At 49.0% G+C, this 144,179-nt stretch overlaps 1 protein-coding gene across 1 annotated transcript; it reads left to right on the top strand.

Annotated features, from left to right (window-relative positions):
- The first annotated feature begins 38,701 nt into the window (after window positions 1-38,701).
- Window positions 38,702-115,183, top strand: rtkn2 (rhotekin 2). Its single transcript, XM_072478823.1, has 12 exons — window positions 38,702-39,003; window positions 67,681-67,880; window positions 78,963-79,021; window positions 81,286-81,339; window positions 81,423-81,540; window positions 86,705-86,905; window positions 93,789-93,883; window positions 97,134-97,240; window positions 102,191-102,322; window positions 103,493-103,658; window positions 105,263-105,370; window positions 111,086-115,183. The coding sequence occupies exons 1-12, from the start codon at window positions 38,986-38,988 to the stop codon at window positions 111,589-111,591; spliced, it is 1,764 nt and encodes a 587-aa protein (XP_072334924.1). The 5' UTR covers window positions 38,702-38,985; the 3' UTR covers window positions 111,592-115,183.
- Window positions 115,184-144,179: the final 28,996 nt, after the last annotated feature.

Raw genomic sequence — 144,179 nt, forward strand, 5'->3', positions numbered from 1 at the left:
AGCCCCTGATGCCTGCCGATCGGCCCTCCCCTGACTGTGGTGGCCCCGGACTGAGACTGCAGCCACCACGCGAGGATCACAGACGGTGGGACTATGAGAGATCCACGCCGTCGGGAATTCGGCTTGTTGGAAATGGAGCATCGCGGGGCGGGCCTCGGGCAATGGCCTGAGGCGGTGGATACTCGGTGCGGCGTACTCCATGAGTACACCGATTTTCAGGGGGCGGAGAATTAAAGAACCGATGCCGCTTCCAATTTTGTGCGTCAAAATGGATTCTCTGCCCTGTCGCCGAACGCGATTACGGCATTGGTGTGCGGAGAATCCAGCCCAAGATCTTTGCACCATGTTCAGGTGCACACCAGAACATACCTCCCTCAACTCCAGCAACACCAGAGGTACCAATAACACACTGTAAATATGGTTTGCAAAATATTGAAGTTCCTTAAATGGTGGCCAGAAAAATAACCGACAGTTGTAGAACCAGAAATATTTTTTTTTTCATTTAATGCTTCTCAACTGACCAATGGAATGCATCTTAGATTTAGATTTATTGTCATATGTACCGAGGTACATTGAAAAATATTGTTCTGCGTACTGTCCAGGAAGATCATTCCATACATGAGAAACATAGGACATACGATAAATGCACAATGTAAATACATAGACATAGACATCGAGTGAAGCATACGGAATATAGTGCTACTCAGTGATGTGTGGAGAGATCAGTTCAGTCCACAAAAGGGTGATCCAAGAGTCTGGTAACAAAGGGGAAGAAGTTGTTTTTGAGTCTGTTCGTGCGTGTTCTCAGACTTTTGTATCTCCTGCCCGATGGAAGAAGTTGGAAGAGTGAGTCAACCCGGTGGGAGGGGTCTTTGATTATGCTGCCCGCTTTCCCAAGACAGCGGGAGGTGTAGACAGAGTCAATGGATGGGAGGCGGGTTTGTGTGATGGACTGGGCGGTGTTCACGATTCTCTGTAGGGTTTTGGGTCGAGCAGTTGCCATATCAGGCTGTGATGCAGCCCGATAGGATGCTTCTATGGTGCGTCTGTAAAAACCGGTAAGAGTCAATGTGGGCAATTGACTCTTGGGTATCATCCCACCCGCGACGATACCCAACGCTAGCGGAACCAGTGAATCACAGCTCAAAGGTTTTGTATTAGGTGTAATAAATCCACGCAGAACGTGCGGAGTGAAGCTGAAGCAGCCAGTGTGCTAATTTAATGGAAATAAAATCTGCACTCATTACACATGCTCCTGTGACACCAGGAATTATTTCCAAAATGGGAGTAATCCTGCACAATGCCACAGTTTTATTAATTCAAGGGATTTGGGAGTCACTGGCTAGGTCGGCATTTATTGTCCATCCCTAATTCCCCTTGAGAAGATGGTGGTGCCCTTATGGTGGTGATCTGATGCCATGACACTTCATGGGGTCCAGAGTCGACGTTGAGGACTCCCAGAGCAACTCCCTCCCGACTTTATATCCAAAACTGCTGGGTCTGTCCTGCCAGTGGGACAGGACACGCCCAGAAATAGTGACAGTGAGTGTCTGGGACATTACCTGTAAGGTATGGTTCCATCAGTATGACTACGTCAGGCTGTTGCTTGAATAGTCTGTGAGACAGCTCTCACAACTTTGGCACAAGCCCCTAGATCGTAGTAAGGAGGACTTTGCAGGTTATCATTAGATTTTCATCCAGATTTGTATTGCACCACCTACCGTGGTGGGATTCAACCCCAGGTTCCAGGGCATTACCCTGGATCTCTGGAATACTAGTCCAGTGACCATACCATTATACCACCACCTCCCCGGCAGAGAATCAGTCCCAGTGAGAGCCAGAGGGGACCCTCACCAAATTAACCTGTCGCTGGCTGAAGAAGGTTGTGAAGCAGAAATGTTTTTCTCATTTTTGCTGGTTTGGTTGCTACACTGTGAAAATTTGGGTCGGAGAGAATGACTTGACTGAGCTATCTGGATTGGAAACATTTATTTTCTCCAAGCTTGAACACAAAGTGACCATGTGCCTTATACAAATAGTGAAGTGAAAATCTTTCATTTACTTGCTATGTTCAATGAATAGCTATCGGAAAGCACTGGCCTCAAAATTCTCCTCCAAATACTAATTTATTAATTAGAAAAATAGATTGTAAGTGAACTATTCACTAAACCATATTCGGGAGAATTAAAAATGATCCAATAAAAATACAAATGCAATTGTTGGATCATGTTTTTCCAATAATTTATTCAAAAGTCAATAATTTTTCCAATTAAGGTGCAATTTAGGGTGGCCAATCCACCTACCTTGCACATATTTTGGGTTGTGGGGGTGAGCCCCACGCAAACACTGGAAGAATGTACAAATTGTCCAAGGACAGTGACCCGTGGCCGGGTTCGTACCCGAGTCCTCAGTTCTGTGAGGCAGCAATGCTAACCACTGCACTACCGTGCTGCCCATTATTATTACTATATCCTGATAGGATAAAGGGTTGTGTTTGTTTGTTCAACCAACGTAAGCAACTTCTCATTTAGCCTTCTGGCAACTTAATGGCAACTTCTGACATCCTGGGCGGGATTCTCCCAACGGGAGTCTAAGTGCCGACGCAGGAGTAAAAACTGGAGTGTTTTACTCCGGCGTCGGCGCCCGTTCCCAGACCCCTATTCTGGGCCTCCGTGGGGTTGGCAGGGGGTATGGCGCAATTTGTGGGGGCAGGGCCTCGCCGCTGCGTCGGAGACCTGGTGCCGCATAAAAGACAAGCCACTTTGGGTCCCACGCATGTGCAGTTGGGCAGGCACCAACTAGCACATGCGCAGTGGCCGTCCTCCCCCAGGCCTCCCCACACAACAATGGCGCAGGGCTATAACATTGCCGGTGGAGGAAAGGAGGCCCGCTGACAGAGAGGCCGGTCCGCCGATCGGTGGGCCCCGATCGCGGGCCAGACCCCTTCGGAGGCTACCCCCATTGAAGGAGGCCCGGCACGGGGCTCGGAGAATCGCCCCCCCTATGTGTGGCACGGTGGCACAGTGGTTAGCACTGCTCCCTCACAGCGCCAGGGACCTGGGTTCAATTCCGACCTTGGATGACTGTGGAGTTTTTACTTTCTCCCCGTGTCTACATGGGTTTCCTCCTGGTGCTCCGGTTTCCTCCCACAGTCCAAAGAAGTGCAGGTTAGGTGGATTAGCCATGCTGAATTGTCCTTTCGTTTCCAGGGATGCACAGGTTAGGTGGGGTAATGGGGTATAGGTTGGGGTTTGGGCCCAGGTAGGGTGCTCTTTCAGAGGGTTGGTACAGACTCGATTCGTCGTCCTTTTAACTTCCCCGTGCTTGTGCCATTAAACGTTTGCTGCCATGCAGTTTTGTACCAGGCCCATGGTTAGTCTGTTCAGCCTGCCACAAATGATTGGAGCATACTATTTTGGTTTGTTTGCAACAGGGTAAGGTTTAAATAGAAGAAAAGACACATATCAATGGACAGTTGTCGAGAAACCTCCTAAGCAATCTTCCATTGTTACTGTTTTGATAATTCATTCCCCCTTTAACGTGAGGTGACAGCAAAGTGTTTATATCGGTTTATTTTTCAAATACAAAGTCATGTAGCTTAAAAAAATTCTGAGGGGAGATTGGTGGTGGAAAATTCTCAATCTTGTTTATATTCCTCCATGGACTCTCCCTCCCTATCTCTATAATTCCAGTAGGGAACCCTCAGATATCTGCACTATTCCAATCCCATCCTCTTGCCCAACCTCGACTTAATCACCCCACCGTTATTGGTCGTGCCATCAGCTAAGCTCTGGAGTTACCTCCCTAAATCTCTCTGTACAATGAAATGGTAATTATTAAAAAAGAGAGTGATTGAGGGTAAAACTTTGAATTCCTCCTTTACGATGCTCCTTAAAACCTACAGGTCCCTCTCTGAGCAAGCTTCTCGTCAACTGTTCTGAAATATCCTTATGTGGCTCAGTATGAAACTTTGTTTGGTAATGTTCGCCTGAAGCACCTTGGGAGATACTACTTTACAGGGGCAACATAAATGCAAGTTGTTGTTGTTGCTGCAAGATTTTTGTGTTAAATTAATTGACTTAAATGCAGAATAGATTTAATAAATTATTTTCAAAATTCCAGCCATGTAATTTTTGGATAAGTACAATGAAATGGTAATTAGCACTGCTGCCTCACGGCGCCAACGACCCGGGTTCAATCCCAGCCGCTGGTCACTGTGCATGTGGAGTTTTCACATTCTTCTGTTTCTGAGTGGGTCTTACCCTCACAGCCCAAAGATGTGCAGTGTAGGTGGATTGGCCACACTAAATTGCCCCTTAATTGGAAAATAAAAGAATTGGGTGCTCTAAAATTTTTTTAAAAAGAAACAGTAATTCGACCATAGTAACAAACTGCAATAAAACAGTGTTAAAAGAAAATGATCCAAGTTCATGAGAAATAAAACGCTTGAAGCTTTATGATCTAGAGGATGACATATGAATGCCGAAGTATTTATGTCTTGCGGAGAGAATGTTATTTTCCCTTCTCACATTAACTGCAGCACTGCGACAGCGTTATTTTAACAAAACCAGAAATTAAAATTTTGTGCGGTCTTGCCGATTATTGTTTTGCTAGAGTATTGGTGATGAATGGCCTCTCTATAGTTTGTTTAATAGATTGTAATGACAACCTGCTTCGCCTCGGGGTTGGGGTGGGGGGGAATGCAAGATTTGGCTTTCATTGGTGAAGGATGATTTGTTTTCACATAAGAGTTAAGAGATTAATCCTTCACAAGAACATTATCAGTCTTCATTTAAATTGTCAGATCATTTCTGTGACACAGAAAACCATAAGAAAATTCAACTTCACAAAAAAAAGTTATGATATCTTTTCGAATTTTCTTCATTAGTTTTCTTTGTATATCTAGATTTTCTTTGACTGCTGCATTTTAATGTGACCCTCAGAATTAGCAAGCTTGCACAAGGCTGAAATGGGGCATAAAAAACTCATATTTGCATAGCTCCTTTACTGACTTGCGGCCATCCCAAATGGCTTCACTGCCAATAAGCACCTGTACTTTTGATGTGTAGTTATTGCTGTAATCTAGGAAGCCCTGCAGCAAATCCGAACACATGGCGATGCCACAGACAGAAATGCAATAATAGACAGATAACCTCCTTTTGTGGTGTTGGCTGAGAGATAAACACTGGCCAGGACACCTGGGGAGCTTCCCTCCTCTTCTTTCAGATAATACCATGGGATCCTTCATGTCCACCTGCAAAAGCAGATTGGGCATCAGATTAACATCTCATCAGAGAGATGGCAAACACAGCCACTGAATACTGTACTGAAGTTTCAGCCTCGATTTTCTGATCAGGGTCTCTCGGGTTGGGAATTGAACCCATACCTTCAAGCTCAGTGGCGAGCCTTGGTTGACAGTAGACACCATATTCAGTATCAAACCATAGATTTTTGTCTTCCGTTTCTGGTCATGGAGCATCTCTTGGGCAAAGTGTAGAGTATCGAATATGGAAGACCGAGTGCTTCTCACAAAACCCGTCTGATTTTCCTTCCATTCATTTAAATGCAATCCTCCTGATCCTTCTTTTCAATTCATTCATTTTGTCATTGTCTGCATTCAGGCTGTCCTTAGAATTAAATCTGGCCCAGATATATTCATTAGCCATGAAGATTTTCCCATCAAATCAATACACGCTAACTCAAGCTAATCTTTTTTTAAATTCATTCCCGGGATGTGGGTGTTGCTGGCTAGGCTTAGGCTCATCCCTAATTGCCCCTTCAGAAGGGGTTGTGACCTGCCTTCTTGAACTGCTGCAGTCCATGCGATGCAGGTACACCACTGTGCTTTTAGGGAGAGAATCCAGGATTTTGACCCAGTGACAGTGAAGAACGGCGATATATTTCCAAGTCAGGATGATGAGTGGCTTGGAGGGGAACTTGCAGGTGGTGGTGTTCCCAGGTATCTGCTGACCTTGTCCTTCTAGATGGCAGCAGTTGTGGGTTTGGAAGGTGCTGCATTAGGAGCTTTGGTACGATCCTGCAGTGCACCTTGTAGATGGAACACATGCATCGGTAGTGGAGGGAGTGCATTTTTGTGGATGGGGTGATAATTAAGCGGGCTGCTGTGCCCTGGATGGTATCAAGCTTCTTGACTGTTCTGTGCTCTATAAATAACTCTTTTTAATGAAAAATAAAGTGGAAATTTGCACTCCTAATAACATGTAAAATGATTTGTTGTTTAATATAGATGGACACTATGAAGCAGCAGTGAAAATATAATGTTTACTGGCCCGGTCTAAGGAAAATGAAACAGAGGTTGGGATGAGCAGGGTCGTTCCTGGTGCTTGTAGCTCTTTTTATTTTCAGGCCTCAGTGGGGAATATCCCGCCGAGGTCACACTTAGCATAGGTTCCTGCACTGAGGAGATCCGACGAGTCATTTTTAAATGACGCCCGGATCTCTCGACCCCTCGATGTGACCCCTGGAACCCCCCCCCCAATGCTCCAACTCAACTATAAGTGGTCCTTGAGCTCCCCCGCAGCCCACCTCATATGAGCAGGTCACCTCGGGCCCGATCCCCGACGTGAGCAAAATGCCAGCTTGGCACCATGGCACTGCCAGCCTGGCAGTGCTAGGGTAGCACCCGGCTAGCACAGCTAGGGTGCTCAAGATTGTACTGCCAGTGTGCCAAGCTGGCACGGCTATGGTGGCATCAGCAGCGCCAGAGTGCCATCCTCCCCAGATACCAACCATCCTGGGAGACCCGCCTCCAAGTGCCATTCCAAATTGGAACCATTACTGAACCGCGCCCGGCTGGGGTCTCCTCGGCGAGGCTGGTACATCCTGATGCTGGTTCAATCTGGCGTCGGCAGATAAGCTTACCCATAAGCAAGTCGGGTACCACCCATTGTGGGCGGGGACCAGGTCGCAATGTCTCACGAGATCCTGGAAGAGGCCTCTTTTGGGATCTACTGGCCGAACCCCGTCCTGATTCCGGCAGGATGTGGCTGGTAAGTCGCACCCTACATCAATTCCCATCTATCTTATGTTACTAGCACTTGTGGTTGGGGAAATGTGGTGTAGTGCTAATGTTGCAGAGGCCTAGGCTAATGCCCTGCAGACAGGGGTTCAAAACCCACCATGGCAGCTGGGGGAATTTAAACAAAACACAAAATTCAGCATTGAAAGCTAGTCTCAGTATTGGTCACCATGAAACTACTATTGTAAAAACCTATCTGGTTCACTAATGTCCTTTAGGGAAGAAAACTGCCGTCCTTACCTGGTCTGGCCCATATGTAACTCTAGGCGCATAGCAGTGTGGTTGACTCTTAACTGCCCTCTGAAATGGGCAATTCACTCAATTCAAGGGCAATTAGGGTTGGGCAACAAATGCTGGCCTTGTCAGAAATGCTCGACATCCCTGAAATAATAAAGAAAAACGTAGAATCATATAAGTTTACAGCAACAGGAAGAGGTCATTCAGCCCTGAGATAAAGAAACTCAAGGCTACCTCCAGTGCCTCACCAGAGACTCGCGTTTTTTCAAATACTTATCTTATTTTCCCTTACTGATGCATTAGTCCCTTCATCATCTGGCTCCTGTCCCAACTACCCCCTGAACAGAAAGTTCCTTCAAACTGTCTTCTCACTTTCTTAGAGATTCTTCGAAATTGATTCTTGTCTTTCCAATCACTGAAATTAATAGAATGGAAATTGGGTAGGTTCTAAATTCACAGATGAGTCATACTGCAAGATTACAGCCAAGGTGATGAAGCTGAAAGACTACCCCAATATAGCTTTCATTATAATTCCATTCCTTTTTTTTTACATTACTGGGAAAAAATCCCCCCCACTGCACCTACTCCCCACTGCCTCGCCCCACTCACTTTCCTGTGGAATGTTTCTTTTCGGCCAAATTGTCAAAGGAAAGTACCAGATGAGTTCCTGGAAGGGATATAACAACACCTTCAGACTGACTGCAGGTTTGCAATATTACAGGCCTCTTTACTGGCTTCTCACCCATTTTGAAGGCCATAGAATGCAACATCATCCTGCACACAAGATGGGGGAACTCGATAGTTAATGAAACGCAGAAAAGATAAAAAAACAAGTGCCATTATTTTCTTCTGACTTCTAATGCAAGGAAGATTAGAGACCAGTGCAGAGAATATGTGCTGAAAATAACTACAAATTTGTTTTTAAATAATGAACTTTCTGGTAATAAGAATGCATAATCAAGCTTGGATGAAAGCCCAGACATCCATTAGTCTGTGTCACAGGGCAAACATTGAATGATAGGTAGCTCTTTCTCTGTGATCTATTCTGTCCATCGTACAATTTTTGCTTACACATGATGAAGGGGGGGGGGGGGTGTCAAGTGCTTGCAGTTTCAGCTGTAGATACTTAAAGGGTCTGGATGATTGATACATTTATAGAGCTGTAGCACCAGCAATGTTTTAAAGTAGAAATTTATGAATGAGTAACTGTTTTTTTAAATCTCGTTTACACATCTTATTATGATTATAGGATTCAATGTGTCTGTGCATAAAGTATACAGGGTAATCAGGCTTAGTAGTGCCATAGGTTGGCACAGAGGCTATGAGGGGCCATAGGGGTGGGTGAAGGGGCATAGGTTGACATGGAGGGTATGAGGACCATGGCAGGTGAGTGGGGTGGCATGGCTGAAAAATGAAGAGTATGTGGGAGGTGAGGGGGATGGAGGGTGAAGGCTAGGTGCTTCTTTGTTTTTGTTTAATTGATTTTATTGAGGCGGTCCTTTTAAACAACTTGCCCCAACACCTGGAAGCCTCTTTGGCTCTCTCTGAACTCTTTCTGGGGAATGTGGGCCAGTATGTTACCCCCTCCCCCGCCAAACACAAACCCCCATTTGCAGGCACTTTCTCCTGAAATGGGCACACCAAGCTGGTAAATTTCCCAACTCCCGTCACCCACCTCGAGGATGGAAATCCAGCCAATGGTATTAATATGTTGCAGCTGGGCTGTTTGGAAATATGGAATTACTTTTCCTACAAATAGGGTAACGGAAATCTGCAACACTCTCTTGAAAAAGCCGTTGAGGTTGAGGATTAATTGAAAATTTCAAAATGGGTATGGATAGATTTTGTTAGGTAAGGCTGTTGGAGGATAAGGAAACATGGTGGACGGGTGGAGCTAAGATACAGATCAGCCATGATCTAATTGAATAGCAGAGTAAGATGCTGGGACAGTGAGCAAATTTAAGGAGGAGTTAGATAGATTTTTAATTGGTAATGGGTTAAAGGGTTATGGAGAACAGGCAGGATGGTGGAGTTGGGGCCATGATGAGATCAGCCACGATCGTATTGAACGGTGGAGCAGGCTCGAGAAGCTAGGTTGCCTACCCTGCTCCTAGTTCTTATGTTCTAAGAAGGAGTTATTCTGTCTAATTCCACCTTCCAGCTCTTCGTCTGTAGCCCTGAAGATAATAGCACCTCAAGCACAAATCTGTTGATTAACAAGGTGATTTCTTGCTTAATAAGGGGATCAGGGGTTATGGGGAGAAGGCAGAAGAATGGGGATGAGGAACATATCAGCCATGATCGAATGGCGGAGCAGTCTTGATGGGCCGAATGGCCTAATTCTGCTCCTATGTCTTGTAGTCTTATGGCCTAAGATCAAGGAGCTGAATGGCCTACTCTTGTTCTTGTCGAGATGAATGTGCAGCGTACATTTATAAGATTCCTCTCTCTATCATGAGACGAGGCAATGTGATTAAGCAAATAGGTTTGCAGTTTTGTAAAGCAGCCAGGGCAGAAAAGGCAGTTAAAATATGTGAACTGCAATGGGAGGAGAGGCTTGATATCAATGAAACAAGAAGCTGACTTTACCAATACTTGTGGCTGGTAGAGAACTTAGTCAGCCACGGAAATAGTTGTCTCATTCATCAGCGGGCTGATATTTGAGGACTCCACATCCAGAAGCAGGCAGGTTTGCTCCAAATCAGTAACCGACTCTCAAGTGTTAAATCCTAGTCGCCTATATGTAACAGAATCTGTACACTTTGATAAGTGTACACAACATTACTTTATGCTAATTTGGAGAGAGGAAATCAGCGATTTAAGAAAATTCATATCTCCTGTCTTTGTTTTATATGTATACACAGGGTGTTTGGGTCCGTGTAATGCAATTTATGAAGCATGCTGGATGATTGATGGATCTGCCTGAAGCCAAACAGTCACAGCATTTTAGAGAAGAGCGCGGCAGTGTAACGAGCGAAGAAAAGTTTACAATCAGAACGAGTTTCACGGAAGCAAATTTCCATTCAGAGGAATGGGACAAAATTAGTTTAAATAAACTGAGAGTTTAGTGTTGTTTAAACCTGCTTGCCATTGCCCAGGTTTGCATTATTGCCATTCTGGTCTTTAGATAAGCATCAGCACATTGCGTCAGTGGTTGCCGTCCATGTAGGAAAATAAGACCCGGGAAGAGGAGGAAGAAATGGAAAATAAAAGCCCAGCGCAACAAAAAGGGAGAGCTCCTTTCTGATAATGGTTATAATCTCATCATTCGAACTTCCAAAGGACTGCTCCTGTTGCAGTTCATACAATGCCTGATGTAACTTCAATCCACAGAGAGGCAGCGAGAGCGAGTGAACATAAGGCTTTCTTAGTCATGAACTTGCCTAGCCAGAGTCAGTAGTACAGATGAATGCCACCCACAAGAGGCCGGCATATATATGCCCCGGTGTGGGCGGAGCCAGAGGCGGAGCCATACCAGGGTTACAGTACAGTACCTGGAAGCAGTTCATATCACCACTTCCAGGTCATAGGTCACAGGTTATGGTATCATGCATGCATTATGGTGAATACATTCACCACATTCACCGCCTGTTAAAAAAATCAAGTCCAGCGGGGGTGACATGGGATCATTGCATATTCAGTCTATCTGGAGGCCGTATCGTTCTCTTCGACCTCCGCAGCTCTGGCGGTGCGGCGGGCACAGTTGTCACAGGTGGTGACTCCAGGGGCCTTGGGTCTGGAGGTGTCAGAGACGGTTGGGGTGCGGGGGTAGGGTGGGGGGGTGATGGGTGGCGGCAGTGTCGGCGCGGGACAATACAGGAGACCGAGGGGGGGCATATGGGGTGCTGTGAGTGACAGCGGGCAGCGGGGAGGGGGGGATGTAGGCGGGGGGGGGGCTGCATTGGTGGAGGAACCAGCTGGCTCCAGGTCCCGTAGGGAGACCGTATCTTGTTGGCCATCCTGGTGCGCGATGTAAGCGTACTGGGGGTTAACGTGGAGCAGCCGGACCCTCTCGACCAGGGGATCTCTGGAGTAGGACTGGTCCCGGAGTTTTCAGCCAAGTTGGAAGCGAGACCCCGGAGATGGACTTCCTGGGGAAGATAAACAAACGATCGTGAGGGGTCTCGTTCGTGGCCGTGCAGAGGAGCGATCTGATGGAGTGGAGGGCATCAGGGAGGACCTCCTGCCAGCGGGGGATTGGGAGACTTCTAGACCTAAGGGCCAGAAGAACAGCCTTCCATACCGTCGCGTTCTTCCTCTGCCCGTTTCCCTGCGGGTTATAGCTTGTAGTCCTGCTCGAGGCGATGCCTTTGTTGAGCAGGTACTGACGCAGCTCATCGTTCATGAATGATGTGCCCCGATCACTGTGGACGTAGGCAGGGAAACCGAACAGTATGAAGATGCTGTGCAGTGCCTTTATTACAGTGGCCGAGGTCATGTCGGGGCAGGGGACGGCGAAGGGGAAGCGGGAGTACTCATCGATGACGGTGGGGAAGTGTATATTACGGTTGGTGGAGGGGAAGGGCCCTTTGAAGTCGATGCTTAGGCGCTCAATGGGCCCGGAGGCCTTTACCAGGTGGGCCTTGTCTGGCCAGTAGAAGTGCGGTTTGCACTCCGCGCAGACTTGGCAGTCCCTGGTCACAGCCTTGACCTCCTCGAAGGAGAAGGGCAGATTGCGGGCCTTAATGAAGTGGGTAAGCCGGGTGACCCCCGGGTGGCAGAGGTCATTGTGGATAGCCCGAAGTCGGTCACCTTGCACGCTGGCGCATGTGCCGCGAGACAGGGCATCTGGGGGCTTGTTGAGCTTCCCAGGACGATACTTGATATCGTAGTTGTAGGTAGAGAGTTCGATCCTCCACCTCAAGAATTTATCATTTTTTATTTTGCCCCGTTGTGGTTGTCAAACATGAAGGCTACCGATCATTGGTCGGTGACGAGGGTGAACCTCTTATCGGCTAGGTAGTGCCTCCAGTGCCGCACGGCTTCCACTATGTCTTGTGCTTCCTTCTCGACTGAGTGTGTCGAATTTCGGAAGCGTGGAGGGCCCTAGAGAAGAATGCTACTTGCCTGCCCGCCTGGTTGATTGTGGCGGCCATGCGACGTCTGACACGTTGCTCTCTACCTGAAAAGGGATGGACACATCCACCACATGCATTGCGGCCATGGTGACATCGGCCTTGATGCGGCTGAAGGCCGAGCGGGCCTCATCCGTCAGGGGGAAACTGGTGGTTTGAATCAGTGGGCGGGCTTTGTCCGCATAGTTGGGAACCCACTAGGCGTAGTATGTGAACAGCCCCAGGCATCGTTTTAGGGCCTTGAGGCTGTGGGAAGGGAAGAGTTCTGTGTAGAGGGCGCATGCGGTCGGGGTTGGGCCCTAGGACTCCGTTCTCCACGACGTAGCCGAGGATGGCCAGTCGGGTAGTACGGAAGACACACTTTTCTTTGTTGTATTTAAGCTTGAGGGATTGGGCGGCTTGGAGGAACCTCTGAAGGTTGGCGACATGGTCCTGCTGGTCATGGCCGCAGATGGTCACGTTGTCCAGGTACGGGTCTGTCGCCCGCAAACCGTACTGGTCCACCATTCGGTCCATCGTTCTCTGAAAGACCGTGACCCCGTTAGTGATGCCGAAGGGGACCCTGAGGAAGTGGAAGAGTAGGCCGGCTGCTTCAAAGGCAGTGTAGTGGCGCTCTTCCGGGTGGATTGGGAGCTGGCGGTAGGCTGACTTCAGGTTGACCGTGGAGAACACACGGTACTGTGCAATCTGGTTGACCATCTCCGCTACGCGGGGGAGGGGGTATGCATCCAGTTGCATGAACCGGTTAATTGTCTGGCTGTAGTCCACAACCATCCAGTTCTTTTCCCCGGTCCGGACGACCACCATTTGCGCTTCCTAGGGGCTGTTACTGGCCTCTATGATCCCCTCACTCAACAGTCGCTGGACCTCTAACTTGATAATACCATGTCTAGCGAGCTGTACTGCCTGCCCCTGGTGGCAATGGGCTTACAGTCCGGAGTGAGGTTCGCAAAGAGTGACAGGGGGGAGACCTTGAGGGCCGCGAGGCTGCATACTGTGAGGGGGGGCAAGGGTCCCAGTTCTGTGAGTTCATATGCTCCTCCGCCGTCACATCTCGGTAGCTGCAGTTTCTTGCGAGTAGGGTCAGGGTTTCCAGATACTCGTCTAATGATGCTCCGGCGCGTTGATGGCGAGTAGTGAGGAGGTGCCTAGCGAACACCTCGTTCACAGGCTTCACGAAGTGTGCCTTGAGGGTTACCACCGCTTCCTCATATGTGGCCGCTTTCTCAATCATTACCGAGTTTCGATGGCTCACCCGAGCGTGGAGGAGTCGCAGTTTGAGGGTCTCCGAGGGAGCCATTGCTGAGGAGTCGATGTAGGCCTCGAAGCATCAAAGCCAATGTTCAAATATTTCCTTGGCTTCAGACGTGCGGGCGTCGAGTTCGAGCCTGTCTGGCTTTAGAGCGGCTTCCATGGTGCTGTCTATGACTAATAAATTGATGTACCTTCAATCCACAGAGAGGCAGCGAGAGCGAGTGAACATAAGGCTTTATTAGTCATGAACTTGCCTAGCCAGAGTCAGTAGTACAATTGAATGCCGCCCACAAGAGGCCGGCCTATATATGCCCCGGTGTGGGCGGAGCCAGAGGCGGAGCCATACCGGGATTACAGTACAGTACCTGGAAGCAGTCCACATCACCACTTCCAGGTCATAGGTCACAAGTTATAGTATCATGCATCCATAATGGTGAACACATTCATCAGAATGCAAAAGCAGATGATTCTAAGGTGGGTTAAGAAGCTCAGAGCTATTGCCATAGGTCCCAAGCCTGAAGATTGCATTTGCCTCTCCCAGGAACCAGTTGTATCTTTCTGCTAAAATTTGGTTGCTAGGGGTATAACTGGAGCTTCTTTTATGTCACTGGTCTAGTATTCCAGAATCTTGGACAAAGGACCTCAAGAGTGTGCAAGCTAAAATCCCATCAGGGTAGTAGTAGAATGTAATATCCCGCATGGAGCCTACAGGGTGGGAATGATTATCTTCCCCATGGCCCTTGCGAAGTACGTGCTCTGCCACTAGGGGTGGGGGATCTTTATTGACCTCTGTAGAAAAGGTCGGCCAGCAAGGCACCAACAAGAAAGGGATCCAGTAGGGATCTACCGGGCTGTGTACATATTGTGCTGTAAATAAAAACTTTGTTTCTTTTATTTTACACGGTGTGGACTCTCTGTGTCCTTATTAAATTGGTGACAAGGAGTAAACTGGCTTGATGTCGATGCTGCAACCAGCTCGGCTGAGCCACCTCCCTGATTGTCTGGGCCCAGGTTTGGATTTACTTGATTCGCCATGCCTCTGTTTGGGCGATTAGATGCCGGTGTTGAAGACTGGAACCAGCACGCAGAAAAGGGGCGTTGATTCTTCCGGGCCAACAACATCGCGGAGAACGAACGACAGACTGTCATACTGTTGATGGGTTACAGAGTGCACACGTTCGGGGTGATCCGGAGTCTTATTTACCCGGAGGTGCCAGATACATGATCATCCGATCAACGCGGGGCACTTGTGATGCAACATTTTAACCCAACTGCGTCGGTGATTGTTCAAAGATATTGGTTTAACACGGCGCAGCGGTTTCCCGGTGAGCCCGTCACTGAGTTTGTATCACGACTACAGAAGACAGCCGAGTTTTGTGAGTATGGAACTGCGTTATCCAATTTGCTAAGTTATTGTTTGTGTCGTGTTGGGTGCTCTGCTACACAGACGAACCAACACGGTTACGGATGGTACAACTCAGTTTTATTACTAACTATATTTACAATGGTAAACTGGTTACTGTTGTGTCGTTCATTACCCTTGAATCTGTGGACCTATCCCTAACACTATCTTGAAGAAGCACTCAGCACATGGTGAATGTCTGAGTGGCTTGCTGTGAGCTCTGTGCCCTGAGCTGTCTCCTGCTGGAATGAACGGGAAGTGTCGTGTTCCCCGTTTTATAGTGTATATGCTCTTGCCTGTGATTGGCTGTGGTGTTGTGTGTGTATTGATTGGTCCGTTGATCTGGCCATCAGTATGTGTGTATGTTTGCACCATGATGTTTACCTGAATATCATGACATCCCACCTTTTTTTACAAGAACATGTGCCTATGTGGTTATAAATATAGATGTGTACTGAGTGCAGCTGAGTGTGTGTGTGCAATATCTACAACATGTACATGGGGCTAAACTATATACAAGGGGCGATGTCAGGTGCGACATAACAACGAGGTTGTACCATAAACAAAGAACGGGGAAATGTTGAACGACAAAACAAACTCCTGTAACGACAAGGAAGAACAGAAACATATTAACACAGTGGTATGATACGTCAGTGAGTTCAATGTTCAAACAGGCTTATAAGTCCAGCCTAGTAGGTGGGCGACGAATTCGGGTTGACCGCCTCAAGGGTGGGTCAGGATTCACCGACTGAGGAATGGGGCTGGCCACGGGCGATGACGGAATGGGCATGGTGGCAGGAAGCTCCACGAAGTCAACATCGGGAACAACAGGAGGGCGTGGCAACGATGTAAGTTCCCGTAGCCAGCGTGGAAGCAGGCGAAGAGCCCAGCAATTGCGCCTGCGAATGGAGCCATCAGGCATGCGAACCAGGAACGAGCGGGGAGCAACGCGCCGGAGAACTTCGGCAGGTGCCGACCAGCCACCCTCTGGTAGGTGGATGCTGATGTCGTCCCCAGGCGCCAGGGCGGGAAGATCAGTTGCCCGTGTGTCATGTGCCACCTTCTGGCGAACGCGCTGCTGTCGCATCCTGTGTAGTACCGGAGCATGGTTGGTTGTGGGGACCAGAATGGATGGCACAGTGGTCCTGAGGGCGCGACCCATCAACAGCTGGGCTGGTGAGAGGCCAGTGGCTAGTGGGGCCGAGCGATAGGCCAGCAGGGCTAGGCAGAAATCTGATCCGGCAACAGCAGCCTTGCAGAAGAGCCTCTTGACGATGTGAACGCCCTTCTCCGCCTTTCCATTGGACTGGGGATGAAGAGGGCTGGACGTCACGTGTGTGAAGCCATACGAAGCAGCAAAGGAAGACCATTCCTGGCTGGCAAAACAGGGCCCATTGTCCGACATGACAGTAATCGGAATGCCGTGGCGAGCGAAGGTATCCTTGCAGGCCTTTTTAACAGCGGACGATATCAAATCGTGCAGGCATATAACCTCTGGATAATTTGAAAAGTAATCTATGACGATTACGTAGTCCCTGCCGAGCGCATGAAAAGATCCACACCCACCTTCGCCGAGCGGGACGTCACCAGCTCATGGGGCTGAAGCGCCTCAGGAGGTTGCGCCGGCTGAAACCTTTGGCAGGTGGGGCAGTTGAGCACCATATTGGCAATGTCATCACTGATGCCCGGCCAGTATACCGCCTCTCGGGCCCTCCGTCTGCACTTTTCGACCCCCAGATGGCCTTCGTGTAGTTGGTCGAGGACCAGCTTGTGCATGCTGTGTGGAATCACAATCCGGTCCAGCTTTAGGACGCCATCAATGACAGCCAAGTCGTCCCGGACATTGTAGATTGTGGGCACTGTCCTTTGAGCCACCCTCCCGTCATGTGGCGCCTCACACGTTGTAGAAGGGGGTCAGCCGCAGTCTCCCCGCGAATACGGGCCAGACTGGAGTCATCGGCTGGCAGATTTGCTGATGGGAAGGCCACCTGAACCTCGACCTGACAGACAAACCCCTCCGAGTCGGGCGGTGTGCTCACTGCTCTAGATAGGGCATCCGCAATGATAAGGTCCTTTCCCGGGGTGCAGACCAGTTGGAAGTCGTACCTCCTGAGCTTGAGTAGGATGCGCTGGAGGCGAGGGGTCATCTCGTTCAGGTCTTTATGTATGATGCTGACCAGGGGGCGATGGTCGGTCTCAACGGTAAACTGGGGGAGACCATACATGAAGTCATGGAACTTGTCTATTCCGGTTAGCAAACCCAGGCACTCCTTCTCGATCTGCGCTAGCGCTGTTCTGTGGGGGTCATGGCCCGCGAGACATAGGCGACTGGGGCCCATGATGCAGTGTCATCCCGTTGCAGGAGTACCGCCCAATGCCGGACTGGCTGGCATCAGTCGAAATTTTCGTATCACGAGAGGTGTCGAAAAACGCCAATACCGGGGCTGTGGTGAGCTTAATTTTGAGCTCCTCCCATTCCTTCTGGTGTGCGGGAAGCCACTGGAACTCCGTGGACTTCTTAACTAGGTGGCGAAGAGCCGTTGTGTGGGAGGCAAGGTTGGGAATGAACTTCCACAGGAAGTTGACCATGCCTAGGAAGCGTAGCACTGCCTTCTTGTCTGCCGGCTGCGGCATGGCTGTAATGGCGCTCACCTTGTCTGCATCCGGACGGACCCCGGACCGGGATATGTGGTCCCCCAGAAATTTCAGCTTGGTTTGGCTGAAAGAACACTTGGCTCAGTTGAGGCGCAGGCCGTGTTCTCGTATCCGCACAAAGACGCGCTGGAGACGACTGATGTGTTCCTGTGGTGTGGTGGACCAGATGATGACGTCGTCAACGTAGACGCGCACCCCTTCGACGCCCTCCTTCATCTGTTCCATGATCCTGTGAAATACCTCAGATGCCGAGATGATGCCAAACGGCATTCTGTTGTACCAGAACCTGCTGAAAGGAGTGTTGTAGGTGCACAGCTTCCTGCTGGACTGGTCCAGTTGGATCTGCCAAAAACCCTTTGAGGCATCCAGCTTTGTAAAGGTTTTAGCCCGGGCCATTTCGCTCGTGATCTCTTCCCGTTTGGGTATGGGGTAGTGTTCCTCATTATGTTGTTGTTGAGGTCTTTTGGATCAATGCAGATCCGGAGCTCGCCAGAGGGCTTCTTAACACACACCATGGAGCTGACCCATGGCGTGGGCTCCGTGACCCGGGATAGCACCCCTTGGTCCTGGAGATCCTGCAGCTGCTGCTTGAGGCGGTCTTTGAGTGGCGCTGGGACCCTGCGAGGTGCGTGAATGACTGGGGTGGCGTCCGGTTTGAGTAGTATTCTGTAGGTATAGGGCAGTGTGCCCATGCCCTCGAATGCCTCCTGGTTGTGGGCGAGGAGCGATTGAAGCTGTGCCCTAAATTCTGCTTCCGGGAAGTTTGATGTGCCTTCTGGAGACAGAGCGTGGACCCCCTGCACGAGGTGGAGAACCTTGCATGCCTGTGCGCCTAGCAGGGAGTCCTTTGATGATCCGACTATTTCGAAGGACAGTGTGGCCATGTCTGTGGTGTGTGTCACCTGGAGCTGGCAGGATCCCATGGCCGGGATAACGTTTCCATTGTAGTCGACCATCTTGCAACGGGATGGCCGAATTGGTGGTCTGACCTTCAAGGCGTGGAAGGCTGACCATGCTATTAGGTTGGCGGAGGCACCAGTGTCTAAACGGAATGTTATCGGTGGTCGGTTGACCGTTAGGGTGGCACACCATTCATCACCCGGATTGACACTGTTCGCTGGCATCGGCTGGTGGGTCCTGCCTGGAGACATCCGGTTCCTATCAGTGACCGCAACACGGAAGGCGTCCCGGTCGTCTGTGTCACTGGTTTGGATATCGTCTGGGCACGACTCGTAGTACGGAGGCTGAATGGTCCGCACGCGGGAGGCCGTGGAAAGCGCACAAAATGGCCGCCCTCGTCTGGGCCGTGGGCCGGGAGGAACTCGATCGCCTGGACCAGCTCGGCCTCGTAGGACCCCTGCCGTGCCGGTTCGGCCGCGTAGGACCCCTGCCGCGCCGGTTCGGCCGCGTAGGACCCCTGCCGCGCCGGTTCGGCCGCTTGAAATTGGGAGTAGCGGCTGGTCGCGTTTTCATGAAGGACGCAGGCTTCGATTGCGGAGGCTAGGGTGAGGCCTTTAATTTTGAGGAGCTGCTTGCATAGGGTACCCGAGGTGACCCCAAAAACAATCTGGTCCCGAATCATTGAATCGGAGGTGGTGCCGTAACCACAGGACTGCGCGAGGATACGGAGGTGTGTAAGGAAAGATTGCAAGGGCTCATCCTTACCCTGCAGGCGCTGCTGGACGAGGTACCTCTCAAATCTCTCATTTACCTCGACGCTGAAGTGTTGCTCGAGTTTGAGAAGGACCGTCTTATACTTGGTCTTGTCCTCACCTTCCGCGAACACCAGGGAGTTGTAGACATGGATGGCGTGTTGCCCTGCCGTGGCGAGGAGGAGGGCGATTTTCCTGGTGTCCAAAGCGCTCTCCCTTTCGGTGGCTTCCAGGAAGAACTGGAAGCGCTGTTTGAACAGCTTCCAGTTGACGCCGAGGTTTCCAGCGATTTGTAACGGCTGCGGCGTGCAGACGGTGTCCATGGCGCAGAATGGCAGATTCCTTAGGATGTGTAGGTAGGTCTCACAGTTACCGGGTTTCAACCTGGTACTATGTCATGTTGGGTGCTCTGCTACACAGACGAACCAACACGGTTGCGGAAGATACAACTCAGTTTTATTACTAACTATATTTACACTGGTAAACTGGTTACTGTGGTTTGTTCATTACCCTTGAATCTGTGGACCTATTCCTAACACTATCTTGGAGTGGCACTCAGCACATGGTGGATGTCTGAGTGGCTTGCTGTGAGCTCTGTGCCCTGAGCTGTCTCCTGCTGGAATGAACGGGAAGTGTCGTGTTCCCAGTTTTATAGTGTGTATGCTCTTGCCTGTGATTGGCTGTGGTGTTGTGTGTGTATTGATTGGTCCGTTGATCTGTCCATCAGTATGTGTGTATGTTTGCACCACGATGTTTACCTGAATATCATGACAGTTTGGTCAATATAGAAACATAGAAGAAAGTTTGGGGTGAAATCTCGCCTGACCTTTCAGCAGGCACTGCACATCTCCTTGTCCTGGGAAAGCACGGAACGTTGTGTCCAAGAGATGCAAGGGATGGAGGTGAATGTTTTGGGGCTTGACCCCTTGTGTAGTAACCCCACGGCCCAGACCGAACGCCAGGTTGACTCCGGCCTCTGTGCAAAGAGCCGGTCGCTGAGACGTGCAATGTCGGCTGAAGGCAGTTCCGGCCTGTGTGCAACGCGTGGGAACTGGTCTAGGTGTACTCACAGGCAGTAAGAAGGACAGTGACTTACTCCACAAGAAGCCATGGGAATGGAGCAAAGGGCAGGATGAGGCGTTTAGGAAGGTGAAATGGCGGTTTTCCTCGTCAGGGGTGTCGACGTACGGGATTGGAGCAGTTCTGTCTCATCAGATGCGCGATGACCATGAACGTCCAGCTGGCTGCAGCTGAGAGGAAATATGCCCAGATAGAGAAGGAAGGTCTGGAGATCGTGAATGGGGTTAAACGGTTTCACCAATACATCTGTAGCCGCTATTTCTTTATCGTCATGTAGCACAAGCCATTGCTGGGCTTCTTCCGTGAAGAGGCAGCACAGTGGTTATCACTGCTGCCTCACGGCTCCGGGCACCGTGTTCAATTGCAGCCTCGGGTGACTGTGTGGAGTTTGCACTTTCTCCCCGTATCAGTGTGGGTTTCCTCTGGGTGCTCTGGTTTCCTCCCACTGTCCAAAGGTGTGCAGGTTAGGGTGGATTGGCTATGCTAAAATTGCCCCTTTGTGTCCCCCCAAAAAAGGTTGTGTCAGGTTACTGGATTATAGGGATTGGATGGAGGCGTGGGCTTAAGTAGGGTGCTCTTTCCAAGGGCCGGTGCAGGCTCGATGGGCCAAATGGTCTCCTTCTGCATTGTAAATTCTATGATTCTAAGACAAGGTAATCCTGCCTATTGCGCCTGCGATGATTCAGCCTTGTTATTGGCTGCTTATGAATACTCTTTAGAGCATTGCCCAGGGACCCAGGTTACACATACTGATACATTGAGCTGTCATCCCCTGCAGACCAAATCCGCAAATCCCTCTTCGGCAGAAGAAGTAGTCGTGGTCCGGAATTTTATAGACTCCTTGCCTGTCACTGCATCGTGGCCCAACAGTGCTTCGGTCAGGAGCACCAGACGTTCCCTGTGGAGGCACCTCTCCACCCTTGGGATTGGCCAGCATGCCCCTGGTCTCACGTTTAAGCCGATTCTGCCGGTCCATTCCAGGGGTAGATATTCCTCATTCTAGTGGATGTCCATTGAAAGTGACTGGAGATCCACAGAATGACGACAATCACCCACCGGACGACCATTGAGCATTTGCGCATTTCTTTTTCCTGGAGGTTTAGCAAATAAATTATTCAGTAATAATTGTAGCTGGGTGAGGAATGAATTTAGTAGGTAATGAAATTAGTGCCCAGCTAAGGAGCCACCGAAGATGGATCACACCTTGACAATATCTCGTCAGATCATTGAACCTTTTTCAAACAATGCACCTCTGAAGATGGCGGCCAATATGGTCACCTTCCTTAATTCTAATTACGTTTTGCTCTAGAGTCGGCAGGTATCTCTCTATACCGCCACAAGGTTCAAAACTGAATACTGATCAAAGACTCAATACACCAGTTAGTAAGTTCAAACTCCGTGCTCATTTATTTACACACACAGTCAAATATACTCACGCATAAAACTCTACAAACTAAACTATCACTACTGCTAAAAGCCTATACTTAGCTTCGGGCGCCCACTCAGTCAGAGGAACAATGGCCGTTGTTCGATTCTGAGGCTGCTGGGGTTGAACTGGTACGGAATAACAGCTAAGAGCGTCTGTCTCATAGCGTGCGTTGACCTTGGACTTACTTGTTCTGATGCAGCTTGGGCAGGTCTCTCCTTGGTGAGAGAGAGCGATTCTCTCTTGGGGAATCCTTCTTATATCCAAAAGGGGCTTCGCGTGCTTTTGGGCGGGCCTTGAACTTGGCCCCAATTAATTGGGCCATTTCCCAATCGTTCCTATCGATTTCCGCTAATGAAAGGGTGGGTGCCCTGATGGCTGGGCGTGTCTCAGGTGGCCGTTGGCCTGCTTTGTTCTAGTCTCCTCTGGCGCCGGGGTGTCTGCCTTAGGATCGTTTACTTAAATGTTACTCTTTTGTCCCCGGAGATGACTCATTAGTATGGTAATGGATTTGCAGTTTTGGTCTTGTCTGGGAGCTGCGGCCCCAATCAACAGGCAAACCGTGAACCTGCTTGCTTTCTCAGTATTGTCCATTTTCCCTGCAATCTTTGCAAAGTGTCCATTTTGTAACCGGGAAGTGGCGATCCCAGATGGCTACATTCCCTCCTTGTGATCCTCAACGCGAAGCGTGAAGGATCACATTACTGCGTCGTCTTTGTTCTCTGACCAAGCGGGGCACCCATAAGCTCTTCACGGGCTCTACACTGCCCTATCCTATGAAACGCAATTTTTAACCTAAAATCATTTTACTTACATACATCAGTATAAAACTCTACGGGGCGCTACGACATTCAGGCATGCATTACAAAATAAAAAATTGGAATCTCTAACTATCCTCAATAAACTATCCTCACTCAAACAATCAACAATAATTCTGCAACATTTTAAATGTACAAATAGCAGCAACACAAGTTTCTCTGGCTTGACAATCAGGCACAGAGGTTTACATTTCTTTATTGAATAAAACACACATAAAGAGAAGCGGATGCACTTTAATTCACTCAAGAGGTTGGGGGGTTTGGTGAAGTCTGAAAATAGGGGACCTAAACGTGTATACCGGGGTGCGAGAGCTGTCGGCTCTCCTTCGCTATTTTCTGATTCTAAGTGTCTGCACGACACTGCAGAGTACTGCCAGTCCTAAGAGTGATTCCTAAGTATGATAGTGAATACCAGGTTATGAACTTGTCACACCAGGTCGGGGTGTCATTAACTATCTCGGGGTTAACTATCTCGGGGTTCGGTGTACGGTAGGGGTGGGAATCATTCACGGCCGGTGTGGTAGGGGTCAGGGGGGGTAGCGTCCGCGCGCAACTGAAGAGATCCCGCTGAGATCCAGGTGAACATGAAGGTTGTCTTCATCTTTCCGTCTTTCTGTCTTCTTCTTTTTCTTCCTCTGGGATTCCTGAGGTTCCGGGGTTCTATGGACACAAGCATAATATCTGTTATTATCTTGCTTAAGATCTCGTGTGTCTGTTTGTCTGTCCTTTGTTGCCAATTACCCATTATAATTGGTCACCATCTGTGACTCCCTCATTTTAAAAAAAAAAATGTTTTAACCAAATATTTGGGATAAGACATCCGAGAAAAATACTGACATAGTGCGCGCTGTCTTGCACCCTGTGCGATCTACCATCCTAGTGTTTGAGAATGAAAATAGCATATGGAAGCAACCTAAGGGTCGCCAAAAACAAACAAAAGAATTTTGAACGTACATGTACATTAAACGAACAAACATACAACAAACATGGTGCAAGTTCCATCAGAAAGGGCACCGTATCTCGCCATCGGTTCCTTTTTTCCATCATGTGGGCACCTCATTGCTCAGTAGCGAACAGGGTCCCAAAGGAATTTGTTTGTTGGGAGTCAGACTCAATGTCATCATCTTCTCCCGGCTGCCATACTCTTGACTGGAGTAGTTTGGCTAAAGCTGCTTGGGGTGAATTGGGGTCCATCTCATCATTCCGGATGAGCCTGAACGAATTGTCTCGGTGCCAGAATCGTGTGTCGAGGTTGGAGCTGCTAGGTTGTAATCCGTAATCGTCGGGCGGTGGGTCTGGGTCAGGGGCTTTGATGTATGTGATTTCGAAGGGGTCGCTGGAATCATGCTTGGATTCGCTGGGAGTGGGGCCTGGTGCGGGGGTATAATTATAACCTGGTGTGCTGTGGCTGTCGTCATTGCTGTCGCTATCACTGTCGCTGTCGCTGCTGGTTGAAGGGAGGGAGAGGCGGAGTCGTGCCTCTGGGGGTGGAGTTGAAGATGTGTCTGAGGGCGGGCTGGACTGGTTGGGGGAGGGTAGGAATATGTCATCTGTGGGCGGGGCGTGCTCGTCTGCTGCTGCGAGCAAGATGTGGTGTGAATGGTTGTTCTGCAAGCCATAAGCCTTCAGCTGTTTTATGTGAAACCACGCAGACTTGCCATTGGGATATGTGATCTTGTATACCGAGGGGCTGACTTTGTCCGAAATGGAGTACGGTCCGGAAAATTGGGGGGAAAGGAATGAACTGGGGTTGTCTAGGGAAAGCATCACTTGCTGCCCTACTACAAACTCGGTGGTGTGTACCTTCTTATCAAAACAAGCCTTGCTTTGTTTCCTCCTGGTCCCAAGTCTCACAGCTGCTGCGAGTTGGGCTGCCTTTATGTTCTCAAGTAACTGCTGTACAACATTTTCATGCGTGAGGGCGGTGACTGCGGGGCTGGCCAAATCCAGTCCTAATAAATACTCTGTCCCTTTCATGGGGCGTCTGGTCATGAGAGTGTGGGGGGGGGGGTGTATCCTGTGGACGTGGATACCGTGTTTCTTAGGAACATTAAAGTGAATGGGAGAACTGAGTCCCAGGTGCTGTTGTTCTGTTGTACCATTTTCCTGAGAGTGGCTTTTAAAGTTCTATTCATCCTCTACAATGCCACTTGACTGGGCGTGGCAGGCTATGTGAAACTTCTGCCTAATTCCGAAAATTGTGATGACGGTTTTCATTACTCGTCCTGTAAAATGGGAGCCTTGGGGCGTGGGAGGCCCCATCTTGTAAAGATGTGCTGTGTTATTTTTTTTAGCTGTTGTCTTGGCCGCATTCATTCTTGATTGAAAAGCTTCCACTCATTTTGTGAAGGTGTTGATGACCACCAACGCATACGCATAACCATTTCTGCAGGGGGGTAGGGGTCCTATGTAGTCTATCTGCAAATTCGTCCAGGGGCCATTAACGGGGTGGGTGTGACTAAGCTGAGCCTTTCTTGCATATCTGTCCGGATTGTTCTGGGCACAGATCAAGTCATTTTCAATGTAGTGAGTAACATCGGCTTTTAAATCAGGCCACCAGCAGAACGGTCTGAGGTGGGTTAGGGTGGGTTCAATGCCTTGGTGTCCATGATTGTCATGGAACTGACAAATAATCTGGTTCCTGTCCTGGCTGGGAACTACATAAATGCCTTCTTTTAAAATCACACCGTCGTGTGTGGTGATTGCGTTTTTAAACTTGTTGTACAGGGCTGGGAAGGTTCCTTTTAAAACGTCCCTGAGTTTTTCATCTTCCTTCTGTGCCTTTGCTAGATCCTGAATGTTGGTCTGTGAGACCTGAACCGCATGTACTATGGTGCTCTCGGGGGGGTTTCAAAAGTAACCATGCTTGGAACCTGCCTTCGCTAGGGCGTCTGCTTTAACGTTACCAGAGGGGGAAGAACGGTGATGACTGCGAACCTTAATTACGCTATATTTCCTATTTTTGGCTGTCTCTAGGATATGTCGGAGTAATGGGGCTGAGGGTAGGGACTTTCCGTCTGCAGAAACAAATCCTCTAGTTTCCCACAGGGGTAGGAATTCCGTTAAGTTATAACAGACATACAAACTGTCCGAATATATGTCTGCTGGGGTTGAAAACGAGTCAGGGTGGTCTAAAATGTAAGCTATGGCTGCCAGTTCTGCTGCCTGCGAGCCTAGATGTCCTGGCAACTTTAGTAAAATCGCATCTAGGGCACGTCCCTGCGCGTCCTCTACATAAATGCTGCAACTGGTAATTCTCTTTCCGTTCAAAACTGTGGAGGAGCCATCCACATAAATTTTCAGGGGTGCGCACGTGTTTGTGGGCTGGGGTTTCTGGGGTGTATTACCTGCTTTCCTGGGAGTTGACTTAGGTATAAATGGGCCTGTGTTGTGTTTGTGGTGATGATCTCACACTCATGTGGGGTACCTGCATATTGCAAATTATCGGCTAGGAAGGTGTGGGTCTTGGTTCTTTTAACTGTAATATCCCGTCCCTGTAAAAGAAGGGTCCAACGGGCTGCGCGGATTTGGCTGACTGTGCCATCCTTAAGTCGACAGTCTAATAATAGCTGTGTGGGGTGTGTTCTGTGAGGATGGTGATGGGGTTGAGTCCTGTAATGTAGGCGAAGTATTGTACTGCCCAAAAAACTGTGAGCAGGTGCCTTTCGCAGGCAGAAAATCCTTGCTCAACAGGATCTAACACACGTGAGGCGTATGCCACGGGGCGTAATTTGTCATGACGTTCCTGGAGGAGTACAGCCGAAAGGGTTCAGTCGGTGCTTGCAACTTCGATTGCATACGGGGAAAGTGGATCTGGGACCTGTAATGTGGGGGGCTGAGGGCTCTTTTTAAAGCATCCACGGCATCCGTGTGCTGTGGAAGCCATTCCCAAGGTGCCTTTTTCTTGAGAAGGTCGGATAGGGCACTGCTTTTGTGGCGAAACCATCGACATGGTTTCGGCAGTAGCCAACCAGTCCTAAAAATGACCAGAGGGCTGAGACATTGTGGGGAAGGGGCAATTTGACGATCGAGTCAATTCTCTTTTGCTCGATCTCGCGTTTGCCATGTGTGATTACTGTACCCAAGTAAATCACTTTTTCCTGCAAAATCTGGGCCTTCTTGGGGTTGACTTTACATCCAATCTGTTTTAGGAGTGCTAGGAGTGCTAGGAGTTTAGCGAGAAGCAAAATGTGCTCTCCCTTTGTGTCTGTCTGTAGTAGCAAGTCATCGACATACTGTACCAGACAATCGGGGCGGGAAAATTTTGCTAATCCATTTGCCAGCTGTCGGTGGAAAATGGAGGGGGAGTTGTGGAAGCCTTGTGGAAGGCATGTCCACGTATATTTTTGTCCCTGGAATGTAAAGGCGAATTTGTACTGGCACGCTTTATCCAATGGAATGGACCAAAAGCCATTGCTAATGTCCATAACCGAAAAGAATTTTGGCTGAAGTTCCTGTTTGAGCATGGTCTCGGGACTCGTGGCTACGGTGGGGGCTGCTACTGGGGTTACTTTGTTCAGTTCCCGGTAATCAATGGTCAGTCGCCATGATCCATCGGGTTTCCTGACGGGCCAAATTGGTGCGTTGTTTGTGGAGGCTACTGATCTGAGTACACCTTGATCAAGCAAACTCTCTATTACTTTTGAGATTTCTCCCTCTGCCTCTTGGGGAAAACCATACTGCTTTTGGGGTCTGGGGTTGGGACCTGTAATGTTCACCAAGCCAGCTATTTTGCCACAGTCGTGCTTGTGCTGTGCAAATGCGGCTTTGTGTTGCTGCAGGACTTCCCTAACCTGTCTGTCCAGACTAATGGCTCGGGGGTCGAACCAGAAGTCTCCTACTGAGCTACTGCTGTTTTCATAGTCTCCAACTGTGAGCGTGGCGGGGGCTCGTGCTGCCTTTGCCATTCTCCATACACATGTATTAACTGGATCAAAAGAGAGGTTGTGGGTGCTCATAAAATCGATTCCTAGGATGTGTTCAGCTGTCTGGGGTAGATCGACCTGTGTTTAGTTGTAATGTTCCCTATTTGTATCGCTACAGGGGCTGTGATGTGTCCTTGTTGTAAATTACCTGTAAAGTCGCTGAGTGTGATGGTGTCTGTTGTGCGCCACATGTCTCGCTGAAACATCGTGGAGGAATTGAGTGTGGTGCGGGACCCTCCTGTGTCCCAAATAAACGGGGTGTCCCTGGACTTTGCCTGCTACGACCGGTCTACCGGATTTGTCCCAAAGGGTGTCACAGACCCAAGCTGGGGAGCCCGAACACCGTCAGCCGGTGCCATTCATGTTTATGTTCTCTGCATGGGCGCTAACGCTATGGATTGACTTTGCCCTATTCTTATTTAGGGTGCCTGTCTGTTGGTTTCTCTGCTGCTTCTGGGGCGCGTTGCACTCTCGTGCAAAGTGTCCTAATTGTCCACAATTGTAACATTCCTGGGATTTGGGTTGGGATAGGATGTTCCTGTCCTCATTTACCCATGTGGGTTTCTGGTGCGCTTTAACTGGATTCATATCTGCCTGCTCTTCCTCGGGTTTTGCCAATGTGGTTTTGCCTTAGACTAATTGTTCCCAAGCGCGGGACAATCTTTTCTTAACCCATTTCTCGTTGTGGGCCTCGTCTGATGGGGTCGTAATTTGCACAAGCTCTCTGTCCTGCGTCTGTCACGTGAGAGACTAGGATTCAAGTCCATTTGGCCATGTTATCTGGGGACAAATGGGCGCAGGCTAACTCTCCAAATACTGCTGTGAAATGTATCCACAGGCATCCAGCAAATTCTGTGGGGTGCTCTGTCTTCTTTTGCCTACACTTGTTTAGGCCTTCTATCGGGTCTCCCATGGTTACAGGGTTCATGGGGGTGTGTTCTGACTGTTCAGTAGGGGGTTGGGGTGCTTTTCTCTTTTGGGGTTTTTCTTGCGTACATGTCCCATGTACGTATCTGTGGGTAGTTTCATTTAACTCCTGCCAATCGGGGCCGTTTTCCTGGTGTAATTAGGGTCCAAACATACTTTGAAACCCATTCTGGACAGAAAGCAGAGATTGCAATTCTGCAATTTGCTTCCGGCACTTTGAGTGGTCTACGGAGCTCTGCCTTTGTTCCGTCGTGGAAGTGTGGAGTGCTCGTAGGGCTGCTTTCAAATCATTGCACTGTTTCTGCAATTTCTCTACCTGTTGCTCGGCTTCTTGTCTTACCAAGACCGCACGTTGCGTGTCCTGGTAGGCCTTATCGTATTGTGTCTGAAAACTACTCAAATGAGCGAGACAAGACTGGTGTGCCCTCTTGGCATCATCCACCTCTCTGTCCCTCGCTGCTAACTGCTCTCTCAAATCTCTATTCTCCTTCTCTACCTCGCTCACGTCTACCTCATTACTCCTGTCTCTCTCCTCAATCTCCCTACGGAGACCCCTCCTAATGACCTCATCTGTGCCTCACAATTGTGCCAAGCTAGGACACGATTGCCATTGGCTTGCAAACTTTCCCTAAACTCTTCTTGTGGATCTCTGACAGGTTCTCCCACCAAGTATGTCCTATACTCCCGGGATCTATTTCATCATTCGCGCAGAATTCACTCCAAAGGGGCCATCCTTTCCCTTTGAGGTACTTTCTGATTTCCTCTTCCCATACGGGACACTGTCCTACTCTACTGGTCGCTGCAACCTCAAATTCCTGGGGGTTCATAAGGCGTTCCATTGCCTTCATTGCCATTTTCTCTATCTGGGTTCTCTACTTAATTTGGAACAGGGGGTGATAAAGTGGTGATGTAAACACGGGTACGGCTTACGCTAATTTCCGGCCTACAAAACGCCCGACAGTTTTACGCAACAAAATCTCTCAGGTTTACCTTATATCCCTGTTAGTACGCATGCATTAACACATTTCCGAATCTCGGAGGTTTGATCAGTATTGTTCTTACACTTGTGGTTTTTCTGTTTCTAATTGGATTCCAATTTAAATTTGGGTTCTCTCGGATTGGTTAGGTCACTTCTAAGTCGAGTCCCAGCAGAGTTGCCAGTAAACATTCCTAATTGTGTTTCTCTTAATTTGGCTCTGAAGATGGCGGACAATATGGTCACCTTTCTTAATTCTAATTACGTTTTGCTCTAGAGTCGCCAGATACCTCTCTCTACCGCCACAAGGTTCAAAACCCGAATGCTGATCAAAGACTCGATACACCAGTTAGGAAGTTCAAACTCAATGCTCATTTATTTACACACAGTCAAATCTACTCGTGCACAAAACTCTACAGACTAAACTATCTCTAGGGCAGCACGATAGCATTGTGGATAGCACAATTGCTTCACAGCTCCAGGGTTCCAGGTTCGATTTCCCGCTGGGTCACTGTCTGTGCGGAGTCTTCACATCCTCCCCGTGTGTGCGTGGGTTTCCTCCGGGTGCTCCGGTTTCCTCCCACAGTCCAAAGATGTGCAGGTTAGGTGGATTGGCCATGATAAATTGCCCTTAGTGTCCAAAATTGCCCTTAGTGTTGGGTGGGGTTACTGGGTTATGGGGATAGGGTGGAGGTGTTGAACTTGGGTAGGGTGCTCTTTCCAAGAGCCAGTGAAGACTCGATGGGCCGAATGGTCTCCTTCTGCACTGTAAATTCTAAACTACTGCTAAAGCCTATACTTAGCTTCAGGCGCCCACTCAGTCAGAGGAACAATGGCCGTTGTTCGGTTCTGAGGCTGCTGGGGTTGAACTGGTATGGAATAACAGCTAAGAGCGTCTGTCTGGTAGAGTGCGTTGACCTTGGACTTACTTGCTCTGATGTAGCTTTGGCAGATCTCTCCTTGGTGAGAGCCGGAGCCAAGAGAGCGATTCTCTCTTGGGGGATCCTTCTTATACCCAAAAGGGGCTTTGCGCGCTTTTGGGCGGGCCTTGAACTTGGCCCCAATTAATTGGGCCGTTTCATAATCGTTCCTATCGATTTCCTCCAATAGAGGGGTGGGTGCCCTGATGGATGGGCGTGTCCTAGGTGGCCGTTGACCTGCTTTGTTCGGGTCTCCTCTGGCGCCGGGGTGTCTGTCTTGGTATCGTTTACTTAAATGTTACTCTTTTGTCCCCGGAGATGACTCATTAGTATGGTAATGGTTTTGCAGTTTCGGTCTTGTCTGGGAGCTGCGGCCCCAATCAACAGACAGACCCTGAACCTGCTTGCTTTCTCAGTATTGTCCATTTTCCCTGCAATCTTTGTAAAGTGTCCATTTTGTAATCGGGAAGTGGCCATCCCAGATACACACCCAGGTGTGCATGGAGTCACACGCCTCACATTTCCCTCCTCTGTCTCGATATTGGTATCGCAGGTTTCCTGCTCATCTGCGCTCCTCCCACTCACCCCCTGCACCAACACCTCCAGTGCCGTGTCAGAGAACCTTAGTACACACTGTCTCCCAGATTCAGCCATTTTTACCACAGGTTCCTCACAGCATTCGCAATAATCACAATGCACCATATTATCAGATTCAAAACCAGCTTCTTCCCCACTGTTACCAGACTCCTAAACGACCCTCTTATGGACTGACCTGATTAATACTACCCTCCTGTATGCTTCACCTGATGCCGGTGTCTATGTATTTAATTTGTGGACCTTGTGCTGCCCTATTATGTAATTTCTTTCTTTTCTTTTATTTTCATGTACTTAATGATCTGTTTGAGCTGCTCGCAGAAAAATACTCTTCACTGTATCTCGATACACGTGACAATAAACAAACAAATCCAATCCAATCCAATAAATTGGTGCTGACTACCTTAAAGTAGTGTTCTGCAATGAGGCCCTCTCTTCATGGATGAAACTAGCAAATAGTACTGGCTGCACAAATCCTTACATAATACAATTTAGGAGCAGGATTAGGCCATTTGACCTCTCAAGCCTGCTCTGCCATTCAATAAGATCACAGCTGATCTGACTGTGGCCTCAACTCGACGATCCTGCCCACCTCCAATAACCTTTAGTCCCCTTGTTAGTCAATAATCTATCTATCTCTGCCTTAGAAATATTCAATGACCCTAACTCTACCATTTTCTGGGGAAGCAACTTCCAAAGATTGATGATCCTTTAGCAGAAAAAGATTTCTCCGCATCTCCTCTTAAACTGTTTCCCTTCATTTTAGATTCCTCCGCTAGGGGAAAAATCCTCTCAGCATCTACCCCAGGCATTTTCAAAGTGGGGGGTAGCAACCCGCGGGTGGGTCATGGGCGGGTGTCGGTAGGGTCGCAGAGCCATCCATCATGGCATTATTGATCGTGGGAATTCACACGCAACAGCCGCAGCAGCCGGCTTTGAACAATGCCAGTTGCGAACGGCTTTACAAATGGTGGCCATAACCAGCTAAAAAAAATGCAGGCGCACTGTGCATGCGTGTCCGCTCATCAGTGCACATGCGGCCTGGGAGTGTTGGGACCTGAACCCGAGTTCAAAGTGCTATCGCGGCATGCCGGTGGCTGAATGCGTGGCGATCACCGATGATGAACAAGGCTCTGACCTAGATCTGATTTGCATCCCTAAACTTTACTCAACTGATCTGGAGAGAGTATATTCCTCATGGTTTAATAATGGGCAGAACTGAACGTTTGGGTAGGGATATAATGAAAGCCATGGGAAATCATCACATCCCCGCCCTCTGTGTACTGAAGGGTGGCTATAAGTTTATTGCTGACCTTTTAGACTACATTAAAGTATTGAATCGAAACAGTGACCAGTCAATTCCAATGACGGTGGACTTCATCCGCTTGAAGAGTTACTATAATGATCAGTCAACAGGGGAGCTACTCAGAGTTTACTAACTGAGGTACGAAATCCACGCTTTCCTCCTCGAGAAATTGTCCTCTCTGGCTGATTCGTTTCCTGAAGAAACTTGGATGATAACTATGTCTTACCTTGCAGACATCTTTTCATTTCTAAAGGAACTGCTCCTCAAATTGCAAGGGAAGGATGATCATTGCTTTCGGCACTGCAAAGAAATCGCAGCTTTCCAAAACCCATTGAAAGTTTGGCAATTGCGAGTGCAAAGCCAAAATTACCAGATGTTCCCCACACTGCTACAGCACAACGAAGAAAACAGCATTTGTAAGGAAACTGTCAATGGACTGGCAAGCCTGACTCCAAACGAAGCTGACTGGACTTCTGCGCCTCAGCTTTGACAGCACATTAAAAACACGGCACAAGTCAATGAAACTCAGCATTCTGGAGTAGCGTCCCCGAGGAGTATCCGGAGCTGAGTAAAACAAGCATTTTGCTGCTTTTGTTCTTTTAAACAACCTACCTACATGTGCGAGGTTGGATTTTCCGTCCTCACAAAGATGAAGACGGCACAAAGGAACCAGCTGAATCCTGCACCCGATATGTGCATAGCCCTCTCCTCCTGTGAACCTGATTGGAGGACCAAGCAGGCTCACCTCTCGCTTTAAAGGTAAGAGAAAATGGTGAGTCGCGAATGTCGGCCAGCGTGGGTCACGAAGGTCGGCCGGCGTGGGTCGCGAAGGTCGGCCAGCGTGGTCCCGAAGGTCTACCGGTTGGTAAAAATGGGTCCCTGGAAAAAAGTTTGAAAAATACTGATCTACCCTGTCAAATCCCCTCAGCATCGTATATGTTTCAATAAAATCATCTCTCATTCTTCTAAACTCCAATGGGTAGAGGACCAACCTTTCCCTTATAATATACCATTATACAGATAAGACCACATCTTGAACACTTTGTGCAATTTTTGTTTCCTTATTTAAGGAAGGCTGTAAATGGAGGCGGTTCAGAGAAGGTTTACTAAATTGATACCTGGAAAGAGCGAGTTGTGTTATGATGAAAGGCTAGACAGACTTGGTTTGTTTTCACTGGAGTTGATTAGATTGAAGTAAATAAGTTCCTGAATGGTCTTGACAAGGTGGACGTTGTGGTGAATTTAAATACAGTTAATTCACCAGTTATGTTCTATGTTATTAACCCTGTGGGTTTTATCTGGTGGGCCATTGTATGGCTTCACCCACAGGGGGAGATGCTGGAGGATGTTGGAGCATGTACGGGCTCAGCCCATGGCTCCGCCCCTTTGAAGGAGTATAAGAGTAGCTGGCCTGCGGGATTGTCCTCAGTATGTACCAGTCGCAGGCAGGCAAAGTTGATAGTTAATTGAAACCACTGTTTTACTCCGACACGAGTCCTTGAGTGAATTGATGGTCGCATCAATTTCATTAACTATCTGAACAAAAACAATTATGGAGTTAACCCTCAAACCTGACAGACTGGAGCTCGATCCACAGGCCGCGGAGGTGAAGGAAATGTTTTCAGACTGGATGCGGTGTTTCAAGGCCTACCTTGCCGCGTCGTCGACGCCATCCGTCACGGACGAACAAAAATTGAGTCTCCTCCACGCACGGGTGAGTCACCGCATTTCTGTACAACTCGAAGAGGCCACCTCATATACCACCGCTCTCGCAATCCTCGAGCACATCTACGTGCAGCCTGTGAACGAGGTCTTTGCACGACATATTCTCACTGTTCGATGCCAGTGCCCCGGGGAGTCTCTCGACGACTATCTGCACGACCTCAAAGCCCTCGCGCGCAACTGCAACTATCAGGCCATTACGGCCACTCAGCACATGGAGTTCGCCATCCGAGACGTCTACGTTGCGGGATCAGATCAAATTACGTGCGGCAGCGACTGCTCGAGAAAGGGGCCCAGGACCTGGACGATACGGTGAAACTGGCGACTGGAGGTCGTTTTCCAGAGCCTCACTGCATTTCCGGCCGAACACTCGACCCCCTCGTGGGCTCCCGACCAGAGACTACCCCAGGCCTGTGCTGCACGCCCACCTGCTCATCATGGGGGGTTGCCTTGTTATTTTTGCGGCCAGCCTCAACACCCTCGACAGCACTGCCCGGCCCGCAACGCAACAGTTGCAGCCGAAAAGGGCACTTCACCAAGGTCTGCCTCGCACCCAAACTCTCAGACCCGGACTACCGACTCTCAGGCCCACAATGTGGCAGCGTGCCTGCCGACTCCGACTCCACACAGCACGTGCGACTCACGGGGGCCGCCATTTTGGCCATCCTCCCCCACGCGGCCGGCCACGTGCGATCCATGGGGGGCGCCATCTTGGACGCCATCTGCCTTGACGCCCGCCACGCTTGATCAACGGGGGCCGCCATCTTGGACGCCATCTGCTACGCCGCTCGACACGTACGACCTGCCCTGACAGTCACTGGGGGGCCACCCCAGCACAGCCGACCACGCCGCCGGTTACCCTCAACTCAGCGCAGTCACCTTGGGCCAGTCGCGACCCAAGCACCTCAAGAGCTCAATGATGGCCGTCCGGGTTAATGGGTAAGAGACACCTTGTCTGTTCGACTCCGGGAGCACCGAGAGTTTCGTCCACCCGGATCTGGTAAGCCGCTGCTCGCTCCCGATATTCCCGGCGCAACAAACAATTTCCCTCGCCATCCGGGTCGCACTCGGTACAAATCTGAGGGTGCACTACGGTAACCTTAGCGGTACAGGGTGCTGAGTACACTAATTTCCAGCTGTACGTGCTCCCAGACCTCTGCCCCCCCTCCTTTTCGGGCTCGCTTTTCAATGTAATCTCAAGAGCCTGACGCTTAGCTTTGGCGGACCCCTGCCCCCACTCACTGTGTGCAGCCTAGCCACTCTGAAAGTCGACCCTCCTTCCCTCTTCGCTAATCTCACCACTGATTGCAAGCCAGTAGCCACTCGCAGCAGGCGATATAGCATGCAGGACAGAATATTTATTAGGTCTGAGGTCCTGCGTCCCTTGCGGGAAGGAGTCATAGAGGCCAGCAATAGCCCCTGGAGAGCTCAGGTGTGGTCATCAAGACTGGGGAGAAGCTCCGGATGGTGGTTGATTACAGCCACACCTTTAACCGGTTTACGCAACTTGATGCGTAGCCCCTTCCCCGGATTGCAGACATGGTCAATCAGATCGCTCACTACCGCGTGTTCTCCACGGTGGATCTGAAGTTCTGCATACCCCCAGCTCCCAATCCATCCGGAGGATCGCCACTACACAGCGTTTGAGGCAGACGGCCGCCTTTTTCATTTCCTCCGGGTCCCTTTTCGCGTCACGAATGGGGTTTCGGTGGTCCAACGAATGGTGGACCAGTACGGGCTGCGAGCCACGTTTCCGTACTTGGACAACGTCACCATCTGCAGCCATGATCAGCAGGACCACGACGCCAACCTCCACCGATTTCTCGAAACAGCCCCAAAACTTAATCTCACCTATAATAAGGAGAAATGCATTTTCCGCACCACCAGGCTAGCCATCCTCGGCTATGTCGTGGAAAACGGAGTCCTAGGGCCCGACCTTCACCATCTGTGCCCCCTCCCACAACTCCCTCTCCCTCACTGTCCCAAGACCCACAAGAGGTGCCTTGAATTTTTTTCCTACTACGCCCAGTGGGTCCCCCAGTATGCGGACAACGCCCGCCCACTATTTAAGGCCACCCTTTTCCCTCTGGCAGCCGAGGCCCGCCAGGCCTTCAACTGCATCAAGGCGGACATCGCCAAAGCCGCGATGCGCGCAGTGGACGAGTCCATCCCCTTTCAGGTGGAGAGCGACACATCAGAGGTCGCTCTCGCCACCACTCTCAATCAAGCAGGCAGACGGTTGCGTTTTGAACTTCAACACTCCTCGGTCGAAAAAGAGGCTCAAGACATCGTGGAAGCCGTGCGGCATTGGAGGCACTACCTCGCTGGTAGGAGGTTTACCCTCGTCACCGACCAACGATCGGTAGCCTTCATGTTCGACAATACGCAGCGGGGCAAAATCAAGAACGATAAAATCTTGAGGTGGCGACTCAAACTCTCCACCTATAATTACGATATAGTATATCGTCCTGGAAAGCTCAACGAGTCCCCAGATGCCCTGTCCCGCGGCACATGCGCCAGTGCGCAAGAGGACCGACTGCGGCTGACGACCTCTGCCACCCGGGGGTCACCCGGCTCGCCCATTATATCAAGGCCTGCAACCTGCCCTACTCCACCGAGGAGGTCAAAGCTGTAACCAGGGACTGCCAAATCTGTGCGGCGTGTAAACCGCACTTCTATCGACCAGATAAGGCCCACCTGGTGAAGGCGTCTCGGCCCTTTTAACGCCTCAGTATCGATTTCAAAGAGCCCCATCCCTCGAATAATTGCAATACCTACTTTCTTAATATTATTGATGAGTTCTCCCGTTTCCCGTTTGCCATCCCGTGCCCCGATATGACCACCCCACTGTTATCAGAGCCCTGCACAGTGTCTTGACTCTGTTTGGTTTCCCCAACTACGTCCACAGCGACAGGGGCTCGTCGTTCATGAGCGACGAACTGCGTCAGTACCTGCTCAGTAAAGGCATCGCCTCGAGCAGGACAACCAGTTACAACCCCCGGGGAAACGGACAGGTGAAGAGGGAGAACGGAACGGTCTGAAAGACCGTCCTACTGACCCTACGGTCCAGGAATCTCCCGGTTTCCCGCTGGCAGGAAGTCCTCCCCGATGCGCTCCATGGTATTAGGTCCCTCCTTTGCACGGCCACAAACTAGACTCCTCATGACCGCTTGTTTATTTTCCCTAGTGGGACTACCTCAGGGGCCTCGCTCCCACCATGGCTGATGACACAGGGTCCGGTTCTCCTCCGGAAACACGTTCGGACCCAAAAGACCGATCCCCTGGTAGAGAGGGTCCAGTTCCTGCACTCAAACCTGCACTACGCATATGTTGAGCACCCCGATGGTCGACAGGATACTGTCTCCCTCCAAGACCTTGCGCCCGCAGACTCCGCCGCCACTACGTCCACAGTACCCCCCGCGCTGTACCCTGCTCTTTCTCCCGTGCCCAGAGCCCGCGCGCCCAATTGGCTCCTGCGCTCCCTTCTACCCGGCACACGAGTCCGCAGGAATGAAGCTCAGGAAGAGCCGCTCCCGGAGTCCACCCCTGGGGCTGCACCGGACCCACTTCCCCAGCCACCTGAAGCGGCTGCAACACCAGTGCTTCGGCGGTCGCAGAGTACGATCCGGGCACCGGTCCGGCTGAACTTGTGACCCATCACCCCCGCCGGACTTTATTTTTTTTACAGGGGGTGAATGTGGTGAATGTAAATACTGTTAATTCACCAGTTATGTTCTATGTTTGTAAATACTGTTAATTCACCAGTTATGTTCTATGTTTGTAAATACTGTTAATTCACCAGTTATGTTCTATGTTTGTAAATACTGTTAATTCACCAGTTATGTTCTATGTTAGTAAATACTGTTAATTCACCAGTTATGTTCTATGTTAGTAAATACTGTTAATTCACCAGTTATGTTCTATGTTAGTAACCCTGTGGGTTTATCTGTGGGCCATTGTATGGCTTCACCCACAGGGGGAGATGTTGGAGGAGTTTGGAGCATGTACGGGCTCCGCCCCTTTGAAGGAGTATAAGAGTAGCTGGCCTGTGGGACTGTCCTCAGTATGTACCAGTCGCAGGCAGGCAAAGTTGATAGTTAATTAAAACCACTGTTTTACTCCGACACGAGTCCGTGAGTGAATTGATGGTCGCGTCAGACGTGGAAAGAATATTTCCTCTTGTGGGTGAGTCCAGAACCCAGGCTCACCCTTATGGGACAGAGATGAGGTGACATTTTTCTCAGAGGGTTGTGCAACTTTGAACCTCTGCCTCAGAAGGCGGTGGAGGTGGGGGTCACTAAATATTTTTAAGTGGAAGGTACAAAGATTCTCGTTCGGCAAGGGAATCAAAGGTTGTCTGGAGTAGCTGGGCGCGAGGAACAGAAAACACAAACTGCTCAGCCATGATTTTATTGACTGGCTGAGCAGGCTGGAGGGGCCCAATTTGGTCACCTTCTGCTCATTTCGTATGACCCCTTCATCCCAGGTATCAGTATATCGCTTAGACCATTCAACCTGCTGTGCCATTAAAGGGCAGTGATTAATGGCGTGTGCCTGGCTTCCTGAGATATGCAGCTCACCGCTGTCTCACAGCACCCTTCTTCTGGAAGGAAACCTTGTCAGCGTCAGCGACAACTGACCACGCCCCCTTCCTCCCAAGCCTCTTGTGCAACAGGAGGGCCACCTGCAAATAAACCATTTGCAAAAATAAATAAACAAATCGGAGGACAATGTTAATTTGTTTGAGGAGGTGGAACTGTCCTGGTTGAGACAGCACTGCCTCCGGGTTCCACGCTCCGCCCTCTGTGGTTGTCCCTGCGGCGCGCGCTCCCGGAACCTGCAAGGTGGAGGCGCGCGAGGCTCGAACGTTGACGTTGGCCCAGGAGCGCGAGATTCGAACGTTTGGCCGGGGATTTGGAACGTTGGCCCGGGAGCGCAGGTGTCCGGCGCGGAGAGGCAGCAGCGAGTGGACGAGCGATGGGCAGCGACCCCAAGGTGAGCGGTGGGGTTTCGGGGACGGCATAGAGAGAGAGAGAGAGAGCGCCCCGCGATGGTGCCGCGTTCGGGAGCTCTCCACCGCAGATTATTTAAACCGCCCATCCATCCCGGCACTGCATTTGCGGCCAGGGTTTTGTGCAGAGTTGGAGCTGGGGGCTCCTGTGGTCACTGTCGAGCTCCGCCCGGGAGTGAGCCCTTTGTCTCGGTGCAACTAAAAAGACCAGCCTCTGCAATCACCTCCTTCCACCCAGCTCCTGCTGACTGCCTCATTGTCTCCGCTCCCATTGTTGACTGGCCTCTTTTCAACGTTAGAGTCGTTGCCTAAACTGAACGTTGTGCAGATGATCCGGCTTTTACTGTGGGTTTCCCAACAGCCTCTCATCCCAAACATCCATTCCACCTACAGGACCTAATTAAGTGTCTACTCTCTCCATAACTCCAAAGACCATTATGTCTTGAAACTTGCAGTGAAGCATTTTGTGTTGTGTTCTGATGCAGTTCTCCATGTTGAACACCACTTGGAGGAAGCAATGAGTGAGGGTGGCCAAGGTGCAGAACGTTCTCTGGCTGGGGGACTTCATTGTCCACCACCAAGTGTGGCTCGGTGGCATCACTGCTGGCCGAGTCCTAAAGGTATAGCTGCTAGATTGGGACTGCGGCATGTGGTGAGGGAACCAACGAGGGAAAAACATACTGGACCTCATCCTCACCAACTTGCCTGCCACAGATGCATCTGTCCGTGGCAGTATCGGTAGGAGTGACCCAACACAGTCCTTGTGGAGACAAGATTCCTCAAGATTGAGGGTATCCTCTATCGTGTTGTGTGGCACTACCCCCATGCTAAATGGGATCGACTTCGAACAGACCTAGCAACTCAAGACTGGGCATCCATGAGACGCTGTGGGCCATCAGCAGCAGCAGAATTGTACTCCACCACAATCTTTAATCTCAGCATAACCCCCCCACTTTACCATTACCACCAAGCTAGGGGATCAACGAAGTTCAATGAAGAGTGCAGGAGAGCATACCAGGAGCAGTACCAGGCATACCTAAAAAAAGGTGTCAACCTGGTGAAGTTACAACACAGGACTACTTGTGTGATAAACAGCAAGTAATAAAGCTTAGCGATTCCACAACAAATGCATCAGATCTAAACTCTGCAGTCCTGCCACATCCGGCCGTGAATGGTGGTGGACGATTAAACTCATTGGAGGAGGATTTCCACAAATATCCTCATCCTCAATAATGGAGGAGCCTAGCTTATCAGTGCAAAAGACAAGGCTGAAGCATTCGCAACAATCTTCAGCCAGAAGTGCCGAGTGGATGATCCATCTCAAGAGATCCAAGCACCACAGATGTCAGCCTTCAGCCAATTTGATTCAGTCCATGTGACATAAAGAAACGGCTGAAGGCACTGGATACTGAAAAGGCTATGGGCGCTGACAATATTCTGGCAATAGTACTGAAGACATGTGCTTCAGAACTTGCCGTGCCCCTAGCCAATCTGTTCCAGTACAACTACAACACTGGCATCTACCCGGCAATGTGGAAAATTGCCCAGGTATGTCCTGCACACAAGTTGGACAAATCCAACCCGGCCAATTACCGCTCCATCAGTCTACTCATTGATCAGTAAAATGCTGGAAGGGGCCACTAACTGCTATCAAGCCGTTACTTGCTTAGCAATAACCTGCTCACTACGCTTAGTTTGGGTTCTGCTAGGGTCACTCAGCTCCTGACCTCATTGCAGCCTTGATTCAAACATTGACAAAAGAGCTGGACTCCAGAGGTGAGAATGACTGCCCTTGACATCACGACAGCATTTGGCCAAGTGTGGTGTCAAGGAGCCCCAGCAAAACTGGAGTCAATGGGAATCGGGGGCAGACTCTCTGCTGGTTGGAGCATACCTGACATAAAGGAAGATGGTTGTGGTGGTTGGAGGTCAATCATCTCAGTCCTGGGACATCACTACAGGGGTTCCTCAGGGTAACGTCCTAGCCCCGACCGTCTTCAGCTGCTTCGTCAATTACCTCCCATCATAAGTTCAAAAGTGGAAATGTTCGCTTTCTTTTTTGTAAATGTATTTTATTACAAACATGTATCTACACAGGTTACAGCAAATAAATACCCCCAGGAAGCATACTTCCCAGCTCAACTATACAGTCTGTACATATTTTTTCCTTTTTTCACCACCTACCCCCTGCAATGAACAGCTCCTCAAACACAGTCACAAACACCCCCCCCCCCCCCCCCCCCCCCCCCAGCCACCTTCTCTCAAACTCCCCTGCAGAGCCCCTTAATTCATACTTTATCTTCTCCAACCGCAGGAAGTCATATCGGTCACCCTACCAAGCCGCTACACCCGATGGCGATACCGACCGCCACTCCAGTAAAATTCGCTGCCGTGCAATCAGAGAGGCGAAGACCATGACATCGGCCTTCCTCTTCTCCATGAGCTCCGGCTTCTCTGAAACCCCAAATATTGCCACCAAAGGGTCCAGGTCCAGCTCCTCCTCCACTATCCTGGTTAAGGCCCTGAACACTCCCGCCCAGAATCTTCCCAATTTTTTGCAACCCCAAAACATGTGCGCGTGATTCGCTGGCCCCCGCCCACACCTCTCACACTCATCTGCTACCCCCTGAAAGAACCCACTCATTCTCGCCCGAGTCATATGCACCCTGTGCACCACCTTGAACAGTATTACCTTAAACTGTAAACTTGAAGTGCCTCACTACATACTCCCCAATTTATCCCTCCCAACTCCGCTTCCCATTTCTCTTTGATCTTCACCACCCACTCGCCTCCCTGCTCCCCCAGCCACTTGTGTATATATCCCCCATTCTTCCCTCCCCTTCCACATCCGGAAGCAGCAGTTGCTCCAGCAGGTTTCCCCCGGCAATCTAGGGAACTCCTTCCAGACCTTTCGCGCAAAGTCCCTAACTTGCAGGGACCTGAACTCACTCCCCCTCGCCCCTCGGCAGCACTACTCTCTCCCTTAGCTCCTCCAGACTGGCAAACCCTTCCTCCAAATACAGATCCCTCACCTTGACCAGCCCCACTTCCCTCCACCTCCTGTATACACTATCCATCGCCCCCAGCTCAAACCCATGATTCTCTCACAGCAGCGTGAACACCGACATCCCTTCCACCCTAAAATGCCTCCTCAGCTGATTACCGGGCTCCCTGAATACCTACTCGGAACCATTGGCAACACTGCCATCACCGTAGCCCTGAAACTAGACCTCTTACAAGATTCCTCCTCCATCCTAACCCACTCTACCCCTTCTCCTTCCCACCACCGCTACACCTTGTCCATATTCACCGCCCAATAATAATGAATCAAGTTCGGCAACGCCAGCAACCCCCGTCTGCCTCTGCCTCTGTAGCAGGGTCCTCTCCATCCTCGGCACCTTCCCCGCACATACAAAATCCGAAATGATCGTGTCCGCTTTCCTAAAAAAGGCCTTTAGTATAAAGATCGGGAGAGCCTGAAAAATAAACAAGAACTTCGGCTAAATATTCATTTTCACCACTTGCACCCCCCCGCGCCAACATTAAATGCACCTCTTAAGATCCTCCCTGGCCTCCTCCACCAGCTTCATTAAGTTCCACTTATGGAGCCCCGTCCATTCCCTCGCTACCTGAATCCCCAAATACCTAAACCTATCCCTCACTACTGTAAATGGCATCTCCCCTAAATTAGCCCGCTGTGCCAGCTCATTCACCGGGAAAACCTCGCTTTTCTCTACATTCAGTTTGTACCCCGAGAACCCTCCAAACCTTCGCCGCAGGCCCATAATCCTTTCCATACTCTCCAAAATGTTTGCTATCAGCATCATTTGCATCTGATCAGATACTGAAGCAGTCCATGTGCCAATGCAACAAGACCTTGACAATGTCCAGACTTGGGCGGACAAATGACATGTAACTTTCGTTCCACACAAGTGCCAGGCAATGACCATCTCCGATAAGAGAGAATCTAACTATCAGCCCTTGACATTCAGTGACATCACCATCACTGAATCCCCCACTGTCAACATCCTGGGGTTATCATTGACCAGAAACTGAACTGGACTAGTCAGATAAATACTGTGGCTGCAAGAACAGATCAGAGGCTAGGAATCCTATGGTGAGTAACATATCTCCTGACTCCCCAAACCTGTCCATCACCTACAAGAAACAAGCCTGGAATGTGATGCAATACACTCCACTAGCCTGGATGCGTGCAGCTCCAACAACGCTCCAGAAACTCACCACTATCCAGGACAAAGTAGCCGCTTGATTGCCACCTTCCACAAAAATCTATTTGCCCCACCATCAATACACAGCAACTGTGTGTGCCATCTACCAGCTGCATTGCAGGAACTCACCAAGACGCCTCAGGCAGCACTTTCCATACTCATTAATGCTACCGCCGAGAAGGATAAGGTCAGCAGACACATGGGAACACAACTACGTGGAAGATATCCTCCAAGTCACTCACCATCTTAACTTAATATATCGCCGTTCCTTCACTGTCACAGGGTCAATGATAACTCTTTCCCAAACAATATTGGGTGCACCTACGCCACTGGGACTGCAGCAGCTCAAGAAGGCAGCTCACCACCATCTTCTCAAGGGCAGCTAGGGATGGGGAATAAATGCTGACCTAGCCAGCAATGACCACATCCTGTGAATTGTTACGGGCGAGGCGTTTTCAGAACCCCAAAATGTATGTTGGAGTTCAACCAACCTCTCCCTTTAATGGATTTGTTGCTTTTCCTAGCACACGGCTTTTTCCCTAGGTGTGGGATTACAATTATGGACACGTGGGTTTTTAAACACAAAACACTGTTTATTCCATGAACTCAACTTAACATCTGAAATAAACATTGGCTCTCTTAACACCCCTTACTTCAAAGATAACTCAGAAAATATTGCAACAGTAAATAATTCCCTAAAATGTTCCTTCAAACTTCCAAGACACTTAACACCTTTAAACAAAATCACATCAGGTTAAAGGATATATATATTTTATGTCGAATGGCTGAGATATATTAGCTTGGTTGACTTCAGCTCCAGCACCCTGCTTTCTTCCTGCAGCTCTCTGGAAACACACAGACACACGCAAACTGCTTTTTCCAACTGCAAAACTAAAGTGCAAAATGGCTGACCTGACCTCCGCTCCACCCACTCTCTGACATCACTGTTTTCTTAAAGGTACATTGCTTAAACATCCATGTCTTAAAGATACTCTCACATGACACCTCCCCCCAAGAAAAAAAAACCCCATCAACTTCAAGATGGTTTCATTTTTCACTTTTGCACCATCCACGAAAAAATACACACAGTAAATATACATTTTCATTTAAAGAAAACAACACACTCAAACAGGTCTAATAATATAGTTCATTTTTCTTTGTTCTCCTTCCTCCAACCGAAATCCTTCTCGATTGACAGTCTCTTTGAACAAAGTCTCTGCACGATCCATCCATTCCTCTACTCCTCGGCATTTCTCTTTAGAATCAGATACTTTAGTTCAATCTGACCACAGAGTCGCTTGCAATTCTCCAATACAGGAGCATTGGTGATCACAGCTTTCAGGCAGTCAAATGCCTGTTGAAAGTCCGCTGTCCATTGAATTTTTTTACGGTTCTTCAGCAATTCCATCAGTGTAGTAATCAAACCACAAATCTTTTGCACAACTGTTCGATCAAATTCATTCATGCTATTCGTCTTGAGGGTATCGGAAACTCCACAAGGAAATTGATTCGTTCATCTCCAAATTCACTTTCGGCTAGGTTCATCACCAAACCCGCCGCCTGAAGTCGATCGAAGAACTCCATACGATGTTTTAAATGTTCTTTCCATGTCTGGAAGTTGGAAATACAAGCAGATTGTCCCACTTTCTCCATGCAATCCTTCAATGGTGGGACAGGATAAGAGTCTGTTCTTGTAACTGCATTCACCTTTCTATAGTCCACACACAACCGTTGGGTACCGTCTGGTTTAGGTACCATCACTATTGGTGAGCTCCATTGGCTGCAACCCACTTCAATTATGCTATTCTTCAGCATACTCTCAATCTCTCTGTTAACCTGTGCCAATTTTAAAGGATTAAGTCTATATGGATGTTGTTTGATAGGAACAGCATTTCCCATATCTACATCATGTGTAGCCATTTTAGTACTTCCCAATTTATCTCTCAAATTTGCCCATGTGATATCAATAACTCTTTCAGGTCAGTTTGTTTTTTCTCTGGAAGGTAACTTAATTCATCCCAATTTTTAAGAACATCCTCATTTTCCAATTTAATTTGAGGTACGTCAAATTCACATTCATCTGGATTTGGTTCGTCACTTTTGAGTTAGAATCATTAAAACCTCCTTTTTCTCTCCTTCCCTTTCAAAGTACCTTTTAAGCATATTCACATGACACACTCTGTGAGCCTTCTATCTGGTGTTTTTACCACATAATTCACCTCACTTAATTTCCTTTCAATCTGATACAGTCCACAAAACCTAGCTTTTAAAGGCTCCCCTACCACTGGTAACAACACTAAAACTTTATCCCCACTGGCAAAACTACGAACTTAGGATTTCTTGTCCGCTACCCATTTCATCACATTTTGTGCAACTTTCAAATGTTGTCTAGCCAATTCACCTGCTCTATTTAATCGTTCCCTAAAATTTGACACGTAATCCAATAAGTGTAATTTCCGATTTCTCACCCACCAATTTTTCCTTAATTTAAGGAAATTTAAGTGGTCCTCTTACCTCATGACCAAAAATTAGTTCAAAAAGACTAAATTTGGTAGACTCATTAGGCGCATCCCTAATTGCAAACAATACGAATGGGATTCCTTTATCCCAATCCTCTGGATATCCTTGACAATACGCCCTCAACATTGTCTTTAATGTCTGATACCACCTTTCAAACGTTCCCTGCGATTCTGGATACGTAGTTGATTTAAATTGTTTGATTCCTAAGCTATCCATAACTTCTTTGAATAACTTAGAAGTAAAATTTGATCCTTGATCCAATTGAATTTCTGTGGGTCGTCCATATCTAGTAAAGAATTTAAGTAACTCCTCCACAATCCTTTTAGTTGTAATATTACGTACTGGAATGGCCTCTGGAAACCTAGTAGACACATCCATTACAGTCAAAAGATATTGATTCCCACTTTTTGTTTTAGGAAGCGGTCCTACACAATCGATTAGAACCTTTGTAAAAGGTTCCTCAAATGCTGGAATGGGTATTAAGGGTGCTGGTTTTATCACTGCTTGAGATTTCCCTATCACTTGACATGTGTGACATGATTGACAACATTTAACTACATCTTTATGTAGTCCAGGCCAATAAAAATGTTTCTGGATTTTAGCTTGAGTTTTCCTTATTCCCAAATGACCTCCCACTGGTACCTCATGTGCAACTCGCAACAGCTCCTTTCTATACCCTACCGGCAATACTACTTGATGAACTTCTGCCCACTTTTCATCCGCCTGCATATGTACTCCATTTTCTCATCAAGACATTTTTACGGTAATAACACTCTGGTATACTCTCAGGTTCCTCTTCCGTATATGCTTTCTGATATATCTGTTTTATTTCTACATCTTTCTGTTGTAACTCCGCCAATTTTCCTGAACTAAAACTATCCGCCTCATCCTCCAACTGTTCTTGTTCTTTTTCAACCATCTGATCAAAAATCGTTTCAGATAATTGCACTTCAACTTCATCTTCACTCTTCGATTTCTCCTCTTTTCTTAACCTGTGACTTTGCAACCTTGTTACTACACAATCCGGAAAAATCCCAGGATATTCGTCCTTCAACCCTTCAGTTGACTGATTTTCCACTGGCTTATCAACCACAGTAGGCATCACTCCCACCTGCAATCCAGCTATATCATTACCCAAGATCAACTGTATTCCTGGACAAGATAGTTTATCTATTACTCCTACTACCACTTCACCACTCTTCACTGGACTTTCCAACCTTGCCTTATATAATGGAACGTTCCTCCTCTCACCCTGAATTCCACATATCACCACCTTTTCTGGCAACATTCTTCCCAAACTACATAATTCCTCATCTCTTACCATTAAAGATTGACTAGCCCCTGTATCTCTTAAAATTGTGACTTCTTTACCTGCTCCTCCTGATACACATGAGTAAACTTTACCCACACAAGTAAATTCTTTAAATACATCTGGCACCTTCTTAACAATTACTTCTTGAACAGGCTGGACAATCGTTTGCACCTCCTTCGCTTCCCTTGGGCTTTCCTTTACCACTCTAACAAACCTCACTGTCTTATCCTGTTTTACCACATCAGCCTTCCCAGTGCTTTTCTTCAACCACCAACACTGTGACTTTACATGGCCTAATTTATTACAGTGAAGACATCTGAAACTTTTCATCTCTTTTCCACCCTCCTGGATTTCTTTTAAATCTGACGTACACTCTCTTTATTGTCTCCCATCAGATACCTTTACCTTTATTTCTCATATCCCCAGTTTCTATCCCTCACCGGCTGAAACTGATGTCGAAAACCAATCTCTGATTTATGAACTAATTCCTAATCATCTGCCATTTCCGCTGCTAATCTTGCAGTTTTAACCCTCTGTTCTTCCGCATGAGTTCTCACTACATCAGTAATTTTAAACTCCTCCAAAAGTATAATTTATCTGAGTGCTTCATACATTTGGTCCATTTTCAAAGCCCTTATCCACCTATCAAAATTATTCTGTTTGAGCCTTTCAAATTCCATGTATGTTTGACCAAATTCTTTCCTTAAATTTCAAAGCCTTTGTCTGTAAGCTTCAGGCACTAGCTGATATGCACTTAAGATGGATTTTGTCACCTCCTCATACGTTCCAGATACCTCCTCCGGTAGTGATGCAACCACTTCACTTGCTCTACCTACTAGCTTTGTTTGAATCAGTAACGCCCAGGTGTCCTGTGGCCATTTCATTTGTTTAGCTACCTTCTCAAATGAAATGAAAAAGGCTTCCACTTCCTTCTCGTCAAACCTTGGCAATGCTTGGACATATTTAAATAGATTCCCACCAAGCCTTTGACTATGACGCTCTTTCTCACTATCCTCATCACTATCATCCAACTGTACGTTTCCCTTTACGTCTGCCAATTTTAACTGATTGTCATGTTTCATGGCCATTTTCTGAAATTCAAACTCCCTCTCTTTATCTTTTTCCCTGATCTGTATCTCCCTTTCTTTTTCTTTTTGTTCTGCTCGGGCTATTCTTTCTTTTCTCCTTTCTTCTCTCTCATTTTCTTTTTCCTCTCTCTTTCTTTCTTTCTTTTTCCTCTCTCTCACTCTCGTATTCAAGCCGCTTTAATTCTTTCTCATGTTCCATTTGTTTAATTTGCAACTGAACTTTTGCCATTTCCAATGAGTCAAACTCTATCTCAGGCAACTTTAAATGCTTAACCACCACCATAATTACCTCATCTTTTCGCATTTTGTCAGGTAATGTTAACTGCAATGTTCTTGCCAAATCTAACAGTCTGCTTTTCATTTCTGTCCGTAAAGTACTACGTGTGACATTCTCCACCCACAAAAACTTCTGAGCCTCTGAAAGAGCCATTGTTCACAACACTCGCCCCACTTAAACTAAAATACCACACCGGAAAAGCAACAATCCTTCACTGTCTTTAAGTTCACAAAAGCCAATCCAATAGATAGACTTTTATCCCGGATGAGCCCCCAATTGTTACGGGCGAGGCGTTTTCAGAACCCCAAAATGTATCATGGAGTTCAACCAACCTCTCCCTTTAATGGATTTGTTGCTTTTCCTAGCACACAGCTTTTTCCCTGGGTGTGGGATTATAATTATGGACACGTGGGTTTTTAAACACAAAACACTGTTTATTCAATAAACTCAACTTAACATCTTAAATAAATATTGGATCTCTTAACACCCCTTACTTCAAAGATAACTCAGAAAATATTGCAACAGTAAATAATTCTCTAAAATGTTCCTTCAAACTTCCAAGGGACTTAACACCTTTAAACAGTATCACATCAGGTTAAAGGATTATTTTCTGTAGAATGGCAGAGATATATTAGCTTGGTTGACTTCAGCTCCAGCGCCTTGCTTTCTTCCTGCAGCTCTCTGGAAACACGCAGACACACACAAACTGCTTTTTCCAACTGCAAAACTAAAGTGCAAAATGGCTGACCTGACCTCAGCTCCACCCACTCTCTGACATCACTGTTTTCTTAAAGGTACATTGCTTAATGTTTTCATTTTTAAACATCCATGTCTTAAAGGTGCTCTCACATGTCAGAATTAATTTTTTTAATTCAAGAAATGGCTGAAGGCACTGGATACTGCAAAGGTTGTGGACCCTGTCAATATTCTGGCAAAATACTGAAGACTTGTGCTCTAGAGCCTTCCCTTATTCCAGTCCTGCTACAACATTGGCATCTACCCGGCAATGTGGAAAATTTCCCAGATATGTCCTGTACACGCAAAGCAGGACAAGTCTATTCCGGTCAATTACTGCTCCATCAGTCTACTCTCCATCATCATCAGCAAAGTGATGAGACTTGTTCACCAATAGTTAGTCAGCTTATTTGTGACAAAATGCGTGGCCATGCTCAAGATGCCTGAATTAGAGGAGTGCAGATATCTAGACTCGTCGGGTTGGAAATGAGAAATCTCCACCGTTTGGTGGAATTCCAGCTTTTTGATTCTGGAATGTTGCCCTTTGAGGTATTTTCCCTGACTTCTGCCTCTCTGGTAGAGGTGCACTTGAAATCTATTGCAGTGTAAACATTTAAAAAGAACACAACACCACTACAAACTTCCGAACACCACAACAGATCAGGAGCCAATTTGATGTTGTTTCTAGCGCGGGGGGGGGGGGGGGGGGGGGGGGGAGGCCTGGCCACCTGTGCCATTTGTTGGACATGTCACCATCAGGGTGAGGGGAACTGCTGGGTGAAATGCGATTGGGGATCGCAGGTCACAAAGTGCAGATTCCTGGGACAGTTGTGAAATCTAATACGATCCGGAGCGTGAGGTGACGGGGATGTCCCTGAGCTTGGCTGCCAACTGGAAGGAAATTCGATGACTGGCACCCGACTTCCAGAGTGCAGAGGTACAACTGTGCAGCTTTCATTGCCACCCCTGCCAAGGGCAAGCTTTTCCGTCACCCCCCCCCCGCCCCCCAAAATCCCCAGACTCCTCTGTAGGCAACAACTGACGAGAACTCCTTTTCGGACTGGTTAGCACCTTTGCCCCGGCACCGGTTTTGCTGAACATTTTTGTATGTCAAATTCGGTTTCTTGATAAAGCATCGCGCTGTTGGCCCCTCCTCAACATTTGGCCTAATCTCTGTATTCTCTAAAGTTGCTTAGCTTCATTGACCAGTGAGGAAAGTTGAACACGACCGCACCGTTAAAAATCAGCATCAACAAATATGTTGACAGAAGACATGAGGCCCAATTAAACAGCCTCGTCGCTCCCGACTCGGTGACGAGATGAGGCCGTTGAGAACAAACAAATCGTCCACACACCGGGACTCCCTACCTCCCCTCTCTATACCTTTGCACCTCACTGATGACCTAAATGCAATGGCTCAATCACCAAAGCAAACAGTAATGGGAAAGTGAACATCCCTGCCCTGTACCCCTCTATAACCGAAAGTGCTCCGAACTTAGTCTATTGGTACGGATGTTGGGTGTGGATACCCTATACAAAAGCCTAATCTACGAAATGAAATTAGGTCCAAAGCTAAATCGCTCCAATACCTAAAAAAGGTACCCCCAATCCCTGTCAAACACTTTTTCCATGTCCATGGAGATTTTACCTCTGGAAGGGGCCTCGGGAAGGAGGACATCACCTCATTCACGAGTCTCCTAAACGTTGGCCGACAGCTGCCGGACCTTAACAAAACCCGCCTGATCCTCCGGAATCACCCCCGACAGGCACCCGTCCAAAGGGGTTGCTAGTACCTTAGTCAGCAACTTTGCATCTGCATTCAACAGAGAGATGGGCCAATATGATCCACACCACTCCTTGGGATCTTTATCCCTTTTCAAGATCAAGGAGGTTGATGTGGCCGACAAAACCCCCGGCCCCTGGGACAGAGAATCATTAAACATGTTCAACAGGTGTGGTCCCGACACAGTCGTGAAACGTTTATAAAATTCCACAGGGAATCCGGCCGGGCCCAGTGGCTTCCACAATTGCATTGAACAAATACATTTCATCATTTCCTCCAACCCAAGCGGCGCCTCCAGCTCTTGACCTTCTTTCCCTTTTCACCCCTGAGAAAACCTACCCATCCAGAAACTGTACCATAGTCGAGTCGTCCTCTGGAGGCTCAGACTTGTATACCCCCCCCACCCACCCCCGAGTGTATTGCCGGTCCACATCGAGGATAGAATCCACCGACCTCTGCCTTATTAGACTTACCTCTATGGCCTTAAATGAAATGATTTCTCCCCGCCCCCGATGACTGCCTTCGTGCTTCCCGGAACGTGGAAGGTGAAACCTCCTCGTTCTTATTAAAATCCACATAATTTCCAATTGAAACTGTCCTCAGGAAACTCCTCGTCGACGAGCAGCCCCATGTCCAACCTCCACAGGGGTCTCTGAAAGCAGCCCGTGTCCAACCACATACCTGCACAGTTTGGGGCAAGATCTGATGTTACAATTGCCGGGTACCCCACCCCCATAACCCCGGGGAGTAACAACTTGTCCACTACAAAGAAATCAACATGGGAGTAGATTCGAAAACGCCTTCTCCCTCAGATATCTGAATCACCACGGGTCAAACCCCACCATTTGTACCATTCATGCTCGTTTTAGCCTTAGTTTACTTTATTCTAATTCTGTCACCTTTGCTCATGAGTCGCCAGGTATCTTTCTGATACCGCCACGTGGTTCAAGTCCAAGTAATGATTAATAATGCAACACACCGTTTGGTAAGAGTTAAATCAATGCTCATTTATTATATACAGCAATAAATACTTACACAATAATCCTACTTCGAGACTACTACCTACCACTATACTTAACTTTGGAAATGGCCCACCAGATCAGGGAAACGAATGGTGTCTCGAATTGGTTCTGGCCTGCGGGATTCAAAGGCTGGTACAAGTCGATAGTCAGGAGTGCCTATCTGGTAGCGATCACTGGAGTAAGACTTACGGTTTTCTTTGTCGAAGGGTCTCGAAGGTTGCGAGCAGGAAGAGAAGCGTCGAGTTGAACTTGGCCGCTATTCTTATAGTCCCCAGGGGCTTCCCGCCTCTCGGGGCGGACCTCGTACCTGGTTCCAAGTGATTGGACTTGGTCCCAATCACTTGGTTCGATATGCTCCAATAATGGAGCGATTCCTTGATCGGGGGGTGGTCGTTTACCTTCCTTTGTGTCAGCCCTTGCTGGCGCCGAAAGGTCTGGGTCGGCTTTCAATTGCTAATTTGTAGCAATTGTTCCCGGGGATAGCTGCTTAATATGCAGGTGGCTGGGTTGTTGTGATGTTGATGGCTGCAGGTATCGGTCTGGGCCGACTTCCCCAGAGGCGAATACACTGTTTTACCTGCAGCTGTCCGTTTGAGTCCTGTTGGCTGATTTTCCCATCAGCCTCTTTCGTTCGCCATTTTAGATCGGGGTTTGACCATTCTAATCGGGAATCAGCCATTTTAGGTGGCTACACCATGAACACTTGATTAGCCACACCCGATGTTCTAAAGATTTGGGGCTGAGGTCTAACACGCAAAGTCGTCCCCCAGGGTTAACTGATGCGAGTCAAGCTCAGGGATGGCCGCCAGCACCCTTTTGATGAAGTCCATGTTGTCACAGTTCGGCACGTATACATTCACCAAGACCACCCGGAGTGTCCGGCAACACCCCAATCACTACACATATCTTCCCCTGAGTCCACCAAAATATCAGCCTCCGAAAAGGTCACCCTCCTATTGATCAGCACCGGTTGTATCGATATACAACCTCCTGGAACTGCATTATGCCCAACTGTCTACGTTGAGTTCCAAAGTAAACTCAGCTTGTTCGTTTATGGAGCTTCCCCAGACATATCGGGGAAGTTGGGTCCAAGAAATGTCCCTCTCTGATTCTTTGTCACAGAAACAAAATTCCAACATCTTTGTCTTTGGCCACTCTCACTGCTTGATTCCAGAGATGGTGAGAGTCAAGGCTATGAAGGGATTTGAAAATGGGGGTGAGAATTTTAAATTAGAGGTGTTGCTTAACTAGGGGCCAATATAGTTCAGCGAGAACCGGGGTGATGGGTGAACAGGGCTTGACGGAGACACGCAGATACAGGGAGAACATGCAAACTCTACACAGATAAGGCCAGTATTGAACCCGGGTTCCTGACACTGTGAGGCAGCAGTGCTATCCAGCTGAGGCAGGGTGGAGTTGAGCAATGTTACGAGGGTAGAAAAAGATTGTGATGGTATGGCTATGTGGTCATAAGCTCATCTCGGGGTCAGATATACCAGCAAAGTTTGACCAGTTTGGTTCGACCTCAGATGGTTACCAGAGAGAAAGATGGAGTCAGCCCGGGAATGGAATGGCTTTCGTCTTTCCAGTATCTAACTGGAGGAAATTTCAGCTCATGCAGTACTGCATGTTAGATAAACAATCTGTTAGTTTAGACACAGTGGAGGAGTCAAGAGTGGAGTTGGTGACCCTGCCGTACGGTAACACCTCAACGCTATAATTGGCATCCTTAGCAGCATGGTGGTGCAGTGGTTAGCACTGCTGCCTCACGGCGCTGAGGTCCCAGGTTCGATTCCGGCTCTGGGACACTGTCCATGTGAAGTTTGCACATTCTCCCCGTGTTTGTGTGGGTTTCGCCCCCATAACCCAAAGATGTGCAGGGTAGGTGGATTGGCCACACTAAATTGCCCCTTAATTGGAAAAACCTGAATTGAATACTCTAAATTTGTTTTTTTAAATTGGCATCCTTGTTTAATTCTCCCCTCCCCCCTCCCCCTCCATGGCCTCACCTCTTATCTCTGTAATCTCCTCCTGCCCTTCAATCCTCTTTGAGAATCCCTGATTTGTTTTGCGTGAGGGGGGCCCTGAGCTTTGGAATTCCTTCTGAAAATCTCTCGACCATTCTCCTCCTTTAATTTGCTCCGTCAAACCCAACTTCCTTAACTAAACATTTGATCATCTCTCTTAATAACTTTACAAAAGCAAAATTCAGCAGATTGTGGAAATCTGAAATAAAAACAGAAATGCTGGAAAAACCCAACACCTGGCAACATCTTTGGAGAGAAGTTAACAATTCAGATCTGTGACCTGTCGCCAGAGCATGTTCTGTTTTACTGCATTTTCGCTGAGGGCCGAATGACCTGCAGCCACTCTTAGAATATGTTTCTTTTTTTATATATCTTTATGTGGCTTGGTTTCAAATGTTGTCCTATAAAGCCCTTGTGAAATGTCTTGGGATGTTTCACGACCTCAGTGCTATATAAATGCAAATTATTGGAAGGCCTGGATATCTACATTTTACATTTAGCTCACTTGGCTGGACATCTGGTTCATGATGCAGAGCAAGGCCAGCAGCATGGGTTCAATTCCAGTACTGGCTGAGCTATTCATGAGGTTATTAAGGTTAAATCACCACCAGTCAGTTCTCCCCCTCAAAGGGGAAAAGCAGCCTATGGTTATCTGGGACCATGGCAGGGAAACTATTGGAGAATATTCTGAAGGAGAGAATCTATCTCCACTTGGAGAGGCAAGATTTGATCAGGAATAGTCAGCATGGCTTTGTCAGAGGGAGGTCATGCCGAACAAATCTGATTGAATTTTTTGAGCATGAGACCAGGTGTGTAGATGAGGGTAGTGCAGTTGATGTTGTTTACATGGATTCCAGTCATGCCTTTGACAAGATCCCTCGTGGGAGACTTATAAAGAAGGCAAATGCACATGGGGGACAGTGTAATTTGATGAGGTGGATTCAAAATTGGCTTAGGTGCAGGAGACGGAGGGTGATGACAGACGGCTGCTTCAGTGACTGGAAGCCAGTGTCCAGTGGTGTCCCACAGGGTCCCCTATTGTTTGTCATTTATATAAACGACAAAGATGACTCTGTGAGGGGTAGGATCATTAAGTTTGCGGATGACACAAAGGTTGGCCGGATGGTTAACAGTGAGGTTGAGTGCCTTGGGTTACAGAAAGATATAGACGGGATGGTCAAATGGGCAGAAAAGTGGCAGATGGAATTTAACCCTGAAAAGTGTGAGGTGATAGACTCTGGAAGGAGTAATTTGACAAGGAAATATCCAATGAATGGTCTGACACTGGGAAGTTCCAAGGATCAAAGGGACCTTGGCGTGTTTGTCCATAGATCTCTGAAGACAGATGGGAAGGTTAATAGGGTGGTGAAAAGGTCATATGGGACACTTGCCTTTATCCATCGAGGCATTACTTACAAAAGCAGGAAGGTCATGTTGGAATTGTATAGAACTTTGATGAGGCCACAGCTATAATACTGTGTGCATTTCTCTTTTTTTTTAAATTTAGAGTATCCAATTAATTTTTTCCAATTAAGGGGCAATTTAGTGTGGCCAATCCACCTACCTGCACATCTTTGTGTTGGGGCGAAACCCACGCAAACACAGGGAAAATGTGCAAACTCCATACGGACATTGACCCAGAGCCGGGATCGAACCTGGGACCTAGGCGCCGTGAGGCATCCGGGCTAACCCACTGCGCCACCGTGCTGCCCTCTGTGTGCATTTCTGGTCACCACATTATAGGAAAGATGTGGCTGCAATGGAAGGGCTGCAAAGGCGATTCACCAAGATGTTTCCTGGGATGGAACATTAAAGTTATGAAGAGAGGTTGAATAGGCTTGGGTTGATTTCTCTGGAGCAGAGAAAACAAGGGGCGACCTGATTGAGATGTCCAAGATTATGAGGGGCATGGACAGGGTGGATAGGGAGCAGCTGTTTCCATTAGTTGAAAGGTCAGTTACGAGGAATACAAGTTCAAAGTGAGGAGCAAGAGGTTTAGTGGGGATTTGAGGAAAAGCTTTTTTACCCAGAAAGCGGTGACGGCCTGGGAGGGTGGTAGAGGCGGGTTGCCTCACACCCTTTAAAGAGTACTTGGCATGTCATAACATTCAAGGCCATGGGCCAAGTATTGACAAATGGCATTAGGTAGGCAGGTCAGGTGTTTTTCATTCGTCAGTGCAGACTCGATGGGCCGAAGAGCCTCTTCTGCACTGCATTATTCTGTGATGGCGACTTTACCGTACCTTACACACGTGTATTTTTATTGATCATTTTTAATTATACAAATATACCTCAACCTGATTGTATAGTTTGCTTTACAGCTATCTGAAAGAGTCATCCCAACCATTTACATCATTATAAATAGTCTGGATTGGTGGACTAACCTGTCTGCTGTTAATGTGTGAGCTTGTCGCAGTGCAATGAGGCTTGTGTGGAACATGAATGCAGATGTAGACTGGAGAGGCTAACCACCTGTTTCTGCTGTGCACAGTATGCTGGCACCATCTTGTGGCAGAATATCAATTCTGTACCTGTTTAACTTGCTGAAACTGGGTTGCAGTCCTTCGCCCTGGCAATTTAACTGTATTGGTTTCTGTTGTTACCACTGATGAAGACTTAAAAGGCCAAGACTCGGTGTGAAATGCCTGTCATTCAAGCAGGAGAGGTTGTTGTTGTCATAGAATTTAAATTAATAGCAAGAGGATTATCGCAGAATCATTACAGTATAGAAGGAGGCCATTCAGCCTGTCAAATCTGCACTTTCTCTGGAAGAACATTCTACTTAGTCCCAACTTCTCTTTTTTAAGTGCCCAATTCTTTTTTTTTCAATTAAGGGCCAATTTAGCATGGCCAATCCACCTACCCTGTACATCTTTGGGTTGTGGGTGTGAAATCCATGCAGACTTGGGGTGAATGTGCAAACCCCACACGGACAGTGGGCCGGGATTGAACGGGTCCTCGGAGCCAAGAGGCAGCAGTGCCAACCGCTGTGCCACCGTGCCACCCTACATAGTCCCAATCTCCTGCCTTATTCCCGTAACCTTGCACATTCGGCTTTTCAGATAGCAACCCAATTCCCTTTTGGATACCTCGATCGATCCTGCCTCCATCGCCCTCTCGGGAAGTTTGTTCCAGACTCCCGCTGGGTGAAAAAATATTTTCCCCCTCACCACTTATACTCCTTTTGGTAATCAGCTTGAATCTGTGCCCTCTAGTTCTTGATGCTCTCTTGAGAGGGAACGGTTTCTCACTATTTACCATGTCCATACCTCTCAGGATCCTGAATACCTCTGCCAAGTCCTCAACCTTCTTTTCTCCCAGGAAAACAGACCCAACCCCTCCAATCTATCCTCATAGCTCCAGTTCTTTATCCCCGGCACAATTGTTGTGAATCTCCTCTGTCCTCTCTCCAATGCCTCCACATCCTTCCTCAAGTATGGCTCTCAGATTATACAAATACAGAACAAAACTTGTCTGATAGGTTGGTTAACACAGGCTCTATAATCACTGAAATATTTTTGTACTTGAGATTTGTTGGTGTTTTTTTAACAAGGAGGGAAACCGTTCCTATTTCAGGGTACCCAGTGCCATCATTTAACAATGCTAGTTCGAGAATAACATGGATATTCACTCAACTCTGCCATAGCCCCAGCAAACAACAGGAGACCCAATAATGTTGCCATCTCCCTTCATCACCTATCCCATTCCCTCTTGCCTCCCATCATTGCTGAATCGGGGATTGCTCGTTCTACAAACAAAGTAAATTCTATTTACGGGATGTGGACCTCACTGGCTAGGCCAGCATTTATTGCCCTGGAGAAGGTGGTGGTGAGCTGCCTTCTTGAACGGCTGCAGCCCATGTGGTGTAGGTACACCCACAGTGCTGTTAGAGAGAGTGTTCCAGGATTTTGACCCAGCGACAGTGAAAGAATGGCTATATTTCCAAGCCAGGATGCTGAGTCGATTGGAGAAGAGCGTCCAGGCTATGGTGTTCCCAGGTATCTGTTGCCCTTGTCCTTCTGGATGGTAGTGGTCACGACTTTGGAAGGTGCTGCCCAAGGAGCCTTGGTGAGATCCTGCAGTGCATTTTGTAGATGGTACATAGTAGTGCTACTGTGCATCAAACATTTGTGGAAGTGGTGCCCATCAAGCAGTCTTTGTCCTGGATGTTTCGAGCATCTTGATTTGCTGGAGATGCACTCATCCATCACACTCCCGACTTGTGTCCTGTAGATGGTGGACAAGGTTTGGGGAGTCAGGAGGTGAATTGCTCGTCATAGGATTCCTAGCCTCTGACCTCTTGTAGCCACATTATTTGTATGGCTAGTCCAGTTGAATTTCAGGTGAATGGTGTTGCTAACTTTTGGTTGGTTCAATTGGCTCTGTTTTATAACCTTTACTCTCGAGTCGCCAGGTATCTTTATGATACCGCCACGAGGTTCAAGTTCAAGTAATGATCAATAACTCAACACACCAATTAGTAAGATTCAAATCATAGCACATTTATTTACACACAGTCAAATCTACTCATGCATAAACACTACTTTCTCAGCTACTTCTACAACTAACAGGCCTATACTTAGCTTCGGACTGGCCCACCAGGTATGGGGAACAAATGGCCTTTCGTTCGGGTTCTGAGTCTGCGGGATTCAAAAGCTGGTATGGACTGGTAGCTAGGAGCGCCTATCTCGTAGCGAGCGTTGACTTGAGACTTACGGTCTTTTGGCGGCAGCTGAACAGGTCACTGTCGAGGGTTGGTTCGCGTTGCTGAGTGACCCTGTCAAGAAAGACGATTTGAACTTGGGGGCCTTACTTTATAATCCCCAGGGGCTTCCCGCCTTTCGGGGCGGACCCCGTACCTGGTTTCAAGTAATTGGACTTTGTTCCAATCACTTGGTTCGATTTCTCCAGTACTGGAGCGGTTCCCTGATCGATGGGCGGTCTTGAGGTGTCCTTTAACCTCTTTTGTGTAGGCTCTTGCTGGCGCCGAGGAGTCTGGCTTGGCCTTGTTTATCTCAAATGTTTTGATTGTTCCCGGGGATCGCTCATTAGTATGTAGATGGCTGCTACATTATTGTGCAGATGGTTGCTGGTATCGATGCTGTCTGGGCTTTTGCAGAGTTTAATACACAGTAAACTTGCACCTGCTAGTTTCTGCCTGTGTTGGCTGAATTTCCCTTCAGCCTTTGCTGTTCTCCATTTTACGTCGGGTGTTGGCCAACCCAGGTGGCTACAATGGTAACCCCAGAATGTGATGGTATTGCTATTGAATGTCAAGGGGCGATGGTTAGATCCTCTCTGTTGGAAATGGTCATTGCCTGGCATTTGTGTTTTGCGAATGTTACTTGCCACTTGTCTGCCCAAGGCTGTTTGATGGATGTTTTTGGAAATGAAAAGCAGTTTTCAGTGGTGGCCCACAGGGCTCAATGTTGGCCCCCTCACTGTTTGTTGTATATATTAATGATTCACACTTAAACGAGGGAAGCATGATTGGGAAATGTTCTGATTAATAAAATGGCTGTGTAATTGCTAATGAAGAGGATGGCTGCTGACTCCAGAAAGATATCAATGGTTTGGTTGAGTGGGCAGAGAAGTGGCAAATGAAATTCAATCCAGAAAAGTGTGAGGTAATGGAGGAGGGAAAACAAAGCAAGGGAATATCTAATAAACAAAATAATATTGAGAGGGGTTGGGGGGGGAAGTGAGAGACCTTGGTGTGCATGTCCAGAGGTCTCTGAAGATTGTGGGACAGATGATAAGGTGGTGAAGAAAGCATATGGAATGTTTTCCTTTTATCGAGTGAGGTATTTTATACAAAAGCAAGAAAGTAATGCTGGAACTCTACAAAACTCAGGTTAGGCCACAGCTGGAGTTTTGTGTACAGTTCTGGTCGCCACATTACAGGAAGGACATAATTCCTCTGGAGAAAGTGTAGAGGAGATTTACAAGAATGTTGCCAGGGCTCGAAAATTACAGCTATGAGGACAGATTGGTTAAGCTGGGGTTGTTTTCCTTAGAACGAGGAGACAAAGGGGTGACCGAATTGAGGTGGACAATATTATGAGGGGCCTAGGCAGGTTAGACAGGAAAGACTTGTTTTCCCCTCACTGAGGGGTCAATTACCAGGGGGCATATAAGATGATTGGTGAAGAATTAGAGGAGATATGAGGGAAAACCTTTTCACCCACAGGGTGGTGGACATCTGGAATTTGCTGCCAAGTTGGTGGTAATAATAATAATCTTTATTATTGTCACAAGTAGGCTCACATTCACACTGCAATGAAGTTAGTGTGAAAATCCCCTAGTCACCACATTCCAGCCCCTGTTCGAGTACACGCTGGAGTATTCAGAATGTCCAAATTACGTTGAGGCTGAAACACTTCACCCATTTAAAAGGCTTCTGGATCTGAAGTGCTGTAGCCTGCTCGGCTATGGAGCAGGTGCTGGAAAGTGGGACCCAGATGGGTGGCTAGTTTATTTTTTTTCCTGGTGCAGACTTGATGACTGAATGGCCTCTTTCTGCACTGTCACTTTTCTATGGTACCAATCATATTCAACTTAAAACTTGGAAGTTGTTGTCTTTTGTGGTAGTATGTATTGGGGGTCATGTGGGACTGGAAGCCCTAATGTCATTGGCTGACAGATCCCGGGTCCTGGTTGGCCGTTGACCTCAAGCTCCGCCATGAAGGCAGAGTATAAGAAGCCGGAGTCTTCCCCCGCAGGCCAGTTTACTATCGAGCTGCTGGGGAACAGACACGCTGAATAAAGCCTCATCGACTTCACTCTATTCGTCTCATGGAGTCTTTGTACGCTACAATTTATTAAGCGTGCCTAAAAAGGACTATGGAGCTCAGGATCATTCCAGAATGCCTGAGGATCAGCCCCCACGCAGTGAACGCGGCAGCAGCCTTCAAACACTGGCAGACTTGCTTCGAGGCCTACATCAGAACGACCACCGGCCGAGTCTCAGACGAACAAAAACTGCAGGTCCTGCACTCGAGGGTGAGCACGGAGATTTTCACCCTCATTGAAGACACCGACGATTTCCAGACGGCGTTCGCAGCACTCAGAAGTCTCTACGTTCGCCCAGTTAACCAAATCTATGCTCGCTACCAGCTCGCGACGAGACGGCAAGCTCCCAGAGAATCGATGGACGAATTCTACGCCGCGCTGCTGATTTTGGGACGAGCCTGCAGCTGCCCGTCGGTGAACGCACGAACACACGGACATGTTAATGCGCGATGCTTTTGTGGCAGGTATGCAATCCTCCCAAATCCGCCAAAGACTTCTAGAAAAAGAGTCGCTAGGACTCTCAGAGGCACGGGCCCTAGCAGCCTCCCTAGACGTGGACGCGCGTAATACCCGCGCCTACGGCCCCGACCGCGCGGCAGGCCATTGGGCCCCGTACGTACCCGTCGCGGCAAACCCCCTACCCCCCGGACACCCCACAGGCTTGCGCGGTCCAAACGCCGAGTCGCACCGGGGGCGCCCGCTGTTATTTCTGCGGCCAGGCGAAACACCCCCGAGAGCGCTGTCCGTCCCGCGCAGCCATCTGCAAAAGCTGCGGGAAAAAGTGCCATTATGCGGATGTGTGCCGGTCCCGCGAGGTCGCCGCCGTCCCGGGAGCACAGGGAGCCCTGCAAGCAGTCTATGCGCCCCAACCCCTACAGCACGCCATGTACGACCCGCAGGCGCAGCCGCTCTGGGTCCCGACCACCGCGGTCCCGGGAGAACTGGGAGCCCTGCACGCCGCCTACGCTCCCCAACCCCCCTCCCCGCAGCCCATGTATGACCCCCCCGCCGGCGCTACCGCTTTGGGTCCCGGCCAACACTCTCCACGGAGAGGAGGGAGTTTTTCGCGTCCCTAACGCCACCCTAACCCCCGTCCTGCGCCCCACGCCTGACCCGCCGGCGCCACCTACTTGGACCCCGACCACCACTGTCCCCGGTGAGGGAGCTCCGCGCGGTCCTTGCGCTCGCGGCCCCACGCCTGACCCGCCGGCGCCGCCGACTTGGGCCCCGACCACCGCTGTCCCCGGTGAGGGAGCTCCGCGCGGTCCTAGCGCTCGCTGTCCTAGCGCTCGCGGTGAGGGAGCTCCGCGCGGTCCTAGCGCTCCCCAGCCCCCCCAGCACACCATGTGCGACCCGCAGACGCCGCCATTTTGGGTCCCGACCACCACGAGGGGAGGAGGGGCGCTGATGTGCGACCCGCAGACGCCGCCATTTTGGGTCCCGACCACCACGCGGGGAGGAGGGGCGCCGCCATCTTGGACCGCCCCAGACCTGTACGACGCATGGGGGCGGCCATTTTGTCCACCCCCGCCGCCATCTTGTGACCCCCCAGCCACGTGCGATGTATGGGGGCGGCCATTTTGTTCATCCCCGACGCCATCTTGGACGGCAACAACGGACCCCACTCCACTACTACAACCACGGCTCGCTTCGATTACGCTCGATCAGGCTTGGCCCCGGACACTCCAGACGACGACGACAACGGTCCTAATAAACGGCCACGAGACGCCATGCCTAGTCGACTCCGGGAGCACGGAAAGCTTTATACACCCCGACACGGTAAGACGCTGTTCCTTGACCACCTATCCCAGCGCACAAAAGATTTGCCTAGCTGCAGGATCCCACTCCGTACAGATCCAGGGATTCTGCATAGTTACCCTTACGGTGCAGGGGAGGGAGTTCAAAAACTACAAACTTAACGTCCTTCCCCAACTCTGTGCCCCCACCTTGCTGGGATTAGATTTCCAATGTAATCTACAGAGCCTTACGTTCAAATTCGGCGGCCCCATACCCCCACTCACTATCTGCGGCCTCGCAACCCACAAAGTGCAACCCCCGTCCTTGTTTGCGAACCTCACCCCGGATTGCAAACCCGTCGCCACTAGGAGCAGACGGTACAGCGCCCAGGACCGGACCTTCATTCGGTCCGAAGTCCAGCGGCTACTAAAGGAGGGCATAATCCAGGCCAGCAATAGTCCCTGGAGAGCGCAGGTGGTAGTAGTGAAGACAGGGGAGAAACAAAGGATGGTCATTGACTACAGCCAGACCATCAACAGGTACACACAACGAGACTCGTACCCTCTCCCCCGCATATCCGACATGGTCAACCGGATTGCCCAATATAAAGTCTTCTCCACCGTGGACCTCAAGTCCGCCTACCATCAGCTCCCCATCCGCCCAAGTGACCGCAAGTACACAGCCTTCGAGGCAGACGGGCGATTATACCATTTCCTACGGGTCTCTTTTGGCGTCACAAACGGGGTCTCGGTCTTCCAACGGGAGATGGACCGAATGGTTGATCAATATGGGTTGCGGGCCACGTTCCCGTATCTCGACAATGTAACCAGCTGCGGCCACGATCAGCAGGACCACGACGCCAACCTCCAGAAATTCCTCCAGACCGCCAAAGCCTTGAACCTCACGTACAACGAGGACAAGTGCGTTTTTAGCACCGACCGGCTCGCCATTCTGGGCTACATAGTACGCAATGAGATAATAGGCCCCGACCCCGAACGTATGCGCGCACTCATGGAATTTCCCCTCCCGCACTGCCCAAAAGCCCTGAAACGCTGCTTGGGGTTCTTTTCGTACTACGCCCAGTGGGTCCCCCAGTACACAGACAAGGCCCGCCCCCTAATACAGACCACGACCTTCCCTCTGTCGACAGAGGCTTGCCAGGCCTTCAGCCGCATCAAAGCGGATATCGCAAAGGCCATGATGCACGCCATCGACGAGTCCCTCCCCTTCCAGGTCGAGAGCGACGCCTCCGACGTAGCTCTAGCGGCCACCCTTAACCAAGCGGGCAGACCCGTGGCCTTTTTCTCCCGAACCCTCCACGCCTCAGAAATCCGCCACTCCTCAGTGGAAAAGGAAGCCCAAGCCATAGTGGAAGCTGTGCGACATTGGAGGCATTACCTGGCCGGCAGGAGATTCACTCTCCTCACTGACCAACGGTCGGTAGCTTTCATGTTCGATAATGCACAGCGGGGCAAAATTAAAAATGACAAGATCTTAAGGTGGAGGATCGAGCTCTCCACCTTCAACTATGAGATCTTGTACCGTCCCGGAAAGCTGAACGAGCCGTCCGATGACCTATCCCGCGGCACATGTGCCAACGCACAAATTAACCGCCTCCAAACCCTCCACGAGGACCTCTGCCCCCGGGGGTCACTCGGTTTTACCACTTCATCAAGTCCCGCAATCTCCCATACTCTTTAGAGGAGGTCCGTACAGTCACAAGGGACTGCCACATCTGCGCGGAATGCAAGCCGCATTTTTTCAGGCCAGATGGAGCGCTCCTGATTAAGGCTTCCCGCCCCTTTGAACGCCTCAGTCTCGATTTCAAAGGGCCCCTCCCCTCCACCGACCGCAACGCATATTTTCTTAATGTAGTGGACGAATACTCCCGCTTCCCTTTTGCCATTCCCTGCTCTGACATGACCGCGGCCACAGTCATTAAAGCCCTGAACAGCATCTTCACACTGTTCGGTTACCCCGCATACGTCCACAGCGACAGGGGGTCCTCTTTCATGAGTGACGAGCTGCGCCAGTTCCTGCTCAGCAAGGGCATAGCCTCAAGCAGGACGACCAGCTACAACCCCCGGGGGAACGGGCAAGTAGAAAGGGAGAACGGCACGGTCTGGAAGGCCGTCCTACTGGCCCTACGGTCCAGGGATCTCCCAGTTTCACGGTGGCAGGAGGTCCTCCCGGACGCTCTCCATTCCATCCGGTCGTTATTATGTACGAGCACTAATCAAACGCCTCACGAGCGTCTCCTTGTCTTCCCTAGGAGGTCCTCCTCTGGAACGTCGCTGCCGACCTGGCTGGCGGCCCCAGGACCCATCCTGCTCCGAAAGCATGTGCGGGCACATAAGGCGGACCCGTTGGTCGAAAGGGTTCACCTCCTCCACGCAAACCCCCAGTACGCCTACGTGGAGTACCCCGACGGCCGACAGGACACGGTCTCCCTGCGGGATCTGGCGCTCGCCGGCAACACGCACACACCCCCCCCCCGACACCATCAACCCAAACCCCCCCCCCCCCCTTCCTACCACCGCCGCACCCCGCGACCGCCCCCTTCCCAGGAGGATCGGTCCCCCTCCCTTTTGCACCGACAGCTGAAACCGTACGGCTCCTGGAGGCAACAACACTGGTACAAGCACCACCACCACCGCCGGGGCCGAGGCGATCGACACGGATGACCAGACCGCCCGACCGACTCGTGGCGTCGATGTAACACAAATATGGACTGTTCACAAGAACATTTTGCTTTTCTTCCTATACCCTCTGTAAATAGTTGCGACAGGACGAAATTGTCCATTACTGTATTGCCATGTGAATGTTTTATCCTCCCAGGACCAGCCCTGTAAACCCTTACCACCATACGAAGCATCACCCCGCCGGGTTCATTTTTGACAAGGGGTGAATGTGGTAGTATGTATTGGGGGGTCATGTGGGACTGGAAGCCCTAATGTCATTGGCTGACAGATCCCGGGTCCTGGTTGGCCGTTGACCTCAAGCTCCGCCCTGAAGGCGGAGTATAAGAAGCCGGAGTCTTCCCCCGCAGGCCAGTTTACTATCGAGCTGCTGGGGAACAGACACGCTTAATAAAGCCTCATCGACTTCACTCTATTCGTCTCATGGAGTCTTTGTGCGCTACATCTTTTGTATGTTTTGTATATGCTCTGTATTTGCAGGATGGCCTGGGATTCTGCTGTTGATAGACTTAAACATTCTTGCATCCACCTGAGTGAGCAGATGAAGCTCCAGTTTGTGGTCTCATCTGAAGCACGTTGCCAAAACATGAAATCCAATAGCGTTTGATACACTTTCACAACAATGACTTCTTCATTTACTTTCCTGGTGCTGGGGGGGCGGGGGGTTAGAGAATTCAATCCTTGAGGTGGCAAATGATAATATTTGATGAGTGCGTTTTAACAGGTTGCTGTGCTGGAATATGGAGTTGCAGTTGGAATTTTCAATCCCAGGTACGAACACTATGCTGTGACAAAATTTTCTCCATCTTCAGTATCACAATGTGGTGAGCAAGATTTGGGACTGTTCTAAATGGAAGTCAAGTGGCTTTAATTTAAAAAATAGTGGCTCTGCTGTTGCCTTGCTTATCAATAGTCTCTGGTGTTGCGATATTACATTTAATCCAGCTACTAATCTGGGTCTGTCCCTTTTAAAACCCATTGTTCTCAATGGGCAAATCCAGGTTTTGGATGAGTGCTGAGGCCAGATTGACCATCTACTTGTAAGCCTCAGGCTGCAGGTTTTTGTTTCCAGGATATTTTGTACTTCAGCAAAATGTGACGATTTGAAATGTGGAGGAGTCTGGTGTCACAAAATGGACGCAAGAATTTTATATTTAATTTTGCGTTTCATTCATGTCTCCATTTCCCAGGCAGCCGGGTTTAAAGTATAAAAAATGCACTGTTCATATCATTTCCGTCAGGGCTGCGTAGAAATCGTCACTGTAGCTTGCTGTGCTGAAATTGTCTGCTGCCTTTCCTATATTACAAAAGTACCTCATTGTCCGAATTCTGGGACATCCTGGGGCATTTGAGGCGCTATGTAATTACAGGGCTTTTGTTAACATTCTGCCACTTTCTCATTACAGACTAGAGGATAGCAGACATATAGTAGGCCACAACTAGAATATTGCGTCTCGTTCTGGACAGCACACTTTAGAAAGGATGTGAAAGTCCTAGATTGGGTGGAGAGGAGATTCACCCACATGATTCCAGAGATGAGGTTCACAAGAATGATCCCCGAAATGAAGGGCTTGTCATATGAGGAGCGGTTGAGGACTCTGGCTCTGTACTCGATGGAGTTTAGAAGGATGAGGGTGGATCTCATTTAAATTTGCAGAATACTGAAAGGCCTGGAGAGAGAGGACGTGGAGAGGATGTTTCCACTCGTAGGAGAGACTAGAATCTGAGGGCACAATCTCAGACTGAAGGAATGATCCTTTAAAACTGAGATGAGGAATTTCTTCAGCCGGAGGGTGGTGAATCTGCGGAACTCATTGCCGCATTGTCACTGAGTGTGTTTAAGACATAGATAAGTTCTTGATTAATAAGGGGATCAGGGGTTATGGGAAGAAGGCGGGAGAATGGGGATGAGAAACATAGCAGCCATGATCGAATGGCAGAGCAGACTCGATGGGCCGAATGGCCTAATTCTGCTCCTATATTTTACGGTCTTCTGAGGAATTTGAGCTGCAAGGTTAGATTGTAGAGGATGGGGTTGTTTCCCTGAAGGCAAAGGAGATTTGAGGGGAAATTTGATAGAGGTAAATTATGACCGGTTTGGATAAGTTGATAAAGAAAAGCTGTTCCCCTTAGTTGATGGTTCATGGACCAGGGAGGCACAGGTTGACGGTTTGGGGCAAAATATGCAAGAGGAGGGGGGTGGGCATGAAGGTGGAGGTGTGGAAGAACTATTTTACACGGTGAATGGTACTCTCTGCCTCCGAGGGTAGTGGAAGTGGAGACAACCAATGAATTCAAAAGGAAATTGGATGGACACATAAGAGAAATAAACATGCGGGGTATAGAGTAAGGGAATAGAACTATCTGGGTTTTGCTGCAGTGAACCAGCATGTACCTGATGAGCTGAATGACCTCCACCTATGCCTCTATTGATTCTTAGGGCTCTGATATCCAGGGAAAAATCGACTTTGAGACTCGGATGCGGGAAGGGATCTGCAAACTTCTTGCTGCCTCCAGCCAGCGGGATCAGGTCCTGCACGTTGCCAAAAACCTGCTCACCTGTAATGCTCGCATCCTCCACTATGTGGCCGAGTTACAGAGGCACAGAGAGGAGCACCCCTTGCCCAAAGAGCCACCCAGGTAGGCTGGAACTGGAACCTTGTAGGATGTATTTCTCTTGCTTTTCCATTTAGCTGCTTGATTGTTGTCTCTTCAGCGTACTTTATCGATTGTTTACAGCTCCCTCATAATAAGCAACCATAAGAACAGTCTCCCTGTAGCCCGATCCTGATTGATATTTTTTAAATTTTTAAAAAATATGTTTATTCAGATTTTTCCAACAAAGTTTATAACAAGCCCCCCCCACCCCCCCATAACAAAAAGAAAAAAAACACAAACACAACAATCGAAAATAATACAAAACTTATACATTGGGTTTCCCCCATATATAGTAACCCCCCCATATGACATTCAAAGGTACCCTTGGGGAATCCCCACCCCACCCACCCAAATACCCCCCCCCCGAAAGAGACCCCCCTCCCCCCACCCTTGGGTTGCTGCTGCTGACCGACCTCCTCCTAACGCTCCGCGAGATAGTCTAGGAATGGTTGCCACCGCCTGAAGAACCCCTGCACAGACCCTCTTAAGGCAAACTTTATCCTCTCCAGCTTAATGAACCCTGCCATGTCATTTATCCAGGCTTCCACACTGGGGGGCTTTGTGTCCTTCCTTAATAGCAGGATCCTCCGCCGGGCTACCAGGGACGCAAAGGCCAGGATACTGGCCTCTTTCGCCTCCTGCACTCCCGGCTCGTCCGTTACCCCAAATAGTGCCAACCCCCAGCTCGGCTTGACCTGGACTTTCACCACCTTGGACATAGTCCTCGCGAAACCCCTCCAGAACCCATCCAGTGCCGGGCATGACCAGAACATGTGGACGTGATTCGCCGGGCTTCCCGAGCACCTCCCACACCTGTCCTCCATCCCAAAGAACCTACTCAACCTCGACCCTGTCATATGCGCTCTGTGAGTAACCTTAAATTGTATTCGGCTGAGCCTGGCGCAAGAGGAAGAGGAATTAACCCTACTCAGGGCATCAGCCACAGACCCTCATCTATCTCCTCCCCAAGCTCCTCCTCCCACTTGCCCTTTAACTCCTCGACCGAGGCCTCCTCCTCTTCTTTCAGCTCCTGATAGATCGCCAAAACCTTGCCTTCTCCGACCCATACACCCGAAATCTCCCTGTCCTGAATCCCCTGTGCCGGGAGCAACGGGAATTCCCTCACCTGCCGCCTCACAAACGCCCTCACTTGCATATACCTGAACGCATTTCCCGGGGGTATCCCAAACTTCTCCTCCAGCGCCCCTAGGCTCGCAAAAGTCCCATCTATAAACAGGTCCTCCATTCTTCTAATCCCTGCCCGATGCCAGCTCTGAGACCCCCCCATCCATCCTTCCCGGGACGAACCGATGGTTCTTCTGAATCGGGGACCAAACCGAGGCTCCCACCTCGCCCCTATGCTGTCTCCACTGCCCCCAGATCTTCAACGTTGCCGCCACCACCGGACCCGTGGTGTATCTTGTCGGCGAGAGCGGCAGCGGTGCCGTCACCAGTGCCCTCAGGCTCGTGCCCCTGCAAGACGCCATCTCCAACCTCTTCCACGCCGCCCCCTCTCCCTCTATTACCCACTTACGGATCATCACCACGTTAGCTGCCCAATAATAGCCGCACAGATTCGGCAGCGTCAGCCCTCCCTGTCCCGACTACGCTCCAGAAACACCCTCTTTACCCTCGGGGTCTTATTTGCCCACACGAAACCCATGATACTCCTACCTACCCGTTTAAAAAAGGCCTTGGTAATCATATTGGGAAGACACTGGAACACAAAGAGAAACCTCGGGAGGACCATCATTTTAACCGACTGTACCCTGCCCGCTAGCGAGAGTGGCGGCACATCCCATCTTTTGAAATCCTCCATCTGCTCCACCAACCACGTCAAATTGAGTTTGTGCAGGGCCCCCCAACTCCCAGCCACCTGGATCCCTAGGTACCGAAAGCTCCTTTCCGCCCTTTTCAGCGGCAGGTCGTCTATCCCACTTCCTTGGTCCCCTGGATGCACCACAAAGAGCTCACTTTTCCCTACGTTGAGCTTATACCCCGAGAAGTCCCCAAACTCCCTTAGGATCCGCATGACCTCCACCATCCCCTCCACTGGATCTGCCACATACAACAACAGGTCACCGCATACAGCGACACCCGATGTTCCTCTCCCCCTCGGACCAATCCCCTCCATTTCCTGGACTCCCTTAGTGCCATGGCCAAAGGCTCAATTGCCAATGCAAACAACAAGGGGGACAGGGGGCACCCCTGCCTCGTCCCTCGGTACAGCCGAAAGTACTCCGACCTCCGCCGATTCGTAGTCACACTCGCCACCGGGGCTCTATATAGCAGCCTGACCCAGCATCCATAGCTGCCACTACCTCCGCTTCTCCCTCCACCGATGGCATCATAATCACATTGAGGAGCCTCCGCACATTCGTGTTTAGCTGCCTGTCCTTTAAAAATCCCGTCTGGTCCTCATGGATCACCCCCGGGACACAGTCCTCAATTCTTGTGGCCAGCACTTTTGCCAGCAACTTAGCATCCACATTGAGCAGCGAGATTGGTCTATACGACCCACATTGCAGTGGGTCCTTGTCCCGCTTCAGGATCAGAGAGATCAGCGCCCCGGACATTGTCGGGGGCAGGGTGCCCCCCCTCCCTTGCCTCATTGAAAGTCCTCACTAGCAACGGGCCTAGCAGGTCCACTTATTTCCTATAAAACTTGACCAGGAACCCATTTGGCCCCCGGGCCTTCCCCGCCTGCATGTTCCCCAATCCTTTAACCAGAATGAGAATTCACTGGCCAGGGGCCTGACAAACCTCCATGGATCCACTCTTTTCCCCCCCCCGCCAAATCTGGTCCATAAACCCCCGAAGCACCTTGGCTGCAGCCGGCCTCTTCCCCGTCTTGGACCTAGAGCGATCCAATGCTAGATCCAGCAACGTGTTGAAATCCCCCCCCCCATTATCAAGCTTCCTACCTCCAGGTCCGGAATCCGACCCAGCATGCGCTTCATGAATCCGGCATCATCCCAGTTCTGGGTGTATACGTTTACCAGTACCACCCGCACCCCCTGCAACCTACCGCTCACCATCACATATCGACCTCCATTATCCGCTACAATATTCTTTGCCTCAAACGACACCGCTTCCCCACCAGTATTGCAACCCCTCTGTTCTTCGCATCCAGCCCCGAATGGAATACCTGTCCTACCCATCCCTTTCTCAGCCTAACCTGATCTGCCACCTTCAAATGTGTCTCCTGAAGCATGACCACGTCTGCCTTCAGTCCCTTGAAGTGCGCGAACTCTCGGACCCTATTAACCGGCCCATTCAGGCCCCTCACATTACAAGTTATCAGCCGGATTGGGGGGCTGCTCACCCCCCCCCCCCGCCCCCAACCCCTGCCGACTAGCCCCCACCCCTGCCGACTAGCCATCTCCTTTTCTAGGCCAGTCACGTGCCCGCGCCTCCCACACCCTCCAGTCCCCCAGACGGCGGACACCCGCCCCGACCACCTCTCCTATTTCCAGTTTCCCTTTGGCCAATGCAGCAACAACCCTATACCCCCCCCCCCCTCTCCACCCCCCCTCCCCCGCTAGATCCATATCTAGCTCTTTTGCTCCCCACATTACACTCCCGTAAGTCAGCTGACTCCTGCTGACCCCGGCCTCTCCCGCCTTCCCATCGACCCCCACAGTGTGGGAATCTCCCTTCTCCCTGGCAGTCAGTGTGCGCTCCTCTCCAGTACCGCCCCCCCCCTCCGACCCTCACCCCCGTCCTTCCCTAGCGCGGAGAAAAAGCCCGCGCTTTCCTGAGCCGGCCCAGCCCCCGCTGGCGCAGCTCCTTTTGCGGCCTTACCTCAATTCCCCATCCCCGGGCCTCCCCTCCCCCTCTTCCCTCGTGGGGGTCTGCCCCTCCAACACCGACGCCCACACTCTCCCACAGTCTCCCCATCAAATCCCTTCACCCATCCCCATCCAGCACCCAACCAAGGGAACATTCCCCACACTTAGTTAAAACCATATATACAGCAAACATTCCCCCCACAAAAACAAACCGTCAATTTGAGTCCAACTTTTCAGTCTGTATAAAGTTCCATGCCTCACCAGGTGTTTGGAAATAGTGGTGCTGATCCTGGAATGTGACCCACAATCACACTGGCTGCAACATACCGAACTTCACCCCCTTCCGATGGAGCACCACCTTAGCCCGATTGAAACCAGCTCTCTTCTTGGCCACGTCTGCACTCCAGTCCTGGTAGATTCGGATCTCCGTGTTCTCCCACCTGCTGCTTCGCTCTTTTTGTCCATAAAGCGGTGGAACCTCACCACTACAGCCCTTGGTGGCTCATTGGCCTTGGGTCTCCTTGCTAGGACCCGGTGCGCCCCATCTAGCTCCAGGGGCCTCGGGAAGGCTCCCGCGCCCATCAGCGAATTGAGCATCGTGCTCACATATGCCCCGGCATCGGGCCCCTCCACTCTTTCAGGGAGACCCAGAATCCTAAGATTCTTCCTCCTCAACCTATTCTCAAGGTCCTCAAATCTTTCCGCCCACCTCTTGTGCATCGCATCATGTGCCTCCACCTTCACCGCCAGGCCCAAGATCTCGTCCTCGTTCTCCGAGGCTTTTTGCCGCACCTCTCGGATCGACGCCCCTTGGGCCTTCTGGGTCTCCACTAGCTCCTCATTCGCTGCCTTCATTGGCACCAGCATTTCGGTTTTCAGCTCCTCAAAGCAGCGTTTAAGAAACCCCAGCTGCTCCTGCGACCACTGCGCCCATGCTGCTTGGTCTCCACCCGCCGTCATCTTGCTTTTTCTCCCCCTCACTTTTCGCTGCTCCAAGATCCATTTTTTCACTGCACCACTCCTGGTCCAATCCATATACTGTCGGGGGGACCTTGCTGTCACCTTCCCACACTGGAAGCCGTCGAACAAGTGCCGTTGCGGCCCCTCTAGAGAGCCCAAAAGTCAGTTCCCGGCGGGAGCTGCCCAACGTGCGACCTATCCAGGCATGGCCGCAACCGGAAGTCCTGATGAATATTTTTACACAGTAAAGAGAGTCCCACAGCTTCACTGGACTTGTGTGAACACAGTCGGACTCGCCACTATCCCATACAGTACAAATAGAATAAAGGTTCCAGTTTGACAATGGATGTCATTGAAAGCCCTGTAGTAAATCCACAAAAAGTACCATATGGTGTTTTAGAAAGGAATACTGTATTCCGGTTGCGGCGATGCATCGCTAAGCCGCACGTTTCGGCACCTCCCGTTTCAACGGACTTTTGGGCTCTTATCGGGAGCCCCAATGGGAACTTTTTTTGGCCAAACCCACTGTGGTGACAAAGGAAGCAGTCCCCCCGGGGGTGGATGGAAAGGAGCGGCAGTAGCGGCCAGATTACGGGGATCGGATCCTTTGGAGCAGCGGCAGAGAAGAGAAGGGAGAAGCAAGATGGCGGCCGAGGGAGCCCAGATGGTATGGGGCCCGGAACAGCAGGAGTTCCTCCGACGATGTGTGGAGGAGCTCAAGAAAGAGGTGCTGGCGCCGATGTTACTGGCAATCGAGGGACTAAAGGAAACACAAAAGGTCCAGGCGATGGAGCTCCGTGGAGTGAAGGCAAAGGCAGCCGAGAACGAAGATGAGATACAGGGCCTGGTGGTAAAAACGGAGACGCAGGAGGCACTACATAAGAGGTGCATAGAAAGGCTGGAAGCCCTGGAGAACAGCTCGAGGATGAAAAACTTACGGATTTTAGGTCTCCCCGAAGGAACAGAGGGAGCTGATGCTGGGGCGTATGTGAATACGATGCTCCATACTCTAATGGGAGCTGAGGCCCCAACGGGCCCCCTGGAAGTGGAGGGAGCGTACCGGGTCCTCGTGAGAAGACCAAAGGCAGGGGAAACACCAAGAGCAATGGTGGTGAAGTTCCATCGCTGCAGGGACAGAGAGATGGTCCTGAGGAGGCATGGACATTTATTCAGGATGACAAATTGGACTAGACTTGAGAAATTGATGTCCGGAGGGAGGTAGCGAGGTGGTGGCACAGAAATGTAAAGTGGGGAGAGGGGAGGGCTACTGTATAATAATGTTGGACGGGGAATATTTCTCCCCCCCCCCGATTGGGGGGGACACGAAGAAATGTGGGCGCCGGTGGAAAAGGGGACAGGGAAGGGGAATGAGGGAACTGCGCCATTAGGGGCGGGGCCGAGAGGAAAGCGCGGGTATTTTCCTGCGCTATGGAAATTATAGCGGGAAAAGGGGCGCAGGAAGGAAGGGAGCCTCACACGCAGGGAGGTCAAAGAATGAACGGGGGAAGCCGAGGTCAGCCAGAGTTAGCTGACTTCCGGAAGCAATATGGGGGGAGTAATCAAGCTAGAGGGGGATCTGGAGGGAGGGGTGGGGGGATTAACTGGGTTGCTGCTGCTGAGGGTAAGGGGGAGCTGATACGAGACGAGGTGGTCGGGGCGGGAGGGCGCCGTCTGGGGGACAGACAGGTGCGTGAGACCTGGGTGAGGAGATGGCTTAAAAAAGGAGATGGCTAGTCAACGAGGCGGGGGGGGGGGGGGTAAATGGCCCCCCAATTCGGCTGATCACGTGGAATGTGAGAGGTTTAAATGGGCCGATTAAGAGGGCAAGGGTGTTTGCGCACTTAAAGAGACTGAAGACGGATGTGGTTATGCTCCAGGAGACGCACCTGAAATTGGCGGATCAGGTTAGACTAAGGAAAGGATGGGTGGAACAGGTATTCCACTCCGGGTTGGACGCGAAGAACAAGGGGGTGGCAATACTGGTGGGGAAACATGTATCGTTCGAAGCAAAGACCATAGTGGGGGCAGATATGTGATGGTGAGTGGCAGATTGCAGGGTGAGGCGCTTGTGCTGGTGAACGTATATGCCCCAAACTGGGATGATGCAAGATTCATGAAGGGAATGCTGGGACGTATCCCGGACCTGGAAGTGGGAAACTTGTTATTGGGGGGGGACTTCAACACAGTGCTGGTCCCAGGGCTGGACCGGGAGAAGGCCGGTAGCGGTCAAGGTGCTTAAGGGATTTATGGAACAAATGGGGGGAGTAGATCCGTGGAGATTCGCCAGACCGATGGGTAAAGAGTTTTCCTTTTTCTCCCACGTCCATAAGGTATACTCCCAGATAGACTTTTTTGTTTTGGGAAGGGCACTGATCCCGAAGGTGGCAGGAACGGAGTACTCGGCTATAGCCGTGTCAGACCACGCCCCGCATTGGGTGGATCTTGAACTGGGAGAGGAAAGGGAGCAGCGCCCACTCTGGCGATTGGACATGGGACTACTGGCGGACGAGGGGGTATCCGGAAGGGTGAGGGGATGTATCGAAAGATACCTGGAGGTCAATGACGATGGGGAGGTCCAGGTGGGGATAGTATGGGAAGCGCTGAAGGCGGTGGTTAGAGGAGAGCTGATTTCCATCAGAGCCCACAAGGGGAAACAAGAGGGTAAAGAAAGAGAGAGATTAGTGGGGGAAATTTTGAGGGTGGATAAGAAGTATGCGGAGGCCCCAGACGAAGGGCTATACAGGGAGAGACGAAGATTACAGACGGAATTTGACCTGCTGACCACGGGAGAGGCAGAGACACAGTGGAGGAAGGCACAGGGGATACAGTATGAATATGGGGAAAAGGCGTGCCGGCTGCTGGCCCAACAACTTCGGAAGAGGGGAGCGGCGAGAGAGATCGGAGGAGTTAGGGACGAAACAGGAAAGATGGAGCAGAGAATAGGGAAAGTGAACGAGGTGTTCAAGACATTTTATGAGAGGTTGTACAAGTCCCAACCCCCGGAGGGGAAAGAAGGAATGATACACTTTTTGGATCAGCTAGAGTTCCCGAGGGTGGAGGGGCAGGAGGTGGTAGGTCTGGGGGCGCAGATTGAGGTGGATGAGGTGATCAAAGGAATAGGGAACATGCAAGCAGGGAAGGTCCCGGGACCAGACGGGTTCCCGGTGGAATTTTATAGGAAGTATATGGACCTGCTGGCCCCGCTCTTGGCGAGAACCTTTAATGAGGCTAAGGAAAGGGGGATATTAACCCCGACAATGTCGGAGGCGACGATATCGCTAATTCTGAAACGAGACAAAGACCCGCTGCAGTGCTGGTCATACAAGCCCATCTCCCTCCTAAACGTAGATGCCAAACTGCTGGCCAAAGTGATGGCGACAAGGATAGAGGATTGTGTCCCAGAGGTGGTACATGACGACCAGACAGGGTTTGTAAAGGGGAGACAAATGAATGCCAATGCACGAAGGCTGCTGGGGGTGATGATGATGCCCCCAAAGGAGGGGGAGGCAGAGATAGTGGTGGCGATGGATGCAGAGAAGGCATTCGATAGGGTGGAGTGGGACTATCTGTGGGAGGTGCTGAAGAGATTTGGGTTCGGGGAGGGGTTCATTAGATGGGTTAGACTCTTGTACGGTGTCCCGGTGGCAAGCGTTATTACAAACAGGCAAAGATCGGGATACTTTCGATTACATAGGGGTACAAGACAAGGGTGCCCCCTGTCCCCGTTACTGTTCGCGTTGGCAATTGAACCATTGGCCATTGCGCTGGGGGACTCTTAAGAGGTGGAGGGGGGTGCTGAGAGGGGGAGAGGAACATCGAGTGTCACTATATGCAGATGACTTACTGCTATATGTGGCGGACCCGGTAGAGAGGATGCCAGAGGTAATGCAGATACTCAGGGAGTTTGGAGAGTTCTCGGGATACAAATTAAATATGGGAAAGAGTGAGCTTTTTGTGATGCACCCCGGGGAACAGGGCAGGGGAATAGATGCTCTGCCGCTGAGGAGAGTGGCAAGGAACGTTCGATACCTGGGGATTCAGGTGGCCAGGAACTGGGGAACCCTACACAAACGTAACCTGACGCGATTGGTAGAGCAGATGGAGGAGGACTTTTAAGAGGTGGGATATGGTGCCCCTGTCATTGGCGGGCAGAGTACAGGCGGTTAAAATGGTGATCCTCCCGAGGTTTCTTTTCGTGTTTCAGTGCCTCCCCATCCTGATTACAAAGGCCTTTTTCAAAAAAAATAGACAGGAGTATTATGGGCTTTGTGTGGGCGGGAAAGACCCCGAGGGTAAAGAGGGGGTTCCTGCAGCGCAGTAGGAACAGAGGGGGATTGGCACTGCCGAGTCTGAGTGACTACTATTGGGCCGCGAATGTGTCGATGGTCTGTAAGTGGATGAGGGAAGAAGAAGGTGCGGCATGGAAAAAGTTGGAGTTGACTTCCTGTAAGGGAACGAGTCTAAAAGCGTGGTGACGGCGCCGCTGCCGTTCTCCCCGAAAAGGTACACCACAAACCCAGTGGTGGTGGCGACCTTGAAGATCTGGGGGCAGTGGAGACTACACAGGGGAGTGACGGGTGCCTCGGTGTGGTCCCCGATAAGGAATAACCACAGGTTCGTCCCGGGGAGGATAGATGGGGGATTTCAATGTTGGCAGCGAGCAGGAATTAGGAAGCTGAAGGACCTGTTTGTAGACGGGACGTTTGCGAGTCTGGGAGCATTGGAAGAAAAATATAAGCTGCCACCAGGGAATGCCTTCCGATACATGCAAGTGAGGGCATTTACGAGGCAACAGGTGAGGGAATTTCCGCAGCTCCCGACGCAAGGGATCCAGGATAGAGTGATTTCAGGGGCATGGGTTGGAGAAGGTAAAGTGTCCGAAATATACAGGGAGATGAGAGACGAGGGGGGAGGCGATGGTAGAGGAGCTGAAGGGAAAATGGGACGAGGAGCTGGGGGAAGAGATCGAGGAGGGGCTGTGGGCAGATGCCCTGAGTAGGGTAAATTCTTCGTCCTCGTGTGCCAGGCTTAGCCTGATTCAATTTAAGGCTCTACACAGAGCGCATATGACGGGAGCAAGACTGAGCAGGTTTTTCGGGGTGGAGGACAGGTGTGGGAGGTGCTCAGGAAGCCCGGCGAACCACACTCACATGTTCTGGTCGTGTCCGACACTGCACGAGTTCTGGGAGGGTGTGGCAAGAGTGATTTCAAAGGTGGTGTGGGTCCGGGTCAAACCAGGCTGGGGGTTAGCTATATTTGGGGTTGCATAAGAACTGGGAGTGCAGGAGGCGAAAGAGGTCGACGTCTTGGCCTTTGCGTCCCTAGTAGCCCGGCGAAGGATTCTACTTATGTGGAAGGAAGCGAAGCCCCCGGGCGTGGAGGCCTGGATAAACGACATGGCAGGGTTCATAAGACTGGAACGAATAAAATATGCATTAAGAGGATCGGCTCAGGGGTTCACCAGGCGGTGGCAACCGTTCCTTGACTATCTCGCGGAACGATAATGGAAAAACAGAAAGGACAGCAAGGGGGTGGGGGGGGGGGGGGGGGGGAGTATTATTCCGTGTTTTTGTTTTTTGCCAGTTGTTGATATTTGCTTTTTGGTTTATCTCCTTTTTTCATTTGTTGTTAGTTTAATATATTATTTAAATAACGTTTAATGTATATTCCTTTATTAAGTTGTAAAAACGGAAAATTTCTGTTTGAAAAATTTCAATAAAATATATTTCACAAAAAAAAGAAAGGAATACTGTACTATTTTATGAAAACCTTTTAAAAATGTGCCTGTAGGGGTTGACCCCTTTAATGCCAGAGAAACAAATCACCCTTTCTTCTTGATGAAGAATTGTAAAGGGCTTTCTGTAATGGCACTATTGTACTTCAATATTGACTTTTTGGAATAGTGGAGATTAGAAAGCACGGTTGCACTGCTGCCTCACATCGCCAGGGACCCGGGTTCAATTCTGCCCTTGGGTGACTGTGTGGAGTTTGCGCGCACTCTCCGTGTGTGCGTGGGTTTCCTCCAGGTGCTCCGATTTCCTCCCACAGTCCAAAGATGGGCAGGTTAGGTGCAGTTATGGGAATAGGGTGGGGAGTGGGCCTAGTAATAAGGGTCGGTGTAGACTCGATGGGCCAAATGGCCTACTTCTGCACTGCAGGGATTCTATCTACAGAGCAACATATTACAGACAAATGATAGGTACAGAGATTTCAATATGTTGCATGCATGTAACATGCTGCCTGTGCGACCTGTATGTTAGTATAACACCCTTTTCGAGTAAGTATTTTTCAGACCATGTTCTTTATTCCACAGGTTGTCAGGCACTCAGATGAAAGAGCACTCGCCATGCTCTGGAAAAGTTGCAATATCTGGTACCACCATTTATGCATGTACTTTGTGTTTATTTCCCATCTCCGATTACAAATAATAATAATAACCCTTTATTGTCACAAGTATGAAGTTACTGTGAAAAGCCCCTAGTCGCCACATTCTGGCGCCTGTTCGAGTAAGCTGGTACAGGAATTGAACCCGCGCTGCTGGCCTTGTTCTGCATCACAAACCAGCTGTCTAGCCCACTGAGCTAAACCAGCCTCTCAAAGGCACTTTACGTCTACTATCATAATATTGCCAGTTCCACCCCTGCCCCTCGTCAGCCTCCCAGCTCCACCCTCCATGAGCTTGAACTCGTCCCAAAACTCAACTGCTCGTTTCCTGAGTCACACCAAGGCTCATTCACCTATTACCTCTCCACGCGCTGACCTACGTTGACGTCTGGTCCACCAACACCTGAGTTTTTAAATTTTCATCCTTTTGTTCAAATCCCTCCATGGCCATACACCATTCATTCTTGTAACCTCATCCAGCCCCATAAACCTTGGGAGATCAGGACTGTCAGAGGATACAACCGGATTTAGATCGTTTGGAGACTTGGGCGGAGAGATGGCAGATGGAGTTTAATCCAGACAGATGTGAGGTCATGCATTTTGGAAGGTCTAATACAGAAAGGGAATATACAGTGAATGGTAGAACCCTCAAGAGTATTGACAGTCAGAGATCTAGGTGTACAGGTCCATAGGTCACTGAAAGGTCTCCACAGGTGGAGAAGGTAGTCAAGAAGACATACGGCATGCTTGCCTTCATTGGCCAGGGCATTGAGTATAAAAATTGGCAAGTCATGTTGCGGCTGTACACTTGGAGTACAGTGTTCAATTCTGGTCGCCAGAAGGATGTGAAGGCTTTGGAGAGGGTGCAGAAGAGATTTACCAGGATGTTGCCTGGTATGGAGGGCATTAGCTATGGGGAGAGGTTAAATAAACTGTTTGTTCTCACTGGAACGACGGAGGTTGAGGGGGGACCTGATAGAGGACTACAAAATTATGAAGGGCATAGACAGAGTGGATAGTCAGAGGCTTTTTCCCAGGGTAGAGGGGTCAATTAGGGGGCATAGGTTTAAGGTGCGAGGGGCCAGGTTTAAAGTAGATGTACGAGGCAAGTTTTTTTACGCAGAGGGTAGTGGGTGCCTGGAACTCGCTGCCGGAGAAGGTGGTGGAAGCAGGGATGATAGTGACGTTTAAGGGGCGTCTTGACAAATACATGAAATAGAGAGATACGGACCCAGGAAGTGTAGAAGGTTTTTGCTTAGACGGGCAGCTTTGTCGGCACAGGCTTGGAGGTCCAAAGGGCCTGTTCCTGTGCTGTACTTTTCTTTGTTCTTTGTTCTAACCCTGCTTCCATTCAGTTCTGGCTTTTTGTACATTTCTCCCCGCCACCACCCCACCCCCCGGAATTTGGTGACGACTTGCATGTCTGTAATTCTGTTACTCTTCAATACTAATCTTGTGTTACTCTTCAGTGCTAATCAGCATAGTGGCACAGTGCGTAGCGCTGTTGCTTCACAGCGCCAAGGTCCCAGGTTCGATTCCCGGCTTGGGTCACTGTCTGTGCGGAGTGTGCACGTTTTCCCTGTGTCTGCGTGGGTTTCCTCCGGGTGCTCCGGTTTTCTCCGCAAGTCCCAAAAGACGTGCTGTTCGGTGAATTGGACATTCTGAATTCTCTCTGCGTACCCGAACAGGCACCGGAATGTGGCGACTAGGGGCTTTTCACAATAACTTCATTGCAGTGTTAATGTAAGTGTAAGCCTACTTGTGACAATAAAGATTATTATTTATTGTTATTATCTTGTGTTACTCTTCAGTACTAATCTTGTTTTGTCTTTTTTCCAAATACCTATTCTGGTAATACATAACAAAATCTAACTCCTTTATTATGCTGGGAGTCAGACACAGAAACCTGAATACTAAAGTTGTCCATTGTGATTTAAGTACCCTGGCTTGATCCCAGCTTCTTGGTGCAGCCAGTCCTATTCCATTGTACTCCAGAAGGTTTTATCGCATCACCTCCTGCCCCTAGGTGTCCCCACCTCCATGCTTTTCCCCCATTAGTCCCCATGTTCACATTTATAATGGATACTGCCGATGTCCACTTGCTGCAGTGCCTCAGCTGTGTGAACAAAACATAGTTTTTTGCTCCTCAGATATGTAAAATTGAAGTTAGAAGCTTGCCTGTATAATTTCTGCTTGCACAGTTATTGTACTATACCATTGTATACGCGTGATTTATGTTTTTATCTTTGCAGATATTCGAATTCCATTAATGTGGAAAGATTCTGATCACTTCAACAACCGGGGCAGTATGTACTCAGAAACTGCTGTTGTTTAGTTTTTGACTCTTGACCCCTTGTTTTGTGGTGTTAACCTTGTCTCCTTGTGTTAGAGGGCCAGCGTTTTGCCGTGTTTTGCCTGGTGAAGATTGGAACTCAGATTTTTGACACTGAGATGGTCACGGTGGATAGGACTCTCACTGATATCTGCTTTGAGAATTTGATGATTTTGTGAGTATATTGAAGTTCTCTAGCTTTGCATGCGGTTTCATTCATGAGCCAGAGACGAGATAAGGAAAATGCGTCCTTTTAGTTCCTAGTTAGTTTTTGCACTTGTCAAGAAGGAAGACCTCCATTTATATCACACCTCCCCTGACCACAGGACATCGCAAAGTGCCAGTGAAGTACTTTGAAAGTGTAGGCGCTGTTGTACACGGTACCCAATGAACTCACAGCAAGGGCCTGCAAACAGCAGTCGGACAAATGGCTAGATCTAGGTGCTGATTGAAAGAGTAACATTGGTCAGGAGACTGGGGAGCAGCCCTCTGCCCTCCTCCAATTTTTTTTTAAAAAATGTATTTTATCACAAACGTGTATCAAAGCAGGTTACAGCAAATAAATACCCTGGGAAATATTTCCCAGCAATCAACTATACAATCTGTACAGATTTTCACCCTCCCCCACCCCCCCCCTGCGACAAACAGTCTCACTTCGGTCATACGTAAATTATTGGAAAGGGTCCTGAGGGATAGGATTTATGATCATTTGGAAAGATACCGCTTAATCCAGGATAGTCAGCACGGATTTGTGAGGGGTAGGTCTTGCCTCACAAGTTTGATTGTATTCTTTGAGGAGGTAACTCAGTACATAGATGAAGGTACAGCAGTTGATGTCATATACATGGATTTTATTAAGGCGTTTGATAAGGTGCCCCATGGTCGGTTCATGCAGAAAGTAAGGAGGCATGGCATAGAGGGAAATTTGGCCGATTGGATCAGTAACTGGCTATCAAATAGAAGAGCGAGGGTGGTGGTAGATGGTAAAGTTTCATCCTGGAACCCTTCACCAGTGGTGTACCACAGGGTTCAGTGCTGGGTCCTCTGCTATTTGTGATTTTTATCAATGACTTGGATGATGGAGTTGAAGGTTGGGTTAGTAAATTTGCTGATGACACCAAGATTGGTGGAGTAGTGGATAATGTGGAGTACTGTTGTAGGCTGCAAAGAGACATTGATAGGATGCAGAGCTGGGCTGAAAAGCGGCAGATGGAGTTTAACCCTGATAAGTGTGAGGTGATTCATTTTGGTAGGACAAATATGAATGCGGATTACAGGGCTAACAGCAGGGTTCTGAAGAATGTGGAGGAGCAGAGAGATCTCTGAGTTCATGTCCATAGATCTCTGAAAGTTGCCACCCAAGTGGATAGAGCCGTGAAGAAAGCCTATAGTGTGTTAGCATTTATTAACAGGGGGATTGAGTTTAAGAGCCGTGAGGTTATGCTGCAATTGTACAAGACCTTGGTTAGACCACATTTGGAGTATTGTGTGAAGTTCTGGTCACCTCATTATAGGAAGGATGTGGAAGCATTGGAAAGGGTGCAAAGGAGATTTACCAGGATGCTGGCTGGATTGGAGGGTAGGTCTTATGAGGAAAGGTTGAGGGAGCTAGGGCTTTTCCCATTGGAGCGAAGGAGGATGAGAGGTGTATTAATTGAGGTGTATAAGATGATGAGAGGGATAGATGGCGTGGACGTTCAGCGACTTTTTCCTCGGGTGGATGTAGCTGTTACAAGGGGGCATAACTATAAGGTTCATGGTGGAAGATATAGGTGGGATGTCAGAGGTAGGTTCTTTACTCGGAGAGTGGTTGGGGCGTGGAACGCACTCCCAGCTATGGTAGTGAAGTCGGACACTTTAGGAACTTTCAAGCAGTTATTGGATAGGCATATGGAGTGCACTAGAATGACTGGGAGTAGGTTGATTTGATCTTGGTTTCAGACTAGTTCGGCACAACATCGTGGGCCGAAGGGCTTGTACTGTGCTGTACAGTTCTATGTTCTATGAACACAGCCATAAATATTCCCCACCTTTTCTCAAACCCCCCTGCTGAGCACCTTAACTCATACTTTATCTTCTCTAAACGCAGGAAGTCGTGCAGGTCACCCAACCATGCTGCTACCCCCAGTGGCAATGCCGACTGCCACTACAGTAAAATTTGTTGCCGTGCAATCAGAGAGGCGAAGGCCACGACATCTGCCTTCCTCCTCTCCATGAGCTCCGGCTTCTCTGAAACCCCAAATATCGCCACCAAAGGGTCCGTTTCCTCCTCCTCCTCCACTGTCCTGGCTAGGACCGCGAACACTCCCGCCCAGAATCTTTCCAATTTTTCGCAACCCCAAAACATGTGCGAGTGATTCGCTGGCCCCTGCCCACACCTCTCACACTCATCTGCTACCCCCTGAAAGAACCCACTCATTCTCGCCCGAGTCATATGCACCCTGTGCACCACCTTAAACTGTATCAGGCTCATCCTTGCGCAAGAGGAGGTCCCGTTTACCCTTCGCAGTGCCTCACTCCATACTCCCCCAATTGATCTCCCCTCCCAACTCCGCTTCCCATTTCTCCTTGATCTTCACCACCCGCTTCACCACCCGCTTGCCTCCCTGCTCCCCCAGCCACTTGTGTATATCCCCAATTCTTCCCTCCCCTTCCACATCCGGAAGCAGCAGTTGCTCCAGTAGGGTGTAACCCGGCAACCTAGGGAACCCCCTACAGACCTTTCACGCAAAGTCCCTAATCTGCAAATACTGAACTCTCTCCCCTTCGGCAGCTCTACCCTCTCCCTTAGCTTCTCCAAATTCGGATCCCTATCCATGACCAGCCCCACTTCCCTCCACCTCCTATATACACTGTCCAACACCCCCCACCCCCCCCAAGCTCAAACCCATGATTCTCGCACAACAGCGTTGGTATCGACATCCCTTCCATCCAAAAATGCCTCCTCAGCTGATTCCATATCTTTACCTTGGACTGGACCACAGGGCTCCCTGAGAACCTACTCTGAGCCATTGGCAACTCTGCCGTCACCATTGCCTTCAAACTAGACCCCTTACAAGATTCCTCCTCCATCCTAACCCACTCTACCCCTTCTTCACCCCACCACCGCCGCACCTTGTCCACATTCGGCGCCCAATAATAATTAAGCAAGTTCGGCAGCACCAACCCCCCCTGCTGCCTCTGTAGCAGGGTTCTCCCCACCCATACAAAGCACATATGCATTCTAATGCACAGGTTCAAAGTCAACTTCATACCGGGGTGATCGATTGGAGATTTGTAGTCAGCTCTGGAAACCACATACCGGGAAGGATGTATTGGTTTTGGAAGGTTTTTAAAATTACCATTTCACGGAATGTGGGTGTCGCTGGCTAGACGAGCATTTATTACCCATCCTTTTTTTTTTTGAATTTTAGAGTACCCAATTATTTTTTTCCAATTAAGGGTCAATTTAGCATGGCCAATCCACCTACCCTGCACATCTTTTTGGATTGTGGGCGTGAGACCCACGCAGACACGGTGAGAAAGTGCTAACTCCACAGGAACAGTGATTGGGACCGAACCCGGTTCCTTGGCGCTGTGAGGCAGCAGTGCAGACTACTGCGCCACCTTGCCGCCCATTACCCATTCCTAATTGCCCGTAAGAAGGTTCTGCTGAGCCGGTGAGAAGGGGTCGATGCAGTGCATATTCACCAGAATGATAGTGGCATTTGTTTACAAGGACAGGTTTAATCGATTAGGCTCGTGATCCCTCAAGTTTAAAAGTTTAAGGGGTTCTTTAAGTGCGGCGTTTAAGATGATTAAAGAATTTCATGCAGGTAGATATTTATTTTGGTGGGAGAATCCAGAAAAAGGGGGACATAACCTTAAACTTACAGCTAGGGTTTTCCAGAAAGCATTTCTTGCAAAGTGGGAACCTGGAACATCTTCCCCCAAACTGCTGCAGAGACTGAGGACTAATTAACAGTTTCAAAACTGAGATTGAGAGATTTTTGTTAGGTAATAATATTAAGGAATAGAGTTAAAATACTGATCCGCCATGATCCTATTGAATGGCAGAACAGACTGAATAGGGCTGAATGGTCTCCTGCTATTCTGTGACTGCAATACAGCTGTTGGAATGTTGTGTTTAGCTGCATTGGCCATGGGCATGATCCTGACCTTAATGGCGAGGAAGGAATAATTCAGTCTAATAATAATCTTTATAATTGTCACAGGAGACATTTCTTCACCCAAAGAGTGGTGAACCTGTGGAATTCATTGCCACAGGAAGTAGTTGATGCTAAAACTTTGAATATATTCAAGAGGTGGCTAGATATAGCACTTGGGGAGAATGGGATCCAAGGCTATGGAGAGAAAGCAGGATTAGGCTATTGAGTTGGATGATCAGCCATGATCGTGATGAATGGCGGAGCAGGTTTGAAGGGCCAAAACGCCTCTTCCTGCTCCTATCTTCTATCTATCTATGTATGTATGTAGGTAGGCTTACAGTAACACTGCAGTGAAGTTACTGTGAAAATCCTCTAGTCGCCACACTCCGGTGCCTGTTCGGGTACACAGAGTGGCTACCTTTTGGGGGTTTCAGATTTACCGGAGCTGCAGATAGGAGTGAAGGCCAATGCTCTGGCCTTCGCCTCACTCATAGCCCGTAGGTGACTGCTGCTTGGGTGGAAGTTTTTGGTCCCACACAGTGCCGCAGTGTGGTTAAGTGACCTGCTGGAGTTCTTACACTTGCAGATTAAGTATATCCTGAGAGGGTCGGCGAAAGGGTTCTCTCGGAGGTGGCTCATTTCCCACTTCAGGGAGTTGGGTCACCATCAGATGTTAGGGGGAGTGGGATCGGGGGGATTGTTTTTGGGTCTGGTTTTGGGGGATGGGGGAGTTGAAATATTGTCATTATTGTTTGAAAATGGTTGCGATAGTGTTATATTTGAAAAACTTTTCTGAATAAAAATATATTTTTTATTTTTTAAATGTTTCTGATTGGCAGCCATTAACAGTTATCACATTGAAAAGGGGCTTGTACTATTACTTACTCGACTTAATATTCTGTGGCATGTTTAATGGATAATTAGTGAGCACTTCCAGCAAGTTCCTCAAAATAACAGGGAGGCTAAAGATAGGATACAGTTTGTGTGAAGCAAATGGCAGAACACCATAGATTGCCCAAGTTCTGGAGGTGTGACCCTCGTGATGTATCGTTTAATCTCCTGGATGAGCCGGCCGATTTGTGTGTGTTAATAGCATGCTGTTATTTTTCTAGCAAGTTCAGATTTGTATCCATAATTAATAAGTCGTGATGATGCCACTCACCTATTTCTGTTGGCACCATTTCCGTGCAGTGATGACGTGAAGCCAGATTTCGAATTGAGGTTGGAGGTGTTTAGCTGCTGCATGGAGGAGGGACCTTCCATTGTCAACACTCCAAAGAGACTGGCACGAAAAATCAGCACCTCGCTCGGCAGGGCAACAGGAAAGAAGCTCACATCGGCTCTGGAGAGTGGAGACCTTGACTCCATCCTACCAACAAACCCTGTGGCAGCGTGAGTCCTTTTGAAAAATTCAGTGTGCTCTTTCAATGCAATATAATTAACACTGCTTTTCTGGACATCCTGAAGAATGTTAATTCAACTTTTAGCTTTAAGCAAGGACATTAACATGAGCAAACAGATCCCGTACAGGCGCAGGGGTTCCTATATAGAGTGGAATGTGCAGTGTTCCTGAGGTTTCCCAGGGAATACCAATTTCTGAGCCCACCCTTGACTTTAGAAGAAGGTTGCAAGTCCGCCCACTTTCTTCCCCCTTTGTCCAGACCACCAGAATTTAAAGGCACACAGCAAACAGAGCTGTCTCTTTTTTTAAAATAATTTTTATTAAAGGTTTTCATAAAATATCAATAACAAAATGAGAAAGAAAAAAGAACCCAACAGGGTTAAGTACAAAACACAATCAGAGCTGTCTCTTAGTGGAACGAGGTTCCACCTCCAATTCTTGACCACTCAATCCCTTTCACTTTTGATGTTCTTTTTATCCTTTCACATCCCTGATCTAAAGAATTCAGCACTACAGAGGAATCCCAGAGGTTGACTAACTTCCGTGTAGATAATAACTTCTTTCTCTTTAGCACCATGGTAGCGTTAGTCAGTCCTTCGCGATCAATCTATTGGTTCGTGGTTGCAGAAGATGGAGGGGAAACGAAAGCTGCAATTTGACAAGGCTTGATACTGCACCCAGTAACTGTTTGAAAGGATGTCTTAGCCCTAGATTACATTGTCAGGATGACCAGAGACCAAGGGTAATACTCTGGGGACCCGGGCTCGAATCCCGCCACAGCAAATTGAATCCAATAAATTTCTGAAATTGAAAGTCTAATGATGACCATGAAACCATTATTGATTGTTATAAAAAGCCATTTGGTTCACAAATGCCCTTTAGGGAAGGAAATCTGCATTCCTCACCTGTTCTAGTCTTCTGTGACTCCAGATCCACAGCAATGTGGTTGACTCTTAAATGCCCTCTGAAATGGCCCAGCAAGCCAGTAAGTTGATTCAAACCACTACAAAGTCAATAAAAAGGAAAGAAACCGGATGGACCAACCGGCATTGACCTAGGCTCTGGAAGCAACAATGGCAAACCCAGCTCTGTCGACTCTGCAAAGTCCGCCTTAATAACATCTGGGGGCTTGTGTCTGGAGGAGAGCCGTCTTACAGACTAGTCAAGCAGCAGTACGTGACAGTAGCTTACAGACAATGTCCCAGATACCACTGCCACCATTCCTGGGTATATCCTGTCACCCCGGCGAAGCGCCAGACAGAAACGAGATTGTCTCGACCCAATAAAGGAGTCGGTCAATCGGATGGAACGTAGGCTGGATGCCCAGGATCGGACAATCCAGATGTTGGAGAAAACGCTGGCGGACCAGGAGGAGCACCAAACAGTGGTCGAGCTGGAGGTGGGGATGCTGAAGGATCAGCAGAAAAGGCTGTTAGAAAAGGTGCAAGAGCTGGAGAACAGAGCTCGCCGGCAGAATGTGAGAATTGTCGGTCTCCCTGAAGGGGCTGATGCTGGCGCTTTTGTGGTAAATATGTTCCAGAAGCTTCTGGGGGAGGGGGCTTTTCCCTGCCCCTCCGAGGTGGGCAGGGCGTACAGGGCGATGGCGAGGAAGCCATGGCAGGGGGATCCCCCAAGGGCGATGGTGGTTCAGTTCCACAGATTTTTGGATAAAGAGTGTGTCCTCCAGTGGGCCAAACGTACCAGGAGCTGCAAGTGGGACAATAGCATATTGCGTATCTATCAGGACCTGAGCGTGGAGGTGGCCAGAAGGAGGGCAGGCTTCAGGCAAGTGAAGGAGATCCTGTTTAAGAAGAAGGTGAAATTCGGGCTCCTCTACCCGCCGCGCCTTTGGGTCACACATGAGGACCACCACCACTATTTTGAGTCGCCTGAAGAGGCGATGGACTTTGCCAAGAAGAAGGGTCTGGCGCAGAACTGAGAACTTTTCGCACTTAAGTGGCAGTATCTTTCTCTTTTCCTGAACGATGGATATATGGTTTGATTGTTGCCTTTTTTCTGTTTTTGAAGTTTGGGTGAAAATGGGGGAGTAAAAGTTATTCTGTTTTTGTTGGGGGTTTTTTCCGATGGGGGTGGTTGGTGGGGGCTTTTTATTTTGTATTACTTTAATTTGCACTAGTGAGGGGGTTCTTTGTGGGGATCTCTGTCTGTTTTGGGCTGTCTCCTATGGTAATTAGGAGATTGTTCGGTTTTGGTTTGACGAGGGACGTGGTTTCGATGGGCGGGTGGGAGGGGAGTAGGGAACAATAGGTGAGAGACGTTTTGGCGCCGGAGGCGAGGGTCACTAGGCTAGCTGGGTGAGCTAGCCTACGGAAGCACAGTGGGGGATGTGTATTGGTTCAATACAGGGCAGGGGTTGGGTTCTTGGGTGATGTTGCTAGGGGGGAGTTAATCTGCTGACGAGGGAGGGACCTAGGTTCGGGGACAGAGAGGAGGTTGGGGTGGGGGCTACTTGGAGTCGGGCAGATGAAGGCGTGGCAAATGGGTGGGGGGCGGGCCCAGGAAAGGGGATGGCTGATCGGCTGGAGGGGGGGTGCACGGTGTCCCCCAACCAGGCTGATCACCTGGAATGTTAGAGGATTGAATGGGCCTGTCAAGAGGGCCCATGTGTTCGCGCACCTGAGGGCAGACGTGATATTGCAAGAGACACACCTGAAAGTAGCGGATCAAGTTAGGCTGAGGAAGGGTTTGGTCAGTCAGGTCTTCCATTCGGGGCTGGATACCAAGACGAGAGGGGTGGCGATTTTAATTAATAAGCAGGTGCAATTCCAGGCGGGTAGTATAGTCTCGGACGGGGGGGGGGCCGTTATGTTATGGTGAGCGGTAAGCTGGAGGGGAGAAAAGTGGTATTGGTTAACGTGTATGCGCCGAATTTGGACGATGTTGAATTCATTAAGAGAGTACCGGGGAAGATACCGGATCTGGACTCGCACAAGCTGGTAATGGGAGGGGATTTTAATACGGTTAAAATCAGCCTGGACCGGTCGTGCTCGAAAACTGGGAGGGTGCCTTTTGTTAGGGCCACGAAGAATCCAGCACGAGTTTTAAGGATACAAAATAATAACGTTTATTTACTATAACAATATATATATATAACAGTAGCAGTAACTTCCCTTGCTACCTTCTCCTTCCTGCTGGTTCCTGAACTGGCCAGCTTATTTATACTAGGAGTTTCTCCGCCCCCCTCATTGGGGAAGTTCATACTCCCATAGGATTGTGGGATAGTCATTAGTCCCCAGCCAATCGTAAGTAGGCAGGTTATAACAGTGCCAGCGATGGCAAAGGAGCTGATAGTGTTCATGGAACAGATGGGGGGATCGACACATGGAGGTTTAGGCAGCCGACGGTTAGGGAGTTCTCTTTCTACACGCGTGTACATAAAGTGTATTCCCGGATCAATTTTTTCATTTTGAGTAGGGATCTGCTGGCGGGGCTGGTGGACACTGGGTACTCGGCCATCACTATCTCGGACCATGCCCCACATTGGGTGGAACTGCAGGTTAGGGAGGAGAGCTTCCAGCGCCCGCAGTGGCGATTGGACGTGGGCTTGTTGGCGGACGAGGCGGTGTGCGAGAGAGTAAGGAAGTGCATGTAGAACTACCTGCAGGTCAACGACACGGGAGAAGCCTCAGCAACGGTGGTCTGGGAGGCGCTGAAAGCAGTGGTGAGAGGGGAGCTGATCTCAATCTGAGCTCATAGGGACAGGTAGTATAGGGCAGAGGCGGACCGACTGATCAAGGAGATCTTACAGATAGATAGGAGGTATGCGGTGACCACGGAGGTGGAACTGTTAAGGGAACGCCGGAGGCTGCAGGCTGAGTTTGGGGTGCTGTCCACGGGCAAGGCAGTGGAGCAGCTTAGAAAGGGGAGGGGGCCGTTTTATGAACATGGGGAGAAGGCCAGCAGAATGCTGGCACAGCAGTTGAGGAAGAGGGAGGCGGCCAGGGGAATTGATAAGGTGGTCGATGGAGATGGGAACCTGGTAGGGGATTCGGCTGGGCTAAACAGGGCCAGTCCCCGAGTTCAGGGACTTTTACAGCGGACTCTATCGCTCGGAACCCCTTGAAGCTCTCAGAACTGGGGTCAGTGGAGGAGGTACGTTGGTGCAGTGGGTGCTTCGGTTTGGTCCCCAATATGTGACAACCATTGGTTTACTCCGGGGAGCTTAGATGGGGGGTTTCGGGTATGGCAAAGGGCGGGAATTGAGAAGATGGGGGACCTGTTTCTGGAAGGGAATTTCCCCAGCTTGAGGGCGCTGGAGGAGAAGTTCGGGTTGGCAGCAGGGAATAATTTTAGATATCTTCAGGTGCGGGACTTTCTGCGCAGGCGGGTATCATCCTTCCCACTCCTGCCACTAAGAGGGATTCAAGATAGGGTAGTGTCTAGGGGCTGGGTGGGGGAGGGGAGCGTCGCGGACATCTACAAAGAATTAATGGGGGCGGAGGAGATGCATATAGAGGAGCTGAAGCGTAAGTGAGAGGAGGAACTGGGGGGGGGTGAGATGGAGGATGGCCTATGGGCGGAGGCGTTGAGCAGGGACAACGCAACCGCTACATGCGCAAGGCATAGCTTGATCCAATTTAAGGTGGTGCACCGGGCCCACATGACAGTGGCCCGGATGAGCAGATTTTTTTGGGGTGGAAGACAAGTGTGTCAGATGTGCGGGTGGACCAGCAAACCATGTCCACATGTTCTGGGCATGCCCAAAACTTAGGGGTTACTGGCAGGGGTTTGCGGATGTCATGTCCAGAGTACTGAAGACAGGGGTGGAAATGAGTCCAGGGGGTAGCGAATTTTGGGCTGTTGGAAGACCCGGGTGTCCAGGAGGAGAAAGAGGCAGATGTTCTGGCCTTTGCCTCCTTGGTAGCCCGGCGACGGATATTACTGGCTTGGAGGGATTCTAGGCCTCCAAAGCCGGAGGCCTGGTTAACCGACATGGCGAGCTTTTTCGGCCTGGAAAAGATCAAGTTCGCCTTGAGAGGGTCGGTATCAGGGTTCGCCAGGAGGTGGCAACCATTCATCGACTTCTTTGCGGAGAATTCATCGTCAGCAGGGGGGGGGTTAAGGTAGCATAGAGTATGGGGTTAAATAGGCGGGGCCTTGGAGGGCCGGATGTCGGCGGGTGCATTATGACTATTGTTCTTTGTACTCTATTTTTTATGCTGTGGTTGTTTGTAATGCCAAAAATACCTCATTAAAATTGTTTGTTTAAATTTTTAAAAATCATCAGCAAAGTAATGGAAGAGGTCATCAACGGTGTTATCAAGCTACATTTACTTAACAGTAACCTGCTGACTGACACTCAGTTTGGGTTCCGGCAGGGTCACTCAGCTCCTGACCTCATTACAGCCTTGGTTCAAACATGGAGAAAAGAGCTGAATGCCAGAGGTGAGGTGAGAGTGACTGGCCTTGCCATCATGGCAATATTTGATCGAGCGTGACATCAAGGAACCCTAGCCAAACTGGAGTCAATGGGAATCAGGGGGAAAACTCTCCGCTGGTTGGAGTCATACCTGACATTAAGGAAGATGGTTGTGGTTGCTGGAGGTCAGTCACCTCAGTCCTGGGACATCACTGCAGGAGTTCCTCTGAGCAGTATCCTAGGCCCGACCATCTTCAGCTACTTCATCAATGACCTTCCTTCCATTATAAGATCAGATGTGGGGATGTTTGCTGATGATTGCACATGATTGCACAATGTTCAGCATCATTCATGACTCCACAGACGTTGAAGCAGCCCACCTGTAAAAGCAGAAAGACCTGGACAATATTCAGACTTGGGCTGACAAGTGGCAAGTAACATTCGTGCCAGGCAATGACCATCTCCAATAAGAATCAACCCATCGCCTCTTGACGTTCAATGGCGTTACCATCACTAAATCCCACACTATCAACATCCTGGGGTTACCATTGACCAAAAACTGAACTGGACTAGCCATATAAATACAGTGTCTACAAGAGCAGGTTGAAGGTTCGGAATCCTGCAGAGAGTAACTCCCCTCCTGACTCCCGCCTGTCCACCATCTACACAGCACAGGTCAGGACTGTGATGGATCCACTTGCCTGGATGAGTGCAGCTCCAACAACATTCAAAAAGCTCAACACCGTCCAGGACAAAACAGCCCACTTCGTTCCCTCCGTCATTGACGCAGAGTAGCAGCAGTGAGCCCCATCTACAAGATGCACTGCAGGAACTCACCAAGGCTCCTTGATCAGCACGTTCCAAACCCACAACCCCTGTCACCTAGAAGGACAAGGAAGGTTCTCCCCCTGTCTACTCACCATCCTGATTTGGAAATATATTGCAGTTCACTGTCGCTGGGTCAAAATCGTGGAATTCCCTCCCCAGCACAGTGGGTGTACCTACACCACATGGACTGCAATGATTCAAGAAGGCAGCTCACCACCACCTTCTCAGGGGCAATTCGGGATGGGCAACAAATGCTGGCCTAGCCAGCGACACCCGCATGCTGTAAAAATGAATTTTTTTAAAAAGGACAAATGGTAAGTATAGCATGCTCAAGGGGCAGCCTTGGACCTATGGTTCCTAAAGCTCTCCACCACTGGAGGCTTTCCTCACCTCATGTCCAAGTCTAATGGATGCTAATTGGGTTGACCGCTGTGGTTAGTCAACAACTCTAGCTTTGTTGTATCAACCAAGTGAGAGGAAGGTCGAACGTGAACGGAATGGACCCTGGTCATTTGATTTGCTGAGCAATCTCGGTGGCTTGGAGCTAATTGAGTCCACCAAACGGAAGTGCTCTGATATTTGCTTTTGGCTTGTGTGCGTGGTAGATATTGCAGCAGAGTAACGTTGTGCTCTTTCCCCACCTCCCCCACCCCTCGCCACACCAGTGGTGTCAAATATCATCTGCTTGCAGAAACTATACTCAAACTGGATGATGCTGAAGCCAGCTTCCGAACTCATGGTCTCAGTATCCTAGGAAACGGTGAGTATACCTCTCTTTACAGTGTCATGACCGCACAAAAGGCTTTTCTTTAAAATGATCCAGGAGCTAAGAGTTGTGTGTGCATATGTAGCCTCCTCTTAATAGATGAGTGGATTCAATTTGAAAATTTGTCACAAAAATTAAAAGCAGATAAAGATTTTTTTTTAAACTGAAAGATGAGATTTCAACTCTGCCTCTGTGAGATATTGTTGCGGGGCCCATTGCTGGAGGTCCTTCTTTCCGAAGTGAAGGGGTTGAAACTTGAGGTTGGGTTTAGCAGTTGCAATGCCTTCTGCAGTCAACCAGTTGGTGTTTACCTTTGTCGGCTGGACACGGCAGGTTTTTGGGAGAGGGAGAGAGAGGATGTTTCCTACTCCTCACTCATTCTGTGGCAGTGGCACATTTGTAAGTGTCAGGACTCTATCGGTTGAATATCCGTCGATTTATTTTCCTCCTGGAGCCCTGCACTCAATTGGCTGATGTCGAACGGACTTTATATAATTCCAAAAATTAAAATGTTTGCTATGAATGCCATTGAAGCATTGTTCCTCCCAGATAAAGAAGTCAATATGTTGAGGTCCTTTTGAAATCCCTTCCTGTCTCCTGTTTCCTCAGATGTAAAGGTTTTTCACACCACTTACAATTCACCGGGCATCCCAGGAGGGGTGCTTGCAGTTTGTTTAATGACTCTTTGTAGCCAGCTCCAAAGATATGAGTCTTATGAGGATTGAAAAAACACCAGAAGGTGCCATATGTTGTTTGTCCTACTTCCATTTTAAAAATACTTTGTAATTCCGTGTACAACACAAATGTACCTTTTCAAATAGCTGTCATTATAATCTGTAATGTCATGATTACACGCTTGTGACGACGTTTACGAGCCCTTTCTGACTAAGTGAGGCCCCAAGTCCATGGTGGCTACCTCTGGTTGGGGGATTCATCGCATTAGCTGGGGCTTCCTGCCTCTGCATGCCCCCGGGCTCTTCCCGTCCTGCCGCAAGCCAGTGGAATTGTAGCTGACCCACCGCGATCCACACGACAGGGCTGCAAAATCTCGGCCATTGTCTCCATCTCTAGCTACCCCAGGCACACAAACACTGCTGCTACTGCTCACCCGACATGTCCATCATTCTTGACCTAAGGAGTGGATGGAATGTGGGACTTTTTATCATGTGGATTGTTGAGCTTCCTCTTGTAAATGCATCCATTAGTACCCGAGGTGGAAAGGAACAGGCGGGAATGTTGATAGTGTTCAGATGACGTACGTTGGCAGAAGTTTGTCCAGAGGGTTTAACACTGATACAGACCTGATGGGCTGAATGGCCTATTGTGTGGTAAATTTGCTGTAATCGCCATGGTCCTCTGCTTCTCGCCCCAACATTGTTCAGATTCCTCGTTATCTGACTGAGTCAGATAGGGTGGCATGGTGGCACAGTGGTTCGCACTGCTGCCTCACAGCGCCAGGGACCCGGGTTCAATTCTTGTGTGGTGTTTGCACTTTCTCCCCGTGTCTGCATGGGTTTGCTCCCACAGTCCAAAGATGCGCAGGTTAGGTGGATTGGCCATGCTAAACTTTCCCCTTGGTGTCCTGGGATGTGCAGGTTAGGTTATGGGGGTAGGGTGGGTGGGCAGGTGAGTGGACCTAGGCAGAGTGGTTGGTGCAGACTCAATGGGCTGAATGGCCTCCTGCACGGTAAAGATTTTATGATTCTATGAACGATTCTCGACTGTTGATCGAACAACCCCCATTGTCCCGTTTCTAATGTTTTTTATAATTTAAAAACAAAACTGTTAGAAGGAAATTTTACAAAACTCTAAATGCACTTTTTTTTTATCCTCCCGGGTTGTTTACAACAGATTAATTGTTAATCCCTGGTGATTCTCGGACAAATCTAGGCAACCTTATCTAAGAACACTTTATTTCAGTTGAAACCATTTTAAGATTGATAAAGCGATGTGAGAGCTGGCATTAATAATCAGTAAGATGCTGATAGATTGCAGGCAGCCAGGCCTGCAGGGAGTGCACATTTAGCTTCCCATTCCTGGACACTTCAAATTTTTTCAGTGATTGCATGAAATAGTTTTTACTTCCAGTACAAGGTGGATAATAGATGATGAATGTTCTCGTGTAGTTTAATTAAGTTTCTCTTGTGTTCCTATTTATTTATCATTTATTTTAAATGGTCACAATTTCTTTCTTTGACGAGACGTGAGAATCACCGGCAAGGGCAGCGTTTATTACCCTTCCCTAACTGCTCTTGGGAAGGAGCCGCCGCCTTGGACTGCTGCACGTGATGTAAGCACATCCACAGTGCTGTTAGGGAGAATGTCCCAGTTTTTTGAACCAGCGACAACAAAGGAACAGTGATCTAGTTTGAAGGCCAGGCTGGTGTATGGCTTGGTGAAGGTGCTCCCCCAGTTCTTTCAGGTGGCAGCAGTTACAGGTTTGGAAGATGCTGTCAAAGGGCACCTTAATACTTCACTCCCTTCACTACCACATTTGTGGCCCGCCCTCATGATGCACAGCTCGACTGGTGTAATCCTGTCCAGTGGTCATGGGCAGAATGAGATGTGATAGTGAGCCTGTTTTTTTTTTTTCTTCTGCACTGCCATTTAGGGTGATTATATAGATATATAGGGATTATTGAATATACTGAGAAGAGCCATTAACGGTGGACTGGGTAGTGGCTAGTCCATGGAGCAGCTGACTTCAGAGTGTGAGGAATTTTACCAGTTCAGCCGGAGGTGTAAGGTGTGGTTTAAAACTCCCAAGAGTCTAAGAACAATGAGTCACAGAATTGTTTCTTCACTCGTTACACTGGCCATTCCTCACCCCGCACTGCACGTGGAATGTGGTAAAAGGACTAGAGGTGCTCACACTAACTCACTCAGACATGATGTTGTTGTCCTGCTGAGTAGTGAAAATTGGTTCCACTTCTGACTGTCTGTCTCCTGTGGGAATGCTGGCTGCCCGAACTAGCCCAGTAGTGCCTGTTGTAGTTGTAAAACCGCATGCCCCGCAGCTCACCTTGAGCAATGTCAGGGCAAGATTCTCTTTATGTAAAATTAACTGGAGGTGTAGGGGGCTATGTTTGTTAAATTATTTAAACCAATCATTCCAGTCAGATCTTAATCTTATTTAAATATTCTGGGTAACCATTCGATGACTAATATTCCAGCTGTTCCTCCAGTAGACTCAAGTTGTGCCGTTGAAATTGTAGCCACTTTTTTCATGTTTCACTCTCTCTAGAGGAATCTTCTTTCTGGCTGCCCTTATATGGAAACTTGTGCTGCCGATTAGTAGCTCAGCCAGCGTGCATGACCACGGATATGATGACTGGGTATCTCAATCTGGAGGTAAGACTGACTCCATACATAGCTTAGCTTTCTTGTACCATTCCACGCCATTCTCAGTGTGCACACTGAAGTAGTATTTCATCCATATGCTTTCCAAACTTGCCCTTTAGCCCTGGTTCCACCAGTCCTTCGGTATTTTTGGTTTTTGCGCACAATCTATTTCTGTGTTTCACTCCCGCTGTTATAATTCAAATAAGGAGCAAACTTTTATTGCACACTATTTTCTTCACAAAATGATACCTACTTTCCCCTTTTGGTCTCCCCAGTTCCTGTGCCAAAGTTATTTCTCAATCTAGAGAAATATGCAGAATTTATGGTGCAGGAGACCATTTGGCCCATCCTGTCTGTGCCAGTCAAAAAAAAGCTGTCCAGCCTAATCCCCAGGTATGGTGCATGTCCTCGAGATATCCCATACCTTTCATAGCCAAGGGAATGTATTTAAAATGTAATCTCTGTTGTAAACATTGCTGATAATTTTCACACAGCAAGATCCCAAGGCATGAGATGAAGCGATAATTTATTTAAGTGGCGATCACTGCATCAATCGCTTTGTCACTCCATCAATCACACTTTTCCTCCATTGATCGCTTGGTGCTCTCTCTCCCTCTGCCCTCTCTCTTTCGGTCACTTGGCGCTCTCTCTTTGACGCTCTCTCTGTCGATCTTGTGTGGCTCATGCTACTCTTCTGTTGGTGTTTGGTCACTTGTTCCCAACCTGAGTCTCCCTCAGCAGGGGTGCCCCAGCTTTAAGCCTGACCAATTGACTATCTAATCACAGTCAAGACCTGGTAAAGCAGCCTTTGGACTGGTGCCTTAGTATTGGCTGCTGTCACTGTTTTGTGTGTTGAAGTTATTTGCGTTGAAACTGAGAATGCAGGTGAATGATGGGGGTTTGATTTTAGACTATTATTGCAGTAGCATTTAGGTAGGGTCAGGAAGAGGTCACCAAGCTCCTTAATAGCAATATGAGTTGTGCCTGTTTAAACTTGTTGCTTTCATCATGTAGATAATGGGAAAATGATGAAACAACTTCAACAACTCCTATAATAGACTAAAAAAAGATTAAATACAAAAATCCTATCATCTCGGTTTCACATATCAGCACTTTGAATCTATGCATTCAGCAAGCCAGGACCAGAAAATACAGGCCTGATTAAGGAAAAACTGCTGTGTGTGTACAGATGGTTAAATGTGATTACTGTGGAGTATTTGCATACTGTTTCCATCTTGTTACACTAAGCACATCTCCAGCCAGCATAACAACAACTTCCATCTAAACTACTAACAGCTGTCTTTGATTGAAATCTTTTGAGTGTATTTAAAATGGTCAACTAATCCTGCACATGCCAAATGTGAGAACGTGAATTGGTGGTTCATTTTTTGAAGCAAATTGTAAATCCTATTCTAATTGCCTGCCCAGATAATGCGTTCTTGTATTTGAAGTAGACACTACTTTAGTTTTTAAGTGCCAGCAAGCGACAGTCTTGCCACCAGAACGTGCAGTGACAGATCTCTTTCTCACTTCCCAAAACTCCCTTCATGCATTGCAGTGAATGCTGTCCCTTGGAACTTTGAATGAACGGGTCAGTCATGACTTTGTACAGTAATTGAACTTGACCAATCGCTCCATATATCCAGTTACTCCACTTCAGGACAGGCTTTGTATTCTCTGGAGTTTGGAAGAATGAGGCGATCTCGTTGAAACCTACAAGATTCTAAAGGGACTTGATCAGGTTGATACTAAGATTGTTTCAATTGGTCGGGGAGTCTAAAACGGGGCCAATGCAATACTCTTTTCAAAAAGTGAGGGAGACATAAAACAGGTAGTTATAGGCCAGTTGGCTGAACATCTGACATTGGGAGTCCATTATAAAGGATTTGATAGCTGAACATTTAGAAATACATAATATAATCAAGCAGAGTCAACACGGCTTCACGAAGTGGAAATCATGGCTGGCAATTTTATTAGAATTTTTTGAGGTGGTAACGAGCGGGATAGATAAAGGGGAACCAGTAGATGTAATATACATGGACTCCAAAAAGCATTCGATAAGGTACTGCACAAAAGTCGACTTAATAAGGCAAGAGCCCATGGAGTTCAGGATAGTATATTAGCATGGATAGAAGATTGACTAACTGATAGAAGACAGATAGTTGGGATAAGAGGGGCATTTTCAGGATGGCAAGCTGTAACTAGTGGAGTGTCACAGGGACCGTGCTAGGGCCACAATTATTTACAACATAAATTAATGGCTTGGAAAAGGAAAGTGAATGTACTATTTTTTTTTAATTTAGAGTACCCAATTCATTTTTTCCAATTAAGGGGCAATTTACTGTGGCCAATTGACCTATCCTGCACATCTTTGGGTCGTGGGAGCGAAACCCATGCAAACACGGGGAGAATGTACAAACGCCACACGGACAGTGACCCAGAGCCGGGATCGAACTGGGACCTCGGCGCCGTGAGGCTGCAATGCTAACCATTGTGCCACCGTGCTGCCCGCGGAAAGCGAATGTACTATTGACAAGTTTGCGGATGACACAAAACAAGGACGAAGGCAAATGGTGAGGATGACTAGAAGAGTCTACAGAGGGGTATAGTCCGGTTAAGTGAATGAGCAAAAACTTGGCAGATTGATAATGTAGCAAAATGTGAAGTTATGCACTTCAGTAGGAAAAATAAAGAAGCTGAATATTATTTCAATGGAGAAAAACTGCAGCACAGAGGGATTCGGGGTAGCTGGTGCAAAAATCACAAAATGCTCACCTCGTGTCCGCATGGGGTTGCTCCGGTTTCCTCCCACAGTCCAAAGATGTGCAGGTTAGGTGGATTGGCCATATTAAATTGTTCCCTAGTGTCCAAAAGGTTCGGTGGGATTACTGCGTTAAGGAGATCAGGTGGGGGCCTAGGTAGGGTACTCTTTCAAAGGGTCGGTGCAGACTAGATGGGCCGATGGCCTCCTTCTGCACTGGAGGGACTCTATGATTCTATAAGTTGAGCAGTTAATAGGAAAGGCAAATAGAATATTGGCCTTTATTTAAAGGGAATGGAGTATAAAAATAGAGAAGACTTGCTAAAACTATGCAAGGCACTAGTTGGACCACACCTCGAATACTGTGAACAGTTGTCCCCTTATCTAAGGAAAGATAGACTAGAATTGGAGGTAGTCAAGAGAAGGTTCACTTGGTTGATCCCCGCTATGGTGGGATTTTTTTGAAAGGCCAAGTAGGTTGGGCCTGTACTCATTGGAGTTTAGAAGAATGAGAGGCAACCTTATTAAGACATCTAGGATTCTCAGGGGGCTTGACAGGGTAGATGCTGAGATGTAGTTCCCCCTTGTAGGAAAGTCTTGGACTAGAGGGCATAATCTCAGAGTAAGGGGTCGCCCGTTTATGACCGAGAAAAGCAGGAATTTCTTCTCCGAGGGTAGCGAATCTGTTATTATCACATCAGATCAGTCATGATCTAATTGAATGGTGGAGCAGACCCGATGCATCATATTGTCTATTCTACTTCTTGTGTTCTGAAGGAATTCTTGGATCCCGCAGCAGAGCTGGGGAATCTTTCCTTCATCAAAGTGGCACCTGAAGAAATCTTGAGCTGTTTCCATTGTCCCTGCGTGCTCAGGTTCAAGATCACCTTGTTGGATGGTGCTTTCAGTGGGAATGCAGCTGATACACCTGTGTAGTTAGATCAATGACATTATCAGTGACTGACCACTGCCTTTGGTCACCTGCCAGTGATTAAGAGTCACATGCACTATGAGCTGTCAGCAGTGTTTGAGGGACGATGCACTGTTCCAAACATCTTTTCCTGGTGAGACGTTGTTGCTCCTACCATGACTGTACCTTCTGTTCAGTGAAAGGCCTTGGCGGTGGCTGTGAGGCGCTGATTTCATCTCCGAGTCCCTTTTGGATTTTGTTGTGCTGAAAGGAATAAAACGGGAGCGGATCAGCTGTTGTGCAAGAAGCACAGGCAACTTTCCTGGTATTTAATAGGAAGCCACTTTTACAATGTTGAATTTTAAAATGCTGGGAACTCTTCCAGTAACTAGTCCCAGAACTAATTTATTTTCCTTGTTTTTATCAACCAAATAAAGCCAAATTTCAAAGTGAATGTCCCCAGCATTTGATCAATTATTTTACTTGCCATGTCGAACTGGATTTTCAATGCCTTTTTTTTGCCAGCTCCTCCGTTCTTGTTGTAGGTGAAGTTAGTGTAAATAGCAATTTCAAACAACCTAAAAGTATTGAATGCCTCCATTGTTTGCCAGCCCTTAGATATTCCTCCAAGTGAGTACTACTTGTGCTGGCAAAGCAGGCAAATATTAAATCGCTTGTCAAAGTATTCACTGGCACAGGGAAAAGTTTACACTGATAAGGAGTTTGCACTAGCAACGATTTAAAAATGTTTGAAGTCTTTCAAGATATCAGTTGCACATTTTATTAGTCACATTAGGAAACCTGCTTTGCCCTAAAGCGTCCCGAGTGCAGTTACAATGGGCCTCTTCTGTAAGTAAATACGACCACACAAAGAATAAGGATTATCAAGTCCTTTCACTAGCTGTTTCCACCCCCGATTCACTCTGCTCCCTTCACAACGAACAACACATGTTAATTGAGATCTTTTGTGTGCCACTTCTTCTCATCTAATACAGCAGGAGCAAGATGTCCTTTCCATTACAGCATTATGACGAGCAGATTGAAAGGGAACCGAAAGGGCTGTTAGCACCGCGGAACTCACTCCACTGCACAGCCCTAACAGACTGATACACACGTCTCATTCCAAGAATGCAGCAATTTTTTTTTTAAAAAGAGACGCGTTCAGTAATTAACCATTTGCCGTTATCTTTAATTAGTGTGAACCTGTCAGCCAAGGGTTGGGGGTAGGGGGAAGCAGACTGTTGATGAAATGGTCATTCAAGTGCTGGATGTCTCTCATTTCTTTCAGCAAACTGTAGGAGGCCTGGCTAACTGGACAAGGCTGTACTGTGTCCTGAGGCGTGGCTATCTCATGGTGTATTACACTCCTGAAGAAATTGAGGCACAAGTGGATCCTACATTGAAAATAGCCATTGATAAGGTACAGTATTTCCCATTGGTTGTCAGGACGCTTCTTGTTACATTTGGCTGCGTGAAGCAACACAGAGAGTGGACATTTGGGCAGGGAGCAGGGGGGGGGGGGGGGGGCGGAATTGTCCCATATGCTACATACAGGCCTGAGCTGCTTGGAAGCAAGTAAGATGTCTACTTGCTCCCTTTGAAGCAATGATTTGTTAACATTGGCGAGAGTCTGCACAGTCTCAGATTGACAAACGTCCTCATCTGAGTAAGGAATTTTGTCCAGCATTAATCGATTTCCAATGTATATAAAATTTTAAAAACATACTTTTTAATGTAGCACCTTTTATTAAGTGCATCTCAGAATGGTTTAAAAATTGTTGACGGTAGTGGTGGAGATTGAGGATTTGGAAGGTGCTGTTAAAGCAGTCTTGGTGAGTGTTATTGGGATGTTCACTTCTAAACCTGATCCTTTGGTCATCTGTGATCCATACAGACACATGCACGAGTACAGAAAACTCCCAATAAACAGTCACTTGAGGGTCATCAGGAATAGGGGGCACCCGTAATGCACAGGTACAAGGAGGCTGATAACGTCAGCTAACAGAGCAGGAAATGCACTTGGTAGCTTCCTGTGTCAAGTGCATCAACTCTGAATAGAGGAGAGGGAGCATTTAATATCTGGAAAGAATGATGGAAGTTTTCAATCTATTGTCACTAGATTAGACAATGACATGTAACGTGTGAGCATGTTGGGAGAACAACTTGTAAAAGCGAAGTTCTGTTATTGCCACTTGCTTTTTTGGGTTGGTGAATTGAAAGGGTCGATGGCAAGAAACCACGAATCATGGGAGGGAAGTGTGTAAATGTTTGCTTGCATTGTGGGTGAATGTTGGCATGGGCAGCTTCTGCCAAATGGCCAATTTCCCTGTTGTAACTGATCCAAGTCCCATGTTTTTAAAGTTTGTACGTTCCTCTCATTCTTGTGGATTTTGATTTTCATTGCTGCACCATTGCTGGTCCCTCCTGTCACTAATGCCTTCTTCCTTTGTGTCAAGGTTTGTCTAATAATGCACCCGTGGCTTTTAACTATGTTAAAAGTAATCTATAAACACAAATTAGTGATCCCCTGGCCAGAATGGATTCCAGAAACACCAAATGGCATCTGAACTGTTGTGATTCAAACATACAGGAAACAAGAATCCGCACCATGAGGAAATGTTCGGAGATGAAGATGTACAGCTTCTCCCTCATCAACCCCTATAGTGGTGAGACGGCGAGCCGGGTGTTTTCTGCAGACTGCAAAGATGATCTACAGCAGTGGATGGAGGCTTTCTGGCAGCACTTTGGTGATATGAGTGAGTTGGCAGAGAGCAATGGCAAAAGCTGTTGATTGTCGGCAGATTCGCGGGGTGCAGCAGCCGAATAAACAAAAGACCAAAAGCTGCTCCCCGCAAAATAATCATAGCGATGCACTTCTCTCGCTGAAGGCTAAGGTGGTCTGCCTGAGCCAATCGCTGGGTGATCTGCTCAGTCATGTCCCACTGGAATTGGAGTGACACTCATCTTTGCTTTTAATTGATTTAGCAGGCGAAAGATTATTGTCAGCCATTTTGTTCCTCTGTGTCATCCGAGAGGAGCAAGCTCGGGGGTCCATTCGTTAGCTTCAAGATGGTGTCCTTCACTGTCCAGTCCCAGGGTCTTGCCCAACATGGCAGGTCCCAGAAGAGGAGTATTGTTTGCGGAAACAATATTTCAGTGAGCAAGTGGTCAATTATGAGACAGGATCCCGAAGGAGACAGAGGGAGCAAATAATAGTGATTCATTGAAATGCAAAATGAGTCGCTTTATTTTTTTAGAAAACTGGCCAATAAAGATAATGAATAATTTGCGACATAGCATAGTAAGGGAGGAACAGGTGACTTTAAAGCGTTAAACTTTGGACACATGGTTCCCACGGGGTTTGTATTGTACCAGGGAATAACTGTTCCCTAAGTTTTTATAATAGAATTTCATGATGGAAATGTAAAAACAAAAGGCCGATTGTATGAATTTAAAATGACAACTGTATTACATTAATTTGTCCGAGCCCAGTTATATTAGCCACCTCATCTGAAGGTTGTACTTAAACAATCTCTCCCAACACCATGCAATAGCAAAGAGTATGGTATCTGAAAGCTCCTGAATATCTGTGGCTTCCTTTCGGGATTTTTGATCCAAGCGTTTTATGTCGACAAAATGCCAATGTGCTAACTTATAATTGGAATTTGCTATGTAAACAGATGATGGTAACGGCGTATTTACAGGCTGCAGCCTTTAGATGGTGTCAGGGTCTCCATATTTGCTGCAACACTATCCTGATACCAACTGACAAATCAGAACAAAGGAAAAGGATACGGGGAAAGGATGAGCAAGTAAAATTAGAGGTTTTAAGTTTGAGGTTGGTTGGGGAAGTGGTAAAAGGGGGGGGGGGGGAACTGAAGTCGAGGATAGATTGACCATGATCGAATGGCAGAGCAGGCTCGAGGGGTTAAATGACCTCCTGTTCTATATTTTGATTTGCCTGTAGTTTCAAGGGCAAGTTGCTGCTACAGGCACGGTGGACAGAATATCTGCATTCTGCCCTGTAATTTCTTTAATCCTCATTTTACTAATTTTACCAGCAAAAGATTAGTGAGCAGGACTAACCTCCTGAGCAACATTTTCTTTATTTTCATTATAACAAAAGCCTTTTAATGGTCTGATCAGCGTAATTCAATTTAAAGATTTTGACAGGCAGGTCATCCTATAAAACCTTTTTTTTTTTTAAACGCTTGAGAATAGTTTATGGTTTCTCCTCGTTGAAAGTAATTCTTTGCTCAATAAATGCTGTCGTATTGGAAATTTCCCAGATTCCCATTAAGAGAGGGTTTGTTTTAATTTTTCTTTAAAATTCCAGAAATGGCTGTGCTTTAACTTTCAGGCCAGTGGAAGCATTGTTGCAAAGAGCTTATGAAAATTGAGATTATGTCACCACGGAAACCACCTTTATTCCTCACAAAACAAGCAACTTCAGTCTACGACGATATGAGTAAGTGGCCCTTGCCTTTCTAAATGTGGCCTTGTAATAAAAGAATCATTGTTTGAAATTCAAATAGTTCCCCTATATAAAACAAAAATGCTATTCCATGCGTAATTTAGAGCTGCATGATTTAACCAGCAGTGATGGAATCCAGTGATGTGAATTTTAATATGGGTCAGGTTACTAAAATCTATGACTACAAAACTGCTGGGAAATGTCAGTGTTTTTGAATACACTTCTTGGATTTGTAAATTGCTCTCAGTTTTATTAATATGTTCTGTGTATCACTGCTTTGTAATTCATTTTATTGCCTATCTATCAAATGCAAGGCACATTCTTTGAAATGTGCCAGGATGAAAATTGTGCTTTGTTGTAACATTGTATACTACAATGTTCCTTAACTCTTTATTCCTCCTCCGAATTCTTTTAGATTAAGATATCTGTCCAGCGTCTGGCAAAACACAATACGATATTTGGCATCATCATTCTTGGTTTTTATTTTAATTTACTCATGGGATGTGAGCGACACTGGCAAGGGCAACAGTTATTGACCAGCCCTAATTGCCCTTGGGCAAGTGGTGGTGAGCCATCTTCTTGAGCCATTGCAATCCCTGAGCTGTAGATACACCCACAGCGCTGTTAGGAAAGGAATTCCAAGATTTTGGTCCAGTGATGATGCAAGAACAGTAATGATGTGTGTGATTTGGGGAACTTGCAGTTGATGGTGTTGCCATGTCTCTGTCCTAGGTGGTAGAGATTGTGGGTCTGGAGGGTGCTGCCTTAAGGAGCCTTGGTGAGTTGCTGCAGTGTATCTTGTAGATGGTACACGCTGCTGTCGCTATGTATTGGTGGTGGAGGAAGTGAATGTTTGTGGAAGGGGTGCCAACCAAGCAGGCTGCTTTGACCTGAGTGGTGCCAAGCTTCTTGAGTGTCGTTGGAGCTGCACTCATCCAGGTAAGGCGAGAGTATTCCATCACACTCCTCACTTGACTTGTACCTTGTAGATAGTGGACAGGCTTTGGAGAGTTGGGAGGTGAGTTACTCACCACAGAATTCCCAGCTTCTGACCAGCTCTTCTACTTGCAGTATTTATATGGCTGATCTGGTTCACTTTCTATTTAGTGGTGGCCCCCTAGGATGTTGATAGTGGGGGATTTGAGTGTTTCCAATGTCATAGAAAGATGGTTAGATTCTGTCCAGTCGGAGATGGTCATTGCTTGCACTTTTCTGGTCCAAATGTTTCTTGGCATTTGTGACCCCCAAGCCTGAATATTGTCTAAGCTTTGCTGTATGCAAGCATAGACTTCTTCAGTATCTGAAAAGTAGCCAATAATACTGGACACTTTGCAATCATCCCCACTTCTGACCTTGATATTAGGACGAAGCAGCTGAAGATGGATGGACCTCGGACACTGCCCTGAGGAGCTCCTGCAGTGACATCCTGAATCTGAGATGATTGGTCTCCCAACAACTATTTGTGCAAAGTATGACTCCCAACCAGTAGAGAGTTTTCCCCCTGATTTCCATTGATTTCAGTTTTACTGCTGTTGCTTGTTTGCTCAGATGTTGTCTTGGTGTCAGGGGCAGGCACTCTCCATCTCTCTGCAAAAGTTGCAATGAGGTCAGGAGCCGGGTGGTCCTGTCAGAAACCAAACTGAACATCAGTGAGCAGGTTATTGATGAATAAGTCTTACCACTTTGTTGATGATTGATAGTAGGTTGATGGTGTGGTAATTGTCCAGCTTGGATTTGTCCTGTTTTTTGTGGACAGGATGGGTGTAGCTGGGGGCGGCAATGTTCCACATTGTCAGATAGATGCCAGTGTTGTAGCTGTAAGAGAACAGATTGGTTAGGGGCGCAGCCTAATTCTAGAGCATAAGTCTTCAGTACTTTGCTGGAATGTTGTCAGGGTCTGTAGCTTTTGCTGTTTCTGTTCTTTTTTTGACAACTTGAGTGAATCGGATTGGCTGAAAACTGGCATCTATAATGTTGGGGCCCTCGGGAGGATGCTGTGATGGATCACCCACTCACCATTTCTGGCTGAAGATGGTTGAAAATGCTTCAGCCTTGTCTTTTGCACTGACTTGTTGGGCTCCCCCATCATTTGAGGGACCTCCTCTTCAAATTAGTTGTTTCATGGTCCAGCAGTGTAGTATAAAGGTTAACGGAATGGATATGCTAATCTGTGGGACACATGAAGTGGCACTGACATCATGTACTAGGTACTGCAGGCAGTACGTGGTGTTATGGGCAAGGCGTTTTCAGAACCCCAAAATGTATGTTGGAGTTCAACCAACCTCTCCCTTTAATGGATTTGTTGCTTTTCCTAGCACACGGCTTGTTCCCTAGGTGTGGGATTACAATTATGGACACGTGGGTTTTTAAACACAAAACACTGTTTATTCCATGAACTCAACGTAACATCTTAAATAAACATTGGATCTCTTAACACCCCTTACTTCAAAGATAACTCAGAAAATATTGCAACAGTAAATAACTCCTTAAACTGTTCCTTCAAACTTCCAAGAGACTTAACACCTTTAAACAGTATCACATCAGGTTAAAGGATATATATATTTTCTGTAGAATGGGTTGCCCTAAGGAGAGAATGTTAGCTGAGCACACCCTACCTGAGAAACACCATTCACGGCTGAAGGGGGACTGCAGCGTTTTTATCTAATCCCATTGACTAGGATTGCTTCGCTCTGTCTATAATACATTGCCTTTGCTATTGAGCATGCATATACCAGGTACATTTTTACGTGTGTCTGATGGTCCTCCTGGCATGCTTTCCTGTATCCATTGAATCAGGGTTGATCCCCAAGCGTGATAATGGTAGAATGGGGGATATGTCAGGCCATTAGATTGCTGCTTGTAGGTGAAAGAGATTTTGTTGCTGCTGATGGCTCACAACACCTCAGCTTGAGTTTAGATCTGTCCTGAATCTACTCCCATTTGGCACAGTGGGGGTGCCACACAACGCCATATCCTCAGTGTGAAGATGGGACTTTGTCCCCACAAAGACTGTATGGCAATTACTGCTAACAATACTGTCAATGACAGATGCATCTGCAACAGGTAAATTGGGGAGAACCAAAGTGCAAGGCCAAAGAGGTAGGTTTCAAAGGAAGAGAGAGCGGTATAAAGATGGGAATGTTTTGCCAGTGAATTTTAGAGCCCAGGACCTTGTCAGTTGTAGGTCATGAAGTAATGGAGTGATTAAAATCAAGGATATACAAGAAGCCAGAATTGGGGCACGTAATTGTTTGTTACATACGGTGGGCGATGAGGTGATTGTTCAGCCATCAACATGCATAATACGTCTCCATAAAAATCCTTTGAAGAAACCAGATCCTGTTCCCTACATCAGTGCTAGATTAGCTTGAATTTATAGAATCCATACAATGCGGGAGGAGGCTATTCGGCCCATTGAGTCTACACCAACCCTTCGAATGAGCATTCGACCCATGTCCACCCATCCTATTTCCATCACCCCATAACCTAACCTCCACATCTCTTGACAGTAAGGGGCATGGCCAATCCACCTAACTTGCACATCTTTGGACTATGATAGGAAACCGGGCACCCAGAGGAAACCCACGCAGACACTGGAAGAACACGCATACTCACCGCAGTCACACAAGGTCGAACCGGGTCTCTGGTGCCATGAAGCAACAGTGCTGACCACTGTGCCCCCCTGATCCTGCTCTCTGCGTCAGTGCTTGATTCACTTGACTTTGATGTGGAGACGTGCCAAATCATCGACATGGATACCACTATTACACGTGAGAACACCACCCACCAGGTACGCGGTACATACTCGTGCGACTCGGCCAACGTTGTCTACCTCATACGCTGCAGGAAAGGATGTCCCGAAGCGTGGTACATTGGCGAGACCATGCAGACGCTGCGACAACGAATGAACGGACATCGCGCAACAATCACCAGGCAGGAATGTTCCCTTCCAGTCGGGGAACACTTCAGCAGTCAAGGGCATTCAGCCTCTGATCTCCGGGTAAGCGTTCTCCAAGGCGGCCTTCAGGACGCGCGACAACGCAGAATCGCCAAGTTCCGCACACATGAGTGCGGCCTCAACCGGGACCTGGGATTCATGTCACATTACATTCATCCCCCACCATCTGGCCTGCGAAATCCTACCAACTGTCCTGGCTTGACACAATTCACACCTCTTTAACCTGGGGTTACCCCATCTCTGGATCTGTAAAGATTTAATCACCTGCTAATGGTCGCATTCCTAGCATTGTTTGGCATCTTTGAATTTGTCTATATATGTGTTTCTGGAACAGACCTCTTCATTCACCTGAGGAAGGAGCAGCGCTCCGAAAGCTAGTGACATCGAAACAAACCTGTTGGACTTTAACCTGGTGTTGTAAGACTTCGTACAGTGCTCACTTGACTTTGTCACGTACACTGAGTGCCTCCAACTCGTTGAATGACAGGAATGTCAATAAACATGCTAATCTATAAGTGCATGTTTTTACATATTTACTGTATGACTAAATCCAGAGCTTTTAAACATGCTTACAGTCCCTTGACCAAAGACAGTCCTAATGGAAATAGGAAAAGTTTCTTGTAAAAGTAGTACTGTTATTTACAGTCTCAACACTAGGTGGTGGTGTGTGCCATTGTTTAATACCGCAGAATGCTGAAAAGGCCCAGATGCAGTCACATGTTGATGTTTGCACACATTTCTAAACTGGAATTTACATTATTAATAGATTATGTTTGTAATGCTATTTCCTACATACCGCATCTTTAAAGTGCTCATGGCGGTCTTTCTAATGATCTTATATACTGTGATTTTTGGAAGAGTGTGAAGAAAAGCAATACACTGAATACCATGAATAAGCCACACATCTTCCTGCAGCTGTTACCATATACGGTCTGTTTCCCACTATTGGGATATTTGATGTAGTGTGGTCGCTAATCATGATTCCCAGCATCGCTGGTGAGTCACAATCTGTCTATGCTTTGTGGTTCAGGTAAACTACTGAACAGAAAGGAAATGAAATGTCAGAAAAATACTTTCACAACTTGTGGTGACCACATGCTCGAATACTTAAATTGTGCGAAATGACTTCCATTAAAGCAATTTCTACCATACGTGGTGATTTCTCAATAGTTCTGGAAATTGGATCGTCAGACAGTTGGGATCTTCTGGGAGTCTAAAATGGTGACATCAGCAGAACATGAGTCCACACTCACAGTTCAATTAACTAGTTGGCCACCTGGTTTTCTTTCAGTTTTTATTCCTTCATTTCAACTCTTCCCCCACCCTCCCACACACGCCTTCATTCCCCCTGTTTCCCCTCTCACTCCACCACTCCCTCTTTGCCTAATTCCCTCTGTCTCTGCTGTACCCCCTCACTCTCTCACTACCTCTGATTCCCTTTACCTAACCCACCCCCTCCCATCCTCCCTCTGTTCCTCTCTCTTCCCCCCCCCCCCCCCCCCCCCACCCTCCCTCCTCTCTCTGGCTCGATGCTTGCTCTCTTGTGCTTTCATTCCTCCCATTGGCCCCCTCCCACCCTCGCTTTTTTGTATGTGTGTCTCTTTCTTTCTTTATCTACACCAGTGTAGAGAAACTCTTTGAAAGTTTTGTTCAGTTAGTCAGAGCTATTGGTGTTAAGCTGGAGGTGAATTGTGACTCCTTCCCACCGCTGGGGAATGGAACTCTAATTAACTGGGTTCTTTGTTTTGCAGACGTGGAGTCTCCTCAGAAGGACGAGAGTTTGGTCGACATTATCCGGAACCGAATCCAGGCAACGGACGGAGAGTTCCTGCTGGGCCAGCAGGAGGGGTCTCACCCCCCTCGATGGGCAGCTCTGTTTGATGGCAGTCATGCCATGGTCGTCCAGAAGAGCACCTTGACACCAGAGGGCAGGGGCCAGCCTGCCCTGACGTTACCAGGAAGAGCTAAGAAGAGGCCAGCTCCCTCTCCACCAGCGGGGAAGGAGCCATTCCAGCAGGGGGACTCTCACCCGGAACGGGACCAGAAAGAGAATTCCTGGAATGCCCCATGTTCGTCAGGTGTGGAACCCTCGGAGGCTCCTCCCCGACACCGGTCAGCCAGCCAGGTCCTGGGTAACAATGCGGTCCAGGTAGCAGCTAAGCTGGGCCTGCCTGACAAACCTGTACCTGCTCCCCGTCAGAAAAGGTCCATTAGGGCAAAGTTTGATCCCAGAACCTGGATTCCGTCTCAAGTGTGAGACATTTTGAGATGGACACCTAATACCTGAATACTGTGGCAAAGCAGGCAGATAGATCCTCTTCTGTAGTTTTACTAAGTGTTTTTTTAGGGGATTTCTTGGATGAGCATAACAACTTGGGTTTAATGTAGCCCTTCAAGGGGCCAGTCATTAGCTGTAATTATTGATTTAGTTGTGGATATTTTTGCCAGGTAGTTTCTATCCAAATCTGTCCCCGTGATTATCGCACAGAACTCAGCGCTGTCTTCCCCTGCACTAGAATAATTCTCATTTCGGGGAATTTCTGTCCGGCTTTCTCTCATATGCTGAAAGAACGAAAGGCTTCTTGCAGTGAAAGTGGTGCTGCTAAGTGGAACAAAAAAATAGCACAACGAGCAAAACATTCAAACAGCTGATTTGTTTTCTTAACCTTTTCTATGTTGACTGTGAAGAATGTTGGTGTAGCAGCAGAGGAAATTCAGAAGATTGTATTTTGTCTCCATTTAACTTTCGGAAACTGCCGGTAGCTCCCGGGGAACCCAGCTTTCTTGGGCCAGTTAAGTTTTGGATTTGTTTTCAGTGCACGGCCCAGTTATTAAAGTAATAAAGCAGCTCAGATGGTACGGGCAGTTTTATTACTGTGATTATTAATGCATAACTAATGTTTGATAGAGAGCTTTACAAAATAAAGTACTACTTCTTCTCAACCTCATCTCCCAGTCCAAATTCCGCCTCCTGTTTCTGAGCCCAGGCCTTTTGAAAGAAAGACCTGCATTTATTTAGCCCCTTTCCAATCCATGACCCAAACAGCTTTTCACTAATTGGAGCGCTGTTTTGATACTGGAATCCTGGCAGCCGATTTTCACACAGCAAGCTCCCACAGACAGCAATGTGATAATAAGACCATAAGACAAGGGAGCAGAAGTAGGCCATTCGGCCCATCAACTGTGCTCCGCCATTTAATGAGATCATGGCTGAACTGACAAGTTAATGGCCAGTTATTCTGATTTGGTGATGACTAAAGGGTAAATATTGGCCAGGGCACTGGAAAGAACTCTTCCTCCTTCAAAGTATGATCATTAGATTCTCTACTTCCATCTGGCAGAAGGGTACCCTGTTTAATGTTTCATCCGAACGATAGCACCTCTGGCAGTGCACCACTCCCTTGCTATTGCCCTGGAGTATCCACCTGGATTATGTACTCAAATTTCTGGAGTAGAACCTGAGCCCCTGACTGTTTGTTTTCATTCACTGAATTTTGGCTTCGCTGGCTAGGCCAGCATTTATTGCCCATCCCTAATTGCTCTTGAGAATGTAATGGTGAGCTGCAGCCTTGAACCGCTGCAGTCCACGTGGTTAGGTACACTGCTATTGGGGAGGGAGTTTCAGGATTTTAACCCAATGACAATGAAGGAATGGTGATATATTTCCAAGTCAGGTGTGGTGTTCCTATGTGTCTGCTGCCCTCTTCCTTCTAGGTGGTAGAGGTCGCGAGATTGAGACATGCTGATTAAACCGAGAGAACTGAGACCACAGGTGACATCTATCCCGGTTTGTACATATTGAAGAACTCTCCTCCATCCATTGAAGGAGGTTTTCAGGCTCGGTGCGTAATGCCCCTGCCTTTGAGCCAGAATCTCTGGGGTACAATCATACTCCAGGACTTGTTAGCCATGAAAAGAGGGTTCCTGAGACGGCCAAACAGGTTGCTAATGCTTATAACATACCCATGACAGGCTGTGAGAATGGGAGAGATTCCTGGCCAGCCATGCTTGATGTGGAGTGCTGCTCCCCCCAATTAGAACCACTTTTCTCTCTATAAACAATCAAAATATGCTTACGGTCCCTTGCGGACTATGACTGAGGTTGGACTGACTCATCCATCTATTTCCTTCAGCCGCTGGGTGCTGCCCTCAATTCTGGAGGTGAAACCTTTATCACATAATTTTGTTTGGCTGTAAATCCCGTTCCAAAGGTATATTTTCTGGAAGTCTGAAGCTCAATCACTTGTCCTGGTTTTGACCCACCAGGCTCAAAGCGCTAATGAGTACAGTTTTTGTTCCTGTTGTTGGCAGAACTCCAAAGGTTTGTTTCCTTAGTTTGAGGTATGGAGATGAGCGCTTCAACTGCCGATGGTCTCTGTCAGTCATTCTTTCCTCCTGAATTACAGTCAACCTCCCAACCCCTCAGCCGACTGGTCATCGGTGGATGGTTGACAAACTATTTGAGTGGAAGTTAATCTGATCCCTCGCAGGGACTCTGGCTTAGGGAGAAATATCCGGGTTACCATTCCTGGTAATCCATTGAGAATCCAAGTATCCTTCGCTGATCCAGAGGTGCTGTGGGAGCATTTTGCCCAAAGTATGTGGGTTACATTTATAGATGTTGAACTTGGTTTCCAAAGTAGTAATAATAATGTTTATTGTCACAAGCAGGCTTTCATTAACACTGCAATGAAGTTACTGTGAAAAGCCCCTAGTCACCACACTCCGGCGCCTGTTAGGGTACACTGAGGGAGAATTCATAATGTCTAAATTGCCCCGGCCTGTTAATCCCCTCGTCTTCTGCATGAATCATGTTTGTTGCGCTCCCTAATTCAATATCACTGGACACTTTTTATTTAATAATAGCAATAGTTTTCTGCCATTCACTCTTTATAGTGTAAAGAGTTCAAAGTCATGCTGTGTGTTTTAAAAGCTCTAACCTGCCGTGGAATGCCAAACAACCACATTCAGAAAATGGGCTCTAATTTCTACCAGTTTGAATATGGTTTACTCTCCAAGTAATGACTGGGCCAGAATTTGTTTCCAGATAGGCGTCTGGCGGTGGGTGTCTGCCATTCTTTGGAGTTGCCCCTTCGCCATTCAACTCAAAAAATACATTTGCCCACAAAGTTTGCTGAAAGTGCGAGTTGATGATGTGAAGCGAGGGAAGCGGGACGTTCGGGACCCTGAGTGAACAGAACAGCCAACAGGGTGGCTGACTTCTTAACCAATGAAGGTTAAGGACTGGGGGATAAATGGTTAAAGGGCAGTGAAGGAAGGTGAATTAGAGTGGGTGAATTCATTGCCAAATCACATACATAAAGAGAAGTAGAAAACTAAAACTACAAAGGGAAGAAAAAACGTTTTCCATTTTTAAAATCCCACTGAAAAATTCAAAATCTGACCGGACGCAACAGCTACAGAGCAGGTCCTACAAATTCTGACATTCGGTGCTCACGATGGTGGGTCTAACCGAGAGATGCTATTTACATGCAGAGCAATGTAACTTGGGGCAGACTTGGATATTTGCATTGACCCCATCACCTTGAAGCCGCTGCATCGTTTGCACTTAAAAAATGACGAGCATCATTAACCCCACTGTTCCTTTGACAGCAAATCCTGGTGTTGGAAAGAACATGATGGACTGCAATTGTACATTTTAAATGAATAGCAGGAAATGTAGTTGTCAGGGATGAAGGGTAAAATGGTTCAATAGTTTTTGATGTACGAGTTCTTTTTATACTTCCTTTAGGAATGTTTTTTACAGTGAATTACCATCATTCCCTTTCCAATGTTACTGACTTTTCTTTCTTCTCTCTGCCCGTCAGAAATAAATTTTCGCCCCTGAAGCTTGAATGTGTGGTGATTCATTTTGAAGATGTTTCTTTGTTCCTTCCCATTCCCATCAGACTAAAAAGAGTTTACGAGTCTCGTACCTAGTGGGTGCCCTTAACCCCACACTAACTAACTGGCATTGCCGCTTAATAAGGTGGAAGATGTTGGAAAATGTCAGGCTGGCTGCAGTAAGGACTGCTTGTTTGAACAAAAGACCCGTTTGGACCGGAGTGGAGGGAGCTCTACTCTGCACCTGGTTTTGCTGTACCGAGCCTGGGAGTACTTGATGCTAAGACAGTGGCCTGGTACTAATGTCACTGGACTAGTAATCCAGAGGCCCAGGCTAATGCTCTGAGGGTCATGGGTTCAAATGGCAGCTGGTGAACTTGTAAATTCAATTAATAAAATATGGAATATGAAGCTAGTCTCAGTAATGATGATGATGAAACTATCATCCATTGTTGTAAAAACCCACCTGGTTCCCTCGTGTCTTTGAGGGAAGGAAATCTGGGCAGCACGGTGGTTAGCACTGCTGCTTCACAGCGCCAGGGACCCGGGTTCGACTCCAGCCTCGGGTCACTTCTGAGTGGATTTGCACTTTCTCCCCGTGTCTGCGTGGGTTTCCTCTGGGATTGAACCTGGGTCCTCAGCGCTGTGATAACCACTGTGCCACCGTGCTGCCCCGAAAGAATACATCTCGCAGAGAGGTTTTACTGGCTCGATAAACTGCTGTAAAGTGATTCCTCAGAGCAAACTCCGTTACACCTCTAGCGTGCCCTTGTTTAACACTGGAATGTTATGCTGGAACGGGAGCGCTATTTCCTCTTGTAGTAACATCGATTTTATTTTGAAAAGCATGCTCTACTGTTAAGAACAACATAAATTCTTGCCCTAGTCAGCAACCCCATGAACTTGGGTATGAAGTCTAGTTGAAATCTGCAAAAGATTTCTCAATGTATCATATTTGGACACAGATGAAAATAATTAAGATACTTCCTCTGCCTGCAGGCACTGGGTATTAATAATAACCGACTCCAGGACCGTCTTCACTTTTATATTCCAATGCACTTTTCCACCCCCACCCCCCCAAACTCGAGTTGCAGCCATTTGCGTGTCAGCTCCAGTAACCCTTGGTGAAGGTTGTGAACCTTCAGTGAAACAATATTCTTGGAGTCAGTTGTTGCTATTTAACTACCTCAGCAAAGTATTCTTCTTTCAGAAGAATTCTAAATTCGGGAGCCTTGTACTTCAGCATAATGTTCAAACTGGAGGGAACTTTGCAGACTATTGAAGGATTAATTTATGCCACAAAACATATTAATGTTTTCTTTTCCACTAAGCAGGGTACTATTTGCTATTAAATTTGGAGACACATTTGAAACCTAAACTTCACGCTTGGGAGTGGTTGATACGAGCCCACAGATTAACTTTTTTATTTTATTTTAAAATTATTTTTTTCCAAGTAAGGGGCAACCTAGCACATCTTTAGGTTGTGGGGGCGAACCCCACACAAACACTGGGAGAATAATAGAACATTACAGCGCAGTACAGGCCCTTCGGCCCTCGATGGTTTCACAGGTCGGCGCAACAATCTAAAACCCATCTACACTATTCCATGATCATCCATATGTTTATCCAATGACCATTTAAATGCCCTTAATGTTGGCGAGTCCACTACTGTTACAGGCAGGGCATTCCACCCCCCTACTACTCTCTGAGTAAAGAACCTACCTCTGACATCTGTCCTATATCTATCTCCCCTCAATTTAAAGCTATGTCCCCTCGTGCTAGACATCACCATCCAAGGAAAAAGGATCTCACTGTCCACCCTATCTAATCCTCTGATCATCTTGTATGCCTCTTAAGTCAACTCTTAACCTTCTCTCTGACAAAAACAGCCTCAAGTCCCTCAGCCTTTCCTCATAAGATCTTCCCTCCATACCAGGCAACATCCTGGTAAATCTCCTCTGCACCCTTTCCAATGCTTCCACATCCTTCCTATAATGTGGCGACCAGAACTGCACGCAATACTCCAAAAGCAGCCGCACCAGAGTTTTGTACAGCTGCAATATAACCTCATGGCTCCGAAACTCAATCCCTCTACCAATAAAAGCTAACACACTGTACACCTTCTTAACAGCCCTATCAACCTGGGTGGCAACTTTCAGGGATCTATGTACATGGTCACCTAGAGCTCTCTGTTCATCCACACTACCAAGAATCTTACCATTAGCCCAGTACTCTCTGTATTCCTGTTACTCCTTCCAAAATGAATCACCTCACACTTTTCTGCATTAAACTCCATTTGCCACTTCTCAGCCCAGCTCTGCAGCTTATCTATGTCCCTCTGTAACCTGCAACATCCTTCCGCACTATCCACAACTCCACCGACTTTAGTGTCATCCGCAAATTTACTCACCCATCCTACGCCCTCCTCCAGGTCATTTTAAAAATAACAAACAGCAGTGGCCCCAAAACATCCTTGTGGTACACCACTAGTAACTGAACTCCATCTGAACATTTCCCATCAACCACCACCCTCTGTCTTCTTACAGCTAGCCAATTTCTGATCCAAACCGCTAAATCACCCTCAATCCCATGCCTCCGTATTTTCTGCAATAGCTTACCGTAGGGAACCTTGTCAAACGCTTTACTGAAATCCATATACACGACATCAACTGCTTTACCCTTGTCCACCTGTTTGGTCACCTTCTCAAAGAACTCAATAACGTTTGTGAGGCACGACCTACCCTTTACAAAACCGTGTTGACTATCCCTAATCAAACTATTCCTTTCTAGATGATTATGAATCCTATCTCTTATAATCCTTTCCAAGACTTTGCCCACAACAGAAGTAAGGCTCACTGGTCTATATTTACCGGGGTTGTCTCTACTCCCCTTCTTGAACAAGGGGATAATATTTTCTATCCTCCAGTCTTCTGGCACTATTCCTGTAGACAATGAAGTCATAACGATCAAAGCCAAAGGCTCTGCAATCTTCTCCCTAGCTTCCCAGAGAATCCTAGGATAAATCCCATCTGGCCCAGGGGACTTACCTATTTTCACACTTTCCAGAATTGCTAACACGTCCTCCTTATGAACCTCAATCCCGTCTAGTCTATCTCAGTATTCTCCTCGTGCTAGACCTCTGCATTCACCTGAGGAAGGAGCAGCGCTCCGAAAGCTAGTGACATCGAAACAAACCTGTTGGACTTTAACCTGGTGTGGTAAGACTTCGTACTGTGCTCACCCCAGTCCAACGCCGGCATCTCCACATCAGTATTCTCCTCGACAACATTGTCTTTTTCCTGTGTGAATACAGACAAAAAATATTCATTTAGCACCTCTCCTATCTCCTCGGACTCCACACACAACTTCCCACTACTGTCCTTGACTGGCCCTACTCTTACCCTCGTCATTCTTTTATTCCTGACATTCCTATAGAAAGCTTTAGGGTTTTCCTTGATCCTGCCTGCCCAGGGCTTCTCATGTCCCCTCCTGGCTCTTCTTAGCTCTGTAGGTCCTTCCTGGCTAACTTGTCACTCAAGCGCCGTAACTGAACCTTCACGTCTCATCGTTACATAAGCCTCCTTCTTCCTCTTGACAAGTGATTCAACTACTTTAGTAAACCACGGTTCCCTCACTCGACCACTTCCTCCCTGCCTGACAGGTACATACTTGTCAAGGACATGCAGTAGCTGTTCCTTGAACAAGCTCCACATTTCAATTGTGCCCATCCCCTGCAGTTTCCTTCCCCATCCTATGCATCCTAAGTCTTGCCTAATCGCATCATAATTGCGTTTCCAATTGTGCAAACACCACATGGACAGTGACCCAGAGCCGGGATCGAACCTGGGACTTTGGCGCCTTGAGGCAGCAGTGCTAGCCACTGTGCTGCCGTCTCACAGATTAATTTAAGACTAAGCTAGATACAAACAAGGGAGAAGGGCTTGGTGGTATTGTCACTGGACTAGTAATCCAGAGACCCAGCATAATACCCTGGGAACCTGAGTCCGAATCCCACCCTGGATACATGGTGAAATTTGAATTCGATATAAATCTGGACCATAAAACCATTGTCGATCGTCGTGAAATCCCAACTGGGTCCCTTAGGAAAGGAAATCTGACCTGCCATGTGACTCCAGATCCACAGCAATGTGATTGACTCTTAAATACTCGCCGAGTGGGCAATAAATGCTGGCCCAGCCGGTGACACGCGCATCCCATGAACGAATTTTAAAAAATTAGGTTTGATTAAATAGTGGGAGGAGAATCATACAAAACACTAGCACAGACCTGTTGAGCGTAATGTCCTATCTCTATGCTGCAAATGCTATGTAATTCGAGAACTACAACAGCTTATATTTATAAGGCACCTAATTTAATGCTGAGCCACATAAAGAGATATTGGGTCAGATGACCAAAACCATGGCCAACGAGGTAGGTTTTAAGCGGTGTCTTAAAGGAGGACGTGTAGAGAGAGTATTCCAGAGGTTGGGGCTTAAGCAACTGGTGGGAGTCGTTCATAGGCCCCCAAACAGTAGTTATGCCATTGGACAAAACAAGAAATTATTGGAACCTGTAACAAAGGAAAATGTAGTAAGTGTAGGGGACTTTAATCTTCATATAGACTGAGACAATCAAATTGGCAATGTTCTGGAAATTGAGCTTGTAGAGGGTTATCTTGACAGTTTCTTGGAGCAGTACGTGGTGGAATATATCTTGGATCTAATACTAGGTAATGAAGCAGGGTTGATTTGTAAAGTCAGAGTAAAAGATCCACAGGGAAATAGTGACCATAATGCCATTCAACTCTGTGTTAAGTTTGAAAGTAAAATATCCAATTGCAAGCAAACACCTTAATTACATAGCCAATTACATACATATGAGGGGAGGACCGACTACGGTTAATTGGGTAAGTAGATTAAATGGTATGAAGGTAAATTGGCAGTGGGAAACATTTAAAGAAACAATTCAAAATGTTCAACAAAAATGCATTCCTCTGAAGGACAAAACTCAGCAAGAAGGACCTAGGGACAGTATTAGATTAAAAGAAGAGGCTTAAAACATTGTAATTTACAGTAGTCTGAAGATTGGGACTGTTTTAGAAACCAGCAGAGGGCCAACAAAAAGCTCATAAAAAGGGAAAATTGAACAGATTAAACTAGCCAGAAAAATAAAAACAGATTGTAAGATCTTTTGTAGGTACTTAAACAGTAAAAGAGCAAAAGTAAACATTAGTCCCTTAGAAGCAGAGGCAGGAGAAATTATCATAGGGAATGAGAAAATGGCAAAAGCATCAAAAAAATATTTTGTATCTGTCTTCACAGTAGAACACAAGTTCATAGAAACTTAGAAAATAGGAGCAGGAGTAGACCATTCGGCCCTTCGAGCCTGCTCCGCCATTCAGTATGATCATGACTGATCATCCAACTCCTTAACCTATTCCCTCATTCCGCCCATATCCTTTGATCCCTTTCATCTCAAGAACCATATCTAATTCCTTGAAAACATACAGAAAGGGATTCTCCGTCGGCCAACGCCGGAATCGGGAAACGTGATTGGGTCGAGAATCTGAACCAATGCAGGAATCATGGCGGCTGTCGATTTCAAGCCAAATCACAATTCTTGTCACCTCAACAGCGGTGTCAATGCATTCCAAAATGCCCATACAGTAAATACTGCTGGCATGTCATTAGCGGGCCCGACCCGGTATTTTCCGCTTCCAATGGGCCAAATTCCTGATGGCAAGATTTACTCGTGCTTTTAAAAAACATGTAACCTGCATGGTGACCTTTGAGGGTGAAAGAAGAGTTAGGTCACAAAGACGCGCGACCATGGGGTGGGGGATGTTCCCTGCTAGGGAGGTGGGGTAATGGTGGAATGGGCCGGGACAACCCTCCATGGACTGGGGGCAGTGTCCAGGCACGGACCGCCATTGCCGCAGCCTGCATGGCAGCCATCTTGCCGCGCACCCCACTGACCAGGACCAGGAACGCGAACAAGCGGTGCTTCGGCATCCTGAAGATGCGGTTCAGGTTCCTGGACCGCTCGAGAGGGGCCCTTCAGTATGTCGCTGAGAGTGTTGTCTGCATCATGGCGGCCTGCTGCATCCTCCACAACATCGTGCGATGTACTGGAGGAGTGTGCACGCCAGGCCTTGTCCGATGAGAAGGTTGCGGTGGAGGGCGAGGATGGTCAGGACATGGGGCCCAGGCAGGCACGGGAGGCCGCACAATGAGTGCGCCAGGTCCAACACGCTCGGGACGCTTCCAGGTTCACAGACTGGGGGCGGAGACTGGCCAGGGGCACAGACACCGTATCCCCCCCCTGCCTGCAACCCCAACCATGATACATACCTGCCGGACTACAGGGTGCAGGCCTTGGGTTGGCAGTAACAGCAGGTCTGGACAATGGGACAGTGGATGATGACAACCCACTTTGCGATGAGCTCTTGTGCTCTGCGTTGTTTGACATGTCTGACTCCTGCCCACGGGAGTGCATAGAACATACAGTGCAGAAGGAGGCCATTCAGCCCATCGAGTCTGCACCGACCCACTTAAGCCCTCACTTTCACCCTATCCCTGTAACCCAATAACCACTTCTAACCTTTTTTGGTCACTAAGGGAATTTATCATGGCCAATCCACCTAACCGGCCCATCTGTGGACTGTGGGAGGAAACCGGAGCACCCGGAGGAAACCCACGCAGACACAGGGAGAACGTGCAGACTCCGCAGACAGTGACCCAGCAGGGAATCGAACCTGGGACCCTGGCGCCACAATGCTAATCACTTGTGCCACTGTGCTGCCCACTGGGGACAGGTGGACGGTGGAGAACTTTCCACCGTCCACCTGGTGATCCCTGCATGTAAGCTGGTCATTCCATCACATGATGCATCGGATCCCTGAGGTGGCGGTGGTAGGGATGGTCGTTGGGGGGGAGGGGTGAGGGGAAGGGGCGAGGGGTGAGGGGAGGATGGGGAGCCCGGCCCACACCACACACATCATCCCCCATTCCCCCGCGCCTCCTCTCTGGCCAGCCCAACCTGCACACCGGCACAGTAGCACAGTGGTTTGCACTGTTGCTTCACAGCTCCAGGGTCCTAGGTTCGATTCCCAGCTTGGGTCAGTGTCTGTGCGGAGGCTGCATGTTCTCCCTGTGTCTGCGTGGGTTTCCTCCGGGTGCTCTGTTTTCCTCCCACACGTCCCGAAAGACGTGCTGTTAGATAATTTGGACATTCTGAATTCTCCCTCTGTGTACCAGAACAGGCGCCGGAATGTGGCGTCTAGGGGCTTTTCACAGTAACTTCATTGCAGTGTTAATGTACGTTTACTTGTGACAATAAAGATTATTATTACACCCATTTGGGAGAGACTCGAGGCAGGTTGTAACAGTGTGAATAGATGTTTAATGTGCATAAATATATACATATACGTGCCCTAGCCGATATAACTATACTGTGCCCTGCAACCATGCCAACTTAATTGGTGTGTAATTTTCTGGCCTTTTGGACCCTAACGCTACGCCTAGGTGGATTCACAGATGGCACATCAGGAGTGGAGGGGGCTTCTGTGATTCCTGCCCTGCAATCTGGGTCCCCGTTGGCGGTCATCTTCTGGGGCGACCGGGCCTGGATGGGCTTAGCTGCAGCCTGGGTGTACCAGGTGGTGTGGTATCGCCCTGTTCTGTCCGCTGCACATGTGATGCGCTGGGGACAGGAGCGGGGTGGGGGGGGGGGGGGGGGGGGTCTGAGCTGGTATGCTGTTCTGGCACCTCCCCTGTGGGAGTCACCAGCTTGGGCTCCATCATCTCCTCCTGCGTTGGGGTGCCCGATGGCCCTCGGGCCAATCCTTGGGATGGGGTTACGAGTGGAACCATCCCCTGAGGCTCCCCCGCCACCTGGTACTGCCAGTCCTGGAGGCCCGCTCTCGGCTCGACACAGGGTCTGCATGCTCGCGGTCATGGAGCACAGGGAGTGGACCATCTCCGTCTGGGACTGCGCCACATCATGCTGTGACTGTGCCCCCACCTTCTGGGTATGTGGCACATCAACCAGTGACTGCACCATGACCCTCTGGGACTGGGCCACCTCCTTCTGTGTCTGTGCCATGTCAGCCAGCACTTGGGCAATGCTGCCAACATTGCCAGCCATGGCCTGCTGTGACTGGGCCACACTCGAGCGCCGCTGCAATGCCTAGGTGGCTCTGGCACAAGGCTGCCTGTGAGAAGGCAGCCCTGTCCTGGGCCTCGGCCAGCGCCTGTACAGAGTGCCCCAGGTCTTGGACATGCTGATGCATAGCCAAACCCTCGCCCTCAATGCCTCCACCCGTGCGGTATTGGCCTGGGTGGCACACATGGTCGGCACCACCACCTGCTCCTGCACAGGGTTGGACTGCTCCAACTGCACCTGCAGGTGCTGGATGCTTTCAACATCCCCTCATGTAGTCCCTGGCTCTGCGAATGCATCTCCACCATTGATGGGACCGTCCGTTCCAGAAACCTGAAACCCGTTTGGACGGCAGCTAGCCCTGGGGTCGACCTGATCGTCCGCCCCCTCGGATTCCTACCTCCACTTGATGTACCGGATCAGCTGTGTGGTGCGCACCAGAGGGTGTCCCAAGAGCCTCTTCACTAAAGTGCCCAACCGAGGTGAGTGTCTTTGGGATGGTGGAGGATATTGGAGACAGCTGTGACGGAAAATCACTGTCATTCCCCGGACTCTGGGGTGTCTTGGGTCATAGCCATAATGTGGCTCCAATGCGTGACAGTCTCCTCATCGCTGGTTGGCACGGGGGGCGGGGGGGGGCACATGGTTGGGGGTGGGGGACACCAGCAGAACCCGCCCCATCACCAGCAGGTCCTGCAAGACCGAAGAGAAGACGCATGATCAGACCGCGGGCCGAGGGTGGTGAGGAGATGGGTTGGGGGGCGAGTTTGGGTTGGGGGGGGGGGGGGTGTTTGACACACGTGTCACGGGGAGCCGCAACTAAACGGGTTCTCACCTCTGCGGCCGATCCCCACGCCGGCGGCTTCCCTTATGCCTGCTGACCACGTCCAGGGCCAGAAGCTCTGCCACGGTGAGGGGCTGCAGGTCCGGTGGTCCCCTTCCAGTTTTCTCCTGCTCCCTGTCATTGTGGGTGGCCTTCTTCTGTGCAGGGGTGGGAGGAGGGGAGAACGACAGTGTTAGAGAGTCCGATGCATGAAGCCCAGGGTGTGGGTAGCTGGTGGCCTCAGTAGCCATGGCATCCGGCCATAACGGCTGATATGGGTGCCAGCATGCGGTGCAGGATGGGGATGCGCTCCTGGTGTGGGGTGGGGGAGGGTCACGGGTTTCTGGAATGGGGGTTGGTGCCGGGGCATGGTGTTGTCTACTCGCCCCGGCAACCCTGAGGAGGTCATGCAGCTTTTTCCTGCACTGCCGGCTGGTCCGGACGGTATTACCCGTGGCGCGAACCGCCCCTGCCACCTGCGCCCAGGCACGGTGAACATTGGCAGCTGCTAGCCTCCTTCCTGGCTGGGGTACAGGGTGGCCTGCCTCTACTCCACCGCGTCGAGGAGGATCTAGAGCTCGGAATCGATGAATCTTGGCGCCGCTCTCCTCGCTGCCACCTTGTTGGCTGGGATGGTGTGTGTGGGGAGTGAAGTGCGTATATGCGGCTGCAGCTTGTCAGCCTCCTGAGTGTCATTCGCAAATCCGTCAAATACGGCACCTTTTCTCATTGGAATCGATTGTGTTCCCCCTGGCACCAGTGCTAGCCCCCCAGCAGTCGCTGAATTGCTCCAGGTGTGGCGTCAGTTTTGCTGTCGAGGAAGTCCACGAATCCTGCCCCGGCATCAACACTTAGTCTCAGGAACGGGGAATCCTGGAGGATTGTGTCCCGGGGGTGGTTGCAGAAGATCAAACAGGCTTCGTGAAGGGCAGGCAGCTCGCGAATAATATAAGACGGCTGTTGAATGTGGTGATAAATCCGTCACGAGCTCTGGTACCGGAGGTGGCGGTGTCCATGGACGCGGAGAAAGCATTTGATCGGGTGGAATGGCGGTACTTGTTCGAAGTTTTGGGAAGGTTTGGGTTTGGGCCGAGATTTGTGACATGGGTGCAGTTGCTGTATGTGGCGCCAAGAGCGAGGGTGAGGACGAATGATATGAGCTCTCAAAGCTTTGACTTACACAGGGGTTCGAGGCAGGGGTGCCCGCTGTCGCCGCTGCTGTTTGCGCTGGCCATAGAGCCATTGGCGATGACTTTCAGCGGGTCGGCAGAGTGGCAGGGGATAATGAGGGGACAGAGGGAGCATCGGGTGTCGCTCTATGCCGATGACCTCTTGCTGTATATTTCGGATCCGTTGGAGAGTATGGGAAGGATTATGGGCCTGTTGGAGAGGTTTGGAGGGTTCTCGGGATACAAGCTGAATGTAGGGAAAAGCGAGGTATTCCCGGTGAATGAGCTGGCGCAGCGGGCAAATTTAGGGGGGTTGCCATTTACGGTAGAGAGGGATAGGCTTAGGTACTTGGGGATTCAGGTAGCGAGGGAATGGACAGGGCTCCATAAGTGGAACTTAACGAAGCTGGTGGAGGAGGCCAGGGAGGATCTTAAGAGGTGGGATACTCTGCACTTAACGTTGGCGGGGAGGGTCCAAGTGGTGAAAATGAATATTCTGCCGAGGTTCTTGTTTATCTTTCAGGCTCTCCCGATCTTTATACCAAAGGCCTTTTTTCGGAAAGTGGACACAATCATCTCTGACTTTGTACGGGCGGGGAAGGTGGTGAGGGTGGGAGGACCCTGCTACAGAGGCAGAGGCAGCAGAGGGGTTTGGCATTGCCAAACTTGCTTCATTATTATTGGGCGGTGTGGTGAACGTATTGCTGCTACAATTCACCACTGTATTGTGTTGTATTAAGTTGATGCCCTTGTGGGCTCCGCCCCCTCGGGGGTGGTATATAAATCTGCAGCCTGTAGGCGGCACTCAGTACAGAGCAGTCGCAGGCAGGCACAGATCTAGCTTACTAAAACCACTGTTCACTTCTACTAATCGTCTTGTGTGAATTGATGGTCGCATCAGGTGGCGAATGTGAACAAGGTGCAGCGGTGGTGGGAAGGAGAAGGGGTAGAGTGGGTTAGGATGGAGGAGGATTCTTGTCAGGGGTCTAGTTTGAGGGCTATGATGACGGCAGCGTTGCCAATGGCTCCGAGTAGGTATTCGGGGAGCCCGGTGGTGCAGTCCACGGTGAAGATATGGAATCAGCTGAGGAGGCATTTTAGGGTGGAAGGGATGTCGGTGCTAACGCCGCTGTGCGAGTATCATGGGTTTGAGCCGGGGGGATGGATAGTGTATACAGGAGGTGGAGGGAAGTGAGGCTGGTCAAGGTGAGGGATTTGTATTTGGAGGAAGGATTTGCCAGTCTGGAGGAGCTAAGGGAGAGGGTAGAGCTGCCGAGGGGTAGTGAGTTCAGGTATCTACAGGTTAGGGACTTTGCACGAAAGGTCTGGTAGGGGTTCCCTAGATTGCCGGGATACACCCTGCTGGAGCGACTGCTGCTTCCCGATGTGAAAGGGGAGGGAAGAATTGGGGATATATATAAGTGGCTGGGGGAGCAGGGAGGCGAGCGGGTGATGACGATCAAGGAGAAATGGGAAGCAGAGTTGGGAATGGAGATCAATTGGGGAGTATGGAGTGAGGCACTGCGAAGAGTAAACGGGACCTTCTCTTGTGCAAAGATGAGCCTGGTACAGTTTAAGGTGGTGCACAGGGTGCATATGACTCGGGCCAGAATGAGTGGGTTCTTTCAGGGGGTAGCAGATGAGTGTGAGAGGTGTGGGCGGGGGTCAACGAATCATGCGCACATGTTTTGGGGTTGTGAAAAATTGGGAAGATTCTGGGCGGGAGTGTTCGCGGTCTTAGCCAGGATAGTGGAGGAGGGAGTGGGCCCGAACCCTTTGGTGGCGATATTTGGGGTTTCAGAGAAGCCGGAGCTCATGGAGAGGAGGAAGACCGATGTCTTGGCCTTCGCCTCTCTGATTGCACGGCGACGAATTTTGCTGGAGTGGCGGTCGGCATCGCCACCGGGGGTAGCAGCATGGTTGGGTGACCTGTATGACATCCTGCGGTTAGAGAAGATAAAGTATGAGTTAAGGGGCTCAGCAGGGGAGTTTGAGAAAAGGTGGGGGATGTTTGTGACCGTGTTTGAGGAGCTGTCCATCGCAGGGGGGTGGGGGGGAGGGAGGGGGGGGGGTGATGGGGGGTGGGGGGGGGTGAAAAAGGAGAAAAATCTGTACAAATTGTATAGTTGATTGTTGAGATCATGAGAAACGTAAGGGATTGAACTCTGACAAATCCCCAGGACCTGATGGACAACTCCCTAGGTTTCTTAAAGAGATAGCTGCAGAGATAATGGGGTATAGCTTACGATCCCGCCCACCACAGGAATGGTCACAGGCGGGACGGACCATTGAAAGGTCCATTGACCTAGGGCGGGATTGTGCTAGTTATGATTTTCCAAAATTCCTTAGATTGGGGAATGGTCCCACTAGACTGAAAGTTGGCAAATGTTATACTAGTATTCAAGAAAGGAGAGAGGAGAGAGAAAGCAGGAACTAGAGGCCAATTAGCTGAACATCAGTTGCTAGTAAAATGCTGGAATCTATTATTAATTCTCAATTATTCACTTAGGAAAGCGTGGTATGATTAGAAGTAGTCAATGTGGTTTTACCAACGGGAAATCCTGTTTGACAAAATGTATTTGAGGTTTTTTTGAGGATATATCTAGTAGGGTGTAGATAAATGGAAACCAGTAGTTTTAGTGTCTTTGACACAAATGGTTAGTAGACAAGGGCTCAGAGGTTAGGTTAACAGATAGAAAAAGTATTTTTCAAGTTGGCAGGTAGTGAATAAGCATCGCTTGGATCAGTGCTGTGTCCTCAGCTTTTATAATCCATTTCAATGACTTGGATGAAGAGCCAGAGAGTAATGGATCTAAGTTTGCTCATGGTACCAAGCCAGGTGGAAACTAAGCTGCAGAGAAGACATGGAGAGGCTGAAAAACGATATAAGCAGGTTAGGCAAGTGGGCAACAAGATGGCAGATGGAGTATAAAGTAGGGAATTGTGAAGTTATTCACTTTGGTCGTAAGAATAAATAATAATGGGCACGGTTAATGGAAACATTTCTAAGAGTCATTTTGGGTACGGTTAGTGGGGTGTTTCTTGACGGCCATATTGGCATTTAGTGCCGGAAATCAGCCCCCACAAGCCATTACTGGCTGTCTCATTGTCTGATTTGCCAGACTCACCCCCCCCCCCCCCCCCACAAATCACTGGCTGACACCTCTCACCCTCCCCACACCCAATCTTCGTGCTTGTTCCTCAACACCTCAACACCCCTTGCACTCACCAGCACAACCCGTTCATGTCCAGTTGCAGTGCCCACACATGCCACTGCCAAAGACCCCAATCCACCAACCGTGGGCCTCGCAAAGCCCTCTCTGTGTCCCCGCAGGAGAAGATAGCCCATAATAAGCGGGAAAAGACCGGTGGGGGGGGAGGGCAGGGGCAGAGTATCATATATCCAAGTCCTCACCCACCGATGAGGAACAGGCCTTGGAATTTGCAGGGTTGACCGAGGAGAGAGCACTCACCGACAGTGAGGTGGACCTGCGCTGCAAAGATGAGAATCCACTGCCCCTTCACCCAGACGACCTATCTCAAGTCAGTTATTTGTGTCAGACAAAATGATCCTTCCCTCTCACTGACCATATATCATTATCTCGCAGGATCTCCATCTAATATGGCTGGGCCATCTGAAGTCGTCATTCCCCCTGCCACCCAAGAGACCACCTCAGAGGAGAGCTCCGAGGAAACCACCATTGAGGCTTATCAGCTCTCACCTTCACCTTCCACCAAAACAGAGACACACACTTTGGTGGGCGACATTAGTGGACTGACTTCTGGGGCACAATCTGGTGAGCACCATACAGTTGCTGATGCACATCAGGTGGTGGTGGGAACATCCAAGGGTGTAGCAGTTGGAGGTCTGCTGGATCCCAGGACTCAGCTGAGTCCCAGACAGATGCCGAGCCTCTGCACAAGATTCTCCCAGAGCTGATGCAGATGCAAGAACACGGCCGTGAGGTTCAGAAGGGGATGTCAGCGACATTCGCTAAGTGCATATCCGATTGGCGGAGTCCCAAAGGCTTTGGGTGCAGAAGATGATGCCGACAATGTATGGCACCGAGTCCAACACTGCTAGGGTGGTGACCGCAGTGGAAAGCCTGGAGTGAGTAATGGTGTCCAAGGCATGGCTCAGTCTGTGACAACCGTGGCTGAGGGCCTCGACATCATGTCTCAGCCGCTGAGTGATGGACATGTACCAGACACAGGTGGACATTACCGAGGCATTGCAGAGTGTGGTCCAGTCACGGAGGAGCATTGCTGAGGGCATCGACTCCATGGTGCAGACAACGGGGAGGCACCAGGACTGGCAGATCCTCTGGAGCTCACTCCAGCTCCCCCTCCGTCCCATGGAGACCCCCAGGGCTCTACTGCACAGTCAGGGAGGAGGATGAGTTGGAGGCCAACCTGGGGCTTGCCCCCAAGAAGACAATGGCGGTCTCCAGTTCTTCCAAATCCATGCGTCTCAAGGGCAGCGGGCAGAACAGGATGGCACGGCGATGCAACTGACACTGGTAAGTCGGACGAGGGCCTTTTGCTCCAGGCCCTCCAGAGGACGTCCACTAAAGGGATCAAAGGCCACAGGGTGTGAAAAGCAGCAGGCTGCCACCTCTGATGTGCATCCTGGGGACACAACTAGAAAGGTCAAGAAGATTAAGGATCACTGAGTGGGCACGTGGGGGTCGGGGGGTCACAATCTGTAGCCAGGGGGAATGGAAATGTTCAATGTTCACCATTAAAACCTGATACATGTGTGGTATTATAGGTACTACGGTATCTGAGAGACTGAAGTACCATTGGTATTTTGGTATGCTTGCTATTGGCTAGAGAGTATAATAGCTCCGCCCTGATAGGTGGGGTATAAGAACCCGTGCCATCCCAGCAGCCCTCATTCTGTACCTGAGCTGCTGGGGGAAACATCTAGCTTATTAAAGCCTTCAGTTGTATTACAACCTCATTTTAGTGGTCATTGATCGTGCATCAATTTAATAAGCTAGATTTAAGAAGAAAGGATGGAGCTCCGAATCAAGCCGGAGTGTCTGCAACTTAGCCCCCACGTGGCGAACTTATCGGCGATCTTTAAGCACTGGCTGGCGTGTTTTAAAGGGTACCTCGAGATGGCAGAAAACGCACCCACGGGAGAGCAGAAACTGCACGTCCTGCACTCAAGGGTGAGCCCGGAGATCTACACCCTCATCGAGGAAGCAGAAGACTTTGATGCAGCAATCAAGCTGCTAAAAGGACACTATATTCGACCGGTAAACCAGGTCTATGCCCGGCATCTGCTTGCAAGAAGATGGCAAACCCCTGGGGAACCGTTGGGGGAATTCTACCGCGCACTCCTGGTGCTGGGCAGAAGCTGCGGCTGCCCGCAAGTTTCGGCGAGAGAACACAAGGAACTCTGTGTGTTCTCCCAGCGAGCCAGAGAAGACACAGCCAGAGTGAGACAGCAAAGAGTGAATTTGGGAATTTGAATCGAGGTGGGAATTCGAAGCTGGGTGGGGAGGAAGTGCTTTTTATCCCTGGTAAGTAGTTTTTCTGTTTTCTTTTTCTTTTCATTGGTATATTTAGTTATTTTTTCTTCGTTGTTTTTTTTGGGGGGGGGGGGGGGGGGAGGGAAATTGTAGTTGTTGAAGTTAACCGAAGGTTTAAGACATGGCTGGAGATCTCAGACCCATGTCATGCTCCTCGTGTGCGATGTGGGAGCTCAGGGACACATCCACTGTCCCTGGCTCTTTCACGTGCGAGAAGTGTGTCCAGTTGCAGCTCCTGTTAGACTGCTTGACGGCTCTGGAGCTGCGGATGGACTCACTTTGGAGCGTCCACGATGCTGAGGATGTCGTGGATAGCACGTCTAGCGAGTTGGTCACACCGCAGGTGAAAGGTACTGAGGGAGATAGAAAATGGGCGACCAAAAGACAGAGCAAGAGTAGGACGGCAGTGCAGGTGTCCCCTGTGGTCATCTCCCTACAAAACAGATATACCACTTTGGATACTGTTGAGGGAGATGGCTCACCAGGGGAAGGCAGCAGCAGCCAGGTTATTGGCACCGTGGCTGGCTCTGCTGCGCAGCTGGGCAGGAAGAAGAATGGCAGGGCTATAGTGATAGGGGACTCAATCGTAAGGGGAATAGACAGGCGGTTCTGCGGACGCAATTGAGACTCCAGGATGGTATGTTGCCTCCCTGGTGCAAGGGTCAAGGATGTCTCGGAGCGGCTGCAGGACATTCTGGGGGGGGGGGGGGGGGGGGTGAACAGCCAGCTGTCGTGGTGCACATAGGCACCAACAATATAGGTAAAAAACAGGATGAGGTCCTACAAGCTGAATTCAGGGAGTTAGGAGTTAAACTAAAAAGTAGGACCTCAAAGGTAGTAATCTCAGGATTGCTACCAGTGCCACGAGCTAGTCAGAGTAGGGATGTCACGATAGATAGGATGAATGCGTGGCTCAAGTGATGGCGGAAGAGGGAGGGATTCAAATTCCTGGGGCATTGGAACCGGTTCTGGGGGAGTTGGGACCAGTACAAACCGGACGGTCTGCACCTGGGCAGGACTGGAACCGATGTCCTGTTTGCTAGAGCTGTTGAAGCTTAGAGAGTTTAAACTAATGTGGCAGGGGGAAGGGAACCGATGTAGAAAGTTGGAAGGTAGTAAAACAGGGACAGAAACAAAAGGCAGTAAGGGGGAAAGTGTAAGGCGGAGAATCCATAGTCAAAAATCAAAAAGGGCGACAGTACAAGGTACAGTGACTGAGGGGAGCTCAGTGAATAGGACCAGGAATACTAAAAGGAATAAATCTGGAAATAAAAACATTAATGGTAAGCGACGCGGCAGGTTGTCACATGAAGATATGGGTTCAACAACAAGGAAAATTCGGAGAAAAGTAACGAGGAAATATAATTTAGGAGAGGTTACTGATCGAGGTGTTAAGATTCAGAACAGAGGTAAAAAAAAAAAACATAAGTGTACTTTACCTGAATGCCTGTAGTATTCAGAATAAGGTAAATGAGTTGATGGCGCAAATCATCATGAATGACTATGATTTAGTGGCCATTACTGAAACATGGTTAAAGGATGGTCACGACTGGGAGTTAAATATCCGAGGGTATCAAACTATTTGGAAGGACAGAGTGGATGGTAAGGGAGGTGGTGTAGCTCTGTTAATTAAGGATGACATCCGGGCAATAGTAAGGGAAGACATCGGTGCTATGGAGGATAAGGTTGAATCCATTTGGGTGGAAATCAGGAATAGTAAGGCGAAAAAGTCACTGATAGGAGTAGTCTATAGGCCACCAAATAGTAACATTATGGTGGGGCAGGCAATAAACAAAGAAATAACTGATGCATGTAGAAATGGTACAGCAGTTATCATGAGGGATTTTAATCTACATGTCGATTGGTTTAACCAGGTCGGTCAAGGCAACCTTGAGGAGGAGTTTATAGAATGTATCCGCGATAGTTTCCTCAAACAGTATGCAATGGAACCTACGAGGGAACAAGCGGTCCTCGATCTGGTCCTGTGTAATGAGACAGGATTGATTCAGGATCTCATAGTTAGGGATTCTCTCGGAAGGAGCGATCACAATATGGTGGAATTTAAAATACAGATGGAGGGTAAGAAGGTAAAATCAAACACTAGTGTTTTGTGCATAAACAAAGGAGATTACAATGGGATGAGAGAAGAACTAGCTAAGGTAGACTGGGAGCAAAGACTTTATGGTGAAACAGTTGAGGAACAGTGGAGAACATTCCAAGCGATTTTCCACAGTGCTCAGCAAAGGTTTATACCAACAAAAAGGAAGGACGGTAGAAGGAGGGAAAATCAACTGTGGATATCTAAGGAAATAAGGGAGAGTATCAAATTGAAGGAAAAAGCATACAAAGTAGCAAAGATTAGTGGGAGACTAGAGGACTGGGAAATCTTTAGGGGGCAACAGAAAGCTACTAAAAAAGCTATAAAGAAGAGTAAGATAGATTATGAGAGTAAACTTGCTCAGAATATAAAAACAGATAGTAAAAGTTTCTACAAATATATAAAACAAAAAAGAGTGGCTAAGGTAAATATTGGTCCTTTAGAGGATGAGAAGGGAGATTTAATAATGGCGGTTGAGGAAATGGCTGAGGAAGTGAACAGGTTTTTTGGGTCGGTATTCACAGTGGAAGACACAAATAACATGCCAGTGACTGATGGAAATGAGGCTATGACAGGTGAGGACCTTGAGAGGATTGTTATCACTAAGGAGGTAGTATTGGGCAAGCTAATGGGGCTAAAGGTAGACAAGTCTCCTGGCCCTGATAGAATGCATCCCAGAGTGCTAAAAGAGATGGCTAGGGAAATTGCAAATGCACTAGTTATAATTTACCAAAATTCACTAGACTCTGGGGTGATCCCGACGGATTGGAAATTAGCAAACATGACACCACTGTTTAAAAAAGAAAGCGGGTAATTATAGGCCAGTGAGCTTAACTTCAGTAGTAGGGAAGATGCTGGAATCTATCATCAAGGAAGAAATAGCGAGGCACCTGGATGGAAATTGTCCCATTGGGCAGGCGCAGCATGGGTTCATAAAGAGCAGTTTGTGCCTAACTAATTTAGTGGAGTTTTTGAGGATATTACCAGTGCGGTAGATAACGGGGAGCCAATGGATGTGGTATATCTGGATTTCCAGAAAGCCTTTGACAAGGTGCCACACAAAAGGTTGTTGCATAAGATAAAGATGCATGGCATTAAGGGTAAAGAAGTAGCATGGATAGAGGATTGGTTAATTAATAGAAAGCAAAGAGTGGGGATTAATGGGTGTTTCTCTGGTTGGCAATCAGTAGCTAGTGGTGTCCCTCAGGGATCAGTGTTGGGCCCACAATTGTTCACAATTTACATAGATGATTTGGAGTTGGGGACCAAGGGCAATGTGTCCAAGTTTGCAGATGACACTAAGATGAGTGGTAAAGCAAAAAGTGCAGAGGATACTGGAAGTCTGCAGAGGGATTTGCATAGGCTAAGTGAATGGGCTAGGGTCTAGCAGATGGAATACAATGTTGACAAATGTGAGGTTATCCATTTTGGTAGGAATAATAGCAAAAGGGATTATTATTTAAATGATAAAATATTAAAACGTGCTGCTGTGCAGAGAGACCTGGGTGGGCTAGTGCATGAGTCGCAAAAAGTTGGTTTACAGGTGCAATAGGTGATTAAGAAGGCAAATGGAATTTTGTCCTTCATTGCTAGAGGGATGGAGTTTAAGACTAGGGAGGTTCTGCTGCAATTGTATAAGGTGTTAGTGAGGTCACACCTGGAGTATTGTGTTCAGTTTTGGTCTCCTTACTTGAGAAAGGACGCACTGGCACTGGAGGGTATGCAGAGGAGATTCACTAGGTTAATCCCAGAGCTGAAGGGGTTGGATTACGAGGAGAGGTTGAGTAGACTGGGACTGTACTCGTTGGAATTTAGAAGGATGAGGGGGGATCTTAGAGAAACATATAAAATTATGAAGGGTATAGATAGGATAGATGTGGGCAGGTTGTTTCCACTAGTGGGTGAAAGCAGAACTAGGGGGCATAGCCTCAAAATAAGGGGAAGTAGATTTTGGACTGAGTTTAGGAGGAACTTCTTCACCCAAAGGGTTGTGAATCTATGGAATTCCTTGCCCAGTGAAGCAGTAGAGGCTCCTTCATTAAATGTTTTTAAGATAAAGATAGATAGTTTGTTGAAGAATAAAGGGATTAAGGGTTATGGTGTTCGGGCGGAAAGTGGAGCTGAGTCCACAAAAGATCAGACATGATCTCATTGAATGGTGCAGCAGGCTCGAGGGGCCAGATGGCCTACTCCTGCTCCTAGTTCTTACGTTCTTATGTTCATAGTCCGGGACGCTTTCGTGGCAGATATGCTTTCATCTCAAATCCGCCAGCACCTGTTAGAGAAAGACACCCTAGGTCTTAGGGAGGCACGGGCCCTTGCAGGCTCCCTGGACGTGGCCTCCAGGAACGCCCGCGCCTACGTTTCCGACCGCGCGGCAGCCCCCTGGGCAGCGTGGAACCCCGCAGCGGCCGACCCAGAGACTTCCCCCGTTCCCCCGCAGGCCTGCGCTGCAAGGCGGCCTGCCAACCCCGAGGGGCCCCGCTGCTACTTTTGCGGGCAGGCCAAGCACCCCCGCCAGCGCTGCCCGGCCCGCGCATCCAACTGCAGGGGATGCGGCAAAAAGGGCCATTTCGTGGGGGTATGTCAGGCCCGAGCAGTGGCCGCGGTCTCCAGTGGCGAATCCGGACCGCCACCACAAACCTCTCCACGGGCCCCGTGTGGTCAGCGGTTGCCGCCACCCCCATATCCCAGGGCCACAAGCGGACCCCGGGCGCCGCCAACTTGTTCCACGAACACCATACTTGAGGGATGGGCGCCGCCATTTTGTGCACCCCCGGCCATGTGCGACCCGTGGGTGATGCCATCTTGGATGGGCCCCCAGGACCCCAGCTCGGCTGACCACACACTGCCTGAACAGAATTCTCAACTACTGCGATTGGCCTCGGTGACCCTGGATCAATCTCGACCTCGAACACTCTCAACCGCTACGACGACCGTTTTCATCAACGGCCACGAGACGTCCTGCCTAATTGACTCTGGGAGCACGGAGAGCTTCGTACACCCGACACGGTAAGGCGTGTTCCCTCCTCATCCACCCTGTTAATCAAAAAATCTCACTGGTCTCCGGTTCCCACTCAGTGGAGATTAAGGGGTTTTGTTTAGCAAACCTCACAGTCCAGGGAAGGGAGTTCAGAAATTTCCGTCTCTACGTCCTTCCCCACCTCTGTGCGGCTACACTCCTGGGTTTAGACTTCCAGTGTAGCCTTCAAAGTCTGACCTTCCAATTCAGCAGCCCTATACCCCCCCACTTACTGTCTGCGGCCTCGCGACCCTTAAGGTCGATCCGCCTTCCCTGTTTGCGAACCTCACCATGCATTGCAAACCCGTCGCCACCAGGAGCAGACGCTACAGTGCCCAGGACCGGACCTTTATTAGATCAGAGATCCAAAGGCTACTGATGGAAGGGGTCATTAAAGCCAGTAACAGCCCCTGGAGAGCTCAAGTAGCGGTGGTAAAGACCGGGGAGAAGCATAGGATGGTCATCGACTAAAGTCAGACCATCAACAGGTTTACGCAGCTGGACGCCTCCCCCTCCCCCGCATATCCGACCTGGTAAACAGGATCGCGCATTATAAGGTCTTCTCCACGGTGGATCTCAAGTCTGCCTACCACCAGCTCCCCATCCGCACTAGTGACTGCAAATACACTGCCTTTGAGGCAGACGGGCGGCTCTATCACTTCTTAAGGGTTCCCTTTGGTGTCACTAATGGGGTCTCGGTCTTCCAACGCGAGATGGACCGAATGGTTGACTGGTACGGCTTATGGGCAACATTCCCGTGTCTCGATAATGTCACCACCTGCGGCCATGACCAGCAGGACCACGACACCAACCTGCGAAAATTCCTCCAGACCGCAAAGATCCTTAACCTAACATACAATAAGGATAAATGTGTGTTTAGCACCGACCGTCTAGCCATTCTCGGCTACGTAGTGCGAAATGGAGTTATAGGCCCCGACCCTGAATGCATGCGCCCCCTTATGGAGTTCCCCCTCCCTCACTGCTCTAAGGCCCTGAAGCGCTGCCTAGGGTGTTTTAGCTACTATGCCCAGTGGGTCCCCAACTACGCGGACAGGGCCCGTCCCCTGATCGAAACCACAGTTTTTCCCCTATAGATAGAGGCCCGCCGGGCCTTCAGCCGCATCAAAGCAGACATTGCAAAGGCTACGATGCACGCCATCGACGAGTCCCTCCCCTTCCAGGTCGAGAGCGACGCATCTGACGTAGCTCTGGCCGCAACCCTCAACAAAATGGGCAGAGCCGTGTCCTTCTTCTCCCGTACCCGCCATGCTTCCGAAATCCGCTGCTCCTCAGTCGAAAAGGAGGCCCAGGCCATAGTAGAAGCTGTGCAACATTGGAGGCATTACCTGGCCGGCAGGAGATTCACTCTCCTCACTGACCAACGGTCGGTGGCTTTCATGTTCGATAATCCACAGCAGGGCAAGATAAAAAACGATAAGATCTTGCGGTGGAGGATCAAACTCTCCACCTACAACTACGAGATCTTGTATCATCCCGGGAAGCTAAATGAGCCTCCTGATGCCCTCTCCCGCGGCACATGTGCCACCGCACAAGTGGACCGCCTCCAAGCTCTCCACGAGGACCTCTGCCACCCGGGGGTCACTCGCTTTTTCCATTTCGTCAAGACCCGCAACCTGCCCTACTCCATCGAGGAGGTCAGGACAGCCACCAGGGACTGCCAAATCTGCGCGGAGTGCAAACCGCACTTCTACCGGCCAGAGAAAGCGCATCTGATAAAGGCTTCCCGTCCCTTTGAACGCCTCAGTATGAACTTCAAAGGCCCCCTCCCCTCCACCGACCGCAACACGTACTTCCTGAACGTGATTGACGAGTACTCCCGGTTCCCATTCGCCATCCTCTGCCACGACATAACCGCCTCCACCATCATCAAGGCCCTCCATAGTATCTTTGCACTGTTTGGGTTCCCCGCTTACATACACAGTGATAGGGGGTCCTCCTTTATTTTTTATTTTTATTTTTTTATTCTCCTCCTTTTTCATATTTTCTCCCACATTTACATCCATCAACAATAAACAATAATCAGCAAGATATGTCAGTCCCCATAATAACAACAATCCCATCTACGCACCAACCCCCAAACCTCTACATAAACAAATGACAAAAAGGAATTAGGGATTACCCGTAGTCACCCTTAATGTTACACAGCTCCCCCACCCCCCCCCTCCCCCTTTGTACCTACGGTACCTACATACTTCACACTGTACCTACGGAAGCACAGAGTCACTGCCCTTGGCGGCTCACTCACCTTTGGTACAGGCCTCCACGACCGATGAGCCCGATCCAGTTCATATCGGGAGGGATCCTCCCCACCTCCCCCAATAGTTTTGCCAGCATCGCAGTCGGCTTCGGTCCTTCAACTCCTTCGGGCAGCCCCACAATCCTCAAATTCTGTCGCCTGGATCTGTTTTCCAGGTCTTCCATTTTTCCTCGCAGATTCTTGTTAGTATCCATCACCTTCCGCATCTCTTTCCCCATCGAGGCAAGTTGATCAGCGTGCTGCAATAACAACTCCTCCACTTCCTTCAGCGCCTCCTCTTGCTCTCGCACCTCCGCCACTGCGCTCGCCACCGCCGTCATCACCGGGGAAACCGCCTCCTCCACCAGGACCCCGTGGTGACCTTTCCACTCCCCGACGGACCACCAGCTGTTTTTTTTTTGGCCGTTTTCTTGCCCACCCTCGACATTTTTCTTCGTTCTTTTTTTCCTCCTGTGTCTTCACTGTGCCTCCTCCGTGCCTTCTCCCTGCTTCTGCCGCCTCCGCGGACCCTGGGACCGGGCTTAAAGCCCCCAAAATGCCGATCCCGAACGGGAGCCAACCAATGTGCGGCCGCCTCCCGCCCGCCGTCACCAGAAGTCCGGGGGTCCTCCTTTATGAGCAATGAACTGCGTCAATTCCTGCTCAGCAAAGGCATCGCCTCGAGCAGGACAATCAGTTACATCCCCCGGGTAATGGACAGGTCGAGAGGGAGAACGCAACGGTCTGGAAGACCGTCCTACTGGCCCTACGGTCCAGGAACCTCCCAGTCTCCCGCTGGCAAGAAGTCCTCTCGGATGCCCTCCAATCCATCCGGTCACTGCTTTGTACGACCACCAATCAGACACCTCACGAACGTCTCCTTGTCTTCCCCAGGAAGTCCTCCTCCAGGACCTCGCTCCCGACCTGGCTGGCAGCACCCGGACCCATCCTGCTTCCAGGTCGAGACCCGTTGGTCGAGAGGGTCCATCTGCTCCATGCTAACCCCCAGTACGCCTAAATATGGCCGACAAGATATGGTCTCCCTACGGGACCTGGCGCCCGCCGGAACTCCACGCACATTCCAGCCACCAGTCCCACCCTCCCCTCCACGGCAGCACCTCACAGGAGGATTGGTCCTTCCGCCGCCCCTGCCTAGGCCCACCCACCCACCGACGCCGTCCGCAGGCGCTCCCTCCCCAAGTCAGCCGTTTTCCCCACCAGCGCCGTCTAGAGGTGACGAAGCTGCCATGGAGATCGAAGCCACGCTCCCGGAGTCACAGATGCCCGAGCCTCCACCGGAGTCACCACCGAGGCTCCGACGATCACAGAGGACGACCAGGGCCCCCGATCGACTGATTGCTTCATTTTAACCGTAATCTGTAAATATAAAACACCGAATGTACATAGCTACCAGACTTGTAAATCGTTACTAAACACTGTACGGAGGTATTACGGTACCTCCATAACTAATTATACCATGTTGTTATGTTTTGTAGTTGCTGGCCACCATCCCCGCCGGACTTTTTTTTAAACAGGGGGTGAATGTGGTATTATAGGTATTATGGTACCTGAGAGCCTGAAGTACCATTGGTAGAACCTATATGCTTGCTATTGGCTAGAGAGTTTCATAGCTCCGCCCTGATAGGCGGGGTATAAGAACCCATGCCGTCCCAGCAGCCCTCATTCTGTACCTGAGCTGCTGGGGGAAACATCTAGCTTATTAAAGCCTTCAGTTGTACTACAACCTCGTTTTAGCAGTCATTGATTGTGCATCAACATGTGAAGCCTCTGTCAGGTTAATCTTCACAGCAGGCCTGCCTGCACTCCTTTTCCCTGTTGCCCTCCACCCCTACTCCACCCCAGGGCACAGTGGTCCAAGATCAAAAGGTGCTGATCAGACCCCATTCAGAGGATGGGTGTGAGCGCGCTGTCATCAGAAAGACAGGAGTCACACTTTGGCAGAAACCGAGGAGTACCAGAGCTCACTTCACAGCGAGTAAACATCACTCTCCCGCCTTGTATATTGAACAGCTGGCAGTGCCGACACAGCCCATCACGGTAGCATTGTGGATAGCACAATTGCTTCACAGCTCCAGGGTTCCAGGTTCGATTCCGACTTGGGTCACTGTCTGTGCGGAGTCTGCACATCCTCCCAGTGTGTGTGTGGGTTTCCTCCGGGTGCTCCGGTTTCCTCCCACAGTCCAAAGATGTGCAGGTTATGTGGATTGGCCATGATAAATTGCCCTTAGTGTCCAAAATTGCCCTTGGTGTTGGGTGGGGTTACTGGGTTATGGGGATAGGGTGGAGGTGTGGGCTTGGGTAGGGTGCCCTTTCCAAGAGCCGGTGCAGACTCGATGGGCCAAATGGCCTCCTTCTGCACTGTAAATTCTATGAAATAATCACTCTGCGGTGATGTTACACAGATCCTGAGAGGGTAGAACAGGGTAGTTGGAAGGAATGAGGGGTGGGTGAGCTGACAGACAAAGCGGGTGAGAATGAGGACCTTCCTGGTCCTCCGGGCATGCTGGACCCTTGCCGTCACCTGACCTGCACCCTCTGGCTCCTCCTGCGGCTCCTTCCCGGGCTCGTCCACCATCCCCTCCTAATCCGATTCCTCCTCCGCAAACATCACATGTCTCTCCTCCTCCAGCACGTCGCCCCGTTGCTGTGCCAGGTTGTGGAGGGCACAGCAGACCATCCCAAAATGGAAGGCCCTCTGGGGGATGGACTGCAGTGCACCACCAGAGCGTTGCAGGCATCGGAACCGCATTTTGAGCAGTCCAATGCAACGCTCAATGACAGCACGGGTAACAACATTGGCATTGTTATATTGGGTCTCCACCTTGGTCTCCGGCATTCGCACTGGCGTCATCAACCAAGACCTCAGCGGGTAGACCTTATCGCCCAAGAGCCAACCCGTCATCTTGGGGTGGTCTTCGAAGACACTGGGGATCTCCGAGTGTCCCAGGATGTAGCGGTCATGCATGTTCCTTGGTTAAGCATGCACACATATGTATGATCCAGAGCAGTGGTCGCACACGAGTTGAACATTCAGGATGTGGAACACCTTCCTGTTAATGAAGGGCACTCCCTGATGCCCCAGTGCGCGCAAGGCGGCATACGTGTCATCTATTACCCCTGCACATGGGCATCCTGGCAATGGCAGAGAACCCTGCAGCCCGGGCACCTCGGTGGGCTTGGTCCAGCTCGAAGTTGATGTAGTCAGCTACCCGGGAATACACGGCACCCATGACTTCATGGATGCACTGGTGGGCTGTAGCCAAGTCCCCGCTCGAGCCCTGGAATGAAGCGGTTGTATCAAGGTCAGGGCTGCGGTGAACTTTATAATAATAATAATCTTTATTGTCACAAGTAGGCTTACATTAACACTGCAATGAAGTTACTGTGAAAAGCCCCTAAGTTGCCACATTCCGGCACCTGTTCAGGTACACAGAGGGAGAATTCAGAATGTCCAAATCACCTAATAGCACGTCTTTTGGGACTTGTGGGAGGAAACCGGAGCACCCGGAGGAAACCAACACAGACACAGGGATAACGTGCTGACCCCACATAGACAGTGACTCAAGCCGGGAATCGAACCTGGGACCCTGGAGTGCTATGGCCACCGGGAGCGGGTGTCCTCCTCCTCCACGGGGTGCCAAGTCCGCGTGGAACTGGTTCAGACGGAGTCTCCAGCGGCACATGCTGTCCGTCATCTCCTCGAAAGACCAACGACGCCTGTACACCGTGGCCCATAGCTGGCGTCTCCTCTGGGTTCCTTCTCAGCCTGATGGCCGACCGGGTCTTCAGGATGCGTGGCGGCCCCTGGCACATGGGTGCCGCCTCCAGCCTGTGTCGCACTGCTGCCTTCGACAGCATCAGGCCATCAGGGCTCTCACCAGCACTGTGAAGGCATCCGGGACCGATACCACCATCATTTGGGTATCTGTAAGGAATTGGAGAAGGAGACAGACCAACAATCAGTGAGGGCTTTCACCCCTGGACTCTCAAATCCCCCAAACCTCCCTAACCCTTACGTGTCCTGCCTTCTCTCGGTGTGCCAGTCACTGAGCCAGTTACGCTGGAAACCCTCACTCTGCACACTCACCCCCGGCCACAGCAGGAGCTCCTCGACCCCAGGCCCATGCCGGGAACATGACTGAAACCGTGCTCAGGTGCCCTACTCTGATCCGCGCTCCCGCACTTTGGTCGCGAGGATATCCCCAGTGCTGAAGCCAAGCTCTCCAGTGTTTGATTGTTGGCTGCTGCATGAGATGAAAACCAACTATTAACATTCCAGAAATCACACTGACCATATCAGTATCTGTCTATAAGTCTCCTTTGTATCGGATGCCTTTAATGGCCCAAGTTCATCAGAACCAAAGTTCGGTATCCACATGTTCCACCAGCGTTCAACGTGTGGTAAAACAGTCTCGACGCCCAGCGTGTTTGACTCGTGACGATGTGCTCGGCGACATGCAGCACTCACCACATTCACAATGATATCACCAGTAATCTGCAAAAGCATTTCTTCATCAGGTTGCTCATTCAGATCAATCTGCTCTCCTTCCTGCAGCTCACAGCAGCGGACTCCCCAACAGTGGAAAATCGCACGGACCCAGAGCATGCCAGAAGAGAGAAAGAGCTCCCCTTCTCCGGCCCAGGTCACCTCACATCCTCCCTTCCTTTATTCCAGGCCACAAAAGTAAAGAGGCGACACCAAAGAAACATCCAGCCTCCAGTCAGCTCGAGCTACAGGCAGCACACACCAGTCATTCGGATCAATCTGCCTCTCTCTCCTCCTCATGCAGCTCCCAGCAGTAGGCTCATCAGTGGAAACTCGCACAGATCAGAGCACGTAAGAAGAGAGACAGAATTTCCCTTCTCCAACCCAGGCAGCAGTCACCGTCCATCCTCCCTTTCCATATTCCAGGCTACAGAAAAAGAAGGAAACAGCCGCAGCAGCAGCTTTCAGGCACCTCACACCTAACAATGCCAATTCCTTATTAGCAATCACCTTCAGCTGTGAAACCTGAGGCTGCTCACAGTCAAAGGGAGTTAAAGGGACCTTCAGCATATAACCAATAGCAGGGCTCTGTCCTGGAAGCTTTTGGTAGGACAGACAAGCAGCAGCTGTAGTTACTTACTCCTGTTATGGGTATCCACAATATTTAAACATGGCTTGAAGGCCTAATGGATGAAAAGCCCCTCATCCCCGGTTCAGGGGTGACCCTCGACCTGGAACGCCTCAGCCCCCCCGACCAAGGCTACCCGCCCCTCCCCCGAGGGCCTGCAAGGGCGTGAACAACCTCGCTATCAGACAAGCCATTTTTTGGCCTCGTGGAGGAACACCCTGCCAAGTCCACACTTACCTTCAATTTCCTGCATTGACATCAGCTCGTCAATACAGAAAGAGATTGGGGGGGGGCCAATTTTAAATGCTATCGATCTCCCCAATCTCTGGAGCCCCCACCTCAGCCTCTGGAATCACCCTGCCCAGAGCCCGACCACCCGGGACTTGGGTCGCCCCCACCCCCCGCCCTGTGCTGTTATGCCAGTCCACGTTTTTGTGAACCAGTGCTAAACAGTGCCATAGTGAGGTCCCCCAGGCACGGGCTTTCGATCCTGGGCCTTGAGAGAATCTGGTGCCAACATATTTAAGTGAGCCTAACTGTAAATCTGGATCCCACCCCGTGATCTCAATGGATCTCGCGAGGTGTCCCGAGCGTCGCAAATCTCTTACGTGGTCACCGTGTCGGACGCAACAGGGCCGTTCGTCTGGGCCCGACGCCTGGAACACTGTGTGCAGTTTACGTCTCCATATTTAAGAAAGGATATATTTGCATCGGAGATGGTACAGCGAAGGTTCATTAAACTGGTCCCTGAGATATGAAATGAAAAATGAAAATCGCTTATTGTCACAAGTCGGCTT

The sequence above is a fragment of the Scyliorhinus torazame genome, chromosome 16, assembly GCF_047496885.1.
Source record: "Scyliorhinus torazame isolate Kashiwa2021f chromosome 16, sScyTor2.1, whole genome shotgun sequence".
NCBI classification, from domain to species: domain Eukaryota; kingdom Metazoa; phylum Chordata; class Chondrichthyes; order Carcharhiniformes; family Scyliorhinidae; genus Scyliorhinus; species Scyliorhinus torazame.

Bases quoted from the DNA above. Each gene is read 5' to 3' on its own strand.
- rtkn2 (XM_072478823.1), top strand. The intron at 79,022-81,285 runs GTACCACCATTT...TTATCTTTGCAG, and splicing joins TGGAAAAGTTGCAATATCTG to ATATTCGAATTCCATTAATG. The intron at 81,340-81,422 runs GTATGTACTCAG...TCCTTGTGTTAG, and splicing joins TCACTTCAACAACCGGGGCA to AGGGCCAGCGTTTTGCCGTG.